General features: G+C 42.4%; 2 protein-coding genes across 4 annotated transcripts in view; one reads left to right on the plus strand and one right to left on the minus strand.

Moving 5' to 3' along the window:
* Nucleotides 1-17,353: 17,353 nt before the first annotated feature.
* Nucleotides 17,354-97,989, minus strand: LOC308288999 (uncharacterized protein). Of its 3 annotated transcripts, XM_080730494.1 has the most exons (21): nt 97,857-97,989; nt 95,642-95,706; nt 73,966-74,089; nt 62,560-62,624; nt 59,021-60,830; nt 57,488-57,661; nt 55,806-55,979; nt 53,955-54,128; nt 47,567-47,716; nt 46,328-46,377; nt 41,874-42,441; nt 36,819-37,184; nt 36,503-36,542; nt 36,264-36,313; nt 34,903-35,117; nt 34,422-34,663; nt 33,965-34,081; nt 30,974-31,115; nt 29,977-30,099; nt 20,310-20,362; nt 17,354-20,213 (listed from the first exon to the last, which is right to left on the minus strand). In XM_080730494.1, the coding sequence occupies exons 3-21, from the start codon at nt 74,070-74,072 to the stop codon at nt 19,926-19,928; spliced, it is 4,908 nt and encodes a 1,635-aa protein (XP_080586620.1). In that variant the 5' UTR covers nt 74,073-74,089; nt 95,642-95,706; nt 97,857-97,989; the 3' UTR covers nt 17,354-19,925. The 3 variants fall into 3 exon arrangements, with proteins under 3 accessions (XP_080586620.1, XP_080586621.1, XP_080586622.1); XM_080730495.1 differs by lacking the exon at nt 97,857-97,989 and having other exon boundaries at nt 95,637-95,692; XM_080730496.1 differs by lacking the exons at nt 95,642-95,706; nt 97,857-97,989 and adding an exon at nt 94,545-94,615.
* A 42,235-nt stretch (nt 97,990-140,224) lies between these two features.
* The window catches only part of efl1 (elongation factor like GTPase 1), a 168,283-nt gene continuing 164,328 nt past the window's right edge, over nt 140,225-144,179 (plus strand). Inside the window, exons 1-4 of the mRNA XM_080729556.1 lie at nt 140,225-140,346; nt 141,961-142,063; nt 142,716-142,783; nt 143,718-143,802. Coding sequence (XP_080585682.1) covers nt 141,973-142,063; nt 142,716-142,783; nt 143,718-143,802 — 244 coding nt within the window. The 5' untranslated portion in view covers nt 140,225-140,346; nt 141,961-141,972. The remainder of the gene's footprint in view (nt 140,347-141,960; nt 142,064-142,715; nt 142,784-143,717; nt 143,803-144,179) is intronic.

Below are 144,179 nucleotides of genomic sequence, written 5' to 3' on the forward strand. Positions count from 1 at the left end.
GTAATGTGTAGTTTGATCTATATTTGATAACTGGTTGAACTGTGATACTTTATACAAGAGAGTTAATTACTGATTATTGTTATTTGATTGCTAACCAGGAAATGCACCTTATTGATTTTTATATTTAGACTATTTTGAGGATTTGAGATTTATTATTATTATATTATTTTGAAGAATGGATCAGTGTTTCCAACGTGCAGCAGTGTTGCTGAAATGTGCATTTGTTGTGTGTTTACAGAGTAAAAACCCTTTATACCTGCACACTGGAGTAATTATTTCTACCAAAATAACCAAGTGTGTAACAAAACTTGGCGAGCCAGCCCAGGAGTGGAGTAGTGCTTCGACGTGGACGTGACAGGACACTAAAGAGAAGATGGCGCTGGAAGAATTGCAAGACCAGGTTGGTGAGAAGCTATTAGACCTGAGTGTGGAGCAGTTACAGACAGTGGCCATTGAAATTAAAGTGTCATTTGAAAAAGAAACGAAGAGGCACGTGTTGCTCCGCCGTATCAATGAATCTATTGACACTTGTATTGATGAAGAAGATAAAGATGTTGCAAAATGTTGCCTAATTAAGCTGCTTAAGATAATAAAGGAGATGAAGCAAGGACAGTTAGCAGAACCAGAACAGGACGAAGACTCTGCTGAACTTGCCAGTCTCCAGGAACGATACGCAGGCATGCAGTTGACTTTTCAGTCATCTACAAGAGATCTCAGTGAAGAAATAAAGCGCCTGAGTGAGAAAGTAGAAAAAAACAAAACAAGTCAGCCTCCAGGTGTGGTGCAGCAGCCACCCATTCAGCCTACAGCCTATGGAGGGCAGCAGCCACCACTAAACAGACTGCCTGAAGTGACAATAAGGAGAGAGTTCAGGATTCATGGACAGATTGGGGAGAGGGGTCAAAAAGAAAAACTCTCATTCACAAACCTGATGCATCAAATTGATATGGGCCTCAACAAGGGACACTGTGAAGCTGAAATTACTGAAGCCGTAGTAAAAGCCATCAGTCCAGGCCTCAGCATCAGGGACATGCTAGAAATTAAAAGCGACCTCACTCTCTCCCAACTGAAAACAATTCTCAAAGGGCACTTCAAGGAAGAGAGCTCAACTGACCTGTATCACCGGCTGGTGAACATCACACAGGACAGCCATGAATCACCACAAAACTTTCTGTTCAGAGCAATGGAGTTAAAAGAAAGACTACTGCTAGCTGGTAAGGAACCAGGGACAGATGAGCGGTACAGCCCAGAACTCATACACCGCAGGTTCCTGAGGTCAATCAGCACAGGGCTCATCAGTGACAATATCAAGTTCCAACTAAAGACTTGTCTTGATGATCTGACCGTCACAGATGAAACCCTCATTGAGAAGATGAATGACGCAGCCAGTGCTGATTTGGAACGGAAAAATAAGCTGAAAAAGAACACAAGCAGTAAAATAACAAAAGTACATGAGATGCAGACGGAAGTGGGAATTCATCAGCAGAGCCATGACAGCGCAGAGGCTCCAGAGGTCCAAGAACACGCAGTTGCAGCAAAGAACACCAGAGGGCGTAAAGTGACTGCAGCAACGAGTGAGAGGGACACTGAACTGTATGAATTAGTAAAACAACTGAAACAAGAAATGGAGGAGATGAGAAAAAGCATGCACAGCTCACCAGCGGCTCCCAGTGCGCCTAGGTGGAATGGAAGGAGAGGGTGTAAAGCCTGTCAAGACAGTGGGGTGGGCGATCGCTGTGAACACTGTTTCAAGTGTGGCCAATCCGGTCATGTCTCGAGGGGCTGCAGAGGTCCACGCAAGCCACCAGGCCACCCTGATGAAGCAGCTGTTTCAGGCCACACTGTCATGCCACTAAATGCATCCTCCCCAAGCCAAAACGAGCAGAGTGAAGATGTGCATAAGCTGCTGTGTGAACGGATCAGACAGCTAGAGGATATGGAGTCATCGGAGTCGGAGCCATGGGGGTCAGCAGAAGAGGACGGCGCCACCTATGTGGGTCACCTCTCCACACAGCGTCATTCAGAATTGCTGAGCCTCATCGGGAAAAAGTGTATGGTGGACTGTTCCTTCAATGGAGTCACAACACAAGCCATTTGGGACACCGGGTCACAAGTGAGCATGATAAGTGAGAAATGGAGAAGAAATCACCTACCACACACAACAGTGCGCAGCATCGATGAACTCCTGGAATCGGGCACAGTGCTTGGAAAGGCAGTGAACCAAACAGCCATACCCTTCGCAGGTTGGGTGGAAGTGAAGTTCCAGCTAAAATCAGGTGACACCTTAAACCCAGAACTGTGTGTGCCTGTGCTCATTGCCCGTGACCCAAGAGTACCAGCAGAGCCCATAATTGGTTACAATGTGATCGAAGAACTAGTAAAGTGTGGAATGGAGAAACAGCCTGATGTCACCACCAAAGCGCTGAGTGAATCTTTCTCCATTGACTGTAACAGAATAGAAGTGCTGACACAGCTACTCCGAACCAGCGACGCCGACACTAGAGAAGGAGTGGTCAGAGTCGGACGACGTCATGCAGTCATACCAGCCGGCAAGACGAAGGAGGTCAAGTGCTGTGTGCGAACAAGCCCCCTTCCCACTAAACAGGAAGTAGTATTCGAGCCTGATGAGAGTGCAGAATGGCCTGATGGTCTGAACATCACCGAAACCATCATTAGCCTGCAGAGAGGAGCCTGGTCCAGAATTTCAATCCCAGTGACCAACGACACCTGTTATGACATCACTCTCAACCCCCGTACAGTGCTGGGCCAGGTCCAGAAGATTAAAGCTTTATATCCTGCAGATGCAAGACCAGTCAATGTGAAACAGAGCTCAGGAGATGTGCTGATGGAAAGGACTACACCGACACACAGAGGCGAGAAGAGAGGTGATGTGGCTGTGGCGTACAAAGATGGAGGCGGGTGGGACCCCCCGGTGTCCGTCGACCACCTGTCACCAGAGAAGCAGAGGATGGCGAAACAACTGCTGAGAGAGGAGAGTGGTGCGTTTTCCAGAAACGATGATGATGTGGGGAGCATCCCCTCCCTCGAGCTCAAAATAAGACTGCATGACACCACCCCTGTCAAGCGCACCTACATATCAGTGCCCAAGCCTTTACACAAAGAAGTCAAGGAGTATCTTGAAGATTTATTGAACAAAGGATGGATAAAGAAATCTAGATCTCCTTACTCCTCGCCCATCGTCTGTGTGCGCAAGAAGGATGGCAGCCTCCGGCTATGCTGCGATTATCGGGAGCTAAACCGGAAGTCCATCCCAGACCGTCACCCCATCCCCCGTGTGCAAGACATGCTGAACAGCTTGACAGGAAGTGCCTTCTTCTCCATCCTCGACCAGGGGAAGGCATATCACCAGGGCTACATGGAAGAGAGCAGTCAACCACTCACAGCTTTTATTACACCCTGGGGTCTATATGAATGGGTGCGGATCCCCTTTGGACTGTCCTCAGCCCCAGCAGAATTCCAACGAAGCATGGAAGAATGCCTGGTGGGACTCAGGGATGAGTCATGTCAGCCGTACCTCGACGACAATCTTGTTCACAGTCACACCTTCGAGGCCCACCTGCATGACCTGCGGGCAGTCTTACAACGCTACCAGCAGCATGGAGTCAAGCTGACGCCACGGAAGTGCGACGTGTTCAAAGACAGTGTGAAGTTCCTGGGCAAGATTGTGACAAAAGAAGGCTACACAATGGATCCTACTGAGTTAGCACCAGTGCAAGCTCTGAAGGACAAGACACCTGCAACTGTGGGAGACCTAAGAAGACTACTGGGATTTTTATCCTACTACAGACAGTACATTCCCAACTTCTCCCGCATTGCCAAGCCACTGTACAGCCTGCTAGTGGTTGAGAGAACACCAGACAAAAAGCCCAAGGGGAAAGGAAAGAGCAAGACGGGAGGACGGATGAAATCAGATCAGGCACCATCCAGTAAGTCCATCACCTGGACGGCAGAGCACCAAGAGGTCCTGTGTTGCCTGATAGAGTTCCTCTTACACCCACCCATCCTGGGATACCCACAGTTCGAAGATCCTTTCGTAATGCACTGTGATGCGTCTCAGGAAGGACTGGGTGCCGTACTGTACCAGAAACAGCAAGGCAAGCTTGTTGTCATCGCATATGGCTCAAGAACTCTTACAGACCCTGAGAAGAATTACCATCTCCACTCGGGAAAGCTTGAATTCTTGGCCATGAAGTGGGCAATATGTGAACGGTTTAGAGAATATCTCTATTATGCACCATCTTTTGTCGTCTACACAGATAACAACCCGTTGACGTATGTCCTGACAACAGCCAAGTTGAATGCAACGACACATCGCTGGGTGGCAGAGCTGGCAGACTTCAATTTCTGCATCCGTTATCGTCCAGGAAAACTCAACGGCGATGCAGATGGCCTGTCACGAATGCCATTAGACATGGATAAGTACATGCAAGAGTGCTCACAAGAGGTACAGCCTGAAGTGATAAGCAGTGTCACACATGCAGTATCCATACAGGAGCAAGAGCAACAACCCTGGATGTGCCCACTCACTATCGCCACAGCGTGTGCAGAGACAGAGGATCAAGTGACATCTCCTGTCACAGAGATTTCTCCCAGAGAGATGAAAAAGGCACAAGAGGACGACCCAGTCATCAAGAAAGTAAGAGAATGTGTCATGACTAAGCAGTGGCCCAGTGTAAAACGGCAAGAACACCAGGACGACGTAGCAGCACTAATGCGGGAGAAGAGCAGACTCTACATGGATGAAGATGGCGTCCTGTTCAGAAAAACAGCCACACGATCTCAGCTAGTGCTACCCAAGAAGTTCTACCCATTAATCTACAGAGAACTGCATGAGGAAATGGGGCACCTTGGTGTTGAACGGACCCTGCATCTTGTCCGCAACCGCTTCTACTGGCCGCACATGCAACGAGACATCGAGCATTACATCACCAAGGTCTGCAGTTGCATAAAGAGTAAGCGACCCAATAGACCAACCAGAGCACCACTGAAGAGTATAGTTACTACGTATCCTTTTGAAATGGTGTCAATTGACTTTCTCCACCTTGAGAAATGCAAGGGAGGATACGAGTACATTCTAGTGGTCATGGACCACTATACTCGCTTTGCTCAAGCCTACGCCTGTACCAACAAATCAGCGAAGACAGCTGCTGAGAAGATCTTCGGTGACTTTGTGCTCAAATTTGGATTTTTTGGCAAACTACACCATGACCAAGGGGCGGAGTTCCAGAATAAGCTGTTTTCCAACTTGGAAGCCTACTGTGGTATCCAAGGCTCACGCACCACACCTTATCACCCGCAAGGGAATGGGCAGGTGGAGAGATTTAACAGAACCTTGCTCTCTATGCTACGAAACCTGACGGAAGATGCGAAAGCTGACTGGAAGAGTTCCCTGGCGAAGGTCGTTCACGCGTATAACTGTACGCGCAGTGACGCTACTGGTTATGCACCGTATTATCTCCTGTTCGGCAGAAACCCGAGACTCCCTGTGGACATTATGTTTGGTCTCAAGCCAAGTGACCAGAGTGCATCACACAGCGAGTATGCAGCCAAGTGGAGAAGACGCATGGAGGAGGCCTATCGCCTGGCTTCGAAGACAGCACAAGGCGAGAGAGACAGAGCTAAGGAGCATTATAACCAGAAGAGCTATGGAGCAGACTTATATCCAGGATGCAGAGTCCTCATTCGTAACCTCTCTGAGAGAGGGGGTCCAGGGAAGCTGAGACCCTTCTGGGAGGACCAGGTCCACATAGTGACAGAGAGAAAGCACGAAGACAGCCCAGTCTACGAGGTGAGGCCAGAGAGAGGCCCAGGTCGAACAAGAGTCCTCCACAGAAACCTACTGCTGCCTTGTGACTTTCTCCCAGTCGAGCAAAGCCGACCTGAGACACCTAAAGCAGCAAAGAGCAAGTCAAAAAATAAGCACAGAGATAGACGCCAAGAGAAGCTACAGCAGCAAGATCAGCAAAGCAGCTCTGAGGATGAGGAAGATAACTGGAGAGGCATCAGCGCTCCATCAACAGGAAGATATGACCAGTCCAGCAGCAAGTTGAGAGTGGAAGCAGAGGAGTTCATGCCACAGCCGGTGACAGCCGATCCAGAGCCCGACGCAGACGAGGGAGACCAGCGTCAGGACGAGGAGGAGGATGACGGGTTGGAGCCAGCCGATCCAGAGCCTGATCCAGACGAGGGAGACCAGCGTCAGGACGAGGAGGAGGATGACGGGTTGGAGCCAGAGGCCGCACGTGATGAGCCAGAGGTAGTGGAGCCAGAGGGGGAGAATGCAGAGGCAGCGGGACCAGAGGCTGGAGAGTCGGGTGAAGCAGATGACCACAGCGACGCAGAGCCATCCTCTACTGCTACCAGAAAGTATCCTTTCAGAAACAGATACCCCACTAAGACACTCACTTATGACTCACTGGGACAGCCCAGCATCACTCCCAGACACAAGTGAAGTTTAGATTGTAGTCCAGAGATGTTTACTGTTTTGCTTAAGTTTCAGTAAGAGCAAAAGTTAAAGTAGGCATAAGTGTTAAGTGTGTGAAATGTATTTGTTTTGTTTATTATTTGAATATCAGACACTTACGATCAGTGACATTTACTACATGTGTTGAGTACATGGTAGAATTACATAAAATGTTGGTCACTATTGAGTTATAGCACAGGAAAAAGGTAATAACCTATCAGTGGGGATACACATTTCCCGCTACTGAGCGGAGAACAATAGCAGATATTCATAGTGCACGATGATATCAGCTGTGGACACATCACGTGGAACTGGGAGATAACTGTGATGTGGAAATACTGACTTTGAGCAGAAGGGTATCCTTGAAGATGAACACTGACTCCTGGTATCTGTGACTATACTCACCTGTTGAAGACATGAGTGTTCTGGGACATACAGAATGTCGGGACGACATTTGTTTTGGAGGGGAGAGTGTGAGATACATGATTAATTTGGGACTAGAGATACAGTACATGATTATTTTATTGTATTTCATTTCTACCCCCCATATTTCTACCCCCCATATTTCATTATTTTATTGTATTTCATTTCATTAGGATGCTGTTTATATTATACTGGGAACTGGTTAAAAACGTTGCATAATGTACATTCACTGAAGTTGTTAAACACACTATCATTCTGGGTCTTGCACTGAAATAACGTCATTTTAGACAGGCACTCGGTTGGGCAGCTAACTGCACTCTGTGCGACGCACATTTAGGACAGCAGGGGTCCTTCCACTTCAGAATGGATCAGTGTTTCCAACGTGCAGCAGTGTTGCTGAAATGTGCATTTGTTGTGTGTTTACAGGTGAGAAATGACATGATAAAGTATATAAATGTAAGTGAGGGATATGTTAGATGAAAGTATAAACTGAGGGGAGTTTCTGTGAAGCAAATGTGTGTGTGGAATGCATGTTGGTGACATTAGAAATGCTTACTCATTATGATACTTTCTATGAAGTCCAGTGGGGTAAAGAAGCTCACCTGTAGCCTGGAATGAATGAGATGAATGCAGTGTTGTGCAAAACGATTTTATTATGGTTCTACTTACTGTAACAGGGTAATGTAATGCAGCAGCTATATATTTCGTTTTTGGGGAAAAGAGTATTATTTTGGTAATGTTGTGAATGTTACTATGATGCCAATGGTACATTTCTATTGTTTACAAGATGAAAACGTTTTGTACTGATGTTATAGTAATGTGTAGTTTGATCTATATTTGATAACTGGTTGAACTGTGATACTTTATACAAGAGAGTTAATTACTGATTATTGTTATTTGATTGCTAACCAGGAAATGCACCTTATTGATTTTTATATTTAGACTATTTTGAGGATTTGAGATTTATTATTATTATATTATTTTGAAGAATGGATCAGTGTTTCCAACGTGCAGCAGTGTTGCTGAAATGTGCATTTGTTGTGTGTTTACAGAGTAAAAACCCTTTATACCTGCACACTGGAGTAATTATTTCTACCAAAATAACCAAGTGTGTAACAATATCACCTGTGATGTCACAGTGATGTGTCTGGTGTAGTGCTGTGCACCCTGGTCTGGCCTATTCAAGCCAGGTCCAGCCTGTAATGGCCTGGTGGAGACATCTAACTACCCCCCTTCCCTGGTCTATACTCCTACTTGGCAGGACTGGGCTGGACTTAGGTGTGCTGGAGCTCTATTGGGCTCCTGTGGGCTGTATTGGGCTCTGGTGGGCTGTGCTGTGCTTTGCTGGGCTCTGTTAGGCTGTATGGGGCAGTACTGTACTATAGCTTAGAAATATTCATGTAAAACTATTGGCTGTGGCGTGCACACAAAATCATGTGGTAACTCAATATGGTTATTGTGAGGCTGAAGATGCTTTCCATCATAGTGACATGCAGAAAAAAACTGTCCATATAGTATGGTTTACATAGAAGTCATGCCTTAGTGTACACGGCCAATAGTTTTACATGAACATGCCTAGGCTATACTACAGTACTGCCCTGTATAGCCTACCAGAGCCCAGCCCAGCCCACCAGAGCCCAAAACAGCCCACCAGAGCCCAAAACAGCCCACCAGAGCCTGATAGAGTCCAGTCCAGCACAGCCCAGCACATCCAAGTCCAGCACAGTGGGAGAATAGATTAGGGAAGTGGAGAGGTTGGATGGCTTCACTAGCCTACAGTAGGCTGGATCCGGCTTGAATAGGCCAGACCAGGGTGCACAGGACTGCACCAGACTCCACCAGGCTGCTCCATACTCCAGCCAGCTCTGTAGATCCTGTGTACACGGCACTCCTAACTCGAACGGTCAAGGGAAAAATATGTTTTGTTTTAGGCCGGACACACTTTTCATATTTGAAGCATGCCTGATCCGATGGAATGGGTTTCGTGTCTCTCCGACACTTTGAACCCTTTACGATTGCGAAAAAGACACCGAAACCCGGATTTTTGTCCTTAAAATCAATAAAAAAATCTAAAGAAATCCGTTTGTTTTACGTAGGAAACACTTTTCATATTTGAAGGATGCCTGATCCGATGGAATGGGTTTCGTGTCTCTCCGACAATTTTAACCCTTTATGATTGCGAAAAAGACACGAAATTTGCACGCCACCAACACGATTACACATTCTTTCGGATAAAAGACACATATTCTGACTTACTTTTTGACGCTGAATCCAACAAACCCGGTCTCGTGTCTCTACGACACTCCTAACTCGCAAGGTCAAGGAAAAAGCCACTGTGTACACGGGCAAGTTTTACATGACTTTGTGTACACGGCCAATAGTTTTACATGAACATGTCTAGGCTTTAGTATTGTACTGCCTCGTATAGCACAACAGAGCCCAGCACAGAACAGCACAGCCCACCAGAGCCCAATACAACCCCCCAGAGCCCAATAGAGTCCAGCAAACCTAAGTCCAGCCCAGTCCTGCCGAGTAGGAGTATAGACCGGGGAAAGGGGGTAGTTAGATGACTCCACCAGGCCATTACTGTCCAGATCTGGCTTGAATAGGCCAGACCAGGGTAGACTGCACCAGACTCCACCAGGCTGCTCCATGCTCCAGCCAGCTCTGTAGATCCTTGCACATGCGATTAACCACTGTGTACACGGGCAATAGTTTTAAGTTTTACATGAACCCTCAGAGGGACACTGTGGGCTTATCAAGTGGTCCATGGCCGGTTCTCAAAGTGAGGTCAGGGGGCCCACAGTGTCCCTCTGAGGGGACACGGCACAGACCGTGTACACGAAGGGCAGGAGCAAGTGTTCAAGTCCCATAGAATCTATGGGAAATGTACACAGGCGTGTACAAAGTCAGTAGTTTTACATGAACCCTCAGAGGGACACTGTGGGCTTATCAAGTGGTCCATGGTCGGTTCTCAAAGTGAGGTCGGGGAACCCTCAGAGGGACACTGTGGGCTTATCAAGTGGTCCATGGTCGGTTCTCAAAGTGAGGTCGGGGACCCTCAGAGGGACACTTTGGGCTTATCAAGTGGTCCATGGTCGGTTCTCAAAGTGAGGTCGGGGGACCCTCAGAGGGACACTGTGGGCTTATCAAGTGGTCCATGGTCGGTTCTCAAAGTGAGGTCGGGGGACCCTCAGAGGGACACTGGGCTTATCAAGTGGGAGCACAAAGTTGGTGAGGGGGGTACTAGCTATAGTAGGATGATCAGGCTTGTCGAGGCCAAAGGGTGTACTAGAGTCTTAATAGGCACCATTAGGTTGTTCTAGGCCATTGTCTGCCCTTTAGCTGCTCACACAATTGAGACCAAACACTGTGTACAGGAGCCTTAGTTTGTGTGTACATGACCAATAGTTTTAAATGGATATTTCTAGTCCATCGCACACAGCCACCTTGTGCACCCTTGGTTGGTTCGTCTTTGTTTGGGAAGGAAGGACTTTGAGGATGTACCTCACTTTGAGAACCGACCATGGACCACTTGATAAGCCCACAGTGTCCCTCTGAGGGTCCCCCGACCTCACTTTGAGAACCGACCATGGACCACTTGATAAACCCACAGTGTCCCTCTGAGGGTCCCTCGACCTCACTTTGAGAACCACCACGGACCACTTGATAAGCCCACAGTGTCCCTCTGAGGGTCCCCCGACCTCACTTTGAGAACCGACCAAGGACCACTTGATAAGCCCACAGTGTCCCTCTGAGGGTCCTCCGACCTCACTTTGAGAACCGACCATGGACCACTTGATAAGCCCACAGTGTCCCTCTGAGGGTCCTCCGACCTCACTTTGAGAACCACCACGGACCACTTGATAAGCCCACAGTGTCCCTCTGAGGGTCCTCCGACCTCACTTTGAGAACCACCACGGACCACTTGATAAGCCCACAGTGTCCCTCTGAGGGTCCTCCGACCTCACTTTGAGAACCGACCATGGACCACTTGATAAGCCCACAGTGTCCCTCTGAGGGTCCTCCGACCTCACTTTGAGAACCACCACGGACCACTTGATAAGCCCACAGTGTCCCTCTGAGGGTCCTCCGACCTCACTTTGAGAACCACCACGGACCACTTGATAAGCCCACAGTGTCCCTCTGAGGGTCCCCCGACCTCACTTTGAGAACCACCACGGACCACTTGATAAGCCCACAGTGTCCCTCTGAGGGTCCTCCAACCTCACTTTGAGAACCGACCATGGACCACTTGATAAGCCCACAGTGTCCCTCTGAGGGTCCTCCGACCTCACTTTGAGAACCACCACGGACCACTTGATAAGCCCACAGTGTCCCTCTGAGGGTCCTCCGACCTCACTTTGAGAACCACCACGGACCACTTGATAAGCCCACAGTGTCCCTCTGAGGGTCCTCCGACCTCACTTTGAGAACCGACCATGGACCACTTGATAAGCCCACAGTGTCCCTCTGAGGGTCCTCCGACCTCACTTTGAGAACCACCACGGACCACTTGATAAGCCCACAGTGTCCCTCTGAGGGTCCTCCGACCTCACTTTGAGAACCACCACGGACCACTTGATAAGCCCACAGTGTCCCTCTGAGGGTCCCCCGACCTCACTTTGAGAACCACCACGGACCACTTGATAAGCCCACAGTGTCCCTCTGAGGGTCCTCCGACCTCACTTTGAGAACCGACCATGGACCACTTGATAAGCCCACAGTGTCCCTCTGAGGGTCCTCCGACCTCACTTTGAGAACCACCACGGACCACTTGATAAGCCCACAGTGTCCCTCTGAGGGTCCTCCGACCTCACTTTGAGAACCACCACGGACCACTTGATAAGCCCACAGTGTCCCTCTGAGGGTCCCCCGACCTCACTTTGAGAACCACCACGGACCATATGGCTCTCTGCTGCCCTACATTGGGAAATTGTAGTCGGCACAGGTGCCGTACACGACACCCTGTTGCAAGCGTACACGCCCCATTATAACTATGGGGGCGTGTACGCTCGCGTGTACTTCGAGCCTATATTGTACACGAGGCTTATATTTTTCTATTGGAACTCCCTATCATGTACGGCTTAACTATTGTTATTATAATTATTATTATGGCGCAGGTTTTGTCCGTGCTGGTGCGTAATAGGCTACTAATGACTAATTCCTGCTCTCATTCTCTCTCTCCATCTCCCTCTCCCTCTTCTCTCTCTCCAGACAATTAAAACATGATTTATATACATTGAATGAATACAGACACTTCACAGATATACAGTACTTAAAATTAGAAAAATCCCTTGAGAATTGACCGAGCAATAAGGCTTTCTGCGTCCACCGAGGCGGTGCGTCCCGACCCTCCGTGGGTTCTGGCTGCACGCACGGGGTCTGTCTTGTTATCAATCGTCGGCCCAAAACTGAAGGACATGGAATATAGGCTACTGACAAGGCGCACCTTCGCACGACGCTATAGGCTCTTATTAATCAGAGCCTCTGATTAATAAGAGGCTATAGCGTTGTGCTCTATATCTCCTCTGATTCAGAGGAGATAGAGAAAGGTGTGTGCATGTGGGGACTGAACTGGACCCTCCTGTCTATAGGCTACTTTCCTGTGCGTCTTTGACCTATACTGTACCAACCACAGAAGCCATACCACACACACACACACTCCCTGGGTAGGTCTGTTATTGAGCTGGCCATAACAGTAACGCATTGTCCTTTTTCTTGGAGTAGGCTATTTGCTTTATTCAATCATACATGCATTTTGCACCAGTGCTTATTACTGCCTATTTTGCTTAGGCCTATTTAATATGCAATGAATTAATTAAACGGGTATAGGGATTAATGGCATCAATGGACTGTTAAGCAAACATTTTGAGGTATATTAGACGTCTAATATTATACAAGTCTAAACTTATACAAGAGGTCTAAGTTTATACGTATAAAAATGGTATAGATATGCAAGTTTTTTAGAGGTCTAAACTTAGACTAGACGTCTAATATAATAATAATAATAGTATTTTTAACAAGTTTCAATCAGGATTTCGTCCTAAGCACAGTACCGAAACAGCACTCCTCAGGGTCTCAAATGACATCTTGATGCGCGCAGACTCTGGGGAGTGCTCGGTACTGTTGCTCTTAGATTTAAGTGCTGCATTCGACACTTTAGACCATTCCATTTTGATCAGTAGGCTTGACCAATGGGTGGGTCTACGGGGGACTGCCCTGAAATGGTTTGTCTCCTATCTTTCTAATAGAAGTGTGGCCGTGGCCATCAATGATCATGTTTCCTCCTCCGCTAAGCTACAATATGGTGTACCCCAAGGTTCGATTCTGGGCCCCATTTTATTCTCCCTATATATGCTCCCTCTTGGTATTTTAATTAGCCGTTTTAATCATGTGTCTTATCATTTTTATGCTGATGACACCCAGTTGTATTTTTCTTTTAAATCCTCTGATCATAGCAAGTTGTCTGTTTTAAATGATTGCTTAGCCTCCATTAAGGACTGGATGGCACAAAACTTCCTCCAGTTAAACCCAGACAAGACTGAAATCCTTATTATAGGTCCAGAGGGCATTCATGATAATATAAAGCAATCCCTGGGCCCGTCCTCAGCTCATTTTAAAACGGTGTCAAAGAACTTAGGTGTTCTTTTTGATAGCCAGTTGAGTTTTGAACCTCATGTTAAAAAAGTGGTGCAAACATGCTTCTTCCAATTAAGGAATATCAAAAAAATTAAATCCCTTTTGACGCCCCAAGACTTGGAAAAACTAATCCATGCATTTATATCCTCAAGGCTGGATTATTGTAACTCTCTATTCTCCACCTTGAGTCGCTCTTCTGTACACCGCCTCCAGCTGGTACAAAATGCAGCTGCTAGACTTTTGACCAACACTTACAGAAGATCTCACATTACACCTGTGCTGGCTGCATTGCACTGGCTGCCCATCGAGTCCAGAATTGTTTTTAAAATTTGTTTAATTGCTTATAAAGCTATCCACGGGCTGGCCCCTGATTATATAGCAGAATTATTGCCACCCAAAGATAATGTGAGGCTGCTTAGGTCGTCAAACAAACGCCTACTCAAGGTTCCCAAAACAAAGCTTAAAACTAAAGGGGATCGAGCGTTTACAGTAGTAGCTCCTACTCTCTGGAATGGATTACCACTGTCATTAAAATATGCAGAGTCAGTAGATGTTTTTAAAAGACTGCTAAAAACCCACTTATTTAGGAATCACTTTGGTGTGTAATATTGTTTATTAACATGTACTTACTGTCTATTTATATGCATTGTTTTATTTTTCTGTGATGTTTTTGTTTTATTTCATTGTGTCATTGTGTACAGCACCTTGTAACTTTTGTTTTGAAAGGCGCTTTACAAATAAATTACCTTACCTTACCTTACCTAATATACGTCTAATAGACGTCTAAGTTTATACCTGGGTCTAAATTTAGACTTCTAATAGACGTCCGGCCGTTAACTCTACTACTGCCAGATTATTTATTTATTTATTGGGTCTGGTGCCATCAAAAAGCGGCTTACCTTTGCGACGTTATAGTAGATAGATAGACATTTTTTTTTCTTTTTTTTTTTTTTTTGATTGTGCAATAGTGCACTTTGGTCTGCCAGGCAGCAGAGGGCGGCGTCATGCAAGAATGAATGTGAATTTGCCTGTTATGTGTTGCCGTACATTCAGTGCAGTCACGGGCCACAGAGCCTCACAGCCAGTGGGAATAAACAAGGAAGTGAATTGGTCTCCGTTGATGTTAACGCATAATGGATTTTTTACACCATCACCGTGGAAAATGTGTTTACAGTACACGGCGGCGTGACCCCTCATCAGCTTACAGTCATCAGACGAGGTAAACGAACGAGCGCCGTATTGGCGCGCCGCGACCTGAAAAATTGGGGCGAACAGGAACGTTCAAAGCAGAATAAGAGTTAAGGTCTAAATATAGACGTCTATTAGACGTCTAAATTTAGACCCAGGTATAAACTTAGATGTCTATTAGACGTATATTAGACGTCTAGTCTAAGTTTAGATGTCTAAAAAACTTGCATATCTATACCTCTGGTAGACCTTTTTTTTTTTTTTTTAAATAATTTTTATCCCACAATTTTTGTAACCCATTTTTTCACCCAGTGCCAATTGCCTATGTAATCCTGGGCTCTGCTCTCCCTCTGCCAACCTGGGGAGGCAACGGACTGACCTCATGCTTCCTTCTATGCATGAGGAGTCCAAGTTGCTTCTTTTCACCTGACAGTGGAGATTTCCCTGGTTTGGACGTAGCGCGTGGAAGGAACACGTTATTCCAACCAGTTCCTTTCCCCTCCATCAGGCGCCCCGGCTGGCCAGGGGGAGGCATTATTGAGACCAGGATTACATGCATGTTTTTGTGAGGGTATCAACCCTAGGAGACACGGGGAGAACATGCAAACTCCACACAGAAAGGCCCTATCGCCAACCCCACCTAGGGTGTGGGCGCCGATGACGCGGAGGTAGACCATTTTTTATACGTATAAACTTATACTTCTAGTTCAAATTGTTATATGGACACAGCCTTAAGCGGAGGACACATTTCTTTATGGCTGCTTTTCAACCAGTGGTCCTTGAGGGGATCCCAGGTGGTCCCGAGCTAAAGAGTTGTGGAGAATGTGGACCACCTTATGTCTGTAACTAAAATGAAACCAAATGGACCCATCCGTTAACTGTAAGCGTAAAATTAATTGACGGTATAGCTGGCACGGAGCGCGACGCTACGCGTCCGTCCGTCCGTCCGTCCGTCCGTCACAGCGGCGCTTGCACCGCCCCCCCCCCCCCCCCCCCCCTCGCTATTTATCTATCCATCCAGAGCGCGCGCGACAGACAGACAGACAGACAGACAGACAGACAGACAGACAGACAGACAGACAGACAGGCAGGCAGCGCGACAGACGGCCAGCGCTTGCACTTGCAACTATTTCTCTCTCTCTCTCTCTCGCCAAAAGCGACCTGATCATTTAGTTGACAGCGCCATGCAGCCGTTAACTGCTGCTGCTTATTTATTTAGGAAAAGAAACAAATGACAGAAAGAGAGAGAGGGAGAGAGCGATCGATCCACTCCCAGCCAGTGTGCATATGCATAAAGTTCAAGTTCATTTAGGCCTACGTGTATATTCGTTTGTCCCCTATTGGTTGCAGCAATAGGCCTACATAACTTAAGAGCGCAAATGTGTGCGTGTGCGTGTGTGTGCGTGCGTGCGTGCGTGTGTGTCCAGAAACGTTTTGGAAACGCCACCTTAATTGTCTTCTTGGCTTGCGATCATAAATAGCCTATAGGCCTACGAATAACGAAACCACCAGCAAAATATCCTATATCCTTCATCAGATAAATTAAGGGGACTGGGGTAAAGGGATATAAGAAATTGTCCATTTTAGAAGTATTTAAGCCTTTTTGTTCGTTTAATGCACTTGTACATGGAGCGATTGGAGCCTATTAGGCTATCTTATAGGCCTATGTGCCGTCAGGCGCGCAAATATGGATTGTTTATGTGATGATGATAATGATATAGGACTAATGCAACAGCGCGACAATAGGTGCATTTACATGACCAATCTGATCTAAATAATAAATCTAGTAATAAAGACTGACAGACAGACAGACAGACAGCGTCGTGCACAACTGTGCGCCTTGTCTATATATTCCATGTCCATCAGTTTTGGGCCGACGATATCATTTGATAACAAGACAGACCCCAGCCAAACTGCGAAAAATTGCCGATCTACAAGCTCACAACGAGGTGTGTCTACAGACTACACAACATGCATGCTTGCGAGTTTGCAGATCTGGTGAGCTACCCAAAGGCATACTATAAAGCATTGATTGGATTTGATTAAATAAGCCATGTCACAGTGACCCATTGTAATTTGGCACATTTCTTGAGCCTATTTATTGCTAAATCAATAGGCATATATAGACTATATTTATTGCTCCTAATAATTAACAAATTGAGCCAGCAATATAGCCTACATTACAGCTACGTGATGTCATCTGTTCTGTAGGATATTATTCAATCATTAATGGGGAATGGCCCGTCGTTGCTGTCCGTGGTCCTGGAGGCTCCAGTATTCTATAATTGTTTAGACTCATAATAAAATAATATAAAACATACACAACACTACGAACAAGAAGTTACAAATTATACTGAGAAATAAACCTAATCTGTAATGTATTGATGACATATAATGAACATAATAAGCTGTCCATGGTTGATGTGTTAATTATAATTATGAATCTCTGGATTGAATACAGCAGATCTACAAGCACTGTTTTAAATGACTGCATCATTGGTAAACAGGACATTGAGTGATTTACTCCAACACATGAAATAAATCATGTTTTCACAGAACGTTTATTGACATAAAGTTGATCATAACATTTATATGAAACAGAGATAAAGAGGAGAACCCAAGCTGTCTGTACAGCAGTAATATTGATGAGTTTATCATGGTCTAAGGCTGCTACAGAGATAATTAAATGATCACACATACAACAGGTCAAATATACAGTGTTGCCAGTGTGATGTGTGAAATATCACACATAAAATGTGCTCCAATCAGAAGCTTTCCCTCCACTATGACGTTCCACATCAGGCACCGCCAACAAGACTGTTGATCCTTACCTTTTTACACACATCCACAAAGTAAAGGTCGTCCCCTCGATATGTACATGATCAATACATGATCAATACATGATCAATACATGACTGTATGATATGTACATGATCAATACATGATCAATACATGACTGTATGATATGTACATGATCAATACATGAATGTATCATATTTACATGATCAATACATGACTGTATGATATGTACATGATCAATACATGACTGTATGATATGTTCATGATCAATACATGAATGTATGATATTTACATGATCAATACATGACTGTATGATATGTACATGATCAATACATGAATGTATGATATTTACATGATCAATACATGACTGTATGATATGTACATGATCAATACATGAATGTATGATATGTACATGATCAATACATGAATGTATGAACATCAGAATACTGTGATATTTACATGATCAATACATGAATGTATGACATCACTGATATTTACATGATCAATATGAATGTATGACATCACTGTAATATTTACATGATCAATACATGAATGTATGACATCACTGTGATATTTACATGATCAATATGAATGTATGGACATCACTGTGATATTTACATGTTCAATACATGAATGTATGACATCACTGTGATATTTACATGATCAATACATGAATGTATGATATGTACATGATCAATACATGAATGTATGACATCACTGTGATATTTACATGATCAATACATGAATGTATGGACATCACTGTGATATTTACATGATCAATACATGAATGTATGACATCACTGTGATATTTACATGATCAATACATGAATGTATGACATCACTGTGATATTTACATGATCAATACATGAATGTATGGACATCACTGTGTTATTTACATGATCAATACATGAATGTATGCCATCACTGTGATATTTACATGATCAATACATGAATGTATGACATCACTGTGATATTTACATGATCAATACATGAATGTATGACATCACTGTGATATTTACATGATCAAACATACAACTGGTCACATGACTGTTCCTCAGTCTATTGAGCAGAAATATCAACATCAAAGATATAATGTACATAAAAAGTACAGTATGAGGCATGTTTACTTCTGCTTGTCATTAAGTAACCGTCTCCACACGTGATGTCAGAAAACACAACAGGATATGAAAAGTACAGGCGTTGTGCATTTCCTGACATATTACCATATATACAGTCCATAGAATATAGCTTATATAGCTGGGTAGCTCTAGCCTGCTTCCAGACCAGAGACCCCGCCCACTCTCAGAGTGGACTCTTTCTCTGGTCTGGAGCTTAGTACATGAATCGGTTTTTATTTTCGGCTGTCCAATGAGCGCGCGGGGTGGGGGTGGGGTGGGTCTAACGAATATCCAATCCGCGCAGCAGTTGAAACGATTCAAACGAAGTTCACACACACACACACACACACACAGGCAGGCTGAGGAAGGCACACACACACACACACACACACGCACGAGCGCACTGATTTCACCAAGCAGTTTAATGTTGATTACAAGTTTCTGGTCGCAGTTCTGTGTGGAAGCAGTCACTGGCACAGACAGAGACACACACACAATCACACACACACACTCCCCGACGGTGCGTCGCGATCACTCGCGCGCGGACACGCTCGCAAAAAAGTCCCCCGTAAATCGCTCAGAATGGAGCACAGTTTCAGACTAAAGCGTGAGCTGAGACTGAAATCAGGCTAGGGTAGCTCAGTTGCTAGAGCTCTCGCACCGCTGACTCGGTTTGGGTGCATCAAGTCATTCAGTAATAAATGTACTGGGAGATGATGGTAGGTGTGGCGCTACACCTCAACAATCCATCTCCCAGAGGTCTGATGCATTGTAACGGGATAGACTGATATCTACAATGAGCCTCTCCCCAAATACTCCTGAACCGTCCAAGAAAATAACACATGCAAAACGGTACACTGTCCAGTAACCATCCGAGGAAGCGTATCTGGGGGGCATTGAACAGTTCAAACAGTCTTCTTCATGTGATAACGTGGCGTCTGAGGTGGCTGTTGTCTTGAGGTGATAATGACCACTCATACTCTGTGGTCTTATGAATCTAATCATATTGGTAGAGGTATCAGGTCGCACTTGTTGGTGGTGATGTCACCAAGAACGCTGCTCCCTCATTGGCTAAAGGCCCTGCCTTTGTACTGTCGGCTGGAAACAGTACTTACGCGCTCTGCTGGAGCAAGTAACAATACCACTGGTAGAAGAACTGCTGCTCCATCACAGCATAACTTAATTAATCTACAGTATACAGTCAAACAAAGTCGACATTACACCCGGTGCAAATAATCTTTTTTTTTTTTTCTCTTTTTTTTTAATCTTTTTTACCAAAGAAAAGAAGCATTCCAGTCCTTGAGTTGTGGACACGTGTCCAGAATCTCTGTTTTTTGTAGAAGTTTCAGGAACTGAGATGAAGTTCCCTCTCCTCCCTCAATCATTCTATCAATAAGTTTAATGCAAGCCGTTTCTGGCTTCAATTCCATCAGTTGTTTATAAACTCTATGATTAATAATTCCATCAGCCTCAACATGCTGGAGAATGTAGAGGAGATCCTCGCTGAGCCACTTGATAAGTTTCACCTTGTTGGTGACCAATATCTTCTCAGACGGGCCCTAGAAATGAGTAGCAGGTATTATTTCTTTTCTTCAAAATGCAACAATTGTAACAATGACACCGTATTTTGAGTTGCTATTTGCCAGTAAACCTACCTGTGGAGCATCTATGTGAGTGGAAGCCATGGTCTTCTCTGGATGAGGCTCAGCTGTCAAGCAAAGAAGAAATGTAATGTTTCATTTGCTTGTAAAGCGTAGAAATGTCTACGTTGAAGCCCCACAATATGGTTTCACCTATATGTATGAACATTATTGTGGTGTTTTGCCATTTTCACGGGTAGTACTTTAACAAAGTCCTCCTAGGAGGATGTTCAGAATCACCACAAACTTGTTCAGCGCACACAAAAGACCTTAAGGATGAGAAGTTATCAAAAGCGTGAGTTTTCATAAAACGGCATGACCGTTAGGGATGTCCCGATACCGGTACCAGAATCAGTACTCGCCCCGACACCGGCCGATATTGCTCACGGCAGCGCCAGATACCATTTTGTTTCATAAATATGTGCCCCAATCTCACTGGGGCCAGTCATCTCGGAAAGTACAGCTTTAGACAGGGACTGAAAATACCTTTTTTTTTTTTTTCTCACTAAAATGTGATAAAGCCACTAAAGCATTTCATAAATTTCAGGCTACATTTCACTTAAACGCCAGAGCTTAACTCTGCATGTAAATAAGACTTTTTTTAATTAATGTGAGAGATCGTCAGGTCATTTGCAGGTTAGACATTTATTTAGAACTTGAATATCTCAAAAGTAGTATTTCAGCATGGCATCATTCTATAAGCCATATCTTCAAAACTGTTGGGTCAATCTCCACAACCAATATATCATTTTGTAGCTATGATCCCCAGCTTTCAAATGAAATGAAAAAATGAAAATGAATAAAAATCCAATGACTGGCTCCCAGCCAAATTGGGACACATATGTTGGTAACAACATATCAAAAGTCCTAAGACACAGTTTTGTGTGTGTTAGTTCAACTAATAAACAGGGTTTTCACCTTCTCTCACTCTAGCCATGACAACATAATTAAGTGTGCCTAACATGCAATGCAATGGCAAAACACTTATTGTAATCCGCCATACTTAGTTAAGTGTGCCTGCCATGCATACTTAATAACTAGAAAAGAAAATTTCCAAGAAATTTTAAGTGTGCCTGCAGCTCGCTAAGTCTGTGCAACCTTGTGTAGCGGTTGGTGTTAGCATTAGCGTTACATTATTTAACATTAGCATTAGCATAGTGGCGTTTTGGCGCATTTTTGGCCGTTATCACGGGTCGCACTTTAACGACAGTTTTTTGAGAAAAAATTGTTTTGTGAGAAAAAAAAATTTTTTGAGAAAAAGTGTTTTGAGAAAAAAAAAAATTGAGAAAAAAAAAATTTGAGAAAAAAAAATTTGAGAAAAAAAAAATTTGAGAAAAAAAAATTTTTTGAGAAAAAAAATTTTTTGAGAAAAAAATGTTTTGAGAAAAAAAATGTTTTGAGAAAAAAAAATTTCAGAAAAAAAAAATTTGAGAAAAAAAATTGAGAAAAAAAAAATTTTGAGAAAAAAAAATTTGAGAAAAAAAAATTTGAGAAAAAAAAATGTTGAGAAAAAAAAATTGAGAAAAAAATTTTTTTGAGAAAAAAAATTTTGAGAAAAAAAAATTGAGAAAAAAAATTTTGAGAAAAAAAATTTTGAGAAAAAAAAATTTTTGAGAAAAAAAATTTTTGAGAAAAAAAAAATTGAGAAAAAAAAATTTTTGAGAAAAAAAATTTTTTGAGAAAAAAAAAAATTATGACACCAGCCGCGAGTCTGTACGACAAACGGTTCATGAGTTATAGAGGCACTTCCTGTTTGGCGAAGGACAATTCCTGTTATAGAGGGGGCGGGGCTTAATCAATTACAGCTCATCCCTATTGGCCGGAAAAAGACCAAAGTTGTGTGTGCATTTTAAAGTTTAAATCACGTTGCTAGGCAAAAGTATGGCAGAGTTATGTGGCGCCAAAGTTTCTGGTTTTTTTTCGGAGTCCCCCATTCTAAGTCAATGGGGTTTAGGGCGTAGTTTTTTTGCGAATTACATCGCAATCGTATCACGGATCGGAAAGAAAAGTAATAGCACACCATTCCCGGCCGAGCCGCACATTTTGATGTGTATATTGCGGGGGTGGCGTAAATCGTGCGGCAGTTATTACGTGCCGAAATTTCCCCCATTCTAAGTGAATGGGGTTTTTTGGCGTCGTTTTTTGCGAATTACGTCGCAATGGTAACGCCGATCGGAAAGAAAAGTAATAGCACACCATTCCCGGCCGAGCCGCACGTTTTGATGTATATATTGCGGTGGTGGCGTAAATTGTGCGGCACTTATTACGTGCCGAAATTTGCAAGAACATTACCGACCGACCGACCGACTTAAGTATGGCGGATTACAATAAGTGTTCTGCTATTGCATAGCAGGCACACTTAATAATAATAATGATCCCACAAAATTTGGAGCCCTAATAACTGCCGCACGATTTACGCCACCGCCGCGATATATACATCAAAACGTGCGGCTCGGCCGGGAATGGTGTGCTATTACTTTTCTTTCCGATCCGCGTTACCATTGCGACGTAATTCGCAAAAAACAACACCCAAAAACCCCATTGACTTTGAATGGGGGACTCGGGAAAAAAACCCTGAAAATTTGGCGCCACATAACTCTGCCATACTTTTGCCTAGCAACGTGATTTAAACTTTAAAATGCACAGACAACTTTGGTCTTTTTCCGGCCAATAGGGATGAGCTGTAATTGATTAAGCCCCGCCCCCTCTGTATTCCTATTGGCTGGGCTTTAAACAGCCACTAATCCAGTTCACAGCATGGTACCGTCTTGAAACTTGGTGTCTGGACTTAAACGGCCAATAGGGACTTATTACTTAAGCCCCGCCCCTCTTAAGCCCCGCCCCTATCTTCCTATTGGCTTAGCTTTAAACAGCTATATCTCCAGTTTGCAGCATGGTAACGTCTCGAAACTCGCTGTGTGTACTTACATGGCAAATAGGAATTATCTGTAATTGCTTAAGCCCCAACCCCCTGCCTTCCTATTGGCTGGGCTTTAAACAGCCATGTCTCCACTTCCCAACATGTTACTGGTCTCAAACTCAGTGGGTGGTCCCACAGTCCCAACGGCTAACCGCTAACAAATGCCTAATGTTTAAAACTAGAAAAGAGAATTTCTAAGAAATTTTAAGTGTGCCTGCAGCTCGCTAAGTGTGTGCAACCTTGTATAGCAGTTGGTGTTAGCATTAGCATTTTGCATTAACATTAAAATCATTTTTAGAATTTTTTACATCAGCATTTTTATCATTAGCTTTAACATTAACATTTTTTTTAGCATTAACATTATCATTGATTTTATTTCCTTTAAACATTAGGCATTTGTTAGCATTAACATTTGTTAACATTAGCATTTGTTAGCATTAGCATTAGCATTTTTAGCATTAGCATGTGTTAGCATTTGCATATGTTAGCATAGCATTAGCATGTGTTAGCATTAGCTTTAGTTAGCATTAGCATGTGTTAGCATTAGCATTTGTTAGCATTAACATTTGTTAGCATTAACATTTGTTAGCATTAGCATTTATTAGCATTAGCATTAGTTAGCATTAGCATGTATTAACATTAGCATTTGTTAGCATTAGCATGTGTTAGCATTAGCATTTGTTAGCATTAGCATGTGTTAGCATTAGCATTTGTTAGCATTAACATTAGCATAAGCATTTGTTAGCATTAGCATTTGTTAGCATTAGCATGTGTTAGCATTAGCATTTGTTAACATTAGCATTTGTTAGCATTAGCATTTGTTAGCATTAGCATGTGTTAACATTAGCATTTGTTAGCATTAGCATCAGCATTAGCGGTTAGCCGTTGGGACTGTGGGACCATCCACCGAGTTTGTGACCAGTAACGTGTTGGGAAGTGGAGATATGGCTGTTTAAAGCCCAGCCAACAGGAAGGCAGAGGTGGCGGGGCTTAATAATTTACAGATAGTTCCTATTTGCCATGTAAGTACACACAGCGAGTTTCGAGACGGTACCATGCTGCAAACTGGAGATAAAGCTGTTTAAAGCTAAGCCAATAGGAAGATAGGGGCGGGGCTAAAGAGGGGTCGGGGCTTAAGTAATAAGTCCCTATTGGCCGTTTAAGTCCAGACACCAAGTTTCAAGACGGTACCATGCTGTGAACTGGAGTAGTGGCTGTTTAAAACCCAGCCAATAGGAATACAGAGGGGGCGGGGCTTAATCAATTACAGCTCATCCCTATTGGCCGAAAAAAGACCAAAGTTGTGTGTGCATTTTAAAGTTTAAATCACGTTGCTAGGCAAAAGTATGGCAGAGTTATGTGGCGTCAAAGTTTCTGGTTTTTTTTCTGAGTCCCCCATTCAAAGTCAATGGGGGTTTTTGCACATAGTTTTTTACGAATTACGTTGCCATGGTAACGCGGATCGGAAAGAAAAGTAATAGCACACCATTCCCGGCCGAGCCGCACATTTTGATGTATATATTGCGGGGGTGGCGTAAATCGTCCGGCAGTTATTACGTGCCGAAATTTCCCCCATTCTAAGTCAATGGGGTTTTTTAGCGTCGTTTTTGGCGAATTACGTCGCAATCGTAACGCGGATCGGAAAGAAAAGTAATAGCACACCATTCCCGGCCGAGCCGCACGTTTTGATGTATATATTGCGGCGGTGGCGTAAATTGTGCGGCAGTTATTACGTGCCGAAATTTATGGGATCATTATTAAGTGTGCCTGCCATGCAACGCAATGGCAAAACACTTATTGTAATCCGCCATACTTAAGTCATTAATTAAGTCTTTCGCCACGAATTTCTGCACGTAATAACTGCCGCACAATTAACGCCACCGCCGCAATATATACATCAAAACGTGCGGCTCGGCCGGGAATGGTGTGCTATTACTTTTCTTTCCGATCCGCGTTACGATTGCGACGTTATTCGCAAAAAACGACGCCCAAAAACCCCATTCACTTAGAATGGGGGAAGTGTGCCTGCCATGCAACGCAATGGCAAAACACTTATTGTAATCCGCCATACTTAAGTCATTAATTAAGTCTTTCGCCACGAATTTCTGCACGTAATAACTGCCGCACAATTAACGCCACCGCCGCAATATATACATCAAAACGTGCGGCTCGGCCGGGAATGGTGTGCTATTACTTTTCTTTCCGATCCGCGTTACGATTGCGACGTTATTCGCAAAAAACGACGCCCAAAAACCCCATTCACTTAGAATGGGGGAAATTTCGGCACGTAATAACTGCCGCAAGATTTACGCCACCTCCGCAATATATACATCAAAACGTGCGGCTCGGCCGGGAATGGTGTGCTATTACTTTTCTTTCCGATCCGCGTTACCATGGCAACGTAATTCGTAAAAAACTACGCGCAAAAACCCTCATTGACTTTGACTGGGGGACTCAGAAAAAAACCCAGAAACTTTGGCGCCACATAACTCTGCCATAATTTGGCCTAGCAACGTGATTTAAACTTTAAAATGCACACACAACTTTGGTCTTTTCCGGCCAATAGGGATGAGCTGTAATTGATTAAGCCCCGCCCCCTCTGTATTCCTATTGGCTGGGTTTAAACAGCCACTACTCCAGTTCACAGCATGGTACCGTCTTGAAACTTGGTGTCTGGACTTAAACGGCCAATAGGGACTTATTACTTAAGCCCAGCCCCCTCTTAAGCCCCGCCCCTATCTTCCTATTGGCTTAGCTTTAAACAGCTTTATCTCCAGTTTGCAGCATGGTACCGTCTCGAAACTCGATGTGTGTACTTACATGGCAAATAGGAACTATCTGTAAATGCTTAAGCCCCGCCCCCTCTGCCTTCCTATTGGCTGGGCTTTAAACAGCCATGTCTCCACTTCCCAACACGTTACTGGTCACAAACTCGGTGGGTGGTCCCACAGTCCCAACGGCTAACCGCTAATGCTAATGCTAATGCTAACAAATGCTAATGCTAACACATGCTAATGCTAACACATGCTAATCCTAATGCTAACACATGCTAATGCTAACAAATGCTAATGCTAACAAATGCTAATGCTAACATATGCTAATGCTAACGAATGCTAATGCTAAAAATGCTAATGCTAATGCTAACAAATGCTAATGCTAATGCTAACACATGCTAATGCTAACAAATGCTAATGCTAAAAAATGCTAATGCTAACATATGCTAATGCTAACCAATGCTAATGCTAGCAAATGCTAATGCTAACAAATGCTAATGCTAACATATGCTAATGCTAACAAATGCTAATGCTAATACATGCTAATGCTAACTAATGCTAATGCTAACATATGCTAATGCTAACGAATGCTAATGCTAAAAATGCTAATGCTAATGCTAACAAATGCTAATGCTAACAAATGCTAATGCTAAAAAATGCTAATGCTAACATATGCTAATGCTAACGAATGCTAATGCGAGCAAATGCTAATGCTAACACATGCTAATGCTAACATATGCTAATGCTAACAAATGCTAATGCTAATACATGCTAATGCTAACAAATGCTAATGCTAACAAATGCTAATGCTAATGCTAACACATGCTAATGCTAACAAATGCTAATGCTAATGCTAACACATGCTAATGCTAATACATGATGCTAATGCTAACATATGCTAATGCTAGCGAATGCTAATGCTAACAAATGCTAATGCTAACACATGCTACTGCTAACACATGCTACTGCTAACATATGCTAATGCTAATGCTAACAAATGCTAATGCTAATACATGCTAATGCTAACAAATGCTAATGCTAACAAATGCTAATGCTAATGCTAACACATGCTAATGCTAATACATGATAATGCTAACAAATGCTAATGCTAATGCTAACAAATGCTAATGCTAACACATGCTAATGCTATGCTAACATATGCAGATGCTAACACATGCTAATGTTAAAAATGCTAATGCTAATGCTAACAAATGCTAATGCTAACAAATGCCTAATGTTTAAAGGAAAACAAATCTATGATAATGCTAATGCAAAAAAAATGTTAATGTTAAAGCTAATGATAAAAATTCTGATGTAAAACTGCTATACAAGGTTGCACACACTTAGCGAGCTGCAGGCACACTTAAAATTTCTTAGAAATTTTCTTTTCTAGTTATTAACTAGAAAAGAAAATTTTGAAGACATTTTAAGTGTGCCTGCAGCTCGCTAAGTGTGTGCAACCTTGTATGTGTTAACATTAGCATCTTTGTTAGCATTAGCATTTGTTAGCATTAGCATGTGTTAGCATTAGCAATATGGTTTCTTGTTTTTGAGAAATAGGCTCCTCCCACAAGTTCCGCAAGGCGATTACATTGTCCCGTCGCTCCCGAGAACGTTTGTGTTTCGTTTTGAGAGGGTCGTTCCCCCTGAAAAAAACGTTTTGGCATGAAACGGTTACGTTTTGCGCGTTTGTGGTGCCCCCTATGGGTCGAAGTGGAAATGCTTTTGGGTATATGTTCAGTATAGCGCCCCCCACTTGTGGTTAAAATTTGGTGTTGACTGGATGTTTCGTTTGTGATTTATGGCTACTTCTTACAAAACGGGCTCCTCCCGCTAACTTTGGAACCCTGTTACGGAAGAACGGTATGGACTATCAAAATATTGTTTAAATGTGTTTATCGCATGAGTCCATAGATCGTGTGTATCAATTTTTGTGACATTTGGAGAAAATATGTAGGAAAAGGAGCAAAAAGTGTGTTTTGAAGAAAATTCAAAATGGCGGAAAATCTATCCTGACGCAAATGGGCGTGGCCTATATGAGGAGATGCGTCATGACCCAAGGAATCCAGGGAAAAAGGAATTTTAATTTTCCGACCCACGGTTCAAGAGTTACAGGCCGAAAGGTAAAGTGGACTGTTATAGCGCCACCATGAGGCCAACTGACGAAATTATTTTTTATTTAATCCTTGATATCATTATAAATCTCCTCTCCAAGTTTTGAAACTGTAGCCCCTATGGTTTAGCGAGAAAAAAAATATTGAATGTGAGTTTTTGCGATTCCCATTATAAGTCAATGGGTAAAATTAATTCACTAATAAATTAATATCAATTAAACGATACAACTTTTCTCTTAGAAAAGTAATAGCACACCATTCCCGGCCGAGCCGCACGTTTTGATGTATATATTGCGGCGGTGGCGTAAATTGTGCGGCAGTTATTAGCGCACCAAATTTGTGGGATCATTATTAACTACCCTAATTAATTAACTACCCTAATTAATTAATTAAGTATGGCGGATTACAATAAGTGTTTTGCCATTGCATGGCAGGCACACTTAATCAAGTATGGTGGATTACAATAAGTGTTTTGCCATTGCATTGCATGGCAGGCACACTTAATGATAAAGGGAAGAATTCAATGATAATGCTAAAAAATGCTAAAGCTAATGATAATAAAAATGTTTCTAATGATAAAAATGCTAATGTAAAAAATTCTAATGATGTTAATGTTAACAAAAGTCCCGTGTGAACGCTAACCGGACCAAATTCAAAATGCAACAATGTAAACATTTGGTCCCTGATCCGGACCTTCTAAGCGGACTTTGGGTGAGAACGCCCCCTAAGAGTCCTTGACCTTAATTGGGGCCTATTTCGCCAAACAGGAAGTGCCCCTCACCAAACAGGAAGTGACCCTTTACCTCGTGAACCGTTTGTCGTACAGACGCGTGGATGGCATCAAATGACTTGATTAAGAGTCCTTAACCTTAATTGGGGCCTATTTCGCCAAACAGGAAGTGCCCCTCACCAAACAGGAAGTGACCCTTGATCTCGTGAACCGTTTGTCGTACAGACGCGCGGGTTGCGTTAAATGACAAAAATTAAGAGTCCTTAACCTTAATTGGGGCCTATTTCGCCAAACAGGAAGTGCCCCTCACCAAACAGGAAGTGACCCTTGATCTCGTGAACCGTTTGTCGTACAGACGCGCAGGTTGCGTCAAATGACAAGATTAAGAGTCCTTAACCTTAATTGGGGCCTATTTCGCCAAACAGGAAGTGCCCCTCACCAAACAGTAAGTGACCCTTTATCTCGTGAACCGTTTGTCGTGCAGACACGTGGGTGGTGTGAAATGACTTGATTAAGAGTCCTTAACCTTAATTGGGGCCTATTTCGCCAAACAGGAAGTGCCCCTCACCAAACAGGAAGTGACCCTTTTTCTCGTGAACCGTTTGTCATACAGACATGTGGGTGGTGTGTCATATGAAGAACCATAATGTTAAAGCTTATGCAAAAAATGCTAATGTTAAAAAATGTAACGCTAATGCTAACACCAACCGCTACACAAGGTTGCACAGACTTAGCTGCAGGCACACTTAAAATTTCGTAGAAATTTTCTTTTCTAGTTATGTAAAGCATTTCATTTTGGAGCGCCACACACTATTTAAGCACTTGTACAGAAACTTAACTTACAGTATCGGTATTCGGTATCGACAAGTACTCAAATTAAGTACTCGTACTTGTACTTGGTCGGCAAAGAAGTGGTATCGGGACATCCCTAATGACCGTGGTGTCATTTGACTTGGTTCAGAGTCCTTGTCCTTAATTGGTTTAACTTAACCTCGCACCCTCTTCTGATGGGTCGGTAGTTGGTAGTTCCTATTTTCTCCATATAACTTTTCAACGATTTGCTGCTCAGACTTGTGGGTGGTGTCATTGGAATCCTTTAGTGTACTAGCTGCAATATCTCTAGTTTAGTGTAGCGTCAGCTCACCTTCATCTGCTCTGCTTGTGGAAGCTGGAGTTGAAGAGGACACTGGAGGCTCTTCAGATGGAGTTGAAGAGGACACTGGAGGCTCTTCAGATGAAGTCCGATCTTCAGATGCAGGCTGGACTACTGTTACAATGAGAAACATGGTGTTACCTGAAAGGATCTGTAAGGCCGGCTTTACACTGCCACTGAAATCTAGCCTGAATCAGATCTGAGTCACATCAAAAGTCGTCAGACGTCATTACAGAGCGTGAGTGTTTACTATTTGATTACAGCGCGGCGCTGAGCACATGAGAAAAACAAGAGAGGAGAGAGAAAACACGTGATCTAAATAGATAAAACCAGAGAGAAGAGCGAAGTAAATAAAAGAAGAAAAAACATATTGTAACCTGTAACGTGTGTTTGTTTTTGTTGTTGTCGCCTGTCTGTTATGTCGCATTTCCTGAACGTAATCAACTAGCGTCAACGTTGTTACGTAACGTCATGGCGCCGACACCACGGTAACCAAAGCAGATATGTCGACTAAGTGCAGCTTTGGGCTGACGCTGGTAAAAGCAGTCTAAACGCACAGGTCAGATCTGTGTCACTTGCAAATGCAGTGTGAAAAGTCAGGCCAAAAGATCGGATTTTAGAACCAAATCGGATTTGGGCTGGATTTGACTGCAGTGTAAACCCGGCCTAACTACTGACTACTGACACATTTATATCTGACCTGGTAAATAACCAGCTAACCTCTAACCCTGGTAAGAGGCAGAATGTCAGGGGAGGGTGAGCTTAGTCACTGTACACTCCTACAGGTTGATATGAGACATATGTCTTTAATTGATATCTATTTAATAATTGATATGTGTCTTTGATTGGACAGAGGTCTGTTATTGAGCTTAGCGGTCACTATTCAGAAATAACACATCACTGAATTCAGTGATCAAGCTTTGTAATACATTTAAATATGAAAGAGTTATTCCACTATATCATAATTCACATTAAACTCTGCCTTTACCTTTCAGGTGAATCTCTTGCTCCCAGACGGTGTCGGGTCCCAGCAATTCCAATGCAACGAGTGATGCATTGAGATTGAGATTGAGCTTCACCTCAAATGTTGCATGGTAATTTGGTCCGTAGTTCTGACGATATGGCACACTCTGAAAACCATAAATACACAGGGGTTAAAGTTTTAAAAAATAAAAATAAAATCCCAAGAATGTGAAGTCTGTGTAAGAGCTGTAAAACTAATAGCATGGCACAAGCACCAATTGTTGGGGTGGTAAAAAGGTGTTTCCCTGAAGTTCTCAACTGCCTTCACTGTGAATGTGTGTGCTGCCAATCCAAGCTTCATTTTATAGAAGCAGCTTATTAAGTTCTGTTGCATTCTGTTGCTAGTAGTAGTCTTGAATGTAAAGCCAAACTCTAAATCCACATGGTGCTTATAGCTGCAGTGTGTTTAAACACATGTAGCTCACAATGAGCTTGTAGATCTTGCCATTTGGTTTAGAGTGGAACATTTATTTTAATTATTATTATCCGATGCTGGATATTTGGTTTAGAGTGGAACATTCTAAACCATGTACTACAGGGGGGCTAATAATAATTCTGCTAATAATAATTAGCAGAACAGAGTCAAAGGTCAAGTTTAGGCAACTAAGCAAGGTTTTAATGTCCAAATTCAACAGATAAATAGAAATTCATTAATTGACAACACTGCCACTGATGATAGTGCTGCTAAACACATCGATTAAAAGGTTTAATCTGCAACACAATGTTATACAATATGGAGTGGGGGTCCCTGCTTCATCTCTCTAGACTCTCTCTCAGCTAAGGGGTCCCTGCTTCATCTCTCTAGACTCTCTCTCTCAGCTAAGGGGTCCCTGCTTCATCTCTCTAGACTCTCTCTCAGCTAAGGGGTCCCTGCTTCATCTCTCTAGACTCTCTCTCAGCTAAGGGGTCCCTGCTTCATCTCTCTAGACTCTCTCAGCTAAGGGGTCCCTGCTTCATCTCTCTAGACTCTCTCAGCTAAGGGGTCCCTGCTTCAGCTCTCTAGACTCTCTCTCAGCTAAGGGGTCCCTAGACTCTCTCAGCTAAGGGGTCCCTGCTTCATCTCTCTAGACTCTCTCTCAGCTAAGGGGTCCTTGGCCTGAAAAACATTGAAGACCGCTGCTTAAATGATTACACATGTTCTGTCATTGATTGGCGTCATCATCTTATGTTGATGCTGTCTGTCGTAGAACACCAACAGCAGCTTTGTGACCCTGGTTTTGATTGATTGATTGATTGATTGAAGACTTTATTGTCAGTTTGCATAGGAAAAGGTACAGATTCATGACGGTATTTACCAGTTGCGAACGGCTGCCGCCTATAAGTGGTTTTTCAGGGCGATTTTAAAGGATGTTGTGGATCCACACTCCTTTATGGCCCTCGGTAAGGCTTTCCACATTTTGGTGGTATAACAGAAAAAAGAGTTTGACCCTTTGTTGGCTTTGACTCTGGGTTGAACGTGATCTGTGGAGATGCCTCTGGTGTTGTAATTGTGAATTATGCTGAAAATTACTTTTTACTGTTGCTGCCATAAAGCAGCTTTCTGTTGCACAAACAAATACAGTACATGTCCTTGGCTCTCTGAGCTTTTTGAAATGACTTTCCATTGGCGACAACAAAGTTAACATGAGCCCTGGCAGTGGCGGACACATTAATGAATACCTGGTAGGTGATGTGTTAAAAGCAATGAATCTGTTAACTACATGATGGCAGACTGCTTATTTTAATTGGGAGGATTATGAATGTCCGACGTCTCATCGGAGCACATGGCTGCTGTATCAAAGAGTTATGTTGCATCAGCGAATGCAAGACAGAATAAACAAGAACTGCACTCTGTTGAGGTGCCAACTTGCACCTCACGCTCAAGCAGGACACATGGCCTTCTTGTGTGCAAGCAGAGCGCCACGAGGTGTGCACTGCTGGCCTCATGTCCCTGATGTCTTCACCACGAGGTGCTGGTCTCATGTCCCTGATGTCTTCACCACGAGGTGCTGGCCTCATGTCCCTGATGTCTTCACCACGAGGTGCTGGCCTCATGTCCCTGATGTCTTCACCACAAGGTGCTGGCCTCATGTCCCTGATGTCTTCACCACAAGGTGCTGGTCTCATGTCCCTGATGTCTTCACCACGAGGTGCTGGCCTCATGTCCCTGATGTCTTCACCACGAGGTGCTGGTCTCATGTCCCTGATGTCTTCAACACAAGGTGCTGGCCTCATGTCCCTGATGTCTTCACCACGAGGTGCTTGCCTCATGTCCCTGATGTCTTCACCACAAGGTGTGCACTGCTGGCCTCATGTCCCTGATGTCTTCACCACGAGGTGCTGGCCTCATGTCCCTGATGTCTTCACCACGAGGTGCTGGTCTCATGTCCCTGATGTCTTCACCACGAGGTGTGCACTGCTGGCCTCATGTCCCTGATGTCTTCACCACAAGGTGCTGGTCTCATGTCCCTGATGTCTTCACCACAAGGTGCTGGTCTCATGTCCCTGATGTCTTCACCACGAGGTGCTGGTCTCATGTCCCTGATGTCTTCACCACAAGGTGCTGGTCTCATGTCCCTGATGTCTTCACCACGAGGTGCTGGTCTCATGTCCCTGATGTCTTCACCACGAGGTGTTCACTGCTGGCCTCATGTCCCTGATGTCTTCACCACGAGGTGTGCACTGCTGGCCTCATGTCCCTGATGTATTCACCCGTTAATGATATCATTTCATATTATTTCAAATTATGTTATGGTCTTTATATCATTTTATATAATTTCATATTATTCCAAAACGAGGGGCCCCTCACATTGTCCCTCATTTTGGCGTGATTGGCATTAATGATGGGTTTATGATGGGTTTTCATATTCTTTCCTGACTTGTGAGGTTGTAGTATTGATGTGTGATACTTTGGACAATACTTTATTTTAATTATCAGCGCATTGAGGTGTGAGGTTGTAGTATTGATGTGTCATACCCTGGGCAATACTCTATATGAAGTATCAGAGCATTGCAGACTGTAGTGCTGGCCCACTGTAAGATCACAGTTAGACGTGGTCTTGAGTTGTTCATCCCCAGGATGTTGTTTGATCACCTACAATGACACAAACATGTTGTTTTATAACACCTACAATGACACAAACATGTTGTTTTATAACACCTACAATGACACAAACATGTTGTTTTATAAAACCTACAATGACACAAACATGTTGTTTTATAAAACCTACAATGACACAAACATGTTGTTTTATAAAACCTACAATGACACAAACATGTTGTTTTATAAAACCTACAATGACACAAACATGTTGTTTTATAAAACCTACAATGACACAAAGCATGTTGATGGGTGTTCACTCAAAACAATATGTCAGCCAACTTATGTATCCAATGTCACAGAGATGCAAGCTACTTAATAAACAACATTGTACCTCGTCTGGAGACACATTTTCCGGCAGCAGGAATACATTCAGTATCCGTATCTCAGGTCCCGGTGGTCGAAGGAACAGCAGAACCTGAGCATGTTTTGACGTTTTGAAGAGGTCCCAAATCTTCTCCAGGATCCCAAAAGTAGACAGGTGGGTCACTTTTACGAACACATAAGTCTGGGTCACTCTCAGTGGTTCTAAGAGTTCCACCCCTTCATCTGTGATGTGGGCCACACACAGATCACCTGTGGAAAGGATTTGAAACATTAAAGAATGGTTATTAGTTAGCAATAGAAACATAAGAGTTCTATCCCATGCCTAAACAAACTTAGTCCAACACAAATCCATGACACTGCTCACATCTCAAATAGAAAAGTCCACAATTAATTTTAAAATAATAGCGTCTCCTAAATTGAGTTGTTTTACTTTTTTATACAAGAAACATTCACATATTCACATGTGCAGGACACATTGAGTGACTCACCAGGTGTGATGTCACAGTGTGGCAGGCCTAGCTGGCAGACACACTTCTGAGGACACTGGATGTCAAACAGAGGACCTGCAGGAGTCCTTCCTGTTGACTGGAGACATCTTTCCTCCCACTGAACAGTCTCGTAGACCACTTCCCCTCCAGCTGTGGTTACAAACACCAACCCTGTCCGTCTGCACTGGAACAGCCCCGCCCCGGGGAAATTGGACCTGTGACACAACAAAACAAATGTGAAGCATTCCATACACTGGAGAAGGAAGGGAGGTCAATACAATGTTCTTAACTCTGAGTAGAAACATTTATTTATAGTAGAACAACATTTTAACCCTTGTGTTCATCAGGTTCATCAGGTGATGGAGACTAATTAACGTTAATAACATTGTCCCACTATAAATAAATGTCTATGACATCATAGAAGTGATGTCATAGACCATCCATGACTGGCAGTCCGGAGGCCCACATGCAGCCCCAACTTCACTTAATGCGGCCCCCACTTTTACTTAATGCGGTCCACAGGATGATATTGGAATACTTGCTTTGTTCATTATGGACACGCAATATCACCTTGCATTGTTCACCACACAATTTGTTCACTTTGGACATACTGTAGTATACCACCTGTTTTTTTTTTTTTACCACTCACTTCATTCACTATGGACATGTTATACCACCTGACATTGTTCACCACTTCATTCACTATGGACATGTTATACCACCTGACATTGTTCACCACTTCATTCACTATGGACATGTTATACCACCTGACATTGTTCACCACTTCATTCACTATGGACATGTTATACCACCTGACATTGTTCACCACTTCATTCACTATGGACATGTTAAACCACCTGACATTGTTCACCACTTCATTCACTATGACATGTTAAACCACCTGACATTGTTCACCACTTCTTCACTATGGACATGTTATACCACCTGACATTGTTCACCACTTCATTCACTATGGACATGTTATACCACCTGACATTGTTCACCACTTCATTCGCTATGGACATGTTATACCACCTGACATTGTTCACCACTTCATTCACTATGGACATGTTATACCACCTGACATTGTTCACCATTTCATTCACTATGGACATGTTATACCACCTGACATTGTTCACCACTTCATTCACTATGGACATGTTATATCACCTGACATTGTTCACATCTCACTTCATTCTCTAGTCCAGTTCATTTACAATCACAGAGGCTGGTTGAATAGAAACATGTCAGTGGAAACAGGAAGCTGATGGGTTCAAAGACACATCTTCTACTTCTATAGAGGAAGCGGTTTAGATGACTGACCTGTACTGATTGGTTGACTGTTCTGTGTTTAGACTGACCTGTACTGATTGGTTGACTGTACTGTTTGCACGCTGGGATCAAAATGGCTCTGAAAGACACAAATCAGACAGGAAACAATCAGGGACTTTCCTGATGTTCAGTGTGATTGTTCTGTAGAGGTTCTAGTGGTGTTCAGTGTGATTGTTCTGTAGAGGTTCTAGTGGTCAGTGTGATTGTTCTGTAGAGGTTCTAGTGGTGTTCAGTGTGATTGTTCTGTAGAGGAGATGGTTCTACTCACAATGTCCATGTTGGAATGATGGACATCGTCAGAGGAGAGTCTAGAAACACGCGTGCGCGCACGCACACGCACACGCACACACACACACACACACACACACACACACACACACACACACACACACACACAATGTGTAATTTATTAAAGATATACTGACATCATAACAGTTCCATTTCTGGTCACATTTGTCTTTGTTTACATTTCTAACATTCCTAATTAACGTTGGAGTAATGTGTATAGGAACAACACTAAGCACAACAATGTACCTGACCACTCCACATTTAAGACCAGTGCACCCATGAGAGAGAGATATTACCTTGTTAGGTTTGTTGCCTCTTGTTTCTCTGTCACCTGTGGTGAGTCTTCAGGTTCTAGGAGTTCTACTCCTGGTGAGTCTTCAGGTTCAGGTTGTGGTTCAGGTTCAGGTTGTGGTTCAGGTTCAGGTTGTGGTTCAGGTTGTGGTTCAGGTTGTGGTTCAGGTTGCGGTTCAGGTTGTGGTTCAGGTTGTGGTTCAGGTTGCGGTTCAGGTTGCGGTTCAGGTTGTGGTTCAGGTTGTGGTTCAGGTTGTGGTTCAGGTTCAGGTTCAGGTTGTGGTGAGTCTCCTGCTTCTGGTTCTTCTGGTGAGTCTTCTGCTTCTAGGAGTTCTACTCCTGTCTGAAGGAAAGACGCTCCAACTGACATCCTGTTTATGAAGAAATACATAAATTCATTAAGTAATTAATCACACACATTTGGCGTGTGTGTGTGTGTGTGTGTGTGTGTGTGTGTGTGTGTGTGTGTGTGTGTGTGTGTGTGTGTCTGTACTATCAGTGACAGCGAAGATTATTAAGTATTTCTCCCTCCTCGAACGCCTGCGGACCCCCGTCACGTGGGTTGCGTGTGGCCGCGCGTGTACAACATTTCTCACATCAGCTGTTATTAGTGTGTCTGTCGTTACAGGGGTTGCTACCACCGCGCACCGGGTACACTGCTGCATCTGTGTGCGCGCGTGTGTGCGTGTGTGTGTGCGTGTGTGCGTGCGCATGTGTGTGGGAGTGCTGTAACTGTCTCAGATATTCAAACGGGTATGGACGAACTTAAGAGGCAGCAACCACAGTTGCCAACGCCCTGCAACTCACAATCTAGCTAATCAATGAGGAGGAGGACAACACCAAACGACACATTTATCAACACTAGTGGCATTTCCATAAAGCCTCTTAATGTGCATTAAGCCTTTCGCGCTTAAATCTTTTTATGGAAACACTTCAAAATTCGAATAAACTTTCATTATCCGCAAAAAAATTTATCCACTTGGAGGTGGTGGATTTTGAGGCTTTATCGAATAAACTAAATGCGCATTTGTGAATGGAAACGGGTCAGACAATAAATGTAAATTCATTATGACGTTCTGGGTCCATATCGTCCTCCTATAACACTTTCCCCTGCTGCTTAACGGCCATTATATATCGTTTATAGCCCACAAAACAAACCGGTTGTTACACACGGAGTGACCCTTTGTCATCACACCGTGTTGCGCGTGCCAAAAGTGGCCGATCTACAAGCTCACAGCAGCTCGCATCCGTGAGGCTGCAGGATGAGTGTGCAGCGAGTCACCCCGAGTCACAGCGAGTCACCCCATAACCCACACTCTGCACATACTTTCATAACCCACACTCTGCACATACTTTCACCCCATAACCCACACTCTGTACATACTTTCATAACCCACACTCTGCACATACTTTCACCTCATAACCCACACTCTGTACATACTTTCACCCCATAACCCACACTCTGTACATACTTTCATAACCCACACTCTGCACATACTTTCACCCCATAACCCACACTCTGTACATACTTTCATAACCCACACTCTGTACATACTTTCATAACCCACACTCTGTACATACTTTCACCCCATAACCCACACTCTGTACATACTTTCACCCCACAACCCACACTCTGCACATACTTTCATAACCCACACTCTGCACATACTTTCATCCCATAACCCACACTCTGCACATACTTTCACCCCATAACCCACACTCTGTACATACTTTCACCCCATAACCCACACTCTGTACATACTTTCACCCCATAACCCACACTCTGTACATACTTTCATAACCCACACTCTGCACATACTTTCATAACCCACACTCTGCACATACTTTCATAACCCACACTCTGCACATACTTTCACCTCATAACCCACACTCTGCACATACTTTCATAACCCACACTCTGCACATACTTTCACCCCATAACCCACACTCTGTACATACTTTCACCCCATAACCCACACTCTGCACATACCTTCACCTCATAACCCACACTCTGTACATACTTTCACCTCATAACCCACACTCTGTACATACTTTCACCCCATAACCCACACTCTGCACATACTTTCACCTCATAACCCACACTCTGTACATACTTTCACCCCATAACCCACACTCTGTACATACTTTCACTCCATAACCCACACTCTGCACATACTTTCATAACCCACACTCTGAACATACTTTCACCTCATAACCCACACTCTGCACATACTTTCATAACCCACACTCTGCACATACTTTCATAACCCACACTCTGCACATACTTTCACCTCATAACCCACACTCTGTACATACTTTCACCTCATAACCCACACTCTGTACATACTTTCACCTCATAACCCACACTCTGCACATACTTTCACCCCATAACCCACACTCTGTACATACTTTCACCCCATAACCCACACTCTGCACATACTTTCATAACCCACACTCTGAACATACTTTCACCTCATAACCCACACTCTGTACATACTTTCATAACCCACACTCTGTACATACTTTCACCCCATAACCCAAACTCTGCACATACTTTCATAACCCACACTCTGCACATACTTTCACCTCATAACCCACACTCTGAACATACGTTCACCTCATAACCCACACTCTGTACATACTTTCACCTCATAACCCACACTCTGCACATACTTTCACCTCATAACCCACACTCTGAACATACTTTCACCTCATAACCCACACTCTGCACATACTTTCACCTCATAACCCACACTCTGTACATACTTTCACCTCATAACCCACACTCTGAACATACTTTCACCTCATAACCCACACTGCACATACTTTCACCTCATAACCCACACTCTGAACATACTTTCACCTCATAACCCACTCTGCACATACTTTCACCTCATAACCCACACTCTGAACATACTTTCACCTCATAACCCACACTCTGCACATACTTTCACCTCATAACCCACACTCTGCACATACTTTCACCTCATAACCCACACTCTGTACATACTTTCACCTCATAACCCACTCTGCACATACTTTCACCTCATAACCCACACTCTGAACATACTTTCACCTCATAACCCACACTCTGCACATACTTTCACCTCATAACCCACACTCTGCACATACTTTCACCTCATAACCCACACTCTGAACATACTTTCACCTCATAACCCACATTCTGTACATACTTTCAGCCCACAACCCACACTCTGCACATACTTTCACCTCATAACCCACACTCTGCACATACTTTCACCCCACAACCCACACTCTGCACATACTTTCGGAGCACAGATTGCGTTAGACCGGAAATTGCCGGATTTGACAGATTTTTTATGACAAAGACGGAAAATATAAACCTCATCGGACATAAGGAGTTGAAAATAAGTTGAAAATGACACGGCAGTTCAGTGATATATCACCGCAAATCCCTCTCTCTCTCTTTTTCAATGTCTCTCGCTCTCTCACCCACTCTATCACATGCACGTCTGGCTTGCACACAAACACACGGGTTAAGTTACATTTAGGCCTGTTAATAATAACCTGTGTAAAATTAAGCTGCATTGGAAGGTAAACGGGAGACACTTTATTATGAAGCGAAGACAGGAAAAGATAGTTGTTGTTGCTGCATGGGTAGTTGTCGGTTTGATAGGCTACTGTATGTCTCTAGGTCTCTGTCAGCTGGCTTAGTTTGGAATATGAGCGTGCAGTTTGAGTTGAACGGACAGTCAAAACAAGTTCTATTATCAGGACTGTTGTTTAGCCTATATTTTAATTTGTGAACAGGAGACTGGGGGAAAGTAGAACTAGCGAGTGTTTACGTTCAGTGGAAGAGTTTGTGTGCAACGACTGCAACATCTTCTGTCTTTCTCTGCTGCAAAATAATGTACAAAGTTATCTGAGCACAAATCAAGAATAATGCTGATGCTTTTGGAAACTGTACACGATCACCACCAAAGAGCCTTTTCAACCTTCCCAAAGTTGCATAACAGAGATGCACAATGCACTATCGTGACCACTCGACCATGCAAGATGAAGCTGTATGTTTGTTGTACAGCCTACTACTTACTCCTTTACATTCAATTCGTTCAGTCCCAACTATACAGCAGGACTTAAACTGTTGTTATTGGCTATGATTGTGCATCTGCTTGTCATCCATGCTTTAAAATTATTATGTCCGGTATTTTTATCAGATGTCCGATACATTTTAATCATGCCGGTCACGGTGACCGGCAGTTAAAAATCCTAGCGCGACCTCTGTTTGGGAGCACATATCTTCAAACGGGTAAGGGCTAGTTAGTTAATATAGTGTTTTATATATAGACTCTATTCTAAGAACCTTCCCCAGAGAGCTGCATGACACATTTCTGCCAGAGAGAGAATCAGTGTTGATTTTGACAGGGAATTTTGATTTACTTTTAGTCATAGTTTTTTTTATACAATTCCAATAAGTTTTACTCACATTTTAGTCATGTTTTACTTTTACATTTCAAGACCTGACAAAATACATGTTAGTCGACTAAATCAACTGTAGATTTAGTTGAATAATTTTTTATGGTATTTAGTTACGTAAAAATGTATTCGATTAAATCTACAGTTGATTTAGTCGACTAAAATGTATTTTGGCAGGTCTTGATGGCATCGCAATGCCTGATTTTAATTGTTTGCATGCTGAAAATAGCTGATCTACAAGCTCAAAATGTGTTGCAGCGCAACGTGTAGATAGTTAGCTTGTAGATCTGTTAGCTTGTAGTTCTGCTATTTTCAGAGCACAACACCAGAGCGCAACCAAACATAAAATGAACTACTGGATCTCTTCCCTTCTAGTCCCTCCCTAACATTTTAGACCAGTTTTTATTTGTTGACTTAATTGTCAATATATTTAGAAAAACTTGTTTTAGTCATCATAGCTTAGTTTTTATGTCGTTTTGATCAGTGAAAAAGGTTAGTCAACGCATTTTTTGTTATAGTTGTAGTCAATGTGTGTGTGTGTGTGTGTGTGTGTGTGTGTGTGTGTGTGTGTGTGCGTGTGTGTGTTCCTCCATTCAACTTACTTCTCACACAGAGACACAGAGCTGTAATGAGCCCTGAACCTGAACCCAGCATAGAGAGGTTCAGAGAAGGTGGTCTGGAAGGTGTACAGGTGTGTCAGTGTCTCAGAGGACACTGTGTAGAAGGACAGAGTCCCAGCAGGACAGTCCACATACACTGCTGCTCTGTAGACATCCTGACCCCTGTGATCCACTGCTGCTCTGTTGGAGTCAGAGGGACGGACAGGAAGGACAGTCTTCCTCTTATTGTGACAGACAGTGTAACTGTTACCATGGAGACGACCTTCACTGTCCAGTGTCCAGGAGTTTTCATTCCGTCCAAGCAAACCACCTCCTTTCCTGTTGATTCTTCTATAGGACAGTGCTATAGAAACATATATACTCCACTCCACCTCCCAGTAAGAGCGTCCAGTCAGACCCTCTGTACACAGAACCTGTTCCCAATAATAAAACCTCTCAGGATGACCAGGATACTGAACCTCATCCTCCACCCATGTCACCTCTCTGTTGTTCTCAGACAGAGAGAGGTTTCTGTGTGCTGTGTTTGTGTCCAAAGTGAGTCGATGGAAATCTGATGAGAAAACAACACAGTAAACATTAAAAACAACATCACTGACTGACACACACACACTGTGTCTCTCTCTCTCACACACACACACACACACACACACACACGTACGCACGCACGCACACACACACACACACACACACACACACACACACACACACACACACACACACACACACACACACACACACACACACACACACACACACACACACACACACACACACACACACACACACACACACACACACACACACACACACACACACACACACACACCAAATGTTTGTCTAAAATAGCAGATCTACAAAACATTGCTCATCTAGAATGTCACGTCTCTACAAGCTCACAACGTTTCGCACTGTGACACGGTGTGAGCTTGTAGATCGGCTCTTTTTGGGTGCACACAGTGTAAATCAGGCATAACTCTATATCTAACCCTAAACCTGACCATATACAATATGTGTCCTTTTCTGGGATTTGAGCAGCTGCCCTCTCAGTGCTCTCTGCAAGGCCCTGCCTCGAAATGTCTAAACCTGACCTCTAAATGTTTAATACTAACCTTTATTTTCCAAGGATAATGGTTTCTCACAACAGATCATTCAATGTGACTCATTGTGAGCTTGTAGATCGGCTATTCACAGGGATGCAAACAGCCGTAATGGGAAAAAGGCGACAACACTCTGGGGTACTCCCTGCACGCACACATTTTTCTTTGCGTCTTTGTGTGATTCTAACTCAGTTAAATGCAGATTGCATTGGTACCACATTCATTTATTAGTGATTCTAACTCAGTTAAATGCAGATTGCATTGGTACCACATTCATTTATTAGTGATTCTAACTCGGTTAAATGCAGATTGCATTGGTACCACATTAATTTATTAGTGATTCTAACTCAGTTAAATGCAGATTGTACCAATGCAGATTACATTGGTACCACATTCATTTATTAGTGATTCTAACTCAGTTAAATGCAGATTGCATTGGTACCACATTCATTTATTAGTGATTCTAACTCGGTTAAATGCAGATTGCATTGGTACCACATTCATTTATTAGTGATTCTAACTCAGTGCAGAAGCATCATTGCCTTGATGCATAATAGCATTAACGAGCGTTTGTGAGTATCAGCTGGACACAGACAAACACACCTGCCCTCTGCAGTGCTCTATTTTGAAAGTGACTGAAGTCTGTCTCCGAAGCCCTTGAATATGATGGAATATGATCATAATTAATAAATAATAATAACAATAAAAATAATAATCTGTGAAAAATGTTGTGGACCCCCTGGGGACCCCCCACTTTGAGAACCATGGGCTTAATGTAAGTGTCTATGTGAGGTGTGAGGATGCATTTGCACACTCACTTGTAAACCTGTTATGCAAAGTAGTTACAATTTACAATTTACAAGTTACAATTTACTGGCTCATGAATCGAGGGGACTGAGGGGGACACACGTTCTAGCGTGCACATCCGTGATGTTCCTGAGCGTGAAAAACATCCAGCCACACGCTGTGGTACCTCGTTCAACAACCATTACACCTCTGCTGAGGGGAAGCTTTTATTCCACATTGTAACTAGGGATGCGGTATCGGTACTCGCGGTATCGGTACTCGCGCCGATACAACCCTATTTTGCTGTACTCGTACTCGCCCGATACTTCTGCCGGCAGCGGCCGATACCGAACAGGGGCGTCACAAGGGGGAGAAAAGTGGGACTGGGTTACTGGGGCTCAAGGTGAAAGCCAGGGCCTTAATTATTTTATACTTTTGCTATTGAAAAATAGCAGATATGCAAGCTCACAGTGCCGCACTGCAAGCTTGCAGATCTGCTATTTTTTAAATACCCCATGAAGAACATTCATGGGGGGCCAGCAGTGAATCCTTGTACCCAGGGCCCAGAATTTGGTGCGACACCCTTGGTGCACGCTGAACGGAGTGAACGCTGCAGCGGCAGCAGGCTGTCTGTCTGTCTTTCTGCAGCTTCAACATGAGTAGGCCTACATTAAGTGATTTAGCAGCATCATTCATCATTCATTAATCTTAAAACTTGCTACGATGCAAAGTTTGTCTGAGTGCTTTGCCTTAGATAGAGAATTAAAATCCAAAAAAGGCGACTGGATGTGAATCACTCACTCATTACCTCGGCAGCTCGGCTCGAGCCTGTTGCATCAGTGTGATCCGCTCATCTGAAGAATAATCCATTTTGAGGTGAGATTTTGAGAACATGGAGAAAGTAGTCTCAGTCATAAGTTGGCTGCGAATGCCATAAATAATGGTTTAAAGTAGGCCTAACAGTGATGAGAGATGAGCGAGATGAGAGATGTCGCTTAACGAGGAGACCTGTCAGTCCAGCTGCGCTGCTGTGCGCTGTGCTGGGGAGTTAATTGGTACTTGCCCTAGTTTTACGTCTTTCACTGGTGATGTAATCAATTATTTTGGAGCAGATTCCAATAGTATAAACATTATTAAAAGGCTTTCATATACTCTTGATATCTTTTTCAAATGAGGTTTAGCCTAATAGATTGAAATGTGCTAGATTTTGGCTATTTTCTGCTTGTTAATGTCAATAAATAAATTCATCAATTAATTTTCGGTTATCCCAATAGGTTTCAAAATTGTCGTGTACATTAAATGAAATTAGTCGCTAGGAACATCCCTAATTTTAAGATTTGTGAGGATGACAACACATTGTTTTGTATTATTAATTGTACTCGTATCGGTACTCGGTATCGGCGAGTACTCACAATGAAGTACTTGTACTCGTACTCGGTCAGCAAAAAAGTGGTATCGGGACATCCCTAATTGTAACCATGTGAAATCTGTTCTATAGTGTTCTATACATTTGTTGTTAGCATGCTCTATAGCATCAAGTATGGGAAAAACTGGCTATTTCTCCAACACAACATTTCGACAACGGAGCGTCGGCACTCGGCAGGTTAGCTACTCACCCCACAGAGGTTAGGGTTATTATTATTATCACTGTAGAAATAGCGACACGCTCCCGACACGCTCCCATCAAGTATTGCCCAACAGCACACAGCCATCTCTTTGTCAACCAAAACTCAGAGGCTCTGCTTTTGTCCACAGCTGGAGCAAATGATCTTAACGAGCGACACATTCAGCAGCGCTGTTGGCGCGTTACTTTAAAAAAGTAATTATTTATAGTTACTAGTTACTGTACTTATCCAAAAAGTACCCTTGGTATTATCCTTGGTATTTTTTATTGTAACCATGTCACGTTTGCAGCAGCCCCAGCCTGTAGTAGCAGGCAGCACAAACACACACACACACACACACACACACACACACACACACACACACACACACACACACACACACACACACACACACACACACACACACACACACACACACACACACAGTGAAGTGAATGAGAGAGGGGGGTCGAGGAAGGCGCAGTACATTCTACTTTTCTAGAGCATAATTTCAAAATAAGACTCAGCCTGATTAGTTTTAACGTATGATGATTAGTCAACACAGGTTTTATTTTTGAAGTTCATCCACAACAACATTCCTCTTTTTATTGTTTTTATTGGTAATTGTTCGGTGGTTGACCAACGCAGCCTTTACAGACAACACCCCCCCCCCCCCCCCCCCCAAACATTTTCTCATCGGATCTGAACAATTCACAAAAATTATTCAAGAAAGCAATCTTTGCAGAAAAGCTCCAAGTTTGCATGCCTGCATTCAGCTAACATATTTGGTGTAGAAGGGGTCCAAGGATAGAGCCCTGGGGGACCCCGGTCAGACAGACAGACAGACAGACAGACAGACAGACAGACAGACAGACAGACAGACAGACAGACAGACAGACAGACAGACAGACAGACAGACAGACAGACAGACAGACAGACATATACCCACATCTGGTAATGAGTTGAGGATTAAGCCAATCTTCTCCTCCATGATTCACTCTGTAGGAAGTAGAACAACAATTCATCAATGTCTAACTGTCTAACACAACGTCTCCACTACCTGACACTACCAGTAAGACTCCCTAATCGGGAGATAAGCGACCGTAGGTGGCTTATCTCCACAAATAGGGCAAAAATGTGTTTTTCCAAAATCTTCCTGATCCATGTTGATGACATGAGTGTAGACATGCTGTGTAGTGATATTCGTGATTTTAGGGCAAAAACTGTAGGAGCAGTGTCCAAAAATGTGTTTTAAAAATCGGCCTGAAGGTGGCGCTAGAATAGGGCCATGTGAGAAATGAGGGGTGGGGTCTCCGCGTTGCCTTGGCGGACGAATAGACGTGTGAGCACATTTGGTCATTTTTTACATCTGGGGGTCCCCCAGGGACCTGGGGGTCCCTGGGGCTCCTGGGGTCCTTGGAGGTTGTAGTTTGGCAGTCAAGGAGTGTGTGTGCAAAATTTGGCATGGATGGGGGCAACGGTTGTGGAGATATGAGCAGGGCAAAAGTGTGACGTGTGACGTGTGACGGACTCACTCACTCACAGACAGCCCGTGGAGGTTTTGGTAGTAAATGCGACCTACGGTCGCAATTATGTTTCTACCTTTTATTATTATTCTTCCACCATACAAATAATCACTGTATTATCTTTGCGGTGCAGTTTTTTCTTCTTTTTTTATGAAACTAGGCAATATGGTAGAGGGCTATGTCAAGGGTCAGTGACACGAAGCCCACGACTATTGGCCAAAGGGTGTCGCTGTAGCGATCAATTGAATGCAGAACTTTGAACAGGTAGAACTCATTCCCTGTTTGACTTACAGCCATGGAACTTTGATATACAGTACATATGAGTCTCCTCATGCCAAACTTTTGTGATTTGACTTTTGACCTCAAAACTTTAGATCTCCCACTATTTTGAATTATAATATCATTCCCTACAGGGGCAACCACAGTAATAATTAAAGAATGCAAAATATTTAAAGATAAAATGAAATCCAGCTGTGAAGGCTTGAGTTTAGACCCAGACTCTCTAGCTTGGTGTCTACTGTAGCTTGGTGGGAATTATTTGGGGTTACGGAAGAAAGAAAGTAAGTAAGTAAGTTATGGTTCCACTCCCCCCCCCCCCCCCCCCTCCACCATACAGCCATTGAAACATTGTAAGTTAATAACTGCACCAACACACTACTCACTGGAGAATCTTGAGTCCAGAGAGAAGATTCAGGGCTGACCCCGGCACCATGTTGGAGTTCAAGTCCAGGAGTCTTAGATGGGAGGGAGAAGAGCTGAGAGCTGAGGCCAGGACTTCATATCCTGTCTGAGTGATGTTACAGCCAACAAGCCTGTAATTACATGTTAAATAGAAGATCAGAATGAATAAATGATTATACAAAGTTCATTGATAATAAAACTATGTGTTGATGTTGTGACTCTAGTGACATCTCTGGTCATGATGATGTGTGTCTCCTAATCAGGAGATAAGCGACCGTCAGGTTGCATACACAAACTTTAGAAGGCAATCGTAGCCACCCAGGAGGGAATAGCCAGTTTAAGCAACGCAGCGGCAACGGCAGATGACAACGGTAACCGAAAATGATCCGCACTCGATAGATAAACCTGCCGTTGCCGCGGCCGCCTCTACAACGCCAGAAGGTCCCTTCCCACGTAGCGCCTACTCCGTCTGCTGCGTGTACGCGTCGCCATGGGAACCAAAGCGTTCAGTGAAAAGGGTGGGAGAACCCGTCGTCACCGAGGCTTTGCTTAACCATTTTGACCGCTTCAGCGATTACGTCATAGCAGCCGTAGTCCCGCCTCACGTTGCGGTATAGTCTAGCGGAAAGTTGACATGATAGTTCAGTTGGTGATAAAAGCATGACATTTGGCACAGATGACTTTCATATGACCCTAATTGATAATCAACCTCTGGCCACACAAAATTCCAACATTTTTCAAGATGGCCGCCAGTCTTCAGAATGGCTGCAACTGGACCTACGTTTTGGACTACATAACTTTGCTGGGGCTGTAAATCTTTGATTCTCAGTTCATTTTGATCTAAGAATAATGTTCTAGAGGTATTTCAATCAAAAGATACAAAATTACATTAGGTTTCAATATGGCAGCATATTTTCCAATATGGCAGCAGATACATTACAGAAATGTACAGCTGCTCATAGTTAATCCACAGTTGGTGATACAAGCATGACATTTGGCACAGATCACATTTAGACCCTAATTGATAATCAACATCTGGCCACACGTAATGCCTCCATTTTCGAGATGGCCACCAGTTTTTATAATGGCTGCATTGCAACTGGGCCTACGCTTTGGACTAGATCACTTTGCTGGTGCTGTAAATCTTTGATTTCCCCCTCATTTTGATATGAGACTGGAGTTGAGTTATGTTCTGGAGGTATTTTTACAAAGTGAGATAAAAATACCATTAGGTTCCAATATGGCGGCACATTTTAAAGTGATTCTGTAGCTTTAGAATGACCTACAGTATAGGTTCAAATAGGTTGACATGTTTTTAAATATGGTCACCATACACACACTTAGATCCTATAAAACTTAGCATTTTTTTAATGTATTTTGTATTGTATTTATTATTTATTTATTTTTGCTTTTTTTATCAGGCAAATCATTATAAACACATTCTCATTTATAACGGTGGCTGGGAAAGTGACAGGCCTGTGTGCTAGCAACTGCAACCACAGAGGGGTGTGTAGATTAGTCCAGACTTAAAGTTTTTGCAGCGTCCAGAAAGTTCCTTTTTACATTGACATCGCGTCAGCTCCTGGCATGATTTGGCCATTGCTGGAAGATCCATCCATTGTGGAAGCCAGGTTCTGTCCATCTGGTGCTATCCCAAGTGAATTGGACTTGGCAAAACAGGACTACATTAGAGTGACAGGCCCCATATATGTCCTGCTTGGAATGCAGATCTCTTGCAGTGTTCTTTCAGAGCAGCATCTTGGTAGAATACAGTCATATGATCGCTGCTTTCTTGCAGACAAGTGCAGCCTTGCCTCATTCACTTCCTTGTAGGAACTACTTTTATCGTACATGAGTAATACAAACTCCTCAATGACTTCCATGTCTTCATCAGTTACTGCAACAGGTGTTGAACCTAATTTGGTGAAGACCCGGGATATCTTCTCAAACACGTTCCATGTCTGCCATGCTGACCGTCCATGGAAGGACGAAACTGTATTGCATTCGCTGAATGCATGAAAGAACCTGATGAATTTGATCCCATAGCTGATGCAATTTCATGAATTGGGATCTATCTGTGGTTCTTCCCCCTTCCAATGTCAATCCACAGATTGTTCAAGCCAAGTGAACAAGTGAAATAATAATTGTAATGGTTACCTAACCCTCCCGTGAGGGAAATTCAGCCCAACCCAGCTGATTTGCTGCCCACAAAGAGCGTGTGAGCAATTAGGGGTTAAGAGTCTTGCTCAGGGACACAGATCGACATTGCTGGCCTGGCCTGGAATCAAACATGGGACAACCTGGGGCTCTGATTCCCCAGGCGGGCTCCCTAACCATTCAGCTATGGCTGAAACTGCTATGACAATGAACGTCAGTATCTGAGCTTCAGATGATGTTAGCTGACACTCCATGATTCGCAGCATAGGCTGCATGAAGGAACATCCTTGTGTCAGCTTCCTTGTAAGTACAATCTAGAAAATGTATTCACTAATAGCTAACATCGAACCCCATGCGACTAGTGTGCTATAGTGTCAACCAGTGTGCCCTGGTCAATTAGGCTGGGCATCGATTTTGAAAACTGGTGGCCATCTTGAAAATTATGGAATTTTGTGTGGCCAGAGAGGTTGGTTATCAATTAGGGTAGTATAAAGGTCAGCTGTGCCAAATTTCATGGTTGTATCACCAACTGTGGATTAACTATGAGCAGATGTACAATTATGCAATGTATCAACAGCCATATTGGAAAATATGCCGCCATATTGGAACCTATATTATTTCTGAACTTGCCTGGTTGTAATACCTCCAGAACATATTCTCTTATATATCAAAAGGATAGGGAAATCAAAGATTTACAGCACAAGCAAAGTGATATTGTCCAAAACGTAGGTCCAGTTGCAGCAAACTGTCTGGCCATCTTGGCAAATGTTAAAATCTTGTGTGGCCAGAGGTTGATTATCAATTAGGGTAGTATAAACGTGATCTGTGCCAGATTTCATGGTTGTATCACCAACTGTGGATTAACTATGAGCAGATGTACATTTATGCAATGTATCGGCAGCCATATTGGAAAATATGCCACCATATTGGAACCTAATATTATTTCTGAACCTGCCTGGTTGTAATACCTCCAGAACATTCTCTTATATCAAAATGAGAGGAAAATCAAAGATTTACAGCCCAAGCAAAGTGATATTGTCCAAAATGTAGGTCCAGTTGCAGCCATTTTTCAAACTGGCTGGCCATCTTGAAAATGTTGGAATTTTGCGTGGCCAGAGGTTGATTATCAATTAGGGTCATATGAAGGTCATTTGTGCCAAATTTCATGCTTTTATCACCAACTGAACTATCATGCATTGAAAACATGCATCTTTCCGCTAGACTAGTAGTAGAAACGGTCTGCTTAATGTTGATAATATGGGAAATGGGACAGATCCATGTTGATGACATGACTCTAGACTTACTGTGTACCACTTTGCGTGATTTTAGGACAAAATCTGTAAGAGCAGTGTCCAAAAATGTGTTTTTCAAAAATCGGCCTGATGGTGGCGCTAGAAGAGGGCCATGTGAGAAATCAACAGCGATTTGCCATCCAAGGAGTGTGTGTGCAAAGTTTGGCATCGATAGGGCCAACGGTGGGAGAGGTAAGAGTAGGGGCAAAAGTGTGACGTGACAGACAGACGGACAGACAGCCGGTGGAGCTTTTCATAGTAACGTGCGACCTGATGGTCTCAATAACACCAAACAGCTGACAGAGGACAGGAGCCAATAGAGTGAACATAAAACAACAGGTGACTTCTATACAGCTCTTTCTGCAGGAATTTACTGGAGAATTATTTTGCACCACACTTCCGTTTAACAGCAGACATACAAGCTCATGTCACGTCGCAGATGCAACCGTTGTGCACACTCGGCTGCGGCGCCGGAACTTCTGCGCAATGCATGATGGGATGTTGGAAAGTTGTGGATAATCTGACCTTGATTTAAACTTGGTTGTGAAGGAGTCACACATGATAGATATGGAGGACAGAGCTATGGAAGTCTGAGCTACACTGGATAAAGTTCTGCTTCAGTGTCCTCCCCTGCCCGTCCAACCTCTTCCACTCAGTGGCGTGGGCAGGAATTCATTAGTGGCCTGGCACCAAATGGGCCAAGAAGACATCCCTACTACATACTGCCTTTAAGCCAGTTCTAATAAGAAGATATCTCTACTACATACTCCCTTTAAGCCAGTTCTAATAAGAAACATCCCTACAACATACTCCCTTTAAGCCAGCTCTAATAAGAAGATATCTCTACTACATACTCCCTTTAAGCCAGTTCTAATAAGAAGACATCTCTACTACATACTCCCTTTAAGCCAGTTCTAATAAGAAGACATCTCTACTACGTATCCCTTTAAGCCAGTTCTAAAAAGACATCCCTACCTCCCGGGACAGAATCCCGCTTGTGCCAAGATTTTTCTGCCAACCTATAAACTATAGTTTTAGACTGTGAGAGGCACGCTGTCTGAAGCGAACTTGAACCACGTGAGGCCCCGTCGAGCGAGCTAAAGCGAGCGAGTCACCGGGCAAAGCATTGTGAAGTTTGTTGAGCCGACTCAGCGCTGTTTGAGTTGCATCCAGATTAGGGCATTAACCAAATAATCGACAAGTCGACTCCCATCAGGGAAAGTCGAAAGTTGAAGAAAAAAAAGAAGAAAAAGAGACATTTGAGACTGCATGCCTAGCTAGGTGCCTGTTTCATGTAATCAATTATTTTCTTTCACTCGTTTTCCGCTTTTTACCGAACGCCCCGCGGCCATTTGGGGCATGCGAGCAGGCTGCTAATACTGTATTGTTTATATAAGCCGGCAACATTTTTACTGTCGTTCACTGTTTCACCAAGTCAGCAACATACAGAGCGCTTCCCTGCCTGGAATCAAATGTGTGGAATGTGTGTGTGGGAAGACGTGCCTGCTATACTCTGGCACTGGGAGCCCCGCCTCTCTCTCTAGCAAGAAGCAACAGGGCTGAGGGCACTCGAGACAGGCTTGGCTTGCTTCGTCTACTTTGTTTCTTCCCAGCTAGGAGAGAGTAGGCTTACTGGAAAAGCGTACTAAAAACATTATAATGGCCTACATCGAGACTTTACTCTACTGCAAGGATGGTCTACTATTCACGAGGATATAATTCACAAGGAGCCAACACAATAATGGTTCGTTGTTGTGCTACAATGGAAACAGCTACGATTAGTTTCCACAAACCCCCTTTACAATGTCTACATACGTTGAAACTATCACTAGTAATTCTGCAAATGGACATGGAAGCATTGAGGGCTAAAGACTTGGAATTTACAGTATTCATTTCGACAAAGTCACATAATCTTCCTTTGGAATGTGTTCTTTTTGTATGCTAGTTTGCATTCAAGCTGTTTGGAAGGTGTTTAAGGGTGATGCGTCCTACGTATCCAAGAGAAGAGACGGGTTTCACAACTTGAGCTCTACTATGTCTGCTATTTTCAACACGTTGTTAGCTTGTAGATCTGTTATTTTTGGCAAATGACACCGCCATACTACATAAGTACTGTAGCAGTAAGCCATGTCTTGGCGATCTGGCCAGTGATGTATATCGGACCAGTCACCCATATACTGTGACTGAGCATGACACTGGGGCAGTCATTTCGGAAGCCACTACTTTAGACCACAGCTGAAATTACTTTTTTTTCCCTTTTTTTCAAAAATGTGATAAAGCCACAAAAGCATGTCATAAATATCAGGCTACATTTCACTTAAACGCCAGAGCTTAACTGCATGTGAATAAGACTTTTTTTAATTAATGTGAGAGATCGGGACATAATTCTGTTGGTCCTCCCAAATTTAGAACTTGAATATCTCAAAAGTAGTATTTCAGCATGGCATCATTCTATAAGCCATATCTTCAAAACTGTTGGGTCAATCTCCACAGACAATATATCATTTTGTAGCTATGATTCCCAGCTTTCAAATGAAATGAAAAACTGAAAATAAAATAAAAGAAATCAATGACTAGCCGTCAGCCGCGCTGGGACACAATGGAGACCCCTGGTACCCATATATGGAGATCCATGTACTGTATATGGAGATATGCTGTGATAGCCCAAACATGCTTACTCAGTTATTTGTTACGTGAAAGTCCTATGACATCTGACATCATGCATACAATCCCTTTTATGCCCATACATGGAGATCCCTGTCTGTAGATCCAGCCACACAGATATGGGCTGTCTTGGCCATATATGGATTCTGTTAGTGTGGTATGTGGCCGAAGTGGCCTGCATATATGGACAACCCATTCCATTTTGAAGTCCTGTTAGATATGGGCTTAATAAATAATGGTGGTAAACAAGTCTGACCTTAGGACCTGCAGTCTACAATGTGGACTCTTTAGTCCAGCAAAGATCAGCTCCATGGATGAATGGTCCAGTTTGGTCCCACTGAGGTCCAGTTCTGTTAGATGTGAAGGATTAGAGCTGAGAGCTGAAGCCACAACTTCACAGTGTGTAATTTTTAGGTCACAGCCAGCAAGTCTGTAAAGATTAAAGGTAAAATCAAACAGATTAGACCACATTCACTGTCATTGAAGTTGACAAGTTAATTAAGAGATCTTCTATCTAGTTAGAAATGTTGTACGGTAGAGCAGGGGTCACAAACGTTTTTGGTTCAGGACACCCCTATAAATATGTTTTCCCTCCGAGGCACCCCTACATTATATTCATAATTTTCACTCCCAGCACCTTATACTGATTTTATGCCCTTTAGCTTAACAGTATGATCTAACATTATTTTGAATCAACATTTTTAATTTTTTGTTTTTAATTATTATAAGATGATGACAACATCTGAATGAATTTGTATTTAATTGAGTGAATCAGAATAGCATTGTACATTCACATTAATTCACCTCCATTTAAAGGGAAACATAAGGCCATTTTTCCAATATTCTCCCCAAGATTACGTTGCGAGGAAAATGTTGAGATAGCCATTTTGTTAAGTGAAAACAACTTTGTACTATAGTTGAATATGATACAAAATATATGTTTAAGTGTCCAAATAAATTCTAAATATTATCAAATCATATCGCGGCACCCTTGGACTGCCATTGTGGCACCCCAGGGTGCCCTGTCACCCACTTTGAAAACCCCTGCGGTAGAGCACCACCATATGGCCGATGACCCTATTCTGGGCTGAACATTCAACAAAAATAGCAGATCTACAAGCTCACAACATGTCCCATATTGAGAGCTTACATAACATCATAAACAACAACATATATTGAAAAGAATAATATAAACAAAGACTGTGAACCTTCATGCTCCTCAGAGGATGACCCCAACTGATTTTAGTGTTCAAATAGTCTTTCTTCTAGCGCCACCATTAGGTCAAAATGTTCACTGTCACAACATTTCTAAATGTACTGGTCAGATTGTCATGAAACTTGTTGATCACTTTTATTCTCCCCACAGGATTAAACCTACTGCTTTTACTGACCTCATGACCTCTACTCTAGCTCCACCTTTAGGCCAAAATGTCCACTTGCACACATGATGTGTGAAAATCTAATGTGAGGATTGTCATGAAACTTATGGAGCACATTGATGCTCCCTGGAGAATGAACCCTACTGATGAAGTGACCCCACAACCTTTCATATAGCGCCACACTTTGGCCCCCAAATAATTGGCTGCACACCTCCATCTGAAAATATGTTTTTCCATTGTCCCACATAAGAGAAGATAATATGTTGATAGAGATGTCAAAATTATACAAGAAAAATGGCAGATCTACAAGCTCACAGAACGAATATGTAGATCAGCTGTTTTAATAGCTGTCAATGAAAATCACACATACATGTCTCTCAAATTTATCAAAAGATCAAAGAGCTTTGTAAAGCTCATCACCATCTCGTCTTTGCCATGAAACAATGGGCGTTAAATGGGCTGAGGAACCAGCAAACCTTCCAGTCTGTGTTTACACCAGTTTGACAGTCAAATGATTACATAACTGGATGTGATCATTCCCTAGCAGCCATGATGGATCACATACTGTAGTCACTGTACCTTAACATTATTCTAGTCAGTGTGGGTTACCATGATGTCAACCTTATTCACACTCTTCAAATAAAGTCTCACCACAGTATTCATGTTATAATCACATAATAAATAGTCAAACTAAACTAATACAAATAATGGTGGTAAATTAGTCTGACCTTAGGACCTGCAGTCTACAATGTGGACTCTTTAGTCCAGCAAAGATCAGCTCCATGGATGAATGGTCCAGTTTGGTCCCACTGAGGTCCAGTTCTGTTAGATGTGAAGGATTAGAGCTGAGAGCTGAAGCCACAACTTCACAGTCTGTCTTTGTGAGGTCACAGCCAGCAAGTCTGTAAAGATTAAATGTAAAATCAAACAGATTAGACCACATTCACTGTCAATGAAGTTAACTAAGAGATCTTCTATCTAGTTAGAAATGGTGTAAGGTAGAGCGCCACCATATGGCCAATGACCCTATTCTGGGCTGAACATTCAGCCAAAATATCAGAACTACAAGCTCACAACATGTTGCACATTGAGAGCTTACATCAACATCATAAACAACAACATATATTGAAAAGAATAATATAAATAAAGACTGTGAACCTTCATGCTCCCCAGAGGATGACCCCAACTGATTTTAGTGTTCAAATAGTCTTTCTTCTAGCGCCACCATTAGGTCAAAATGTTCACTGTCACAACATTTCTAAATGTACTGGTCAGATTGTCATGCAACTTGTTGATCACATTTATTCTCCCCACAGGATTAAATGTAATGCTTTTACTGACCCCATGACCTCTACTCTAGCGCCACCCCTTAGGCTAAAATGTCCACTTGCACAAATGATGTGTGAAAATCTAATGTGAGGATTGTCATGAAACTTATGGAGCACATTGATGCTCCCTGGAGAATGAACCCTACTGATGAAGTGACCCCACAACCTTTCATATAGCGCCACACTTTGGCCCCAAAATAATTGGCTGCAGACCTCCATCTGAAAATATGTTTTTCCATTGTCCCACATAAGAGAAGATAATATGTTGATAGAGATGTCAAAATTATACAAGAAAAATGGCAGATCTACAAGCTCACAGAACGAATATGTAGATCAGCTGTTTTAATAGCTGTCAATGAAAATCACACATACATGTCTCTCAAATTTATCAAAAGATCAAAGAGCTTTGTAAAGCTCATCACCATCTTGTCTTTGCCATGAAACAATGGGTGTTAAATGGGCTGAGGAACCAGCAAACCTTCCAGTCTGTGTTTACGGGATGGTGTTTTTTACTGGTGTTTCAGTCCGAGTGTGGGGAAAGGGTGCGTTCGGAAATGCGCACCGGACTGCGCGGGCGTTTATCGTGGGCTTGCCCAGGCCTTACGGCCTGGGCATAAATATAACGATTGCATTCACCACGGCTTCGTAACTCGCGCGGCGCTCCGCCGGCCGCGCGGCCCTGGCCCGCTCTTCGCGGCCACTCGCGCCTGCGGCGCTCGGGGGCGAAGAGCAGGACCAAGGTCCGCTGGCCTTCGCGCCGCTTGCAATGTCGTGGACAATAAAACGAGCGCACCCTTTCATACACTCTGACTGAATCACCAGTAAAAAACACTCTCTCCTGTGTTTACACCAGTTTGACAGTCAAATGATTACATAACTGGATGTGATCATTCCCTAGCAGCCATGATGGATCACATACTGTAGTCACTGTACCTTATCATTATTCTAGTCAGTGTGGGTTACCATGATGTCAACCTTATTCACACTCTTCAAATAAAGTCTCACCACAGTATTCATGTTATAATCACATAATAAATAGTCAAACTAAACTAATACAAATAATGGTGGTAAATTAGTCTGACCTTAGGACCTGCAGTCTACAATGTGGACTCTTTAGTCCAGCAAAGATCAGCTCCATGGATGAATGGTCCAGTTTGGTCCCACTGAGGTCCAGTTCTGTTAGATGTGAAGGATTAGAGCTGAGAGCTGAAGCCACAACTTCACAGTCTGTCTTTTTGAGGTCACAGCCAGCAAGTCTGTAAAGATTAAATGTAAAATCAAACAGATTAGACCACATTCACTGTCAATGAAGTTAACTAAGAGATCTTCTATCTAGTTAGAAATGGTGTAAGGTAGAGCACCACCATAAGGCCAATGACCCTATTCTGGGCTGAACATTCAACAAAAATAGCAGATCTACAAGCTCACAACATGTTGCACATTTAGAACTTACATAAACATCATTAACAACAAAATGTATTGTAAAGAATAATATAAATAAAGACTGTGAACCTTCATGCTCCCCAGAGGATGACCCCAACTGATTTTAGTGTTCAAATAGTCTTTCTTCTAGCGCCACCATTAGGTCAAAATGTTCACTGTCACAACATTTCTAAATGTACTGGTCAGATTGTCATGCAACTTGTTGATCACATTTATTCTCCCCACAGGATTAAACCTACTGCTTTTACTGACCCCATGACCTCTACTCTAGCACCACCTTTAGGCTAAAATGTCCACTTGCACACATGATGTGTGAAAATCTAATGTGAAGATTGTCATGAAACTTATGGAGCACATTGATGCTCCCTGGAGAATGAACCCTACTGATGAAGGGACCTCACAGGGGGGCCCGGGGCGCAGCACATGGCTCAAAATTCAACCATTTTAGTCGCAAATGCTTCTAAAATGTAATCTGTGCGTAATGCAGCTGCACCATGGAGTGGAAGAGACTACTTCTCCCTGTTTGTTAGAGACGGGAGCCTGTGAGAATGAGAAGAGGCGGGGCTGTGTGTGTGTGTGTGTGTGTGTGTGTGTGTGTGTGTGTGTGTGTGTGTGTGTGTGTGTGTGTGTGTGTGTGTGTGTGTGTGTGTGCGTGCGTGTGCATGCGCGTGTGCATGCACGTGTGCGTGTGTCTGTGCGCACGCGCACACGTATGTGTGTGTGTGGGTGTGTGTGGGTGTGTGCATGAGTATGAGCATGGCAAGTTACTTTATTGGGGCAAACTGGCTGCGGACACCTTCTGACAATGTTTAGTGCCAGGGACACGCATAAGTTACTCAAAATGTTTTCTCAATTATTTAAGTAACATTTTTTGAACAGTAGCCTATATATTGACATTTTAAAATAGACAATCAAAAAGTGCGCCGCAACACACTATCAGCTTGTAGATCGGCCATTTTTGAATAGCTACAGTATAAAATGAAATTAAAGTTTTTAACCATTCTTTATTTAGCTGGGGACCCCTTAGAACCTGACCCATGGGGGACCCCAGACCACAATTTTAGAAATGTTAGAACCAATATGTTAACAATTTATGTTAACAGTTATAGTGTAGTGGTGTGAAGGTAGATTGACTCTATTATAGTACGTTTTCTATTCACATGAATACTAACCGAGCCTTTCTGCAGTTCCTCACAGCTGGGATCAGTCTCCGTCGCCCCTCCTTTGATGTGTTGTATTTGTCCAGGTACAACTCATCCTGAACATCCTCTGACATCTGCAGCATGAAGGCCAGAGCTGAACACTGGGATGGAGACAGTTCTGTCCTTGATCTGTCCCTTGACTTCATGTACTGTTGGATCTCCTGAAGTACTGAGTGGTCGTTCACCTCCATCAAACAGTGGAAGATGTTGATCATTCTCTCAGGAGAGTGATCTTTAGTGGTCATCTCCTTCAGGTTGTCGATGACTCTCTTGATTCTCCATGGTCTGTTCTCTGTCTGATCCAGTAGCCGTCCTAAGAGACTCTGGTTGGACTCCAGTAAGAGGCCATGAAGGAAGCGGACAAAGAGGTCCAGGTGGCCATTTTTACTCTTCTGGGATTCTATCATGACTGTGTCCATGAAGTCTTCCAGGGTAATTTTCCGTTCTCTTTCTCCCAGGAATGTCTTCAGTACCTCCCAGTTCTTCTGTGTGAAACAGTGTAACAGGTAGACTGCAGCCAGAAACTCCTGGATGCTCAGATGAACAAAGCTGTAGACTGTTCTCTGGAAGCTCACACTCTCTCTCTTGAAGATCTCTGTGCACAGTCCTGAGTACAGCGAGGCGTCTTTCGCATGAAGACCACACTCTTCCAGGTCTTCTTGGTAGAACATGACGCTGCCTTTCTCCAGATGTTCAAACGCCAGCCTGCCCAGCTTCAGAAGAACCTCCATGTCCTTCTCCATGAGCTGCTGTTGATTCACATCATGACTTTCTTCATACTTCTCCCACTTCCTCTTTGTCTGGACCGACAGGAAGTGGCTGTACATCTGTGTCTGGGTCTTGGGCAGCTGTTCTGTCTCGTCTGTCTTCAACATGTCCTCCAGAACGGTAGCGGTGATCGAACAGAAGACTGGGATGTGACACATGATGTGGAGGATCCTTGATGTCTTCATGTGTGCGATGATTTTGCTGGCCAGCTTCTCATCACTGAATCTCTTCCTGAAGAACTCCTCCTTCTGGGGATCTGTGAACCCCCGTACTTCTGTCACCAGGTCAATATGATCAGGAGGGATCTGATTGGCTGCTGCAGGTCTGGTGGTTATCCAGAGGAGGGCGTTAGGGAGCAGATTCCCCTCGATGAGGTTTGTCAACAGCAAATCCACTGATGATGTCACTGTGACATCAGAAACAATGTCATTCTCTTGGAAGTCATGAGAACCAAAGCGAATGTTCTCGAATTTCAGCAGAAACCTGCTTTCATCCAGACCATCAAAGATGAGGCCAACCTTCCAGACAGCGAGCTGCTCTGCTGTGACCTTCTTTAATTCTGGGTGGAAACGATGGATCAGTGAGAGAAGACTGTGCTGCTCATCTCTGACCAGGTTCAGCTCCCGGAATGAGAAGGGAACCAGGAGAATGACATCTTGGTTTTCCAAACCCCTTGCCCAGTCCAAAGTCAACTTACGCACAGAGAATGTTTTTCCAATGCCAGCGATGCCCTTGGTCAGAACTCTTCTGATGGGTTTGTCTCTGCCAAGGAGGAGGGGCTTAAAGATGTCACTGCATTTGATTGGTTGGTCATGGAGGGTCCTCTTCTTGGAAGCTGTCTCAAGCTGCCAGACCTCATGTTGGGTATTAACCCCTTCACTCTCTCCCGCTGAGAGGTAGAGCTCTGTGAAGATGCTGGTGAGGGAGGGCACATCAGTGACGTATGTCACACGATCAAGACGGTTCAAACCGACCTTATAAACCTTTAAACCCTCCTGTGGACTGACACCTGCTATGAGGAGAAAATGAAGACATTTTAAACATTCAGCTTCATTCATAACTTTACATTCTTACAGCTGTGTATGAACATTATTAATGAAATGCCCTCCAGACTATGTCTTCTGTCCTTTATGCATGGCAGTAAAAACTAGAAATACTGTTCCTACGAAACAGTGTGGGCTCGCTGCTCCCTCATTGGCTAAAGGTCCTGCCTTTGTACTTTCGGACAGTTTTTTGAGGAGAATAACCTTATTATTATATAATGATTTGGGTGAACATACTGGCCTGTGAGGATACACTTTCAGCAAGCCCACAAATCTTTACTTTATAAAGATTTGTGAGAACAAACTACATAAGATTTCATGTGGGTGTTGTTGTTATTTATATCAGGTCACACTTGTTGGTGGTGATGTCACCAAGAACGCTGCTCCCTCATTGGCTTAAAGTAGGACTGTCATCTAAAGGGGTACTGTCACTTTAAAAAGTAATCTTAAAGGAGTAGTTCACCCCCAAAATAACTTTTTTTTCCTATTGAGTACTCTCACCATGGAGACTTGAGTTCAATAATATCTTTTTGCATTTGTCACATTGCTAAGACAAAAATTTGATTTTAGTTAATTTACCCCCATTGATTCCGGATGGGGACCCGAATGTATTTGGGTCCCCATTCGGAAACAATGGGGGTACATGTATTGTTATCAAATTATTGTCTTAGGAATGCAACAAAAACTATATATATATATATATATATATATATATATATATATATATATATATATATATATATATATATATATATTATTGAACTCAACTCTCCATGGCAAGAGTACTCAATAGAATAAAAATCATTTTGGGGGTGAACTACTCCTTTAAAATATTAGTTGATATGTTTATGATGTCATTGTGAGAATGCGCAATTATAAGCCAATCAAATTAATTGACTGTACTTAGACTACTTACTGTACTGGTCATCTGTTGTTGGGGGCGAGGGGCAGATTACACTGTGACATGAGTTTCAGAGAGACCACGTGACCCACTGTATCATACTACCAGTAAGACTTCCTAATCGGGAGATAAGCGACCGTCAGGTCGCAGCATGATTTTAGGGCAAAATGTGTAGGAGCAGTGTTGAAAAATGTGTTTGAAAAAATCGGCCTGATGGTGGCGCTATATGGGACAGATCCATGTTGAAGACATGAGTATAGACCAAGTGTGTACCGATTTGTGTGATTTTAGATCAACATTTGTAGGAGCAGTGTCCGAAAATATGTTTTGCAAGAATCTGCCTCATGGTGGCGCTAGAAGATGGCCATGTGATAATTGAGGTGTTAGGATAGTGGTTTGGCAGGCAAGGAGAGTGTGTGTGCACATTTTGGCATGGATCTGGGCAACGGTGGCGGAGATATGAGAAGGGCAAAAGTGTGACGTGTGACGTGTGACGTGTGACAGACAGACAGACAGACAGACAGACAGACAGACAGACAGACAGACAGACAGACAGACAGACAGACAGACAGACTGACTGACTGACAGCGGGTGGAGGTTTTGATAGTACCGACCTGACAGTCGCAATTATAATCTCGGGGCGTGTCAGCGGGCCTTTAAGGCCCTGCCTTTGTACTGTTGGTAATCTTTTTGAGGAGAATAAACTTGACCTATAAAGTTTTGGTATAACATACTGGTCTCACCTTTCAGACGAGCCCACAATAATAATAATGATTACAAACTGTGTCCAGTCTTACTTTGTTCACTTGTGGTTTGACAGGACGTCTTCAGTCCAGGTGGGATCAGAACACAAGTCCTCTCTCTGTGGATGAGAAGGAGATATGACTATATGATCATACTTCATCATACTTATGATGTGTGTGCAGTGTTGGGTTAGAATATCATACACTTATATGATGTATGTGCAGTGTTGGGTTATAATATCATCACTTATATGATGTATGTGCAGTGTTGGGTTAGAATATCATACACTTATATGATGTATGTGCAGTGTTGGGTTAGAATATCATCACTTATATGATGTATGTGCAGTGTTGGGTTAGAATATCATCACTTATATGATGTATGTGCAGTGTTGGGTTAGAATATCATCACTTATATGATGTATGTGCAGTGTTGGGTTAGAATATCATCACTTATATGATGTATGTGCAGTGTTGGGTTAGAATATCATCACTTATATGATGTATGTGCAGTGTTGGGTTAGAATATCATCACTTATGATGTATGTGCAGTGTTGGGTTAGAATATCATCTCTTATATGATGTATGTGCAGTGTTGGGTTAGAATATCATCACTTATATGATGTATGTGCAGTGTTGGGTTAGAATATCATCACTTATATGATGTATGTGCAGTGTTGGGTTAGAATATCATCACTTATATGATGTATGTGCAGTGTTGGGTTAGAATATCATCACTTATATGATGTATGTGCAGTGTTGGGTTAGAATATCATCACTTATATGATGTATGTGCAGTGTTGGGTTAGAATATCATCACTTATATGATGTATGTGCAGTGTTGGGTTAGAATATCATCACTTATATGATGTATGTGCAGTGTTGGGTTAGAATATCATCACTTATATGATGTATGTGCAGTAATAGCGCTGTTTCACTCATTACAATGAGTGTGATTTGCTTTGGTTTCTGACCAAAATAAAAGTGTTCTCTTCACTGTATGGGTCTATGACCCTGCACTGCGGTGTGTCCGTGTCCAGCAGATTTACAAGCTATCAACACTGTGTGATGGTACATGATGTTGGCTTGTAGATCTGTTCTTTTTAAGCATGCACCATCACATAAAGTTATAATGTTCGTGCAGGTCTGGGGTCTGACACAGATCTGTGTTCCTCGGTGCGGGGGTGGGGCTTATAACTGCCTCTGTGTCAAGTCAGTAATTTAGTTTGGTTACTATTTACATTAGGATTTTTGGTTCCTACCTTCCTCCAGTCAGATGAATGGGGCGGAACTAATTAGCGGCAACGCGACGTTTCTACCCGGCCGTTTTTCAATGTTGCACACACAGTAAAAGCAGCGTCAGTTCTGAACACTAGCCACAGTGTTGCTGTAAAGAGTTTACTATTAAAAGTGCCATAAAGTCAGCGAATTTGAGCAATAATTCCCTCCTTGTAAATGTATGCAGCTAATAAGGTACTGTACTGTAGTCACATTTGATGATGATTGGAAACGTATTGATGTTCCTGACAATAATTCACGTCGTAGAGTTGACACCTGTGAAACTGTAACGAAGAAAATTGTCAGTGATGCAATGGACTTTCTAGATAATAGAAGGACTGAAGTACAAGGGCATGCTAAAGGTCAAAGGCTTGAAGAACAAGTCATTGAAGAGATAATGTCTGTAGCCTCAGAGAAGACAGCCATTAGCGTGCACCGCTCAAAGTGCTCCGCTGCAAGCAGAAAGAGTGCAGCTGCTGATATTGCTGCCACAGAAGCTACTTTAGAAGTACTGCTAGAGCAAGAGCGTCATATAGAAGAGCTTCAGAGACTTGAAGTTGAAGCTGCACAGCTAAAGGCGAGACAAGAAGCTGAAGCCGCCCAGTTAAAAGCCAAACAAGAGGCTGAAAGTGCAGAGAGGCAAAGAGTGCTAGAAGCCAAGCGCAGAGAACTAGAACGATTGGAGACTGTTAAGAAGCTAAAGGCTGCCAAGGCACGACAGCAAATATATGATCAGAGCGAATGTTCAAGTCAAGCATCTAAGGGCGACTGCTCAGATGAAGAAATAAATGATCTTCTCCATCATCGTGTCTCTGTGAAGAAGGCAGAGGACATTAAGCCTCAAACTAGCCAGTTGCAGTATCATTCTCCACAAGCAGCTGTAACACACTCAAGGCAAGGACAACACAGTTCTCAACCACAAGCTGTACCACAAGACAGACTTGAAGACGGCACAGCAGCTCTTGTTAAATTGTTCGCAGAATCTATCAGTGCAAGTCACATTCCTCTACCTGAACCCACAGTGTTCAGTGGTGACCCACTCAGATTCAACGACTGGAAGGTGTCCTTTCAGACGTTGGTTGACAGAAAGAACATACCAGCTGAAGAAAAGATCTATTATCTACGCAAGTATGTGGGTGGATCTGCCAAGAAGGCCATCGAGAGCTACTTCTTACTGGGCAGTGAGTCAGCCTATAAGGCAGCATGGCAGATCCTAGAAGAGCGATATGGCAATCCATTCCTCGTCGCCAAGGCCTTTCGAGATAAGATTGACGCCTGGCCCAAGATAAGCGCTAAAGGCAGTTTGGAACTTCAAGAACTTGCTGACTTCCTGCGCAGCTGTGAGGCTGCCATGTCTCAAATCAGAGGTCTTGAAGTACTTAATGACTGCAACGAGAACCAGAAAATACTTTCTAAACTTCCAGACTGGTTGACTTCAATGTGGAATAGGAAGGTCATAGAAATAGAAGAACAAACTCACACGTTCCCAAGCTTCAGCCAGTTTGTCAAGTTCCTCACACGTGAAGCCAAAATAGCCTGCAGCCCAATAACATCTCTCCACGCTCTGAAGCCAACTGAAAGAGTTCCAGACAAGGGTGTAAAGAGCGGAGGTCCTGGAGCAAAGGTCTTAGCAACCAGCTCAGATGAGAAAGCCGTCGCCACAAACTGTGTCTTCTGTGAGAAGGCAGGACACAGTCTGCAAAAGTGTTGCAAGTTCATTCAAAAGACAATCTTAGAACAAGTCAAGTTCGTTCAAGAGAAGAAGTTAGGTTTCGGCTGTCTGAAGTCTGGCCATCACTCCAAGGACTGTGGAGATAGAAACACCTGTGACACATGTGAGAAAAGACATCCTACTTGTCTTCATGACGACCGCACCAAGGAAGAAAGGATGTCAACAAGGTCTAACAGATCAAGGGACCGTGACAAGTCCAAAGAAAAGGAAAATGACCAGCCACAAGACCAAGCAGAAGGACCATCACGTGAGGCGACAGCACACAGAGTCGTCCAGAATGTTGGGGACACTCATACATCCACAATAATTCCAGTGTGGGTGTCATCTACAGCTGAGCCAAACCGTGAAGTACTGGTGTATGCACTCCTCGATACACAAAGTAACGCAACCTTTATCCTCGAAGAGACAGCAAAGGCTCTCAATACAAAGAGTGAAAGAGTTCAGCTAGAACTTTCCACTCTTGCTTCAAGAAACACAGTCGTGTCCTGTCTGAAACTGACTGATCTGCAAGTACGAGGATTCTATTCAGACAAGACAATCCCTCTGCCAGTAACCTACTCAAGAGAGTTTATCCCTGCAGACAGAGACCATATTCCCACACCACAGACAGCGAAGGCATGGCCTCATCTTGAACACATTGCAGATGAGATCGCTCCTCAGCAAAGCTGTGATGTCGGCCTGTTAATTGGCTACAACTGTGCTCAAGCCCTCGTTCCAAGACAAGTGGTGCCTGGTGAAAAACATCAGCCGTTTGCTCAGAAGACAGACTTGGGCTGGAGTGTGGTGGGATATGGTAACCCGTGTCTCAACTATGGAGATGCAATTGGAATGAGTCACCAAGTCATTGTGAAGCAAGTGATGCCAGGTCTAGCCTGGGAACATACGTGTTGTCTTTGACTGCTCCGCCAAGTATCAAGGGACGTCCTTAAACGATCATCTCCTGACAGGTCCAGAGTTGACAAACACTCTACTGGGAGTACTGTATCGTTTCCGAAGAGGTCCGGTGGCAATCATGTGTGACATAGAACGCATGTTCCACCAATTCCATGTCAAGGCAGAAGACCAAGACTACCTAAGATTCCTTTGGTGGGAGAATGGAAATCTTGAAGTCCAACCTTCCATCTACCGGATGAAAGTCCACTTGTTTGGTGCAGCTTCGTCACCTGGCTGTGCCAACTATGGACTGAAGCACATCGCCGCCGAAGGGCAAGGCAACTTCAGTGAAGACACCATAAAGTTCATCCAACGGAACTTCTACGTTGATGACGGGTTGTCAAGTGTAACTTCTGAAGACCATGCACGGAAGCAAGAGAGCTTTGCAGCACAGGCAAGCTCCGACTGCATAAGTTCATCTCTAACAGCAAGAATGTCCTAGCCACAATCCCAAAAGAGGAATGTGCTGAAGCTGTAAAAGACAAAGACATGGCACTGGGTGAATTGCACATGGAAAGAGCACTCGGTGTGCAGTGGTGCGTGGCTTCTGACGAGTTCCAGTTCAGAGTCGTCGTCAAAGAGAACCCACTTACCCGAAGAGGAGTCTTGTCCACGGTCACTTCAGTATACGATCCTCTAGGATTTGTGGCACCCTTCATCTTGGTGGGAAAGCAGATTCTACAGCAGATGTGTCGTGACAAGCTCAGTTGGGATGACGCCTTACCTGATGACTCACGACCTCTGTGGGAAGGCTGGCTCCAAGACCTGCAAAATCTGGCTGTGGTGAAGATCCCAAGATGCTACGTTCCACCAAACTTCAAGGTTCAACATTACGAACTCCACCATTTCTCTGATGCCAGTGTGTCGGGCTATGGAGAGTGCTCGTACCTTAGAGCAGTGAGTGACACAAGTGAAGTTCACTGTTCCTTAGTAGTGGGAAAGTCAAGAGTCGCCCCTACTAAAGTCACAACCATACCCAGGCTTGAACTGTCAGCAGCAGTGGTAGCTGTCCGCACCAGTGACATGCTCAAGAAAGAACTGGAAATAGAGTGCCTACAAGAAATCTTCTGGACTGATTCAAGGGTTGTCCTTGGTTACATCAACAACGAAGCCAGAAGATTCCACGTGTTTGTAGCGAATCGTGTAGAACGCATCAAACAAAGCACAGAGTCTACACAATGGAGGTATGTGGCTTCGGAAGAGAATCCAGCCGACCATGCCTCCAGAGGTCTCACAGCAGAGCAACTGGTATCCTCTAACTGGTTCACAGGCCCAGCCTTCCTTTGGCAGAAGGAGTTGCCAAGTGGAGAAGTCAAGGTGGGAGAGATTGCAAGTGACGACCCTGAACTTAAGAAGGTCCAGGTTCTCGACACCCAGGTCAAAGAAGTCAGGTCACTGCTAGATCGCCTACAAAAGTTCTCAGACTGGTCCAGAATGGTGAAAGCTATCGCCAGACTCCAGCGCTATGTGAAGGAAATTAAAGGTCTCAAGCCAAGGTCCTGTGAAGCCACCAGTTTAGAGGAAAGGAGAGAAGCAGAACTGACCATAATCAAGAAGGTTCAAGAAGCAGCTTTCTCTCAAGAAATTCAGTTACTCCAGAGTCACAAGGAGACACCAGTCAAGGGCAGAGCCAACAAGTTGCACCGGTTAAGTCCATTCCTGGATGGCCACGGTGTCCTCAGAGTTGGAGGCCGCTTAACTCATGCTGCTTTACACCCACAGGTAAAGCACCCAGCGGTTCTTCCAAAAGACAGTCATGTGTCGAAGTTACTCGTCAAGCACTATCATGAAAGAGTGCACCATCAAGGACGAGGGATGACCATGAATGCGCTCCATTCCAATGGCATATGGATACTCGGCTGCAGCAAAGCAGTGTCATCCCATATCTACAAGTGCACTAAGTGCAGGAAGTTTAGAAGATGCACTGAACAGCAGAGAATGGCAGACCTCCCAGAGGACCGAATGGAAACAGCTCCTCCATTCACCTACTGCGGGATGGACTGTTTTGGACCATTCTATATAAAGGAAGGAAGGAAAGAGTAAAACGTTACGGATTGATACTTACCTGCATGTGTTCCAGAGCGGTTCACATTGAGATGCTGGACGACTTGAGCACGGATGCCTTCATTAACGCTCTGCGTTCATTCATCGCCATTCGTGGACAAGTACGCCAGCTAAGAAGTGATCAAGGGACAAACTTCGTCGGAGCAAGACGAGAGTTCGCCGAAGCACTAAAAGAGATGGATCAGGAAGAGCTCAAAGAGCTTGGATGTGAGTTCATCATGAACACCCCAGCTTCAAGTCATATGGGTGGTGTCTGGGAAAGACAGATCCGCACCATAAGAAGTGTCTTGACGTCCATTCTAGAACAGTCAGCCACACAACTTGACTGCTCTTCTCTACGAACGTTCCTGTACGAAGTCATGGCGGTTGTAAACAGCAGACCTCTGACCACTGATTCTCTGAATGATTCATCCAGTCCAGAGCCTCTGACCCCAAACCACATCCTGACCATGAAATCTACAATCCTCGCTCCACCTCCTGGAAAGTTCGTCAAGGAAGATCTCTACCTCTGCAAGAGATGGCGTAGAGTTCAACTCTTATCCAACCACTTCTGGACAAGATGGAAGAAGGAGTACCTCCTGAATCTCCAACAGAGACAGAAGTGGACCAAAGATCGAAGGAACGCAAAGGTCAATGATATTGACTTGTACTACTGCAAGATGATGCAACGCCACGTAACCAGTGGAGGATGGCTAAGGTCATCGAAGTGTACCCAGGAAAGGATGGGAGAGTGCGAAAACTCAAGTTGCTCGTCAGTGACTCTACCCTTGATGAGAAAGGAAAACGCATCTCCAAACCTGTCCACCTGGAAAGACCCATCCATAAGACGGTGACGCTGGTGGAAGCAGACTGAAGACCGAAGACCCCAGTCTCCCTCTTCTCTCTATTGTTCTCTTGCTATATTTCTCTCTACCTTTCTCTGTCTCCCTGCAGGTGCAGTTTGGTGACCATCCCTGGGGAGATCAAGGACCAAGTTGTAGTTTAGTTGTGTTGTGTTTTATGCAGTACTACGTAATTATAAGAAACCATATGCAGTGATATGTTTTGGTGGGAGTATAACTGCCTCTGTGTCAAGTCAGTAATTTAGTTTGGTTACTATTTACATTAGGATTTTTGGTTCCTACCTTCCTCCAGTCAGATGAATGGGGCGGAACTAATTAGCGGCAACGTGACGTTTCTACCCGGCCGTATTTCAATGTTGCACACACAGTAAAAGCAGCGTCAGTTCTGAACACTAGCCACAGTGTTGCTGTAAAGAGTTTACTATTAAAAGTGCCATAAAGTCCGCGAATTTGAGCAATAATTCCCTCCTTGTAAATGTATGCAGCTAATAAGGTACTGTACTGTAGTCTGACGTTTTTGTGTTGTTTTATTTGAAGATATTTTAGTGTTGTGTTTGTTGGCTTGATGTAAACAGCTAAGGGCTAAGAAAATGTTGCTAACTAAGTGCTTCATTACTGTATGGCATTAATGTTGTGGTTCTTGTATGTTGACTTAATTGCATTTGGAAATGTGTGTTTGTAGGCCTATGTGATTGAATTAATATGTTTGTACTACAGTATTAATGAAAGAAAAGAAACTAAGACAACGAAATTAGAGAATAATATTGTATGTTGTTTAGTAAATGACCAAGTGTTTATTGTACATTTTTGTATCTTTTTGAACCTTTTTCAGTTCTCACGGTGTGAATAAATTCATCAGTAATTTACAAGAACGTGTTGCTGTCCATCCGTATACATCTGAGGGAGTTACAGGGCTCATGCACATAGTTTCAACTCTGTGGTCACATGATCATAATCTATCTGTCAGCTCTTTCACACTCCCTTCTGATTGGCAACTTTTGGCTTTCACAGTTTGTGGGAGGGGCATGTTTTGCCCAAAATGCCACCAATCATGAATTAAGCATCTGATTACCATGAAACTTGGCTACAACAGCCTCATGGTGGCGCTACAACAGCCAGCTTCATGTTTATAACTCTTAAACCGTAGGCCATAAAATATTATCATTTTATCCTGATCCTTGGGTCATGACAACTCAACATTCTATTACGTTTTCCCTAATTTAGAAGGATTAACATACTGTGTGTGTGAAGGTCCAGGTTCATCAGTTATAGTGTTATAGTGTGTATATTGTCAGGGTTTCCGGCACCGTTTTATTGAACAGGCGCCGCGCACAGCCTGAATTTTCTCCCGCCCGGCCAGGGTCTGGGGAAAAAAATAATAATAATAAAGAAATCCTCGTCGCTAACTGCACGTGCAGGCGCGCCGCACCGACACAGCTCTTAAAAGTGTTCAGGAATTTGCCTCACGTCTCGCAGTTGCAACGCTGCCTACCAGCGCACATTACACCAGATATATGTGTTACATAGTTGTTGTTTTTATTCATTCTTTTGTGTTGCGCTGTCTGCCTGCACAGTGTGTGCTGCATACCCTTTTTGAGCGGTGGTCACAACTAGGGTTGGGGGCGGTAACCGCCGTACCGCGGTATACCGAGGCCTACCGCGGTGTCAGGGTCCTTACCGCGGTCAAAATAGTCTATTGTTTTATTGAAAACAAGCGAGTTTCAAAACGGGGGAGAGGCGAGGACCGCAAGCGCTCCATGCCGCTCTGCTCTGGGCCGCGTACCACAGGTTTGGAACGTCTATGGTTTGGAAGCCACATACGTCACTCGACTCGGAGACTCTCTACACAGACACAGCAGCAGCCTCGTAGTAGGGAGCACGGAGAAGCGTAAACTTTCTCTGACTGTAATCCACACAACACAAGTATGTTAATACATACCTTGTGTTGTGGCAGTAGTACCTTGTGGCATTTTGTTTTTTATTCATACGGATTACAGGCGGAGCGCGGACCGCGTGGACTAAAAGCGAAAATGAAACTATCTTTTACTTTTCCCACCGCGTCGCGCCGACTCGCCTGTTGTGCCCCGTCGCCGATTTTATAACCTTTTCTGTCAAGTCTTGTCACTAAAACCTGTATCAGCACTCAATCGCTGTGATCTCAGACGTGAGTTAATCACTGTACACGATCTGATTACCCGTCTCCGTCTCTCTTCTGCTTTGTTCACACACAGCACTGACAGCAGTCTGTGTCTTAAAAGCCCAAGTAGCTACCGTTACTATGGTAACCCGACAGTGCAGATCTAAAAGCTCAGAACGCGTCGCGGATGCGACGTGTTGTGAGCTTGTAGATCTGCGCCTTTCAAAGCCAAACCTGCTGTGCTGTACGGGGAAGTATAACTCGGGCAGTCAGGCTGTGGAGAGGCGACTTTTGGGAAGACGATTGCAATATTTTGGCTTATCGCCGAACCTTAATTAATAGATACGGGGGTGCGGTAATTACCGCAATACCGGCGGTAAATGGGAAGACGGTAATCGCAGTAACAAAATGTCGATACCGCCCCACGCCTAGTCACAACGCTCCTATACGTGGCCGTGTGTGTGGGTATGCGTGTCTGTAGCCTGCAGTAACCTTTTCTGACCACACATGTTAAGGGAGGGGCGCTGTTGTTCAGACTCACATTCACACACACACACACACACGCGCACACGCACACACACACACACACACACACACACACACACACACACACAGCCTCCACCGCTCAGTTCACACAAGTGTGATTTTTTCAAACTCAAGAGACTTCACGTCGTCATTACGCACACACACGCACGCACGCACACACACACATACACACACACACACACACACAGAGAGAGCTTATTAGCCAACATGCTAACAGTGCCACACTAATGTGTGCGTCCGGACGCGATGCAAGACATGCTGCGTTCATCCGTTCAACCATCACGTTATTTCTTCTATTCTAGTCGCTCATCGCTTCACTTTGGTGGTGCAGGTGGGGTCCGCGTTAATAAAATGTCTTGTCCCGTTGGAATCAACACAAAAACATTTAAGTGTCTCCGGACAACATCAACACAACGCTGATTGGCTGTCAGGACGCGATGGGTGGACTGGGGTGAAGGGAAGCAGTGGTGGAAAAAGTACTCAAATGTTTTACTGCAATGTAGAAGACAAGTACTCTCTTACAGTTACAAGTAAAAGTCAAGCTCATAACAAGCTTATAGATGAGCTATTTTCAAGTAACCTAGGTATAAATAGGGATAAAGTGAATTAATTTATGTTTTATGGTATAATCATTTATATCTCCAAAGTAACTAGTAACTAAAGTTTTCAAAAATTGCAGTGGAGTAAAAGTAAAATATTTAGATCAAGATGTAGTAGAGTAGGAGTAAAAGTACTGAATACAGGAAAAACTCAATCTCCTTCTTTGTACAGTATAAGTACAGTACATCAGTAAAGTAAGTAAATCTACTTAATTACTTTTAACTTTACACCACAGTTTTTTTTGTGCTGTAGGCAACTATTTATATGGCACAAGTACTGGTTGATTAACCTGAAGAAAAGAAAAGTTACACTGTCCTGTAAAAAAATATATATATATATTCAATGTTGAATAAATGTGAATGATGATAGCATGTAGTTGTGTTTTCCGTCATCATGGGCATGTGTTTGTTAAAGTAACTTCTTCTCCTATGTTGAGGGCAAAATAAGAATGAATAGAAATTAAGGTAATTAAATTAATCTAATTAATTAATTAAAAAATTCCGGCGCGCGCGCAAGCGCGCGCACCAGAGTCCACCCATAGCCAAGTCCCCCCTGGCCAAGCTTTTTTTCTGCAGGAAACCCTGATTGTATAGTGTATATCAGGGGTGCCCACACATTTTTGACGTGAGATCTACTTTTAAAATGACTAGCTCAACATGATCTAACCATCCAAAATGTTTTAGCTGAGGGCCTGAGGGGGGCTTTGGAATAACAGCATTGTCTACATTTTAGACAAACACACTTACTGTAAGGGGGAAATAAATGGGAAATACTGGGGGAAATGTCTTCATCCCATTCCGTATGGAAGTGGAAGGTTTTGGGGTTCTTTGTAATGCTACTGACTCTTGAACAAAGTATCTCATTGGAGGTTTGCCTACTTTAGAAGCCATGAAGGGAGCTGACAGGCCCTTCTTGATGTCATATTGACATATTCTTTTTATATTTTAATTATATATTTTTAGAGGCATGTCATGTGGTCTACCTGCACACCCTTGGTGATCTACTGGTAGATCACGATCTACCCTTTGGGCACCCCTGGTGTATATTGTATAGTGTATATTGTATAGTGTATATTGTATAGTATTAATGTATATTGTATAGAAGGATTAACATACTGTGTGTGAAGGTCCAGGTTCATTAGGTATAGTGTTATGGTGTGTATATTGTATAGTGTTATGGTGTGTATATTTTATAGTGTTATAGTGTGTATATCATATAGAAGGATTAACATACTGTGTGTGAAGGTCCAGGTTCATTAGGTATAGTGTTGTAGTGTGTATATTGTATAGTATAGTATTAATGTGTATTGTATAGAAGGATTAACATACTGTGTGTGTGAAGGTCCAGGTTCATCAGTGTCTGAAGGAGGTTCATCTTTAGAGCGGTCAACCTTCACTGCTGGAGCTCTGTCTCTTCTCTCCTCCTCTTTCTCCATGCTGATCTTTATTCAACCTGTCAGGATTCATAAAATACATCAGAAAACAGTCAATGCTGGATGCATGTGCACACACACACACACACACACACACACACACACACACACACACACACACACACACACACACACACACACACACACACACACACACACACACACACACACACACACACACACACACACACACACACACACACACACACTTCTTCTGACATCATAATATGTGCATTATTCAACACTATAAAGTGTAATTAATCAGGAAATTGCAAGTGTGGTTTTACTGACGCCTGTCGAGAGGAATCCACTGGGAAATTAATTCTGTCTTAACATTTATATTGTTGCGACCGTCAGGTCATATTTACTATCAAAACCTCCACCGGCTGTCAGTCAGTCTCTATGCCACGTCACACTTTTGGCCCTACTCTTATCTCCGGCACCGTTGCCCCTATCCATGCCAAACTTTGCACACTCACTCCTTGGCTGGCAAACCACAACCTCCGCCCCTGATTTCTCACATTCCCCTCTTCTAGCGCCACCACGAGGTTGCTTTTTGCAGACAACATGCATGCGACCTGACGGTCGCTTATCTTCTGATTAGAGAGTCTTACTGGTATATTGTAATGTCATGTGAAGCATGACCAATCCTGTCTGATATCCAGCCTTACAACCAGCATAACATCAGTCAACAGGTTTATAAAACACACATTCACTTTGCTGGGGGAAAATAAAGAGAAAATCACACCCAATGTAAAGTGAGCGGCGGTCGTGCTTGCATAACATCTTCAGACAAGGATTTGAGCCTAGGATGTACAGCAGGGGTCGGCAATTAGATTTGGCCTCGGGACAATTTTTTTCGGGCCAATTAGATGGCGGGCCAGAACATTAAATGAAAAAATTAAAGGCTATTTTAAGAAAGTCATAGTTAAACAATACTGGAACTCCAAGACTGCCTTACAAGACATATAGGCATCTGTGATTAAAAAAGAAAAATATATAGACCAATAGACCAATTATTTGTTTACAAACATTGAGACTGAATGCACAGCTGACTGTATCATGTAATCAATTCCCAACAGATCCCCAAACCTGTTGTTTTGGGGAGCACTGGTTATTCAAACTCCTCTTGTGTGCTAGTGAGGTGCTCCCATGGGTGCGCCCTTATCGAGACATATACTTCATTGCGCAATGGTGTTCCGCGTCAAGAGTAGCTGATATACAAACTCACATCGCGTCACCAATGCAACCCTTCTGAGCTTGGAGGTCTGCGGCTCTGCGCGCGACACCGTCGCAGGACGGAGCATAATTAGGCTTCATGGACTGCAGCTGGGCGAGCAGTAGACGCTCTGGTGATCCAGTGGATCGGGTGGGTGATCAAGAGGAGCGCTCCCTCTGTTCTGATGACGGTGAATAGAGGTGGGGTTTGAAGGACAACTGTTTTGAATCGCTATTATTGTTTACAATCAACAGAAACTAAGGATTATATATTTCAAGAGTGAGAATTTACAGTAAAAATCCTAAGCATTCTTCCTCCACACTGGGAGAAAAACAGCATCTGAAAGTTTGATGGAATGCATTTTTAAACACGAGTGCCATCCATTGCATCCTATGAACGGTGGGGTTCATTTGGTGCCGACCGGCGTGCGCATACTGGCTTATATCAATGTGACGTGGACCATTAAGGCATCTATATGTGGAAAAACAAGCTGTTTTCCCCTCTTTCTATTTGCAAATAGGACTGATTAGTGGAGCCTATAATAATTTTAATGATTACATACTTTTATTTATGTTCATAATTATTACTCCCCTTCTCTGCTGCAAGTAGGCTACAACATTACATACACATATGCATGATTCATAATAAATCACTTGGCACATCTCACAACGCTGTGCAGCCAGCACAACGTTTTGTGAGATTGTAGATTGAATAATGTGCGCATTCTGCGCGACACCGCTGCACGTTGGATCAAACATTGGTCGTTAGTGTGAATTGAGTGCAGCTGCAAGCCTACTTGTGCAGAAAGACAGACAGCTAGACAACACGAAACATTCAGCCTTATCTGCTTCTAGTTAGCAAGAGAACACAATCCAAAGGCATGAAGAAAGAGGAGTAAACAGTGAAAAGTGGCGTTTAAAGAGGAATATGGACAGCAAACTTTGTGTTTATCCTACCTACCTAGCCTTACATTAATCCTCTCCTGTAGTAGCTTCTGCTTTGATGACGTCTATGGCTACAGGAGAGTCTTAACGCTTTGACAGACAGGTCGGGAGTATGGTCTGCAAAACTGCTACTGTGGCTCTACACATGCATACATGCGAGACATATCTTCTGTACAAGTTCTGCAAGGTGTATGCGACTTGTACGGTAGCCTTGTTTAATGTATTAGTCCGTATTTTTAAATAAAATTCGTTTTTACCAAGTGTACAGCTTTTCCTCGTTTGCTACAATGTTAGCTGCAACAGCGCCCGTTGGTGGCTGGAAGCATTATTCCGTATACACATACGTCATGTCCTTGTATGAACGAAAGGGGGAATGGATGAACGTCACGTGATAAGTGCAGCCATCTTTAACCAGACCAGAGCTGCTCGATTTGGAAAAGACACACACTTGGTAAAAACTCATTTTATTTAACAATACGGACTTATACATTAAACAAGGCTACCTTACAAGTCGCATACACCTTGCAGAACTTGTACGGAAGATATGTCTCGCATGTATGCATGTGTAGAGCCGCAGTAGCAGTTTTGCAGACCATACTCCCGACCTGTCTGTCAAAGCGTTAAGACTCTCCTGTAGCCATAGACGTCATCAAAGCAGAAGCTACTACAGGAGAGGATTAATGTAAGGCTACTACCTACCTCTCATCTACGCAAAGCCATCTGAGAAGCACCACGGCTTTGCCGTGACAGTTTTGGCTGCTGGCAAGGATTTTAGACACGGCACCAAAGATGAAGCATGGATATAGTTATGGTTAGCATGGATACCAGTTAGTTTCCACCCAAGACAGAAGCAGTTTGACCACAGGTACAACGGTACAAGCTCACTGCAGCAGCACCACTCCACTGCTGCGTGGTGTGACTCTGCGGACTGTGTGTGTGTGTGTGTGTGTGTGTGTGTGTGTATGTGAGTGAGTGAGTGAGTGAGTGAGAGAGAGAGAGAGAGAGAGAGAGAGAGAGACGGTCCAGAGCAGCGACACGTTTGTTCGCTCGTAGTGCTACCAATCTAGTGGGACTGTCAGTATTGTTTAAATAAAAAGTAAAATAAAATGAATAGATCTCAAAATAATCTGAGGGGCCAGAAATAATTTCCGAGGGGCCAGTTTTGGCCCGCGGGCCGCCTATTGCCGACCCCTGATGTACACTATGCTACACACACACGTTTTGCTATGGCAAATGCTGAGGAAAAAGGCTACAGACACACGCTCAGCCACTCTATGGAGCGGTTTACCACCGCTCAAAAGAAAACTTGACGGAGAACAATAGTGTGTTGCTATAGTAACCACACTAATCACATGAGGTCATGATTCATTCAGTATAATAATCATACCAGTAAGACGCCCTTAAGGGCAAGGTCGCTCCATGTGTTGGCCATCTGGCCAGTGATGTACATCGGACAAGTTACCCATATATGGTGACCCCTGGTACCCATAGATATTCACAGAATATTGATGACATCAGGCATCTCCATATATGGGCATAAAGGGATCTGTTCACTTGGACACGTATTATTTACACTTACAGTATGCTACCAACACATCGGATTGCAAACTCTCTTACAAATGCTGGGTTAATTTCATAATTCAACTGTTGGGTAGACACTATTGGGTTGGAGGTTGGGTTAGTTTGACCAAACATTGGATTAAAAATATGTTAACACAATTGTTCACACAGTCCCACGCTCCCCATTCTGCCTGCTTCTCTGAGGGAGAGCCCGCCCTCCAGCCCACTACAGTCCAATAAGGAAAGAGGAACGGAAGAAAGGAGGAACGGAACGGTCGGTCGGGTCTGTCTTCTCTTGTGAGGATTAAGAGGAACGTTGAATGAACCGTCTCTCCCGTCGCATTTGCAACTGAACGCCGTGAACGGTTGAACGGGTCTTTTCGGGATGGTGACCCGTTTGATTTGGTTCACCATAAAGATCCGTTCTTTTGAACGGGTCATTCATGACCGACACATCACTAATAAAGTCTAGTCAACATGTATTCCTTCTTGAGTGAATTAAACATAAAAAGATTATAGCAACAAAGTGACATAGTGGTGGGAACTATTGTTCATTTACGTGAACCGGATCATCGTTCGTTTGTCCATAAGATAGATTCGGTCATGTCATGGGGGGGGGGGGGGGGGGGGGGGGGGGGGGGTTGAGGCGCTGAGCCTGTCGTCACATCAGAGCATGAAAGATAATCCCTTCCACTTTAGGGTCAGCCAGACAGACAGACAGTCAGACAGACAGACAGACAGTTATTGTGTGTGTGTGTGTGTGTGTGTGTGTGTGTGTGTGTGTGTGTGTGTGTGTGTGTGTTCATTACGTCAGATAAAACAAGAACAACCAGGTTCTCCCAGGAGGTAATAGATTACTAGAGTAAAAAGAGTAGAAAAGGGGAGGGGGAGAGAGAGAGAGAGAGAGAGAGAGAGAGAGAGAGAGAGAGAGAGAGAGAGAGAGAGAGAGAGAGAGGCAGGCAGGCAGGCAGGCAGGCAGGCAGGCAGGCACACACACACACACACACACACACACACAGTCATGTGAGGTGACATGAAATAAAATAATGCACAACTGTCAAAAGGGGCGTGGCTACAGAGTGGCTAAACAGGTTGAGCTGACAGAGATGAATTCACATAAACATCGTTTACTTGTCTCTGTGTTTGTCTGACTGCAGCCTGGGGATAAACATCAGTGGTTCTCAACCTGTGGGTTGGGACCCCCTGGGGGTCCCCAGATGATTAACTTAATGTGCAACATTGTTTTCTCTCTCAACAGTAAACAAACCAACATAAAGTTTAAGTGTATTGAGGGTATCTGCACATTTATAAAGTGATGATTTAAGGACTTTTTAACACCTCTAATGACAAATTAAACATTGGCCAAATTGTCAAATTTTAGAGGCAAAAAAAATTGAAAATAGCAGATCTACATGCTCACAACGCCTCGCAACATTGTATGTGAGCATGTAGATCAGCTATGCAATAGAACCGTGTTATACAAAATGTAATGCCTGAACTCTTAGTGCTCGTCAGGGGGGGGGGGGGGGGTCCCCAGTTAAAATATGATTATTTTGGGGGGTCCCCAGTTAAAATATCATCGTTTTGGGGGTCCCCAGTTAAAATATCATCGTTTTGGGGGTCGCGGCCTGAAAAGGTTGAGAACCACTGGTCTACATAATCATCCATCACTTAAGTCTTACATAATGAATAGACAGCTATACAGGCCAATCTAGGGGGTCCACGGCCAAATACATATGAATTTGGGGGTCCTTGCACGTTCTGAAATCCACTGATATTACAGCAACATCATGTGTTTTAAAACACTTTTAGGATTCAGAAGAGCTTTGGTGGAATCAACCTCAGGTCTTAATGGGTTAATATAATATTATTTCCAAGTTCTCTGAGACTCCAGATTAACTTCAGCTAAACCAGTTTGTCAACGTAGCTTTAATAGTTGTGGTTTCCATAAAGGTGAACAGGTGCTGTCTGTGTTGATGAGAACGTCTAAGGCAGGGGTCGGCAACCTATGGCACGCGTGCCAACATTGGCACGCCAGGTGGTAATCACTGGCACGCCGGCAGATTGGGGGATCTTTTTTTTTTTTTTTTAATAGCCCTTTTATATGCAATTGAATAAAATATAAACCCATTGCAAGTCCCCTTTAATGTGTGTGTAAATGAATGTACATGTAATGTACCTTCTGTATGTATTCTGGTATTTAGTTTTTATTTTTACACCTCCATATGACCATACCCAAAGCTGCGCTCAGAGCAGCAGCAGTGCTTGATGTACATTACGTCATCTACGACGGCCGGTGTGTGTTTGCGCGACACACGTTGTTTAGGCTCCACTCTGTCAGTGTAAAACAAGAGGCAAAATGGCTAAAAAGGCCAAACTGGATGTCCGGACATTCCAGCCTGCTTGGACGAATGAATATGGATTTGTTTTCCAGAAAGACCGGGCCGTCTGTGTTTTATGTCTTGAGAATGTTGTATGTCGGACGTCAAGCGTTAAACGTCACTTTCAAACGAGACACGAAGAGAAATTCAAAGATGCCGCGGACAAGGCAGAGACGATAAAAAAGGCTTTGGGTGAATATGAGAAGCAAACGAACAGCCTGAAAAGTTTTACCACTGCTAGAAACCATGGCACTGAAGCAAGTTATCAAATTGCCAATTGCATTGCAAAACGTGGAAAGCCATTCACCGACGGTGAATACATTAAAGAGGCGTTTGAGGCAAGCGCAGATGTTTTGTTTGAGGACTTTCCAAATAAAGAAAAAATCCTGTCAAGAATAAAAGATATCCCCACATCAGCCAGAACGGTCCAGCGACGCGTTGAAGAATTGGCAGAAAATGTGAACTCACAGCAAACGGCTGGGCTGAAAGATGCCACTGTATTTAGTGTTGGACTTGATGAGAGCGTGGATATAAATGACATGCCACGTTTGGCAGTAATGGCAAGATACTGTGATTCGACTGCTGTAAGAGAAGAACTCTGCTGCTTAAAGCCAATGCCTGACACAACAAAAGGCGAAGATGTAGCCAAGGTGTTTATCGACCATTTTGAGGAGCGGGGAGTTGATATCACGAAAATATTTGCAGTCACAACAGACGGCGCTCCTGCCATGGTCGGGAGACACAAAGGAGCTGTCAAATTAATTGAGGATAAAATCGGTCACCCCGTCATGAAACTGCACTGCATAATACACCAAGAAAACCTATGTGCAAAAATGTCAAATTCAGATCTTAATACAGTTATGGAGACAGTGTCCAAGATTGTTAACTTTATAGTTAAGCGATCTTCTCTAACACACCGACAGTTCAAGTCCCTGCTCGAGGAAGTGGAAAGCACACATAAGGATCTCCCTCTCTATTCAGCTGTTCGGTGGCTAAGCTGTGGGAAAGTATTGGACAGATTTGTTGGCTGCTTTGACGAGATCAAAACGTTCCTCGCTGAAAAGGGCCAAGTCTACCCAGAGCTGGAGGATGAGAAGTGGATAGTGAAGCTCATGTTCCTCACTGATATCACGGGACATTTCAACGTGCTCAATCGCGGGCTACAAGGTGCGGGGAAGACAGTGTTGGACATGTATGAAATGTGGGAGAGTTTTGTCGGCAAGCTAGCCGTTTATAAAAGGGACATCGCTTCCTCCACTTTCCGCTACTTCACACACCTACGGGAGCGTTCAGCGCAGCACAGGATCAACGTCGCTGAAATCTGCAAGTACATCACTGATCTGGAATCTGAGTTCTTGACACAGTTTGGGGACTTTAGGAAATATGGGCCCATGTTTTCTTTTTTGATCAAGCCCGACAGCTTTGATGGAGACGAGTTTGATTCATCTCTGATAGATTGGATGGACACACAGGATCTGGAAATGCAGCTGATTGAACTGAAAAGTTCAGCTTTGTGGATGACAAAGTTTGCACAGCTACGCAAAGACTTGGAAACTGCAGCAGCGAAGGGTGAAAAGGGTGAAAATCCCGGGACTTGCATATTCAAGTGTTGGACATCTGTACCAGATAAATTCTGCTGCCTCAAGAACGTTGCACTGGCTCTGTTGTCAGTCTTCGCTTCAACCTACCTCTGTGAGCAAATCTTTTCACACATGAAGAATGTGCTCAGCCCCTCCCGCAGCCGTTTGACTCTTGACCACTCCGAAGCATGTGTGCAACTTAAAGTGACAAACTACAAGCCCCAGATAACGCAGCTCAGCAAGGAGAAACAGGGACAGGGATCACACTGACTGGTATGCATTTGTTTATTTTCTGTGGCATGCTACATAGCCATTTTTTTTATTTCAGCTCTGAAATGTGATGCCTGACTGGTGAATAATGGTGTGGCAATGTAGGCGGTTATATGTGTGACTGTTCTCATGTGGAAAAAAAGGGGAAAATCCACTTAGTCTGACTGTTCTAACATGAAAATACATATTGCACTGAGTCTGACTGTTCTGATATGAAAATACATATATTGCACTGAGTCTGACTGTTCTGATATGAAAAAAGAAATGTTGCATTGAATCTGACAGTTCTGATATGAAAGAAAAAGAAATGTTCTGAGTCTGACAGTTCTGATATGAAAAAGAAATATTGCACTGAATCTGACTGTTCTGATATGAATGAAAAATACATGTTCTGAGTCTGACTGTTCTGATATGAAAAAGAAATATAGCACTGAGTCTGACAGTTCTGATATGAAAAAGAAATATAGCACTGAGTCTGACTGTTCTGATATGAAAAAGAAATGTTTTGAGTCTGACTGTTCTGATTTGAAAACGAAATATTGTCCTTAGTCTATGATTGTTAGTCTAATATTGCACTGAGATCTGAAAGAAAATCTAAAATAAATATAGGCCTAATCCTATGCACCCCATGTACACAGAATGGACAATAAAAATTGGTGGAAATTGACTTGGACATTTTATTTACATTTTTAATATGGTACCGGCACACTGACTATCAAGGGAAAAAATATTGGCACTTCATGTCAAAAAGGTTGCCTACCCCTGGTCTAAGGTGTGCCAACAATGGAAACATACCTGATCGTCTAAACAGATAAGTATCAGAGTCAGAGGTGAGGAGGACGACTGATAGAGAGACTGGATCATGGATTATGATTGTTGAGTCTTATTGCGACTGAAGGTCGCAGTTAATTAACTATGAAAACCGGCACATCTTGTCCCTCTGTAAACCTCAATGTCCTTCCTTCTGTAACACCTCAATTACTGTATATCACGTGACGTCACCTCATCAAAGATCAAACCCTGGATATCCATACATGGAGACGACCGGATCATCACCTAGATCTCCATATATGGAGCTGAACTCTACATCTGATTCCCAGATGATGCCCCGTTAGGGCAACCACACTAATATAATCCCTTTTATGGCCACAACACCAGAGGGAGCGCACACAATGATCTGATAACACAAACCCATAAGACAAATATGGGTAAATTCTCCTTCTACAACACTGCCACCCAGGTGTGGAATTCCTTGACTACCTCCCTTAAAACATGTAGCTCGCTGGCATCCTTCAAAACTGCCCTGAAAACTCACCTTTCAGGAGGCCAGAGAAGGAGGTAGTTATCACTTCTCCCATAGACAGGTGAAAACTCACCTTTCAGGAGGCCAGAGAAGGAGGTAGTTATCACTTCTCCCATAGACAGGTGAAAACTCACCTTTCAGGAGGCCAGAGAAGGAGGTAGTTATCACTTCTCCCATAGACATGCCAGATTTTTTTTTTTTTTTTCATATTTATTATGTCCATGAATTAAATTCAGAGGGCTTCCGTAAAAAGTCTTATTGGGATGTTCCTTTTAGGCAGGCTGTTTAACTGTACTTGTACTGTACCACATTTATATTGTATTGACTATACTTGTACTGTTCTCCATTTTTGTCTTTTAAAATAATCAATCAATCAAATCAATCAATAAAAGGGGACAAGAACTGAGAGACAGATACTGACATGCACTGACGCATATGTCTGGGGTCTCACATTACACGGTTGGTTCTACAGACAGGGATCTCCATATTTGATCATCAATGTCTATAACTGACCTCAATGTCTATGGCTGACCTGCCCATATATGGAGATTCCAACACTGCCATCATCAACTCTACATCACACGGTGATAGATAGATTTTGTAGTATGCTTTTGTTTTAAAAATGTATGAATTGTCCTTAAACTAGTAAGATGCCTCAGGGCGACATTCGACCTAGCCCAGGTCACGCCAATTCTTGGCCATATGGCAAGTGATATATCGGACCAGTTACCCATATAAATACCCCTGCATGATAGTCAACAATGTTATGTCAAAACATGCCCATATATGGGCATTACCAAATATGGGCATTCCCAGATATGTCCTTGATATTGATGACATTGGGACAGGGATCTCCATACATGGGCATAAAACGTATGTTAATTATTAAAGCCAATCAGGGCCTTGGTGAGTTAGGGCCTGGGCTTGATGCCTGGGGATCTCCATATATGGGCATAAGGGGGTACCCTAACAGGGCATCATCTAGGAATGCCCATACTGTATATGGACATTGTATTTATTTTGTCCTTTATTAATATATATCCATATACATAATATGGACTTAATATTAACTTTTTGGGGAAGTTAGGGTGTAAATCAGAGTAAAGCAGGCTCTTGGACCAGTTAGGGCCTGGGATTGATGACACCAGAAATCTCCATATATGGGCATAAAAGGGATTTGTTTCTGGGAATGCCCATATATGGACTTTGTATTTTATTTTATCCTTTATTAATAATAATATGTATCCATATAGATTATGGAGTTCAATATTGACGTTTTCGGGGAAGGTATGGTGTGAATGTATGCTACTTAGAAAGGGGCCTCGGGTCAGATACTACATCACAATTTGAGATAGTTTGTCGGTTCAATTTCTTGGCCATCTGGCCAAGTGATGACATCAGGGATCTTCATATATGGGCATAAAAGGGATTCTGGGGAATATCCATATATGGACTTTTCACCTGTGATGTCACAGTGATGTGTCAAGGGAACCAATAGACTGTAAAAATTTACACTGACAGACAGCCAGACAGACAGACGGAGACAAGCTGCGACATTTCTCATGGTAAACTGCGACCTTCGATTGCAAACGGTGCTGTGTTTATTAAGGATAACTTTGACCCAGTGTATTGCAATAGGCTTAGCCTATATGTTTACTCAGACTGTTTCCTGCAGCTGTGAGTCTTGTAGGTGTGGCTGATTCCCAGGCTGGCTCTGATGTGAGCCTGAGAGGAAATTCAACTGATCAATAGCTTTAATCTACACCTGTTAAAACACTTTTAGTGTCACACCATGGCGCCAGAACCCCGCAGTAGAATGCCACGTGTTTCTGCCATTGGCCGCCACTCTTATTTTGAAAAGCCAGAATGAAAATAGGGCCAAGACAGATGGCGCAACCGCGAGCGTGTCGCTATTTCTACAAGTCATCTTTTCGACAACGAAAACCTAACCCTAACCTCCATGGAGTGAGTAACAACCAAACCTAACCTCCATGGAGTGAGTAACAACCAAACCTAACCCTAACCTCCATGGAGTGAGTAACAACCAAACCTAACCTCCATGGAGTGAGTAACAACCAAACCTAACCCTAACCTCTGTGGAGTGAGTAGCAACCAAACCTAACCCTAACCTCTGTGGAGTGAGTAGCAACCAAACCTAACCTCTGTGGAGTGAGTAGCAACCAAACCTAACCTCTGTGGAGTGAGTAGCAACCAAACCTAACCTCTGTGGAGTGAGTAGCAACCAAACCTAACCTCTGTGGAGTGAGTAGCAACCTAACCCTAACCTCTGTGGAGTGAGTAGCAACCAAACCTAACCTCTGTGGAGTGAGTAGCAACCAAACCTAATCCTAACCTCTGTGGAGTGAGTAGCAACCAAACCTAACCTCTGTGGAGTGAGTAGCAACCAAACCTAACCTAACCTCTGTGGAGTTAGTAGCAACCAAACCTAACCCTAACCTCTGTGGAGTGAGTAGCAACCAAACCTAACCCTAACCTCTGTGGAGTGAGTAACAACCAAACCTAACCTCTGTGGAGTGAGTAACAACCAAACCTAACCCTAACCTCTGTGGAGTGAGTAGCAACCAAACCTAACCCTAACCTCTGTGGAGTGAGTAGCAACCAAACCTAACCTCTGTGGAGTGAGTAGCAACCAAACCTAACCTCTGTGGAGTGAGTAGCAACCAAACCTAACCCTAACCTCTGTGGAGTGAGTAGCAACCAAACCTAACCCTAACCTCTGTGGAGTGAGTAGCAACCAAACCTAACCCTAACCTCTGTGGAGTGAGTAGCAACCAAACCTAACCCTAACCTCTGTGGAGTGAGCAGCAACCAAACCTAACCCTAACCTCTGTGGAGTGAGCAGCAACCAAACCTAACCCTAACCTCTGTGGAGTGAGTAGCAACCAAACCTAACCCTAACCTCTGTGGAGTGAGCAGCAACCAAACCTAACCTAACCTCTGTGGAGTGAGCAGCAACCAAACCTAACCCTAACCTCTGTGGAGTGAGTAGCAACCAAACCTAACCCTAACCTCCGTGGAGTGAGTAGCAACCAAACCTAACCTCTGTAGAGTGAGTAGCAACCAAACCTAACCCTAACCTCTGTGAAGTGAGTAGCAACCAAACCTAACCCTAACCTCCATGGAGTGAGTAGCAACCAAACCTAACCCTAACCTCCATGGAGTGAGTAGCAACCAAACCTAACCTCCATGGAGTGAGTAACAACCAAACCTAACCTCCATGGAGTGAGTAGCAACCAAACCTAACCTCCATGGAGTGAGTAGCAACCAAACCTAACCTCCATGGAGTGAGTAGCAACCAAACCTAACCTCCATGGAGTGAGTAGCAACCAAACCTAACCCTAACCTCTGTGGAGTGAGTAGCAACCAAACCTAACCCTAACCTCTGTGGAGTGAGTAGCGATACCTGCTGATGCTCCGTTGTCCAAATGATGTGCGTTTGAAAAAGCGAGATTTCCCCGGCACAACCTCGCCCTTACTGTTCGTGGAATCATCTGCTGACATTGATGAATTGACTGATGTTGTCACTTGTTGGGTTTCTTATTGTGAAGATATTGTCATCCCCAATAAATGTGTCAAAGTTTATCCCAACTCTAAGCCGTGGGTACCTAAGTCCCTTAAATCACTTCTTCGCAGGAAGAACAAAGCCTTTAAGGAGGGGAACTTAATAGAATTGAACAATCTGAAAAAAGAAATTAAGAGAGAAATCAGGGCTGGTAAAATGAAGTATAAGGACAAGATTGAGGGCCAACTGAAATCAAACAACCTGGGCTCTGCCTGGGCGGGCATGAAAGCAATTACGGGGGTTAAAGGGGGAGAAAGAAAAAAGGTTGAGCTGCCCAACTTCACCTCTGATCAACAGCTGGCTCAGAGCCTGAATGTTTTTTATAATAGATTTGATGTCCATGACTTCAGTGATAAACACAATGAGATGAGAAACAGTCTCCTGTCAGCCCCCCCATTAAAACCTCTCTTTGATGAACAGAGTGTTATCAAGGCCTTTAAAGGCTGCAAGCCTGGGAAAAGTCCCGGCCCTGATAATATTGGTGGACGTCTGATTAAGACCTGCGCTGAGCAGCTAGGCCCTATTTTCTATTATATATTTAATCTTTCTATCTTCCAGCAGAAGGTGCCGACTCTCTGGAAGCAGTCCACTATAGTGCCGGTTGCCAAGAGAAGTAACCCCAAATCGCTTAATGATTTCAGACCTGTCGCTTTAACTTCTCTGATCATGAAGCAATTTGAAAAACTAGTTAAGTCTGAGCTTGTTGCAAAAACTGAGCATCTACTTGACCCACTCCAGTCTGCGTACAGGGCTGGAAGGGGCGTTCAAGACGCTACTGCCACTTTACTTAACCTTGTGCATAAGCATCTCGAAGGTAGTAAAACCCATGCAAGGTTACTCTTTATTGATTTTTCATCTGCATTTAATACCATACAGCCCCATGTTTTGGTTGAGAAACTGTCTGGTTCTTTTGGTGTTGATCCTTGTCTGGTGGGCTGGATTCTTGATTTTCTAACAAACAGATCTCAATGTGTACGGGTTAATGGGACACTGTCTAATTTCCTGTCATCTTCTACGGGCTCGCCCCAGGGGTGTGTTTTATCTGCCTTTTTAAATATTCTTTACACCAACGATTGTGTCAGCCGTTTTCAAAACAGATCCATCATTAAGTACGCTGATGACTCGGTCATCGTCAGCCTGCTCAACAATGATGAGAATAGTCACGGGCAAGTCCTCGATGATTTCCTGTCTTGGTGTGACAACGCCTTCTTGCAACTTAATGTCTCTAAAACAAAAGAGATATGCATTGATTTTAGATGTTCCCCACCATCTCCACAGAAGAGTGTTGTCAATGGACAAGCAGTAGATATTGTAACCAGCTATAAATATCTAGGCACAATTATTGACCACAAGTTGAAATTTGACCTTAACGCTGATATGATGTATAAAAAAGGTCAGCAACGCCTATACTGCTTGAGGAAACTAGCTAAGTTCAATGTCGACAAGACTCTGATGAAACTGTTTTACAGTGCCTATATCGAGCCTGTCATTTCTTTTTCGATTATTTGTTGGTACGGTAATCTTTGTGTCAGAGATAAGAATTCCCTTGGGAGGATTGTAAAAGTTGCCTCTAAAGTATCTGGCACTCAGATGAACAGCTTAGGACAGATTTTTAATAGACAGGTGCTCAGCAAAGCTCTGTCCATCCGTTCTGATGCTGCTCACCCACTATGTAAAGAATATGTTCTCCTCCCATCTGGCCTTCGCTTGCGAGCTGCTGGTGCCACGACTAACAGGCACAAATATTTATTTGTCCCTGTGTCTATCTGCGCATTGAACGCTGTTATGGGTAGGTCCAGGAGATAACCTATTCCTAATAAGGTATGTGCACTTTATTTGTCTTTAGGCCTTCTATAAGAGCAGAGGCGTCAGAGCCTCTTAGAGAGTGGGGGGGATGACATGGGGGGGGGTCTCGCGCGCAAAATGGCGGTTTTTCGCGGATTTGAACGCGTTTTATTCGGATTTCCGCGGTTTATTTCTTTGCAAGCTGTATACCATTTTAAACCTAGATTCTTGTGATTCCGAATCCACAAACCATTTGATTATAGCACCAAAACTCACGGCGCAAACAACGCAGAAGTCCGACATAAACAATAAAGGTTTCCGCGGTTTATTTTTTTGCTAAACAATCAGGAACGGCACACTACACTTTCCCTTTGCCTCTCTCCACAAGCACCAGCCAGCAAGATAGTCTATATAGTTATAGTAGATGTAATTCTTGGTACCAACACTCCAACAGACAGACAACACCAGTATCATATAATCATTCAGTTCCAAAAGCTTTCAGTTAATCTACATAATTTTACACCACTGTCTAGAGCTTAGAAATTCAGCCCGAGCCCGACGGGACCCGACGGGTCGGCGCGGCGCGGGCTGGGCCGGGCTCAAATTTCCATGTATATGACGGGCTATGGGTCGGGTCGGGCTTTTATAATCCGGTAGGCAAGCGCAGCGCAGTATCATGATGTCTCTGTGACTGTGTAAACTGCGCGCTCATGACTCTATGGCTGCACCGCTGCGCTGTTTCGCAACTTGACAGTTGAGCGTGAGTGTGTGTGTGCGTGCGCTGTGTGTGTGCGTGTGGCTGGCTGCTGTGGCGTGTGCAGTGCATGCATGCGCTGCCAGCGCTGGTCGAGCAGAGCAGAGCGGAGGACATCGTTGAAACAGTCCACAGACACTTTTTGTATCCTAATAATCATAATAGACGTTGTGTGAACGTTGTAGCTATAATAGCCTGTGCGCCTGCTGTCTGATTTAGCGGCGGCCGTCAGCTGTGTTTTCCAGCAAGGCTTTTTGATTGATTGAAGAATTAGGCTCCGATGTTTTTGTTCCATAATTAGCACGGTACTTGCTACAATGTCTTATATAGGTCTATATAAAGACAGTTGGAAAAGGACTCTGTTCTTAACAAATCACCATATGAGAAAAAAGGCTGCTGCAGCTTGTTTATAATGTCGGGCTGCGGGCTGTGTCGGTCTCCAATTGTCAATTATGTGTCGGGCTTTGGGCCGGGCTCGGGCTGCCGTTCTGTGGGGTGGGTTGGGCCGGGCTCATTCTTTTTGGCCCGATCTAAGCTCTACCACTGTCTACTACTACAGCAACTTGCACGCATCGATCCAGACCCCAGTGTTAGGAAACAGTGGTTCTGGTTCACATAGCCACTAGCCCACAACACGACAACAGTGTACATTAGCCAGCAGGCAGCATAGCATTAGCATCCATTCCATCATCATTACTCTAACTCTAATATAGCCACGAGTCACGACTCACCAAGTGTTGAGTTGTTAGGATGAGAGGAGCAGAGGACGATGTTTAATGCCTTTATAGCCTACATGGTCTTGTCTTGATGTTATTCCTTTATGCCTGTAGTGTGTTGTTCATTTCACCATGAGTCCATAATACGCACGGAAGACAGAGAGGTAAAGGGACTTCCTATGAAAGCCATTTCCTCTCTGCACAGAAGCGCATTTCAAAACAAGAGCCTTTATTTTATTTTTTTCATATACAATCGATCATTCAACATGTTTATTTTGAAATTGTCCTGGAAATATAAGTAGCCATAGCCCCTACTACGCGTTTGTGTTGATGAGAGCCAGCTTGCAGCGCAGGGGAGGGAAAAAAATAAAAAAAAGCACCCCGGCCGGCCAAAAAGGTGGGGGGGATGAGATCACGGTTTTATGAAAGTGGGGGTGTCGCGTCGTACTCACAATGAATGGGCGTGACGCGCCTGTATAAGAGATGCACTTTCCAGTACTATGTGCACTTTCTGCATGGCACTTTAACTCACTTACTGCCAATTAAAAATGCCCTCGAGTGGCATTAGTGCCAGCCCTCTCCATAGACTTCCATGTAATTTGTAGTGCACAGATCATGCACACCCATGCACAGATCATGCACCATGTTTGTGCAGGCTGTTCACAGCTTTCAAACAAAAAAAAAAGATTGGAAATCCGTTCAGGCATTCTTGAGATAATAGCCATTATGTTTTCCTAAAATGTAAACAAAGATGGCTGCCATGTTTGATAGATGGGGTTGCTATGGGGGTTAAACATGCAATTTCGCGATTTCTATCATGCCTACTACATTTTTTGGGGTCCAAAAAATGTTTTTGAAAAAAAAAAAAATTTGAAAAAAATTTTTTTTTTGTTTTTTTTCTAAGTAAAAGTCGCCCAAAGTCGCTTGGCAGGGAAGCCCATAGTGAGAAAGTTGCTCTAAAAGTCGCCTGGCACTGTATGAGTTAATGCATGCACTTTATGGTCATGTGCACTTTATTTTTATTTTTAAGGTATCTGTCCGCTACATGTGTTCTGTTTTTTGGTTGTTTTTATTGTATTGTTTGATGTACTGTTGTCTATGCCGCTGTAACCCATTTGCCCTTCGGGGACACTAAATAAACGAACCTTGAACCTTGAACCTTACTAGTTAGTCCCCCCAGGAATCGGCAGAGAAAAAGTCTTGATTCCGCAGAGAACATTCCTGATTCTGCGGAGAACATTTCTTGATTCCGTGGACATTAAAAAACAACCTAAAATGACCAGTTATCAAGCAAAAAATTATATAGTTCTAACAATCAAGTAAAACCCTTCATGAAATAGCTACAATTAATTGTAATTAGTCGTTAGAATAATCGAATAATCATTTTTGAGAATAAAAATTGTTTTTTAATTGCTATTGTTTTTAATAATTACTTTCTGTTACAAAGACTATATTGTCATCCAAACCATGGCCATAGTAACCACATTTTAGAGGATAGCCTACCTACTACCTAGTATGGGTGTAATATTGATTTATTCTCTTCTGCATTAGCATTGTAATTGCCAGGACCATAGAGGCATAGAGAGGAATTATAGTTCAGGACACAGTTTCTGTCAGGAACGAATGTGGGACCGGACCATCCAGCATCAGTGCTAGCAGGAGGGAAGCTAAGCTATTCCCCCAGGCTCTGTATGAGGTGGCCACTGGCCAAATCATGTACAAATCGTTTTATAATAAATAGTAGTAATGACTACTCCCACTGCTCTGCTGCCACTCGCGACTGTTATTCCGCGGCCGTCAGAAAAGTCCGCGAATGGCCGAGAAATCCGCGGGTGGTCGCAAGTAAATCATTCTATTCTGATTGAGAAACTAAAAGCCATCAGTCTTGACAGCGCAGCAGTGAGTTGGATGCAATCTTACCTGGTGGGGAGGGAACAGGTGGTGGAGATTAACGGTACCCTGTCCCCCCCCTCCCAGTAAGCTGTGGTGTTCCTCAAGGTAGCATACTGGGGCCTCTGTTGTTCCTAATATACGTGAACAACATGGCATCTGCTTGCGACTGCAACCTGTTCCTGTTCGCGGATGACTCGGCTCTCCTAGTCTCGGGCAAGGACCACTTGCAGGTTGAAAAGACACTTAACTCTGAACTAAGTAAGATCTGCACATGGCTTAACGACAACAAATGATCAATTCACTTGGGAAAAACTGAGTCCATCCTCTTTGGATCAAATCATAACCTCGAAAAAGTCGATAACTTCACAATCAAAGTGGGTGACAAGGTCATAACACGAAAAAACGAAATCTCTTACTTAGGATGCATCCTTGAAGCTAATCTTTCCAGCGAAAAGATGACTTCTAAAGTAATAAATAAAATCAACCAACAAACTTGTTTCCTACAGAGGATCGCCCCAATGGTCAATTTCAACACACTGAAGACCCTAGCTGGTGCAATATTCCATCCCCTCTTTGACTACGGAGTTCATGTATGGTATCGTGACGCCCCACAAGCCCTTAAAACTAAACTCCAAACAGCCCAAAATAAACTAATTAGGGTCCTGCTTAACCTTCCCTATCAGACTCACCTCACCGCTACTCACCAGTTAAGAGTGGGGTGGCTCAGAGTAGATGACAGAGTACAGCAACTTGCAATGGGCGTGGTGTACAAGATACACTACACCACTATGATACCCAAGTACCTGTCAAAATACTTTATAAAAATTAAGGATGTCCATAATTACAACACCAGAGGCAGCGCTACAGATCACTTCCAACCCAGAGTCAAAACCAACAAAGGGTCAAACTCATTTTTCTGCTATACCACCAAAATGTGGAAAGCCTTACCGAAGGCCATAAAGCAGTGTGGATCACTAGCATCCTTTAAAATTGCCTTGAAAAACCACTTACAGGCAGCAGCCGTTCGCAACTGGTAAAAAAAAACTAACCTAGCCCAACCCTACCCTCCCCTGCCCCTTCTTTGTATATACTTACTGTTTGTTTAGACTTACTGTTTTCTTTTTTTGTTCTATCATTTTTTTTCCTTTACATATCTACTGCATAGTACTGTGTTCTATTTGTCTGTCATTCAATGTTATATGAGATACTTTAATGGTTTCCTGTGGAAATAAGCTTAGTCTTTTCATGGATCTCCTTTTAGTAGACCTTGTACCAGTGAACTGTACCGTCATGAAACTGTACCTTTTCCTATGCAAACTTCTAATTAAGTCTTCAATCAATCAATCAAAGGATAAATTCCGTGATCGCGGAATCGCGGATTCCTGGGGGGGGGGGGTCCTAACTATATAGTTGTGGGCTCGCTGAAAGGCGAGACCAGTATGTTACACCAAAAGACCAAGGTTATTCATTCTCCTAAAAGAATTACAGACAGTACAAAGGCAGGGCCTTTAGCCAATGAGAAGGAGCCAAAGGGTAGATCTTTGTGCCCATACATGGTGTTACATGTGAGCCCACACTGTTTTGTAAGAACAGTATTTATGAGTGAGTGTGTGTGTGTGTGTGTGTGTGTGTGTGTGTGTGTGTGTGTGTGTGTGTGTGTGTGTGTGTGTGTGTGTGTGTGTGTGCTGCTCTGCACTGAACATACAGAGGTCTCTCTAATACCTACACACAAAGGAATGAACCAACAGCATTCCATAAGCAGCAGTAAACACTAGTTGTCAACTAAGCCTAGGCTACTTGTACTGTAACCATTTATTATATGAATGAATGAGTTCTCAACTTCTTACACAACAGACAGAGGTGAACGGACTGGAGGTGGCAGGCAGGCATGCACGCAGGCAGGCATGCAAGCACACACATGCACACGCGCACACGCACACACGCACACACACACACACACACACACACACACACACACACAGTAGAAGGTGCCACATCACCCCTGTCCTGGCCTCCCTGCACTGGCTCCCCATTGATTTCAGGGTCCAGTTCAAAGTCCTAGTGCTCGCGTACAGAGCTCTGCATGATCAGGCTCCGAGCTACTTAAAAGATCTGGTTGATCGCTATGAGCCTGAAAGGGCCCTAAGGTCTGCTGAGCAGGGTCTGTTAAAGGTTCCAAGGACTAACTTAAAAACAAAAGGTGACAAGGCTTTTCAAGCTGTTGCCCCCAAACTTTGGAACGCTCTTCTTCCACAAGCCTTGAGATTTGCAGCCTCTGTCGATATTTTTAAAAAGAACCTCAAAAGTTATTATTTGAACAGGCATTTGTTGTTGGGATTTGATTCTAATTTATATTTCTTAGTAACTAACTGTATAGCCGGTTTCCTACTTGCCTTGTTTTTATTTTGTTTTTCTTTCAATGCCTGTACAGCACTTTGTGAGATCTCTCTGTAAAAGGTGCTATATAAATAAAATGTACTTACTTACTTACACACACTACACAGTGTCCTCTGAGACACCGACACACCTGTACACCTTCCAGGCCACCTTCACTGAACCTCTCTATGCTGGGTTCAGGTTCAGGGCTTATTACAGCTCTGTGTCTCTGTATGAGAAGTAAGTTGAATGGAGGAACACACACACACACACACACACACACACACACACACACACACACACACACACACACACACACACACACACACACACACACACACACACACACACACACACACACACACACACACACAGATAGAGACAGCGACGCAAGGCAGTCGCTTTGCTCTCACTAGCACAGCATGCTAGTGAGCGGTTTTTCTCTTACCGACTATGCAAATATGCGCGATGGATGGAGAGCTATGAGAGGTTTAACATTTTAGCACGGTTTGGCAATGTGCAACCAGCGCAAGGCATTCTGATGGCTTTAAGTGGACAGAGCTGTATGATTAATCATGGACATTGCCTCGTGAAACGTTACGTTACACATTTCATACGTGGTTATCCAATATTAATTAATGACCCAAATCCGCCCGAGCGGTGGTTAACCGCGGCTAAAACCGCCATGTATGTATGTATTTATGTACAGTATGTCAGTGCTTGCCTGTGTTTAAGCCAGTAGCCCAATCAGGGACCAGAATTTCTGGCAATGTCATCATGAACAGCCAATGAGGGACCAGCATTCCTGGTGATGCCAGTGGTGATGTCACTGGCATTGCCAGTGGCACCTCATGGTGCACAACATGGCCTACTTGTGGCACACACACACACACACACACACACACACACACACACACACACACACACACACACACACACACACACACACACACACACAGATAGAGACAGCGACGCAAGGCAGTCGCTTTGCTCTCACTAGCACAGCATGCTAGTGAGAGGTTTTTCTCTTACCGACTATGCAAATATGCGCGATGGATGGAGAGCTATGAGAGGTTTAACATTTTAGCACGGGTGTGTGTTTTAAATTGCATTCATGTATACATGTTGTCTGGAAGCTTATTGCTTTGTGAGAAGTACTTTGAACGGTCTTGTTGTTTAAGTGTGTTAAACAGATAAACATACCTTACCTTGTCTTACATCAGGGGTGTTGAACTAGCAACGCAACGTGCTCCAATCTGGCCTGTGGGATGATCTGGGGAGAAGAATAAAGAGTTCAATACATTTGTATTCATTCACATTATTCACATCACATGAAAACAATATTTATAAGGCTATACAGTTTTTAAGCAATATTACACGAGAGGGTGTGCATATAACATCCTGCACGACATATATTATCCTGCACGACAGCCTTGCCGCAGGAACGAGCAGACAGGCGAGTTATATTGCGATTATACAACTGTTGCCCTTAAAAAAACACGTCAACTTAATTTAATTGTAATTAAGATATTCAATAGGAATTTGTAATTTTTGAATGCCACATTTAGCTACTCTGTCCCTGAATGTCACATGAAAACCGCTAGCCAGCCGCCTAGCATAGTGTGGGGAGAGAGGAGCGCTTGCGGTCTTTCGTGACCAACACAGCTGATTTCTTTACTTGATGAGAGACAGTGCTTCTGTGCTCGTTATATGTCATGCCATTGGTGTGAGGGGCATTAAGGCCACTGTGGTCTCAGGTCATGCCATTGGTTTGAGGGGCATTAAGGCCACTGTGGTCTCAGGTCATGCCATGGTTTGAGGGGCATTAAGGCCACTGTGGTCTCAGGTCATGCCATTGGTTTGAGGGGCATTAAGGCCACTGTGGTCTCAAGTCATGCCATTGGTTTGAGGGGCATTAAGGCCACTGTGGCCTCAGGTCATGCCATTGGTTTGAGGGGCATTAAGGCCACTGTGGCCTCAGGTCATGCCATTGGTTTGAGGAGCACAAGGCCAAACTGAGGGGCAACGACGGCCATGGCCTTCATGAAATTCCTGCCCTGATAATATAGTGCTGTATAACAGTAACCTTAGAGAACAGTAGCCAGTAGAGAGGGCCATTTTTATTGTTCATATGGCCACTTAATTGATTATTGAAGTGGAACCTCACATTGAGAACTGCCTATCTATTGGTTCATTCATTGATTGAGTGATGAAACCCACTGACTCTGACCTATTTAAAGGTTCTAAAGCCATACCCATGTAACTTGAAAAAGCCCTGCTGGGCGAAACGTTGTTGTTTTGGTTGAGAAATAATACAAGAAAAGACGAGAGAGCATTATATTATGTGCAGACATAGCCTTTTTTATTCACTAGTTTGAAGTTGTGGGCACGTGCATATCCTACGCCTTGTGTTCATGCCAATGATGTACAAATTTGAAAATGACTTTCAGCCTTAAAAACAGGCCAGTCTAGATGTGGTTCTTTGTAAAGCAGAAAAACACTCAGTCAGTTTGGTTCAGATGTAAATAAGCATGGGAGGAGTGTTCAGTGTGAGTGACAGTTGGCAGAGAGCCCAGAACTAAACTCTCAGGCTGGCTGGCTGCCAGCTGATATTCTACCAGGGTTTCTCAAAGTGGTACTTGGTACGTTCTTTTACAATCTACACTACACCAGATCTACCCAAAAATACCAGATCTACAAGCTCACAACGTGATGCGCTGTGAGTTTGTAGATCTGGTATTTTTGGTGAATGTTCTCCCCAGAATAGAGGTTCATTTGGTTAAACATAATAAAGTTATTTTCATTTAATAAAATGGAAACTGATATTCTCTCAAGTCTGCTCGGATTTCTTGATAGAAAGTAACTCATAACATGTCTATGGTGGATTTTTACGAAACAAACACTTTGCAGTTTCAGAAGGGAGGTATTGCAACCCTAGATTCGTCAGATTTTAGAGTGGACGGAGGAGAGCAAGGTAAAACATGGACTGTCTGTCCTGAAACTGGACAAACATCGACACACACAACCACACACACACACACACACACACACACACACACACACACACACACACACACACACACACACACACACACACACACACACACACACACACACACACATGCACACACACACACGCACACACACACGCACACACACACACACACACAGGGTGTTAGCAAAGAGTAGCATGTTGCAGCTCGTCTGTGGATCTTGTTTTCACTGAGCACCGGTGTTGCGCGCCGAAGATAGCTGATCTACAAGCTCACAATGTGTTGCAGTCAGACATGTTGTCAGCTTGTAGATTTGCTTTCCTCCGATGCAACGTAGACTAAGTAACACTAACTTTTATAATTCTATATTGATAAACGTACAGCTGAGAACAATGCCACATGGATAAGGTATTCAGATATTAACTCTTACCTCTGTTACTGTTGGTCTGTGTTGTTGACACTGAACAGAGTCAGAGCAAACTGCTGCTTCCTGCCACAGCAGCCACACACACACACACACACACACACACACACACTTCTTCTTCTTCTTCTATCGGGTTTTATGGCAGTTGGCAACCTCTCGAGGTGCATTACCGCCACCAACTTGACTGGTGGAACTTTCCACCAATAGCACATTATTTAGTACTTCATATTTCAAAAATAAAATAAAGTCCACCCGTGTACAACCCACAGTCTTCCCATTCCCCACTTTATCAGAGTCCATTACCCGAAATATCCCTTGCATTCATTGTCAATTCTACTCAGACACTGTTGTCTGAGTTGAGGCAAACCCGCCTCTCAACGTGTCATCCAGATCTTCACCACTAATGTCCACGATACCCAGAAACCTTGTAGCTGCATCCAGTATCATCTTAATTCTCTCAGATTTACTCTGTATCTCTACAGCACAGTTAATCACCATTGCAATGAACGCCAAAAATCGCTTTTTGTCCAGACATATATTTTGGTCAGTATTCACTTTTTCCTCTGGTTTTCTTTCTCCTGTCACTGTCACATTTCCATTCCTCTCCAGGCTCTTCACTGCTTCCGCATACGACATTCCGTTTTCTTTCCTGATCTTTTTCACGCTTTCCTCCATTTTCCTTCTAGGACATTGTACTGCTCCTGCAGGATGGTTTCCTTCACAGTTAGTACATTTGGCCGGTACTTGCTTTGCTTCACATTGCCTTTCCCGACATTCTTTATTCCCACATCTCCCGCATTTTCGATCTTTCCTGCAACAGGCAGCCACATGCCCGTACTCCTGGCAACAGAAGCATCTAAGTGGAGCTTCCTCATAAGGCCTTACTCTATAAGACACATAGTCAATGTACACCCTTTCTGGCAGGTCCTCTTCAAATGTTATGCACACAGATTTGCTCTGCTCCTTCTTTCCTTCTCTGTACCGTGTCATACGTCTAGCCTCATAAGCTTCCCCTACGTTTTCAAAAATCATGTCCAAGTCGATCCACAGTGGCACGCCACTGATCACTCCTTTCCTCCTTTGCTTTCCTTCCAGTTTGAACCAAACAATCTTGCTCCCGTCGTACTCTTTGATCTTCGCCATCTTATTCCTCTGCTGTTTTGTTTCAAATTCGACTATTACCGTCCCGCTCCTTGTCACTCTGACATTCCTGATTTTACCCACATGTCCAGAAATAAAGCTCCCTATCGCATGTGCATCGCTAAAAATGCCGTTCGTTTTTGTCACTGATCTCATTCCTACCACGTATCTTTCGCTTTCTGAGCTAGTCGGGGTGTCAGATGTCCTCTTTCTTTTATTGTCATAGCCTCTGTTATCCTCAGCATTTTGAACTTCGCGGACTTCCTCCGACTCTGACTGCTCCGACTCCAACTCCATCTCAACACCACCTGCTGCTGCTGCTCCCTGCCGACATCCACTCTGTCATTCCGATTAGCCACCCTCCCCCTCGATTCGTCGCACAATAATCCACACACACACACACACACACACACATGTGTGATGTCATTAAGCCACTCCCCTCCTCCCACACATACCTGGGCACCGTTCCTACACCACTCCTCTGAGAGAGAGAGAGAGAGAGAGAGACAGACAGACACGGAGACAGAGACAACAGACAGACAGACAGACAGACAGACAGACAGACAGACAGACAGACAACTATTCTCACAGTCTCTGAATGCTAGACAGACGGAAGCATTTGCCAAGTGCAGGAGTCAACCAGGGGCGTTGCACTTTCAATATTAAGCTGGGTGCTCGTTTTTGACCCCCCCGCTTTGTTCTGTGTATCTCCTGTATCTTTAAAGCTGGTTTCCATTGAGATAACATAACATTGACCAAGCAAGCTAAACTTTAGCTTTGCTGCTCCCTATGTGAATGAGGCATAACAACAGTTGAGAAGAGGTAGCCTACAAAAAGGAAAGGCATTATCATTATTGTCTTGGTGCAGACGCCTATGTATAGACCTACTGTATATTTGTGTATATATATATTTTTGGGCACTGTGTTGATAAGTAGTTCCTAATGTTTGGATGAATGGACCATTGTAAGTTCTTTGAGTTTGCAATATGCTTAGAAAAGTCACTTAAAATTGCAATCCATTATAGAAACGTTAAGCACTACTATTCTTTGTTGTGTTGTGTTTTTTTTTTTTCAAACTGTTCTCGACACTCTGCTGTACACAACAGTCCTTTTTATTTTTCTTACTGTCCTGTAACCTTAACTGGGTGACTTAATTTCCCCTTCCCCTTCTTTGTATATACTTACTGTTTGTTTAGACATACTGTTTTCTCTTTTATTATATATTTTTTTCTCTCTCATTTTCTTTTCTTTACATATCTACTGCATAGTACTGTGTTCTATTCGTCTGTCATTCAATGTTATATGAGATACTTTAATGGTTTCCTGTTGAAATAAGCTTAGTCTTTTCAGGATCTCCTTTTAGTAGACCTTGTACCAGTGAACTGTACCGTCATGAAACTGTACATTTTCCTATGCAAACTTCTAATAAAGCCTTCAATCAATCAAATAGGCTTTAGGCTACATCAATTATATTTAATTCAAAGGAGCTTTACTGGCATGATAAAATACTATAAGAACAGTTCAGTTGAGATGTTTTTTTATTATTTTGGAGGTGGGGGTAGAATACTGTAGGCTACAGTAGAGCTACATAGCCTACATCACACAGAGTAGACATACAGCCAGGATGTGGAGGCGGGCTATGACGCTGGGTGACGCCCTGCTAACATTGAAAGGGACAAAGCCGACGTGTGATATCGGCCGAGTGCCAGGAATGCAGTTTGGCCAGTTTGGGACGAACGACTGAGTGCTAGGAATTGTCGGCGAAAAATCAATGGGCTCTCATAACAGTACGCTCAAGCACTCACGCACCCCCTATGTTCCCGCCCCTGGAGTCAACAGTCTGGCCACGCGAGACTAGGTGACTGAGGGAGTTACCTTTGACGAAAATGGCAGATCTACAAGCTCACCACGAGGTGCGATATGACGCGCTGTGAGCTTGTAGATCGAAGCTGTTTTAGATGTGTCCCACCGTCTTACGATGAAGAATAAATGAGGCTTTTAAAGTGGCAGTAGTGTTGTGTAGTGTGTCTGACTAATTTAATGAGAGATAGTGGGCACTAGAGATAGTGGACACTAGAGATAGTGGGAACATTTTAGGATCTGTGTTCACAGAAGTGTTGAAGTGATCAAGACAGTTCATTCACAATTCCATTAATACCTGCTGGCATTATTGATTTGAACTGATCGGCAGGAGTCATCAATATGATGTACACGGATAAATGTGTCAGAGTCAAAGACTTGGTCTGGTCTGTGGGTTTATTTTTTACAAACCTTTATAAAGTTCTTATTTTGAGACCCAATGAATGTCAGTCTCCAGGATTTCTTCACAACACACTGATTTACTATCATGACACCATGGCATATTAGTCCAATAGTACTATTGGTTCTAAAATGTTATATTTTCCTGGCCCCCCTTAAATGATGTCCATGGCAAAACAAGTGATGACGCAAAATGCATCACTAGTCATGCTAAAATACTAAAATATGTTAAAATCGTGGCCTGAGAAGGTTGAGAACCACTGCTCTAGATCAGGGGTTCCCAAACTGTTTTGTCTCAGGGCACCCCATGAATATTTGTTTTTAATCCGAGGCTCCCCTACATTATAATTTTCACTCCCAGCACCTTATATTTATAGCATATCGTCGTTGTCGGGTGGAAACCTTGTAGGCCTATGTCCAAAACCGTTCGTTTTGTATTATCATCAATAAAATGTACTAAAGTAATGAAAACAGCAGATCTAAAAGCACACAATGCCTCGCAATGCGAGGCATTGTGTGCTTGTAGATCTGGTGTTTTCACTAGTTTTGTGCGACAGTCTTGTATGATGACGCAGGGCAAAAGACGTACACATTTGAAACTTGGAGACACGAGGTTTCTGCCCGACAGTGACAATATTTTAGTGATTATGTTGCGAGGAAAACGTTGAGATAACAGCCATTTTGGTTAGAACTGACTGAAAATAACTTTGTACTTCAAGTTTAAAAGGATAGTAAATAATATTTTGTCAAGTGTCCAAATATTATCAAATTATATCGCGAGACATTTTATATTTTCCCCCCGTTTCTACGGTTGGATATGGCAGCCTGGAAGTGCAGCTAAACATGTTAGTAAACATGCCACAATTAACAATAATGCATTGCACCTGTGCAGCTGACCTGCTGAACCTGGGAATATACCATTCTGTCAAGATGGGGAGAATACAAGTGTGGAGAATATAATTATAATACCTTGTTAAAGTGACCATTTTGTTATTTAAAAGTAACTTTTATTTTCCCCCCTGGACCCAGGGTATGGCAGCTGCATACCCCTGCCATACCCAATTGACGCCCCTGATCTCTTTATGTGTTTCTGGTAATATTATTGTCCAAAATGATTTTTTTAAAGACATTTCACCAGCAGCCAACATGGTGATGACTCACACATATTTATTCTGGGATGTGAGGTCAAGAGGTCACACAGAAACCTGGATAACTGACAGTCTGACACAAGTAGACAGAAGTGTGGAAATGCAGGCGTTCTGCATTTCCTCGCAGTATCTAATATGTAGGTGCAGTGGATTATTATACAATCTCATGTCCAGACAATGCAAAGTAGTCCGCATGAGAGCTGATCTGACCTTTGTGAACACGCCCGGCCCATTCATGCTCACTGAATTCACCATATTCCTGGCCCTCTCTATGGAGGCTGCCATTTTCTTTTACAGAGGGCGCTAGACAGTGTTTCTCTGTGTGCTGCTTCAAAAACAGTGTAGTTCTTTTGACTAGCACGATTTGCAGAAGGACAGATCAAGGAATATATAGCCCACCCTACAGTACTCAACATGAGAACAATAATCATGGGCGTTGATGTTTCTCTATTCAATGGGGTGCCTACATTTGCATTTCTATGGGAGTAAAGTGTGAAAATCGATCGGCCAGGTAGCAGGAATGTGGATGAGTGTGATGACTCAGATGAGCACTTATATCAATGTAAACATGCATGTGCAATAACAATAATAATATGAATTCCACAGTAGGCCTATCCAGCAAATATAAACATTAGTGCACAACCTGAAACTATAAAGACCCTTTTCCTTTGTAAATGTCTCCTATTTCAATGTATTGCTATTATCTATTTTTCCCCTGTTATTTTATTTTCGTGACTGCTTTTTTATTTGTCCCCTTTTGTTACTGACAATTCTGTTCTTTTCATCTCTTTCAATGTTATATGAGTACAAGTACAAGTGGCTCCTGTGTAAATTAGCCTAAAAGCTTACAATGATATCCTTTTAGTTGGCCTTGTACCAGTGATTTGTACTGTCATGAACTATACTGTTTCCTATGCAACTTTCTAATAAATTCTTCAATCAATCAATCAAACCAAATATGAACCCCAGCTATGCATATTCTGGGGGGGAATAAGCAAAAATAGCCAATCTACAAGCTCACAACGTGTCGCTCTGCGTTGCGTTGTGAGCTTGTAGATTGTCTATTTTTTGTAAAGATTTATATAAACAAAGCAATCAAAGAAATGTGGGTGATTATGTGTAACTGGAGACAGAGTTAATAAAAATATATATTTGGATATCATTCTGCTGTTCTTCCTAATATGCTCACATAAGCTATTCAGTGGGGAGAAAGAGTGGAAATTGGTCTGGCAATTCAACAACAATAAGGATGTTTACATTTATTGAAACACTCATGCATGTGTCTGGCCGTTTGTTTTGAGTTATTTTCCATACATTCCATTTGGAGAGCTGGGTGATGAAAGAAAACTACAAGGTAAAAACCAGCTCCACAGGACGTTCTGTCCCATTGGATAGTGTGTATCACTGCCGGGTGATAGTAGAGCAGTGCTGAACCATGAACCCCCAGCTCGTGGCCGGAAACGCTCGGCCGGAAACGCCTCCGACGCGTCCCCGGCGGCGCGTAATACGTCATGTCCGTATTTTCCCTTAACATGGGAGTGAATGGGGTTACGAGCCAAAGAGCCGACTGTGTGACCGTTCCCTTAGGAAGTGACAGGGAAATGTGTCACATTGTGAGCTTGCATATTTGCTATTTAAAAAATATTGTGGAAAAAAAACGAAAATAATTTGAATATTTTTGAAACACAAATCTGTGTGGCGGTCCCTGGCACCACATATTTTCAGATGGAGGTCTGTGACTGTGGACACATTTGTTAATCTGGGGTCCTTGATATGAAAAGATTTGGGAACCACTGGTATAAAAAATATTAGAAAGTAAGCCCAATAAACAACTACACAAATTGCTTATTGTAAACAGACATGGCAACACCGGTTCATTCAGAGCCCAGAGTGCCTCTACTGACACTTTAATGCAAGGACAACAGGAAACCAAATGATGCTTTTTATTTTCTTGCAGCATTTTTCTTTACTTTACATTTTCATGTTTTTGTTCAATTTCTTGTAGTTTTTCTGATGTGGTGCTTCATACTGTAGGTGACAGTGACACACACTAGACAAGCTAAATACAGTACAAACATACATGGTGTCATAGCATTTAGTTTTAATATGCTGTTATTGAGATTGATCATTCCAAATTGATAGATTGACTATAGTGTTCTGGTGGGCCACATGTGCTGCAAATGTTATACTTGGTGCGTGAATAAAGGTCAAAAAGATTTTTTTTAAATAAAAAAAAAGGAAATTGTCGACAGTTTATGCGTGCAGCCCACGCGCAGACTGCTTTCTATTGTTTTAGCAATTATGATTTCAGTGGGTGGGGGCATGCGTACAAGTGGCAAAATATGTATTTTTAGACACAATAAGCAATGTCTTTGTTACTATTTACACCAGCCCACATCATATCTGCCCATGAAAGATTGCAGTGCATCTTGGGAATGGGCTGTGTCTAAAAATACATATTTAGCCACTTGCATGCATGCCCCCAACCTGGGGGAATGCATGCAAATCAAAATCGTTAAAATCACTAAAACAATAGAAAGCAGTAAATGAAAACACTTGCTTTTCTCTAATGACATTCTAAAATATGAACCCTAGTTGTAAAAAAAGTTGTCCTTTAAGCACTGCACACGCACAATCGCACATGCCCTTACTAGTGGTTATTAGTGGTTATTACATAGTGACATTGTTCATGTTTTCTGCTTATTGTTTAGGTGAGCATGTACAGTAGGTGTACAGTACATGAACTGAACATGATAAAAGTCTATGCAAACAATGACAACAATTATTATCCATTTAATTGTAGCACAAACAGTCTGTGCATGTGACAGCACAGGAACGCAGTCTCATAGGCACCTGGTGCCCACTCTTTGTTGTCATGGTGCCCACTTTCCCTGGTGCCCACTCTTTGTTGTCATGGTGCCCACTTTCCTCTCCTGGTGCCGACCTTTCCTTTATTAGAGTGAAAATACATTCTACCAACAGTGATAATTCACTGTTGATAGAAAGTAGTGTTTTATGCCATATCCAACATGATCACCATGTAAACAAACACACAGTGTAACTGAACTTTGCTCTCAACAATGTTTTTTTATAAACATTTGAAAGGAGAAATCCGATGTGCTAGCAGACACAAAGAGCAGACACAAAGGAGACTCTCTTTGTGTCTGCTAGCGGATTGGTTCTCAACCTTTTCAGTCCGTGACCCCCAAAATGATCATATTGACGAGCACTAAGAGTCGAGGCATGACATTTACAACACGGTTCTATTGTGAGAATAGCAGATCTACATGCTCACAATGCCTCACGTTGCGAGGCGTTGTGCATGTGTAGATCATCTATCTGCCTCTATTTGAAAGTTTGTTGTAAATGTTTAATTTATCATCTTAGAGGTATTAAAAAGTAGACTGGCCAGCCAGCCTCATACTGTGCATTCACTCACTCGTTCCTTCCCACAATATGAGTCTGGACTTTGGCCTATTGGCAACTTGAAAAGTGGGCGGGAGTACTTGCCTTGACAGACAGACTCCTCTAACCAATCAGCGTAGCAAAACATCTCTCAGCCAGTCGGAAGAACTGCAAACAAACTCTTTTCGGCCGATGAACTCCTCTAGCGCAAACTCCTGTTCCGTTTTAATCTCAGCAGCCATAACCCACAGCGACCCTCTTTAAGTATTTTTAAGCATCCTGCGCGATAGAATCACATTTACACTGCATCTAAAGACTCCACCTTTTGCACAAAAATCGCGCATTTTTACCCCAATGTTCCTAGCAGCTTCTCCTGAAGCTATTGTATTCGCACAATGTACACTTTGTAGAAAAGTAATGTGTGGGTTTGCTATGCAAATCTTTCCCCAGAGTGTCTCCTACGCAATTTTCGTCACCAAAGTATCAGGTTACAGTTTGCTTCAGCAGTGACGGGCGCGCAGCCAGCGCAGCAGCGAGAGCCTAGCTAGCCGAGAGCCTGTATCTTACAAGAAGTTGGCGGCCCTTCGGGCCACTCACATCTAGAGTTCGGCCCACTCACCTCTTCACAGCAACATACTGTCTGTCTGTGTGTGTGTGTGTGTGTGTGTGTGTGTGTGTGTGTGTGTGTGTGTGTGTGTGTGTGTGTGTGTGTGTGTGTGTGTGTGTGTGTGTGTGTGTGTAGGGGTGTGTGTGTGTGTGTGTGTGTGTGTTGCTAAAATGAAAACATTGAAATAATGAAAATAAAACATTGGCAGGCCTATTATAGTAATAATAATAACACAGTTAGGCCAAAACTTTTTTTCAAAAAACTTTTTTTTTCTCAAAAAACTTTTTTTTCTCAAAAACTCAAAAAAATATTTTTTCTCAAAAAAATAACTACCCATATTTGCCCATTACAAATCCATTTGATTGCTGGTATACCGTGAGGGCCCCCGGAGGGGGCCCGAGCTCTAGATTTGAGGGCCCCCGAAGGGGGCCCGAAATTCTAATTCTGTAATTGATTCCAACTCTGAAATAACTTCACTTATTGGTTGTTTTATTGTTTCAGCGTTAACTGTTACACTTGTTGCATCGAGGGCAACCATGTTGTTTTGAAAATGCTGCAGCAAGCATCTACGTCACCATCTACACATGGACCAATCAGGTCACTGATTGACCCCGATCAGAAAATGATCTCATACTCGGTGCCTATCTGCTGAAGTCCAGACCTCATACTGTGGGAAGGAGGAATGAGTTAACGCAGTATGAGGGATGGCCCGCCAGGCTAATTAAAAAGTTCATCAAGGTGTTGAAAGTCCCTTTAAAGTTCATCAATTGTCACTTTAGAAATGTGCATAGGCCTGCTAGCCAGACTCCTCCTGCCTTCTGGAGAGACTGGTTTACGAGGTTGACTCTTTACACTTAAACTTTATGATGGTTTGGTTTGTTTACTGTTGGAAAACCACCATACAAGACAAGACAAGACAAGACAAGACAAGACAAGACAAGACAAGACAAGACAAGACAAGACAAGACAAGACAAGACAAGACAGTAGACAGTAGACAGAACTACAAATGACAAATACACCTCTATCATTAGAACTCATGATGCAGCACTGAGATGACACCCTGAGGCCAAATTGTGTAACTGCACCTTCAGTGACCACAACAACAAGTCAATGATGAAAGTAACAGCAACACACTGACTGAACTGAGACGCTTGGTTCTGGAGATAAATGGTCTAAATGGAAACCCATGGACCTGTAAGGGTCCATTTAGAACCCACTGGAGGAACCCTGGGGGTCCCTGGACCCCAGTTTGAGAAGCTGACTGACTAAATGTGTGTTTCAAAAGACTAATCAGAATTTGCTGTCAAAAGGAACCCTGCTGAGATCCTTGAGAACCACTGCTCTCAACCACTCATCCTCTTGGTGCCAAAAAACATTCCTTGGGCTAGATTTCAGCCTCTCAAAAAGGTTTGTTGGTCCGTTTTCCAGCCCAAGGAAAGTTTTTCATGCAAAACTAATGCTTGCAATGGATTCAGAATCATCAAGAACCCCTAGTTTGATGCCTCACATGCTACTTAAAGCATATTTATTTTGGTGTGTTTTTTCCTGTATAGTGAAGTCCATGGGACAGTGAATATAAATGGCCATAACTTTCTTTTCGCAGTGTTTCAGACAGAGCAGGCCTCTCATTCTGTGTACCTTAATGACCAAATGAATAGAAAAAAAACAAAAATAAAAAGTATGTCATGACGTCACAGGTAAAACCCTATTCTTTGAGCTTTTGGTCCTGTGGCTCCCCGGCTAAGGCGTCCAGTGACTGTGGTGCTCTCAGGTGGTTAGGGAGGGCTTTCCACAGCAGAGGAGCAGCTGAACAAAAAGCCCGGTCCCCCATAGTGCGTAGGTTGGTCATTTCTCCCTTCAGTGAGTTCTTATTTGAGATCCATTAGCGATGACCACTGGACAGCCCAGAGGTACAGTAAAGGTCTTTGCACACAGGCACGTTTATCCGCACGGATAAAACGGACGATTTCATTGTTTTAAAGAAAACAATAATTCTCTATGACCTCATGCACACCGGATCCGAATTTACCATGCAGCAGGTGGCTGCGGCCGTGTGTTTTTTTCCCAGATCGAACCCAGTTCGATTTGTGCGTCTTGTCGCATGCGATGAAAACTCATTGACTCCTTTTATGACTCCTCTTCGGATCCGCAGTGTGGATTCCACACAGCCTTGCGCACCAAATCCAATGCGTTTTAATCAAGCAGCAAACGGAAAGAAACGCAATGGTTGAAAATCGCGCCTGTGTGCAAAGGGCTTAAGTCAAAACAAGTTTACTGTATTTACAGTAAGTTTGACGAGTCAGCCTGTCAACTGCAGTGGACAGTAAAGGCTATCAATGACGAGCTGGATCGTCAGCAGCAGTCAGAGTGTTTAAAGGGATATTTCACTTTAAAAAAAACCTTTGGTAATTTTATCATCTAATCAGGCTTTTATGAATACCCTGAAAAGTTTTTTATTAGCTTGATTGAATATTTCGATATTTGATGTAAATGTTACCATGCCCTCCAGGCCCAGGGCCTCTCCCCACATACACCCATTGTAACTTCAAACTTCATTTTAACCCTGATAGATTCATTAAAAACAACCATTTTTTTCTGGTGACTCATACTACCCTCCTAATATGTGAGCAGGCCATGTTTTTTCGATAACATTTTTCATTTATTTTTAATAATTATTTTTTCATATTTCATTTTTTCCATTTTCCCAAATAATTATTAAAAATAAATGAAAAAGTTATCGAAAAAACACGGCCTGCTCACATATTAGAAGGGTATTATGAGTCACCATAAAAAATAATGGGTGTTTTTAATGAATCTATCATGGTCATAGTTACAGTGGGTGTGTGTGGGGAGAGGTCCTTCCACTGCTCCCTGTTGAAAGTGGAATATCCCTTTAAGGTCCGCACACTGTTTACAATATTTATTAAAGAGGCGGTGCCATAGTTTTCACTCGTGGTTGTAATGTGCAAATTTACCTTCCTGTGTATTTTGGGTTTCTTCCTGAAAGCTGAAAGCCTCTGAGTCAAAATGCCCAACTGAAAAACACTGATTTAATGACATCATAGAACCATCCCCTCCCCTTTTACCATACACCCAACACTGTGGGTGTGGCTAACTTCAGCTGGGTCACCACCCACCATGACAACCAGGTATACTTAATGAACTGGTGGGTGTGGCCACATAAAAACATAATTTATTTCTGTACACTTTTTTGGAAATAAATCTTCCTCCTAGTATAATCATAATACCTGATCATCATGTTTTGGGGGAAAAACATGGCACCCCATATTTAAGTAGCAGACCTACAAGCTCACAACGGTCGCATCCGTGACGCGATGTGAGCTTGAATGTCAGCTATTCTCTGCGCGCAATACCGTAAAGCAATGAAGTATATACAGTATGTCTGACTAGGGTGCGCCTCACTAGCCAACAGGAGGTTGAATGATCTGAAAACAGTGCTCCCCAAAACAACAGGTTTGGAGACACCCTCCCATTGTACACCCTATAGAGACACCCTCCCATTGTACACCCTAGCAGAGACACCCTCCCATTGTACACCCTACAGAGACACCCTCCCATTGTACACCCTAGCAGAGACACCCTCACAGTGTACACCTTACAGAGACTCCCTCCCATTGTACACCCTACAGAGACACCCTCCCATTGTACACCCTATAGAGACACCCTCCCATTGTACACCCTACAGAGACACCCTCCCATTGTACACCCTATAGACACCCTCCCATTGTACACCCTATAGAGACACCCTCCCATTGTACACCCTACAGAGACACCCTCCCATTGTACACCCTATAGAGATACCTTCACATTGTACACCCTATTGTCACGACTGGCTCAAGTCATGGCAAAGGATTGGGGAGAGGAGACGTGGTAAAAGTGTAACAAATAGTAATGTATTAAATAAAGCCTGAGAGAACAAACTAAAGAAGGTTGTCAACAACAGGACATCCTGCCAAAATGATCCTATGAGGTGTGGAGTCAGTAATCACGGTGTAAATGAACATAATCAACAGAACATCAAGCCAAAAGGATCCTATGAGGTGTAGAGTCAGTAATCTGTGGTGTAAATGAACATAATCAACAGAACATCAAGCCAAAAGGATCCTATGAGGTGTGGAGTCAGTAATCTGTGGTGTAAATGAACATAATCAACAGAACATCAAGCCAAAAGGATCCTATGAGGTGTGGAGTCAGTAATCTGTGGTGTAAATGAACATAATCAACAGAACATCCTGCCAAAAGGACACTATGAGGTGTGGAGTCAGTAATCAGTGGTGTAAATGAACATAATCAACAGAACATCCTGCCAAAAGGACACTATGAGGTGTGGAGTCAGTAATCAGTGGTGTAAATGAACATAATCAACAGAACATCCTGCCAAAAGGACCCTATGAGGTGTGGAGTCAGTAATCTGTGGTGTATAGGTGCACAGGGCTGCCCGGGGCTCCGGTGGGCCTGGTAGGCTGGCCCAGGTGCCCACTGAACGGCGGGGTGACAGGCGGTGGTCCGTGGACGCACAAAGCCTTATTGCTCGGTCAATTCTCAAGGGATTTTTCAAATTTTAAGTACTGTATATCTGTGAAGTGTCTGTATTCATTCAATGTATATAAATCATGTTTTAATTGTCTGGAGAGAGAGAAGAGGGAGAGGGAGATGGAGAGAGAGAATGAGAGCAGGAATTAGTCATTAGTAGCCTATTACGCACCAGCACGGACAAAACCTGCGCCATAATAATAATTATAATAATAATTAATTATATAATAATATCAATAATAAAGAGAGAGAGAGAGAGAGGGGGGGGGGGGGGGGATGGAGAGAGAGAAGAGGGAGAGAGAGATGGAGAGAGAATGAGAGCAGCATTAGTAGGCTATTACGCAATTTACGCACCAGGCACGGACAAAACCTGCGCCATAATAATGTCGGCGCCGCCTCGGTGGACGCACAAAGCCTTATTGCTCGGTCAATTCTCAACGGATTTTTCTAATTTTAAGTACTGTATATCTGTGAAGTGTCTATATTCATTCAGTGTATATAAATGTTTTAATTGTCCCTCCATCAAACCATCAAGCTTGAAGTACAGAAATAATACTAGCCCGTTACAAGATTGCGTTGAGAGAGAGAGAGAGAGAGAGAGAGAGAGAGAGAGAGAGAGAGAGAGAAAGAGAAAGAGAAAGAGAGAGAGAGAGGGAGAGAGAGAAAGAGAGAGAGAGGGAGAGAGAGAGAGAGAGAGAGAAAGAGAGGGAGAGAGAGAAAGAAAGAAAGAGAGAGAGATGGGGGGAGATGCGCACATAAACTCATTCCTTTTTTTTTTTCTTCTTCCACCCCTATGAACTGCCGCTCTACGCACAGTTGAATCGTTCGCTTTAGAAGCAGCGGCCACGCATTGCTTTTGCAAAAATAAAAGGTCTTTATAGGGTTGGAATGGTGATGTCTATAGCAAAACGGGGACACCCTGCCATTCCGACAGGTTTATTCGAAATAGCGTTGTTTCTAAATCGAGATGTTTTAGGTCGGAAAGGCGATGTACATAGAAAAGAGGGAGCACCCCGCCATTTCGACCCATAGAAGTCAATGGTCGGAATGGCAGGGAGTCGGTATGGCAGGGTGTAACCCTGCCCTGTTACTATGGTGGTTCAATTGACCCTGGGCAGATTGTTTTTATAGTGGCAGTGAATGGGGGGAGAGGGTATTTTCATTGCCTCATTATTGCAATTTAAAGTACCAAAGGAAAAACATCTAGGTGATATTAATAAAAAGGGAAGACAAAGGTACAGTAGTTACATTGCAAAATAGGGGGTTTCCCCCGAAAATGGTTCCCTTTTTATTAATATCACCTAGATGTTTTTCCTTTGGTACTTTAAATTGCAATAATGAGGCAATGAAAATACCCTCTCCCCCCATTCACTGCCACTATAAAAACAATCTGCCCAGGGTCAATTGAACCACCATAGTAACACTGACAGGGCAGAATGGGGCGGGATTTGCAAATGAGAGAATTAGGGTATTTTGGGGCTGCTGAATCCATTCCAACCATTAGTTATCAGTAAAAATGACTCCTTGGCCATAAAATAGGCCATGCTTACTTTTGTATGTCCATGAGATATATAATATTTGCAATAAAAAAATGGTTGGAGTAGGGTTTGAATTCATGAGAACTATTCAAGATCGCGCACATCATGACACACAGGATAACATGATACAATCTGACAAGGAACATTCAAACACAGGGAACATTTAAAACATAGGGACTAACAGGACACAGGTGAACTCGAATGACACGATTGGCTAAGCCTTTGCCAATTAGGCCTATTTTATGGCCAAGGAGTCATTTTAACTGAAAACGAATGTTTGGAATGGATTCAGCAACCCAAAAATACCCTAATTACACACCTCATATGCTCATATTAGCCATTTTTTATTTTCCCCCTTTAATCCCAGGCTCAGGGTATCCCAATATACCCCAACTTTGATTGGCTCCCAAAACGTTTCCAGAGGGAGTTGCGATTGAGAAAGTTCAGAGGTGATAGTAGACACCTTTATAACACATTTGTGAAGAAAGGTATTGGAAATGATTTAGTTCCCAGATTGGTCCAGCATGAGGCTAACTTTCCCTTACTAATTGTAGTTCAGAGTCGAGATCATTTATAGTAGGCCTACCTCTCTCTGTTGGGACTAACCTCGCATCACCAGGCTTTCTGCTGGGATTGGGAGAAAGCCTGGTCTTCGTTTATTAAACAGGTCGTTTGATCCGGTCTAGACCGGATGGCATCCTACGTCATTTTGTAGTAAAAACGGACTACACTTTGGCAAGAAACACAAAACCGGAAACAGTTTCAACCCAGTTGGCGCATCATGCGCAAGTAGTTAACGCATGCGCAAGTAGTGGTTAAAACTGTTTCCGGTTTGTTGTTTCCTGCCAAAGTGTAGTCCGAATGACGTAGGACGCCATCCGCTCCCGACCGGATCAAAATCCCGAAATTGGAATCCAGCCCAGGCTAGTTGGGACAAGCAGAGAATGGATATAAAACATATGGATGGATGTTTACGTTTTTTCCTTTTCTGTGAAATGTATCTTCATTTGCAGGTGTCCCTCTCTGAAAAACACCTGGACTTTGTGACACTGATATGTTCATGGACGGCAATTCAAAACTTAAATTCCGAGTTGGAGTTGGCGGTCCCCGGGAATTCTCCGTGAGCATCCCCTTTGGGGGGGGTCATTTGGTCGTTCACCCCTTCAGACTCCACCTTAGCCCATAATGTGTTGCCCATAGCACTTACTGTAGCACTTATACACCCTTAGGGCTCTATTATGTTCCAGGTCTTATGCCTTATGCCTTAACTTCTTTGCCTTTTTTTTACTATTTTGAAAAACATTTTTAAATACTTCAAATGCTGATCTACATCTGCAAAAAAAACATGTCTATATAGTAAAAAAAGGCAAAGAAGTTAAGGCATAAGGCATAAGACCTGGATCATAATAGAGCCCTCAATGTTTTATAAAGTTTTTACTGAATAAGGTGTTTGGTCTACTTAAGTTTTTCTTACATTACTATTTCTATGAATTTGATGTGTTGATGTTGATATATTGATGTCTTACCTTGCTATTGTAAATCTCTGGATTAAAAGCGTCTGCTAAATGCTTAAATTGTAAATTGTAATTGTATAGATATGAAATCCATAACAAGTGTTACCCAAAAAAACTATGTAGGCTATATAGAAACATGAAACCGTTGCATTGTATATGGGGTTTCTAGCTGAGGCTAATTTGCAACACCAGTCCATGGTTATTATTATCCAATTACAAAAAGCATGAAGCTCTAATCTAAACAAGTACAACATAAAGTAATGTCCAACATAATATAGGCTGTACATGACGGTACAAAATAGAACTAAAATATTTAAGTTATAATACAGTAATGGTGACAGTAATAAGTTCTAATAACCTAATACCAAATTGAATCTCTATGCAGATCTATAATTCATATTATTGTGAGCCAATAAGGTATTATAATGCAAGGTATAGCCAAGTGCATGTCCTACTATGTGTACAGGCAACTTCTATGGATATACCCAGTGAGCAAGCAACGTCCGTGGACGTCTAAATCAAGTTGATATTACGTCCGTCCGTCCAGGCCGTAATCTGGACGTCCATCAACGACCAGATTTGGTTGATAAATGACATTGGGCAAATACGTTACGACAGGCCATGATCTGGACGTCCATTGACAACCAGATTTAGTTTAAACAAGACGTTGTTGCTTTACCATAATATGAACGTCCAATGACGTCCATATTTAGTTGATAACTGACATTGAGAAAGTATGTCCAGACAGGCCATAATCTGTATGTCCATTGACACCCAGATTTAGTGGAGAAAAGACATTCCTACAGGCCATAATCTGGACGTCCATTGACAACCAGATTTAGTTCTTGAATGACTTTGTGCAAATGTGTCCTGACAGGCCATAATCCGGACGTCCATTGACAACCAGACCTAGTTGAGTATATACGTTTCTAATTGGCCATAATCAAAACGTCTATTGACAACCAGATTTAGTTTAGAAAAGACGTTGATGCCATGCCATAATATGGACGTCCAATGACAACCAGATTTAGTTGATAAATGACATTGAGCAAATACGCCCAAACGGGCCATAATCTGTACGCCCATTGACAGCCCGATTTAGTTGAGAAAAGACGTTCCTATAGGCCATAATCTAGACGTCCATTGACAACCAGATTTAGTTTATAAATGACATTGAGAAAATACGTCCAGACAGGCCATAATCTGTACGCCCATTGACAGCCCGATTTAATTGAGAAAAGACGTTCCTACAGGCCATAATATGGACGTCCATTGACAACCAGAAGTATTGAATATTTACATTTTTCCAATACTGTAGTACTGTCTTGTTGTGTGCTGCTGTTGGACTTCAACAGTACAGACTACTGACTAGACTACTGATGTCCGGTGCACACTAGACTACTACGACATAGAGTCAGAAAATAACATTGTACAACCACTATTGTGTGTCATGTGCAGATACATTTACCAAACATAGCCAAAAGCCATGTGATATTTATTGTTGTTGTTGATGATAGTATCCTAATCATGCTGCTACCCTGAATCATTCTGTACTAACTGAACATTAATGTTACAGAGATTAAATACATGTTCATCATTGTTGGATAACAAGCAGCCTGTCCCCCTGTGTGTGTCAAAGGGATGAGACGTCATCAAAGGTCAAGTTGAAAAAGCCATTGATGCCCCTAAAAGGTCAAAATAGCCTTAGGCATAAATAGATATAAAATCAGTGTATTATCATGTATATGCCAAAATCTAATTTGGCTGACCAGTTGAAATACAGTACATTTAAAAAAAAAATCAGTCAATCCTTTGTTCGTAGTTACTGCACTTTGGCTTTGTAAGGCAGTATAGTTTTTCCTGTCATTCTCAGTGTACGGACTTGCTTTATTCCTCTGCTTTAAATTATGACAATAATATGTATGTGTCAAATTCCTAGTTTGGGTAGTTTTAGTTAACAATTCGGTGGTAGGGGGGCCTAATCAGTGACTCTAGCCCAGGGCCAGGGGCCTCCACAACCCTAAATCCTGTCTACATCACTATGCATACTCTTCACCACAAGATTGTAGATCGGCTATTTTGGAAGCTATTAAAAAAAGGTTTGTTCTGGCCTGGGTCATAAAAGAGTACTTCAACGTTTGATACTATAAGTATATTATGATAGTGTTGTACTTTTCAAGGCGGCAGTGGCTCAGCCGTAGAGAAACCGTCATTAGAACACGGAGGGTTCCCGAAGGGTTCCCAGTTCGAACTCAGGCTCCCCCAGAGTTAATGTTGAAGAGTCCTTGAGCAAGACTCTGAACCCCTAGTTGCTCCCGGTGAGCAGGTTGGTGCCTTGCATGGTGTACCTAGTTCTTAGCACCTTGTTCTTGTAGTTTTTCAAAGGCCAAAGGTCACATTTTTTCATAGTTACTGTGGTAACAATATTATGTTTTTGTAGTGTAGTCAGCCAATGGAGGCATGTTCTGTACACCCTGGTCACATAGAGGATATTCGAGGGGCACGATTACACATTCAGACCCTTGTGCACTGCTGCACAGTCAAGATCCCGATTCCTGAGTATATGGGCCCGTGGGCCTTCCTCAGCCCCCCACCCAAACACATAGCAGCAACACCAGAGCAGGCACGCACGCACAATAGGGACAGGGGTCTTTATAAACCATGTAGTATAGAATTTAACATTTGGATCAAAATATGAGCAAGCTTGTAAAAACTGGCACATAATGTGTATGTAAAGCCTTAATGTATAGTGACCTGCCATGTGTTATCAACAACCAGTATACAGAAGGTGCAGTGGCCAAGGCTACGGTTACTTGCCTATAGGCCTATTGCCTGTTTTTGCAAAGTAGGCAAATTGCCCTCTTTGTTTGGGGGCTTTTTGGTTCAGCCTGAAGTCAGACTCAGGGTCTTTGGAGTGAACAAAAGGACCCTTAGAGACTTATAAATCTGAGAGTGTACAAATGTAACCTTACTCGTCCCCTGCGACCCAATTCCGGATAATCGGTTGAAGATGGATTTCTATTAACAGAGACTGTCCAAATGTAATCAAAGTAAGCAATTTATCATGAAAGGGAGTGGGTTGTTGTCTGATTTACCCACTGTTTCAGGGTTGTGCCACGAAGACAACAACCCACGACCTTGAATGGTAAATTGCTTTTCTACCACTTTTCCCATATACATGAAAGAAAACACATAGTTGTAACTTGCAAGGATCTTAAGTTACAATCATTATTGCCTATAAAACTTCCGCCACAACAACAAATAGTTCCACAAACAACATTTTCTAGTCACCACCAGATGGTGCCAACTCCATACTGATCCATGCTGAGGCTGATGTCTAGCTTACAGCTAAGCTAACGTCAGTTAGAAGCACCGTTTCGGCCGTAAATAGAGGCTGTTCGCTTCCAGAAAGGCATAGGTTCAGAGAAAAGGGGCTTTAAAGTTGGCGGATTGCATTGGATCCAAATAAATCGGCGACGATAGTACGTTCGCTAGTAAACATAGGACCGCCGCGACCGTCATTTGTTGGTTGGGGGAAAGGTGTTCCGACTCCCTCCTGAAGTCCCCGGATGCGTTACATCGCGTATTGATCTCGGAAATGTGCCTCATTACCATGTACATCCGGGCATTTCACACAGATGAGTATTGTTGCCTCATTTACTACTGTTTTAAGCCAATCACAATCCAGTATTTGAACACGTGACTAGAAAAAGTGGTAGAATGGACCTTACAGGTCTGTAACTCTGAGAATGTACGAATGGAACCAAATGGATGCTTACAGGTGTAATTCAGATTCAGAAGGGAACCAATGAACCTTTATGAGTAAGGTCCATTGGATTCATTCCATGTGTACACTCTCGGTCTGCATGGCCTAATGCATATCAAGTGGGGGACCTTGAAATGAAAAGGTATTGGCTATTTGGCTTACTGTATTGACATTATGATTGTGGTATCCACATAATGTTCCATATGGCTTTCTTTCCTTTTTTATATTTTAAAACAACAGTCTTTCATTTAATGCCTAATTATAAATGCATTCAGATGAAGGAAATAAAAACAGCACAGTAGCTACAAAATAATGGATTGCATGAACACAGAAAATGTAATTTCTAAAATGTCATGATGTAAGAAAGTACAGCCTTCTACATACAGCCTACTGCTCAAAGAAATGAAGGGAACAAAATGTTCCCTTAATGTATTTGAATTTATTTGAGTAGCCTACTGTAGTGCTGCTCAAAGAAAGCTCAAAGAATGAAGGGAACATTTTGTTCCCTTCATTTCTTTGAGCAGTGTAGTTTATACTATCATTGTATTCTCAACAAGGCTGGATTCAAATTCAAAATTCTGGGTTGTTGAACCTTGCCCAATCACAAGGGGAGAGCTTTCAGTAAGCCCTTTGATGTAGCTCAAAGCTCCGCCTCCTGCTACTTGCCCAGGCATGCAGGCAGGCAGGCTGAAGGCAGGCAGTTAGTTACAGTTGGCCACAAACAAGGAAAGGACACAGACCCCTCATTTCAGCTCTCTTGGACCTATCTGAAACATTATTTTTGCTGGTAAGTAGGCTAAACCAAGTATTTTAATTGAGTGTCTGTTTGAATTGTGGTTTTGTCTTGTTTGACTACTCCTACTTTTTGACTATACAAATTGTACTTTCTAGGCCTATAATACAACAAAGAATGTATAATACAGCAAAGAATGAAGGGAACAAAATGTTCCCTTCATTCTTTGCTCAAAGAAATGAAGGGAACACAATGTTCCCTTCATTCTTTGCTCAAAGAAATGAAGGGAACACAATGTTCCATTCATTCTGTGTTACACCTGTAAACCTGTGATGTGACAAAGTTGATTCTTATTCAATAGGTTGAACCAAATCCGCTGCCATGGGCTGATCTCTTCAAAACCTGGAGGAACTGCTACAGAATGGCATGACCCCCCAAAAAAACAAGTAAGTATTTCTTATGTTTGTTGTCCAATGCTAACTTTGATCTTAAAGGACAAATCCGCCCCAAAATCACTTCTAGGCTAATTTTCCTACTTATATTGGTCCAAAATTACTGTCCATGGGTCTATTAGGCAGAAATGCCCCTGTTGTCCAGTTTCCCCAGCAGAACCCAGCAGAAAGTGTTCAGGGTGACTGCTGATCAACTAACAGAAATATAATTTCACAGGCAGGGGGAAACATCAAGGAGTGTGTAGTCAGGGCTGCAACAGTAACAAGCTCCCTGGCAAGCAAGACCAACATGAGAGGGAAGTTTGGCTTTCAGCAGCTGCACATTAAGTATTTGGTGATTGGTAAGTTTGCATTGACTCCCTGTCTCCCTCTCAGACTCACTTAGATTAATAGATGATGTTTTCACTTTGACTTAACTTATTAACTACAGCCTGCACCTCATAGAAACATGTTATACCCATTTATTGTGAATAGCATTTATTGTGAATAGTTGATATTCATAGAAATATTGACTAAAGGTCTTGCTCATTTTAGATAAATATACATATTGTCGCTTTTGATTGAATACTTGATTAGAAGTTGGCATAGGAAAGGTACTAGACACTCGTAAGGCATTCAACATTTTCTGGCATAGCAGGAAAACAAATGTAACCCTTTGAGACAAATCTGTGTTGAACATGATTTGTGGAGCTGCCTCTGTTGTTGTGATTGTGGACTTTAGTGACAGGTACATGGTGATAGTAAAATATGTTATTGTGTTTAATATGGTATAGATATCATTTTCAGTGTTAAACGTCAATGTCATGATGTTTTGAACAAATAACTAACGCAGGACAATGACGCTGAGAGATGCCAATCAGGTCACAATGCCCAGGATCCAGGATAACAAAATGATATTACCAAGCCATGATATCTGGCCTTGCTACTGGGACGAACAACACGAAAACATCTGACGCACACTGTTGTGCTTAATTGTCCAATCAAAATGTGACTAATGTATTCTGTAAACTCCATATATCTGTGAATCATTATGCTTTATACAGAGAGAAACTATGGGTGAGAGATGCTCTATACTGTACTGGTACAGTACACTTTAAACTCTGACTATAATTTCAATACAACTAACTCAAAACCCACTTGCACTGGTGTGGACTCATTTCTTGTGTGGAGTACTTTATTATGGTTGGGAAAAACTGTTCATCAATATGGAATATGATTTTACATTACCATCACATGGGTAGCTTAGTGTTGTTGCAAGATGCTGTATACTCTTGTCATCTACCCCATGCAGAAGTTAATATTGTTACTTGTTACCAGAGTTACATCTCAAAAGCCTTTGTTTATAATCCGTAGTAGGATACAGCTCTATAAGCTTTGTTGCATTTTAGAATTGTAGATTTGGTGGCACGATCATATCCCTTGTCTCTCACAGTGACAGTTAAGCCATCAATAAGATGGAAACAAACACAATGCTTATTGAAAACAAACCAGTGTTAACAGTTACATTGTCTCATACTTGAATATGTCTGATATCCCTATTTGTGCTCAAAGCTCATGCCATATATCTTTTTATCTACTCATCTAAAGTGAATGTCAGTGGCAACTGCATTTATCTATTTTACATGTATTTTCTTTGTGTGTGTTTCTTTTTTTTTCTTCTTTTAGCGGCTGTCATGAAGTCTGAGCCTACCGCCACAGAGTCACAGATACGTCTGGCTGCAGGGGACCACCTGAAATGCCCCTGGGAGAGGGTGGGGGTAATTCTGCATAATGTGTATATGGGGGAGGGGGGCATAGTGCTGCAGATTAAACATTTTTATTTTATAGATGGGTTCATAGACTTGTTTGAAAGCACTTTGTATGTTGTGTATATTTGATTCATGTCGATGTGTATTTTCAGAATACGTGGTAAACGCCAAATACATTTTTGGCAGTAAAAGAGCTATACTTATCATAGATTGTATAGATGGGTGCATAGACTTGTTTGAGAACACTGTACGTTGGTTTATTCATGTTAATGTGTATTTTCAGAATACTTAGTAAAAATGTCACTATGTACTTTGTCTGCTCTTTTTTCCCCTCTACACAAATTGTAATTGTTAGGACATGTCTACTGAGAGCTACATGTTTCTTGATAGTAACATTTTACACACAGATGTTGAAATCAGTCAGACATGTGGGGATCCATCTTTGCACGCTTTGTTAGGCGCTCAAGCTGTATTTTAGGTGCTTCTTCCAGATGGAGCTGCAGACACACCCATTAGGACTAAATGTGTGTATGTGGTCCGTCCTTTACCTGAAAATTTGTACTTATCTTAAAGTAAATAGATTTTTGTTGTAAAGATCTGGATCCCTGCATATGACAGATTAATCATTTCAGTTGGTGTGTACAATGGGGCCAGTCAATACAAATGTAGCTGAAGAGCTGATCTGGATGTCCAACTATCTTAACTAATGTGTTCTGGATGTCCTGAAATCACATCTTTAATATCTTTAGACAGTCAGAAGTCCTCCTGAAATTAAGTCTCTTATGTATAGAAATTAAGTAGTCTTTTTGGACTTTATTTCCATACATTTAAAAGACATATTTCAGGACGTCTTTATATAGACAGCCTGAAGACGTCCAGGAATTACGTCTATAAATGGGTCTTTATAGACAGCCAGAAGACGTCTGGAAATCACGTCTATAATAGGTATTATAATGACGTCTATACAACGTCCAGAAAAGACGTATAAAAACCTTTCATTCTGGCTCTGCTGAGTACGTCTCCGGACGTCCAGATATCACGTCTTTATTACGTGTTTAAATGTCGTCTATACAACGTCTATAAAAGACGTATAAAAAACGTTCATTCTGGCTCTTCAGGGTAAGTCTACGGACGTCCGGAAATCACGTCTTTGCCACGTATTTTAATGTCGTCTATATAACGTCTAGAAAAGACGTATAAAAAACTTTCATTCTGGCTCTTCAGGGTACGTCTTCTGACCGTCCAGAAATGACGTCTTTTAAACGTAATCTAGACTACTTTTTGCTCACTGGGTAGCTTTAAAGCTCAGCTCAAGACCTATTTCATGTCATGAAAGGTGCTTTACAAATAACATATTATTGCCAGGTCACAGTTTACCAGAACATCTTGACCGTATCTGTCTGTCTGTCTGTCTGTCTGTCTGTCTGTCTGTCTGTCTGTCTGTCTGTCTGTCTGTAAGGGTAATGCTTGTCTTTTTTGTTGATTGACTATCACGCTCTGACATCACGCTCTGACATCACATCACTGTGATGTCAGGGAAACCGAATCCTTAGTGTTATGCCCATATATGGAGATATGGAGATCCCTGTGATGCCAGGGGAACCAATTCCTTTTATGCCTGATTGATATATTATTTGTAAACAACAACACCTTCTTATTCCCATATGAGATACAATAATCCATCACACAGAAATAAGACAGGAGAGTGATTCAGAGTGAGAATGGAATGTTTACTATGGAGAGAGAGTATTCAAGACAGGTACAGTACAGAATAATCAATGGTTCGTGCTCTCTCTGACAAATTATGTTTTGACATGAGTATAAGTATGGTCATTTCATCAGTCAATGGATGACGTTTCAACACAAGACAAAGAGTCCATATACAGGGTTCCTGGGAGGAGAGATGTCCTTGCTGGTGTCTGGATGACACTGAGCCTTATAAACCAAAACAATTCTCATTGTTTTCGGTACAGGCTCCAGGCAGTTGATAAGGTCTGATTTCTACCAGACGGAGACCTTGTGGGTACTGTAGTGTACATGACCTTATATGAGTATAACGGGACACAGTCACTGTGTCTTTAGGGTCAAGTGGTCAACAATATGTATTGATAAAAAGATGATATGAACCATAACAAAATACCTATCAATATCCACCGGCTGGTTAATATTGATCTTTTTATCAAATAGATCAACAAAAGAAAACAAAATAGGCACACAGTGGGATGAAAATGGTTAGGGTTAGGGTTAGGGTTAAAACATTTCTTCAATAGCAAAAGGACTGTAATTATCGTTAGGGTTAGAGTTGACATGACATTAATGACAAAAATGTTATCATGTTTACACATAAATGAAATAACCCCTTGTAGTCTTCCCCTGCAACCTGTTCAAAAGAAAACAAGGACAGAATAAAAATAAAAAGGCGTCCATAAGTCCATAAGTCCTCGATATGATGAGGGCTAGTAAAGTCCAGGGATCGAGTTGAGGTCGGAGATGGGCCGGAGATGGGTTGTAGATGGGCGGAGACGGGTCGGAGATGGGTTGTAGATGGGCGGAGACGGGTCGGAGATGGGTTGTAGAAGGGCGGAGACGGGTCGAAGAGTGGAAGTGGGTTCTTTAGGTGGGTTTCAGACAGCTCCTATGGACAGAAGCTTGCGGCAGTTCACTAATATCGATACAATGGATTCTTCAGTCATAATTATAGCGGCTTAATTCTTCGACAGTGCGATTTCAGAATACTCACAGGCCCGGGAGGCTGCAATAGCCCCCCGCTGTGATGATGGCGCGTTCGCACTGCCCTCTGGCCTCTGGTGGTTCCTTGGCTCCGCCTGGCGTCCATCGGGCCTAGAGGATGACAGGGCTTGGCGGCAGGTCACTTGTATTTCAACAATTTACAATCATAATTTCTCCACCTAAATGTTTTTCTTCACAGTGCATTTCCGTTACCCACCGACAACCAGAGCATAGCTCTGGTCCTGCGGTTGATTGGCTCATGCACTGGTGGCCCATCGTCTGTTGGTGGTGCCCCTTTTACTCTCCGCCCTCTGTCTCTTTGTCTCCACTGTGGTGTTGTCATGGTTAGCCCTTATAGGTGTTGAGTGGCTGTAAGCCGTTCTGATAGTCTGTTTGTGTTGGGCAGAAGGATTAATGCACACAACACAAACATACTCAAAACATACAAAGTTTTAAAATCAAAAGTTTCAAAATCAAAATTAAACGTTAAACAATGAAAATCAAAGCATAAGCATACAGTAACATTCAAAGCATATTCCAAACAATCAAGCATACTTCCCCCTCTTGACACAAGGTGTGTCAAAAATGATGTTGTTGATGTTTGGGGCTAAATGGTTAAAATAATAAAAATAAAAATACATTTTCAAACTACAGATTTACAATCTGTTCACAGTTCTTCAATTATTCTCAAAACCTTCAAAACAAATTAAAAATGACTTAAAATCAGTAAGACGCCCCAAAGAGGAATTGGCCGTCCTCCTCAGGAGTGGGATGACAAGACATTGAAGGTTGTTAATTCTTAGTGTACAGAATCAGGTCAAAACAAAGGGAATGTTGATGAAAATGAAAGATAGGAGAACAAAAACATCGAACACTTTCTCACACATAAAACCCATGGCCATGGCACACAGTCACACGCACGCTCACGCACGCAGAGGCAGAGAGGGAGTAAAGTGTCCGAGCCTCTTCTGTAACAAAGGCACCGTATAAACAGGGCCCCTTTGACATCAGAACACAGACAGAAGGTTTAAATAAAAATAAAAGATAATAATAACAAAATAAATAAAATATAATTAAATGGACACCAGCCCCTAGGGAAGCAAAAAACAAAATGAACGGCTCCACCGGACATGGTGCCCCTTTCTCAACAAGACAGGAGGACAGAGAAAAACGGACAAAATCAAATGTAAATAAAACATGAGGTCAAATCCGTCCAGTCCAACCAAAATAAATAAACCTGTCATAAACCTGGAAAAACAAAACAAAATGAAATGAACAGTTGACATGAATTTATATAGTTACTGTAAGACATGATGTAATATCATGTCAAGTGGTCACCTCATGGGCTGGGTTGACCTTAATCAGTGGACAGAACACAACTGAGTTGTTGACATGATGGTGAATCTTGTTGTTGACAGCTCTTGCCTTCACCCCATGAGGATAAAGATTGTTTACTGAAATATGGTTTACCAGTGAAATATCAGACACTTGTTGCAGTGTCAAGGCTGTCGGAATCACAATGTTAGAATACCAGGATGTGTTATTAAGGAACATAGAGTGGCAAACATCACTTTTAGGAGAAACACATAGAAACAGATTCACACAACAGAGTAAGACCCATTTTGAGAGAGAGATAGAGAAACAGTATGTAACAAGTCACTTGAAGTTTATAACGATCCCCACAGTTTCTCCAAATAAAATAAAACATAGGCAGAGCTAGCGCAAGCAGCAAGCGTAAGCAGCAAGCCTAAATGCGAGCCAGCGACTCACACATACCGTACAGTACTGCACGGCCGAACACACACACATGCACCACTGCTCATGTTCATACTGGGTTTGATTTTTCCCTTTTCTTTCACAAGGTTATCACCAGGGGAGAAAAATAGGATTAAAACACACATACATACAGTAGGCTACATGTATCCATGTAGACAATTTCTCATACATTTACACACATGGGTCAGTCAGTTTAGAGGTCATCATTCAGAAGGGGGCTTCTTAGTTCTCAACACCTCAGCTGGCCTGAGATGGAATTAAAAATAATAATAAGACTAAAACAAAGACATGTAAGCATAACATAACCATAACTTCTCTCAGTAATCTGGTTAAATAAGATAGCTGAAAACCAGCTGTGTCGGTCTTATGCACTGGCCAAAACTTCCTACAGAACCAGGAAACACAATGCTGGTCTGGCGGTGAAATCCTGACTTGACTTAATTCACAACAGAAGGAGTAAGAACAACTTCTGTTGGAGTGCAACTCAGGAGACTTGACTAACTTCAGGATGAATGCAAATCTTAATAAAATGAAGTTTTGTGCTGCCAACGTAAGACCCACAGTTCCGGACCAACGGCTGTGAGGTCTTCAAAAAGCGACGAAAACAATAGACTAAAAACAACATTAAACAATAAAACTGCAGCTGTGTTAAGAGCTAGCTAGACTCTCAAGACAGCAGGTATTAATCTTTAAGTACTGGACACCTCTGTGATTTACAGTGCAAAAAGGCATGAATAGCCTATAATCAAAACTGAGAAATAGATTTAGAAAGTAAAGGTGTAGAAAACCACCTTGGAACTTTAAAGACTTAAAAAGAATAACACAACCGATTTAATGGTTGTTTTTAACCGGGCCGCAGATAAAAAGTAATGTGTAAGGCAAACCGGAACGAGGAAACAACGGAATTTGGAACACATTATTTAGGACACAGGGGCCTCATGGACAAGGTTAAATCATGGATAAAAAAATACGATTTAACTTATGCAAGTTTTTTTTTTTTTCTCTGAGCCTTTAACTTCCTGGGCCATATTAACCTAGTCTGACAGTGTGTGAGTTGTTAGGCTACCTGGGTGGTGTCCTGGTTGGCTCTGCTGTCGGCTTGCCCCTTTCCCAATTTGAGTGACATTTATAATAAAACAGTGAGCTCACATGCCATGGTGGGGAGAAAAGAGTCCTATAGGGATCCACCGACAGCAGGTTCAATCGGGTCCACACCTTGAAAGTGGAGAAGGAGTCATTTTAGTTCTGTCTTAACTTAACTTGTCAGATACATTATAAACATTTAAATATTATTAGAGGCATTCAAGCCAATTATTTCACCAGAACAGAAATGGTCAAAATACGGTCTAAGAAATAACATATTGCCTCTGACTCCCCCACTCTGCTTCGCGAGGGCAAGCGGGGGAGTGAGGAGGCGTAGAGTAAACGGAGCAAATTCGGTACCAAAACAGACTCAGCTGGCCTGAGACGGAAATTAAAAAAGAAAATAAAATAAGACTGAGACGAAAACGAAGACATGTAAGCGTAAAGCATGAAGATTTCCGTCAGAACGTTCTGTTCTGGAACATAAAGGAAATCTACCAATTAAAATAACCACGCTATTTCTTATGTGATTAAGTGGCTCTAATCAGCCGTATTGGGTTATCGTACTGGCCGAAGAGACATTCCTTCAGAACAAAATATGTTCTGGCCCCAAATAAAAAGATTTCCGTCAGAACGTCTTGAAACAGCCGTTCTGGAGCATAAAATGAAATCTATATTGAAGTCTCGTACTGATACAAACCCAACTTGGACAAGCATTCTCCGCGGCCAAACGGCTGCTATGTCCTCAAAACATGTAACAAAAAGCGACAAACAACAAAAAGACAACAAAAAGGTACAGAATAAACGACCGATAAAATGACCATCTACTGTTATCCAAACGCAGATAAGGGTTAATTTACGACGCGTGTCAAACCAAAACATAATTAGGAGTTATCTGACTCCGACGGGGAGAACAATAATTCACTAGTAAAATATTGTTCCTTCGAAACAATTGTGGGCTCGCTTCAAGCCAGAAAACAATGGCTATAAAAGCACAACATGTCAAGATCGCAGGCAGTGCTCTCTTTGACGTTACTGACGTCAAAGATTGGTCCATTTTGTTCCAAAAATGTGTTGTGCAAAAGTTGACCCGCTGGTGGCGCTATAACAGGCCAATGTGAGAAGGTTGGTATCTGTTCCTTGACCTATTGGGAATGTGCTTGCAAGATTTCACGCACATCCCAGGCTGTGTTCATGATTTGAGGTGTTTTTGGCTTTGGACACTTTATCGCTGCTTGCAGCTATATTTATTATTATTATTTTATAATTTTTTTTGTGTGCACTTCATAGGCATGTTAGATAAAGGTCCTTAGATTGCGTGTAGAATGTTTCATGCAAATTGCAAAAAGAAACCTAGAATAAAAACGGGTTTAAGCGTTTTACAAACTGCTCAAAATGATATAGCGCCCCCCTTTGGCCATTTGGGGTAAGATTGGTTTCAGTGATATTTGAACTAACCCCCTACACTATTTTGTCATGAAAATGTGACTTTGCATGGATGTTTTAGAGGCAGAAGAATAATTTGCATAAAAATGCAATATTGTTTGAATTATTTAAAAAAGCATGTTTCAATGTTAAAGAAATCCGATCTGACAGATCTTTAGATATCGGTCCAAAGTTCACGTAAAAAAAGTTTTGTGCACGTGACGCGAAAATTCCAGAATAAAAGCGGGTTTACGCGTTTTACAAACTGCTCAAAATTGCGGAAAATCGAAGGGCGGAGCTTACTTAACAACGACACAGATGTCTTCCGCTTGAGTCAAAGCACGCGTGTAACAAGTTGCATGTCTTCAAACGAAACGAGTCATGACTTATGCCCGTTTGAAGTTTGAATTTTCAGACGCTTCGTATAGCGCCCCCCTTTGGCCGATTGGAATAAAATTGGTTTCAGTGATACTTTGACTAACCCTCCACATCTTTGCCAAATGCCATGAATGTGTAACTTTGCATGTATGATTTAGAGGCCGAAGAATAATTTGCATAAAACCGCAATATTGATTGAAGTATTAAAAAATTATATTTCACTTTAAAAGAAATCCGCCGAGATTAGTTTGACCGTATTGGTCCAAAGTTCATGTGAAAAAAGTTTCATGCGCGTATCGCGAAAATCCCAGGAGGAGATAGATTTTTACTGTTTTTCATATAATTCCGAATTGTGAGGGATCTAAAGGTCAGAGGTCAAAAGTTAGAGGGTAAAAGTTGTTCGGCATGAGGAGACGCATATGTGTATACAGGTTTCATGGCTGTATGTATAACACAGCATGAGCTATACCTGTTCAAAGATCGCACTTTCGAAGGCTTCCTACAGCGCCACCATTTGGCCGATTGCTATAATAAATAATAGCACACTTCGCCACTGTAAGCTGAACACATTGATGTTTTTATTTTCATTTTCTCACTAAGTATGTAGGAGTAGAAAGGAACCGAAGATCCCGTCTACTGATTGCCTGCCTGATAGATAAACTAGAAAATATTGTTCCTTCGAAACAATTGTGGGCTCGCTTCAAGCCAGAAAACAATGGCTATAAAAGTACAAAATGTCAAGATCGCAGGCAGTGATCTCTTTGACGTTACTGACGTCAAAGATTGGTCCATTTTGTTCCAAAAATGTGTTGTGCAAAAGTTGACCCGCTGGTGGCGCTATAACAGGCTAATGTGAGAAGGGTGGTATCTGTTCTTTGACCTATTGGTAATGTGCTTGCAAGATTTCACGCACATTGCAGGCTGTGTTCATGATTTGATGTGTTTTTGGCCTTGGCCACTTTATGGCTGCTTGCAGCTATATTTATTATTATTATTATTATTTGTGTGTGTGTGCACTTCATAGGCATATTAGATAATGGTCCTTAGATTGTGTGTAGAATGTTTCATGCAAATTGCAAAAAAAATCTTAACGGGTTTAAGCGTTTCACAAACTGCTCAAAATGATATAGCGCCCCCCTTTGGCCAATTGGGGTAAAATTGGTTTTAGTGATATTTGGAATAACACTCTACATCTTTGCCAAATGCCATGAACATGTTACTTTGCATACATGATTTAGAGGCAGAAGAATAATTTGCATAAAACTGCAATATTCATTGAATTTATTAAAAAAGCATGTTTCAATTTTAAAAAAATCCGATCTGACAGATCTTTAGATATCGGTCCGAAGTTCACATAAAAAAAGTTTTGTGCACGTGACGCGAACATTCCAGAATAAAAGCGGGTTTAAGCGTTTCACAAACTGCTCAAAATGGCGGGAAATCTAAGGGCGGAGCTTACTTAACAAAGACACAGATGTCTTCCGCTCGAGTCAAAGCACGCGTGTAAGCAAGTTGCATGACTTCAAACGAAACGAGTCATGACTTATGCCCGTTTGAAGTTTGAATTTTCAAACGCTTCGTATAGCGCCCCCCTTTGGCCGATTGGAATAAAATTGGTTTCAGTGATACTTTGACTAACCCTCTACATCTTTGCCAAATGCCATGAACGTGTAACTTTGCATGTATGATTTAGAGGCCGAAGAATAATTTGCATAAAACCGCAATATACATTGAGTTATTAAAAAATTATATTTCACTTTAAAAGAAATCCGCCGAGATAAATCTGACCGTATTGGTCCAAAGTTCATGTAAAAAAAGTTTCGTGCGCGTAACAAAAAAAACCCAGGAGGAGATAGATTTTTACTGTTTTTCATATAATTCCAAATTGTGGGAGACCTAAAGGTCAGAGGTCAAAAGTTAGAGGGTAAAAGTTGTTCGGCATGAGGAGACGCATACGTGTATACAGGTTTCATGCCTGTACCTCAAACACAGCATGAGCTATACCTGTTCAAAGTTTGCACTTTCGAAGGCTTCCTACAGCGCCACCATTTGGCCGATTGCTATAGAAAATAATAGCACACTTCGCCACTGTAAACTGAACACATTGATGTTTTTATTTTCATTTTCTCACTAAGTATGTAGGAGTAGAAAGGAACCGAAGTTTTTTGATACTTGCACTGACTGCCTAGTATAGAAATAACTAGAAATACTGTTCCTTCGAAACAGTGTGGGCTCGATTCCAACCCAACAAATAGGATACTTTAAGGTACTGTAAGGTACAGTACCCTACAGTATTGTACTGTACCTTACTATACTGTACTGCACCTTACTGTACTGTACTGTACTGTACTGTAACTTACTGTACTTTACTGTACTCTACTGTACTTTACCTTACTGTACTTTACTGTACTCTACTGTAACTTACTGTACTTTACTGTACTCTACTGTACCTTACTGTACTGTACTTTACTGTACTCTACTGTACCTTACTGTACTGTACTGTACCTTACTGTACTGTACCTTACTGTACTGTACTTAACTGTACTCTACTGTACCTTACTGTACTATACTGTACTGTACTCTACTATGCCGTACTGTAACTTACTGTACTGTACTCTACTGTACCTTACTATACTGTACTTTACTGTACTCTACTGTACCTTACTGTACTCTACTGTACTTTACTGTACTCTACTGTACCTTACTGTACTGTATTGTACTTTACTGTACTGTACTTTACTGTACACTACTGTATCTTGCTGTACCTTACTGTGCTGTACGTTACTGTACTTTACTGTACTTTACTGTACACTACTGTACTGTACTGTACCTTACAGTACTGTACTTTACTGTACTCTGCTGTACCTTACTGTACTTTACTGTACTCTACTGTAACTTACTGTACCTTACTGTACTGTACTTTACTCTACTCTACTGTACTGTACCTTACTGTACTTTACTGTACTCTACTGTACCTTACTGTACTGTACCTTACTGTACTGTACCTTACTGTACTGTACTTTACTGTACTCTACTGTACCTTACTGTACTATACTGTACTGTACTCTACTGTGCCGTACTGTACCTTACTGTACTGTACTCTACTGTACCTTACTATACTGTACTTTACTGTACTCTACTGTACTGTACTCTACTGTACCTTACTGTACTGTATTGTACTTTACTGTACCTTACTGTACTGTACTCTACTGTACCTTTCTGTACTGTACCTTTCTGTACCTTACTGTACTTTACTGTACTCTACTGAACCTTACTGTACTTTTACTGTACTCTACTGAACCTTACTGTACTGTACATATTCTATGTGTTCTAGATCTACATTTTTGATTCTGTGTTTGGGAACCAGCAACTGTCAAATGGACTCCAACTGTAGTGGAGTATATTGAGTGCATATACTGTAGGCTAACAATCCCAGATCACATCTGTCCTCCACTATGTCTATAACCAAGGCGTTCTTCTATGTGGCCACTCCAGACTGAGGAGTGGAGCATGGCTTTTATTGTGTTTGTGGATCTGACTTGGAAATGCATTGGTTTTGATATCTCCCTGACAACCAACAACAACCACTAATATGGCTGACTGTCCCTGCGGGCTCTAGGATATATGGCTATGGGATTTACATCCCATCGCCCGGACTTGATTCTTGATCACAGCTGTGTAATCAGTAGAGTGGAGAGGGACATTTATTTATAGTTTTAACTATAACTATAGTTTTATACATCACACAGCTTAGACATTTGGATCAAATCAGAGAGCAGACCTGTGTGAACGCAATGATATAGATAGCATATCTGAAGTGTGAACACTGCAGCCACAGCGCCTTAACATAAACATGGGTCTATTATCCTTCTCTCCACTCACTAAACCCATTGGAAATGCATTGGGTGCTTAAAGTTAAACATTTTTATTTTTTTATATTTATACTACAAAACATTTCAAAACCAAAAATACAAGCACACGTGTCCTCAGTAAGCTGAACACATAAAAATTTGAATGGTGTTGAAAGGTGTAAGCGTTTAAGAGATGAATCGCGCCAAAGTTTTGAGGATACTGACTGACTGATAGATAAATAATGAAGATAACATACGTGTGCTCGCCTTCCAGGCGAGCCCACAACTAGAAAAATATTGTTCCTTCGAAACAATTGTGGGCTCGCTTCAAGCCAGAAAACAATGGCTATAAAAGCACAAAATGTCAAGATCGCAGGCAGTGCTCTCTTTGACGTTACTGACATCAAAGTTTGTCCATTTTGTTCCAAAAATGTGTTGTGCAAAAGTTGACCCGCTGGTGGCGCTATAACAGGCCAATGTGAGAAGGTTGGTATCTGTTCCTTGACCTATTGGGAATGTGCTTGCAAGATTTCACGCACATCCCAGGCTGTGTTCATGATTTGAGGTGTTTTTGGCTTTGGACACTTTATCGCTGCTTGCAGCTATATTTATTATTATTATTTTATAATTTTTTTGTGTGCACTTCATAGGCATGTTAGATAAAGGTCCTTAGATTGCGTGTAGAATGTTTCATGCAAATTGCAAAAAAAATCCTAGAATAAAAACGGGTTTAAGCGTATCACAAACTGCTCAAAATGATATAGTGCCCCCTTTGGCCAATTGGGGTAAGATTGGTTTTAGTGAAACTTGGACTAACCCTCTACAGTATTTCATCATGAAAATTTGACTTTGCATGTATGTTTTAGAGGCAGAAGAATAATTTGCATAAAACTGCAATATTCATTGAATTTATTTAAAAAAGCATGTTTCAATTTTAAAGAAATCCGATCTGACAGATCTTTAGATATCGGTCCAAAGTTCACATAAAAAAAGTTTTGTGCACGTGGAGCGAAAATTCCAGAATAAAAGCGGGTTTACGTGTTTTACAAACTGCTCAAAATGGCGGAAAATCGAAGGGCGGAGCTTACTTAACAACGACACAGATGTCTTCCGCTTGAGTCAAAGCACGCGTGTAACAAGTTGCATGTCTTCAAATGAAACGAGTCATGACTTATGCCCGTTTGAAGTTTGAATTTTCAAACGCTTCGTATAGCGCCCCCCTTTGGCCGATTGGAATAAAATTGGTTTCAGTGATACTTTGACTAACCCTCCACATCTTTGCCAAATGCCATGAACGTGTAACTTTGCATGTATGATTTAGAGGCCGAAGAATAATTTGCATAAAACCGCAATATTGATTGAATTATTAAAAAATGATATTTCACTTTAAAAGAAATCCACCGAGATGAATCTGACCGTATTGGTCCAAAGTTCATGTGAAAAAAGTTTTGTGCGCGTAACAAAAAAAACCCAGGAGGAGATAGATTTTTACTGTTTTTCATATAATTCCGAATTGTGGGAGACCTAAAGGTCAGAGGTCAAAAGTTAGAGGGTAAAAGTTGTTCGGCATGAGGAGACGCATACGTGTATACAGGTTTCATGGCTGTACCTAAAACACAGCATGAGCTATACCTGTTCAAAGATCGCACTTTCGAAGGCTTCCTACAGCGCCACCATTTGGCCGATTGCTATAGAAAATGATAGCACACTTCGCCACTGTAAACTGAACACATTGATGTTTTTATTTTCATTTTCTCACTAAGTATGTAGGAGTAGAAAGGAACCGAAAATCCCGTCTACTTACTAGATAAATAAACTAGAAAAATATTGTTCCTTCGAAACAATTGTGGGCTCGCTTCAAGCCAGAAAACAATGGCTATAAAAGCACAAAATGTCAAGATCGCAGGCAGTGCTCTCTTTGACGTTACTGACGTCAAAGATTGGTCCATTTTGTTCCAAAAATGTGTTGTGCAAAAGTTGACCCGCTGGTGGCGCTATAACAGGCCAATGTGAGAAGGTTGGTATCTGTTCCTTGACCTATTGGGAATGTGCTTGCAAGATTTCACGCACATCCCAGGCTGTGTTCATGATTTGAGGTGTTTTTGGCTTTGGCCACTTTATCGCTGCTTGCAGCTATATTTATTATTATTATTTTATAATTTTTTTGTGTGCACTTCATAGGCATGTTAGATAAAGGTCCTTAGATTGCGTGTAGAATGTTTCATGCAAATTGCAAAAAAAAATCCTAGAATAAAAACGGGTTTAAGCGTTTTACAAACTGCTCAAAATTATATAGCGCCCCCCTTTGGCCATTTGGGGTAAGATTGGTTTCAGTGATATTTGAACTAACCCTCTACACTATTTTGTCATGAAAATGTGACTTTGCATGTATGTTTTAGAGGCAGAAGAATAATTTGCATAAAAATGCAATATTGTTTGAATTATTTAAAAAAGCATGTTTCAATGTTAAAGAAATCCGATCTGACAGATCTTTAGATATCGGTCCAAAGTTCACGTAAAAAAAGTTTTGTGCACGTGACGCGAAAATTCCAGAATAAAAGCGGGTTTACGCGTTTTACAAACTGCTCAAAGTGGCGGAAAATCGAAGGGCGGAGCTTACTTAACAACGACACAGATGTCTTCCGCTTGAGTCAAAGCACGCGTGTAACAAGTTGCATGTCTTCAAACGAAACGAGTCATGACTTATGCCCGTTTGAAGTTTGAATTTTCAGACGCTTCGTATAGCGCCCCCCTTTGGCCGATTGGAATAAAATTGGTTTCAGTGATACCTTGACTAACCCTCTACATCTTTGCCAAATGCCATGAACGTGTAACTTTGCATGTATGATTTAGAGGCCGAAGAATAATTTGCATAAAACTGCAATATTTATTGAATTATTAAAAAATTATATTTCACTTTAAAAGAAATCCGCCGAGATTAGTTTGACCGTATTGGTCCAAAGTTCATGTGAAAAAAGTTTTGTGCGCGTATCGAAAAAAACCCAGGAGGAGATAGATTTTTACTGTTTTTCATATAATTCCGAATTGTGGGAGATCTAAAGGTCAGAGGTCAAAAGTCAGAGGCTAAAAGTTGTTCGGCATGAGGAGACACATACGTGTATACAGGTTTCATGCCTGTACCTCAAACACAGCATGAGCTATACCTGTTCAAAGTTCGCACTTTCGAAGGCTTCCTACAGCGCCACCATTTGGCCGATTGCTGTAAAAAGTAATAGCACACTTCGCCACTGTAAACTGAACACATTGATGTTTTTATTTTCATTTTCTCACTAAGTATGTAGGAGTAGAAAGGAACCGAAGTTTTTTGATACTTGATATGACTGCCTGCCTGATAGATAAACTAGAAAAATATTGTTCCTTCGAAACAATTGTGGGCTCGCTTCAAGCCGGAAAACAATGGCTATAAAAGCACAAAATGTCAAGATCGCAGGCAGTGCTCTCTTTGACGTTACTGACGTCAAAGATTGGTCCATTTTGTTCCAAAAATGTGTTGTGCAAAAGTTGACCCGCTGGTGGCGCTATAACAGGCCAATGTGAGAAGGTTGGTATCTGTTCCTTGACCTATTGGGAATGTGCTTGCAAGATTTCACGCACATCCCAGGCTGTGTTCATGATTTGAGGTGTTTTTGGCTTTGGACACTTTATCGCTGCTTGCAGCTATATTTATTATTATTATTTTATAATTTTTTGTGTGCACTTCATAGGCATGTTAGATAAAGGTCCTTAGATTGCGTGTAGAATGTTTCATGCAAATTGCAAAAAAAATCCTAGAATAAAAACGGGTTTAAGCGTTTTACAAACTGCTCAAAATTATATAGCGCCCCCCTTTGGCCATTTGGGGTAAGATTGGTTTCAGTGATATTTGAACTAACCCTCTACACTATTTTGTCATGAAAATGTGACTTTGCTTGTATGTTTTAGAGGCAGAAGAATAATTTGCATAAAAATGCAATATTGTTTGAATTATTTAAAAAAGCATGTTTCAATGTTAAAGAAATCCGATCTGACAGATCTTTAGATATCGGTCCAAAGTTCATGTAAAAAAATGTTTTGTGCACGTGACGCGAAAATTCCAGAATAAAAGCGGGTTTACGCGTTTTACAAACTGCTCAAAGTGGCGGAAAATCGAAGGGCGGAGCTTACTTAACAACGACACAGATGTCTTCCGCTTGAGTCAAAGCACGCGTGTAACAAGTTGCATGTCTTCAAACGAAACGAGTCATGACTTATGCCCGTTTGAAGTTTGAATTTTCAAACGCTTCGTATAGCGCCCCCCTTTGGCCGATTGGAATAAAATTGGTTTCAGTGATACTTTGACTAACCCTCCACATCTTTGCCAAATGCCATGAACGTGTAACTTTGCATGCATGATTTAGAGGCAGAAGAATAATTTGCATAAAACCGCAATATTTATTGAATTATTAAAAAATGATATTTCACTTTAAAAGAAATCCGCCGAGATAAATCTGACCGTATTGGTCCAAAGTTCATGTGAAAAAAGTTTCGTGCGCGTATCGAAAAAAACCCAGGAGGAGATAGATTTTTACTGTTTTTCATATAATTCCGAATTGTGGGAGATCTAAAGGTCAGAGGTCAAAAGTCAGAGGCTAAAAGTTGTTCGGCATGAGGAGACGCATACGTGTATACAGGTTTCATGCCTGTACCTCAAACACAGCATGAGCTATACCTGTTCAAAGTTCGCACTTTCGAAGGCTTCCTACAGCGCCACCATTTGGCCGATTGCTGTAAAAAGTAATAGCACACTTCGCCACTGTAAACTGAACACATTGATGTTTTTATTTTCATTTTCTCACTAAGTATGTAGGAGTAGAAAGGAACCGAAGTTTTTTGATACTTGATATGCCTGCCTGATAGATAAATAAATAAATAATGACAATATCTAAAGTGTGCTCGCCTTATAGGCGAGCCCACAATAATGACAATATCTAAAGTGTGCTCGCCAGGTACTGGCGAGCCCACAATAAACTAGAAAATATTGTTCCTTCGAAACAATTGTGGGCTCGCTTCAAGCCAGAAAACAATGGCTATAAAAGTACACAATGTCAAGATCGCAGGCAGTGCTCTCTTTGACGTTACTGACGTCAAAGATTGGTCCATTTTGTTCCAAAAATGTGTTGTGCAAAAGTTGACCTGCTGGTGGCGCTATAACAGGCCAATGTGAGAAGGGTGGTATCTGTTCCTTGACCTATTGGGAATGTGCTTGCAAGATGATTTAGAGGCAGAAGAATAATTTGCATAAAACTGCAATATTCATTGAATTATTAAAAAAGCATGTTTACATTTTAAAGAAATCCGATCTGACAGATCTTTAGATATCGGTCCAAAGTTCACGTAAAAAAAGTTTTGTGCACGTGGAGCGAAAATTCCAGAATAAAAGCGGGTTTACGCGTTTTACAAACTGCTCAAAATGGCGGAAAATCGAAGGGCGGCGCTTACTTAACAATGACACAGATGTCTTCCGCTCGAGTCAAAGCACGCGTGTAAGCAAGTTGCATGACTTCAAACGAAACGAGTCATGACTTATGCCCGTTTGAAGTTTGAAATTTCAAACGCTTCGTATAGCGCCCCCCTTTGGCCGATTGGAATAAAATTGGTTTCAGTGATACTTTGACTAACCCTCTACATCTTTGCCAAATGCCATGAACGTGTAACTTTGCATGTATGATTTAGAGGCCGAAGAATAATTTGCATAAAACCGCAATATACATTGAATTATTAAAAAATTATATTTCACTTTAAAAGAAATCCGCCGAGATAAATCTGACCGTATTGGTCCAAAGTTCATGTAAAAAAAAGTTTCGTGCGCGTAACGAAAAAAACCCAGGAGGAGATAGATTTTTACTGTTTTTCATATAATTCCGAATTGTGGGAGACCTAAAGGTCAGAGGTCAAAAGTTAGAGGGTAAAAGTTGTTCGGCATGAGGAGACGCATAAGTGTATACAGGTTTCATGGCTGTATGCATAACACAGCATGAGCTATACCTGTTCAAAGATCGCACTTTCGAAGGCTTCCTACAGCGCCACCATTTGGCCGATTGCTATAGAAAATAATAGCACACTTCGCCACTGTAAACTGAACACATTGATGTTTTTATTTTCATTTTCTCACTAAGTATGTAGGAGTAGAACGGAACCGAAGTTCCCGTCTACAGTATGCATGATAGATAAATAATGACAAGAACTAAAGTGTGCTCGCCTATAGGCGAGCCCACAATAATGACAATATCTAAAGTGTGCTCGCCAGGTACTGGCGAGCCCAAAATGACAATATCTAAAGTGTGCTCGCCTTATAGGCGAGCCCACAATAATGACAATATCTAAAGTGTGCTCGCCTTATAGGCGAGCCCACAATTATTAATTCAAAATTCAAAGACACGACACGTAAATGTTATAATTTAAAAGAATGTTATAAATCTGGTCCTACTGTATTTCCCCTATGTTGGGCTGGCACAGACAATAGCCTATGATAGGATGTGTCCGAGCAATTTATGTGTTAAAACAAGTGAAGGTAAAATAGACTGAGCGATACTAAAACATTATTTAGCCTTGTCCGACTCCCTGAAATATCAAAAATCAAAACAATAATTCAAACTGAGAAGCGACTCATCGCGCACAGATAACTGAAGAAAACAGTATACTTATCTTAAAATATTATTCCGGTCACCAGTGGTGCATAAAGATCCGTCCTCGGACCGTGGAGCATGCAATCAGAAAACCATGTGTCCAGCGGTCCAGTGGCGGATGTCCAAGCAGGGAATGTTATCAAATAAATTGTACTGTTGTCAAAATAATAACCTTGTCTGAAAACACAGTAAACTTCCAAACTCACAGCTGGTTCTTTTATACGTGTTGTAACACCGACCCACCGGGGGAGAGAAAGTGCACCCACGGTCACTTGTCCATCCATCGGTCGGTCAAGATTACATCTGTATGCGGCGACGTAGGACCATTTTGATTGATATATTATTTGTAAACAACAACACCTTCTTATTCCCATATGAGATACAATAATCCATCACACAGAAATAAGACAGGAGAGTGATTCAGAGTGAGAATGGAATGTTTACTATGGAGAGAGAGTATTCAAGACAGGTACAGTACAGAATAATCAATGGTTCGTGCTCTCTCTGACAAATTATGTTTTGACATGAGTATAAGTATGGTCATTTCATCAGTCAATGGATGACGTTTCAACACAAGACAAAGAGTCCATATACAGGGTTCCTGGGAGGAGAGATGTCCTTGCTGGTGTCTGGATGACACTGAGCCTTATAAACCAAAACAATTCTCATTGTTTTCGGTACAGGCTCCAGGCAGTTGATAAGGTCTGATTTCTACCAGACGGAGACCTTGTGGGTACTGTAGTGTACATGACCTTATATGAGTATAACGGGACACAGTCACTGTGTCTTTAGGGTCAAGTGGTCAACAATATGTATTGATAAAAAGATGATATGAACCATAACAAAATACCTATCAATGCCCATATGGAGATCCCTGATGTCATCAATATTAAGCCCATATCTGTGAATATCCATGGGTACCAGGGGTCTCCATATATGGGTAGGCTAACTGGTCCGATATACATCACTGGCCGATGGAAATCTTGTTGAATCCAAAGTAGGCTACACAATACAATCGTGCTGTGTCATTGTGTGTCAATGTATCCATTTGTAACTCTGAGAGTGTAACTGTAACCAAAATGTAAATTTCGTTACAGTAGTCTAACTTGACTTGCCTCAGTTAAACTGAGTTAACTTGTAGTTGTAGCCTACTTTTCCTCCACTTTAATTATTTATCGGAAAACGTTACTAATTACTTTGTAGCTTTGGATTATTATTACAAAACATACATTAACCACTTCAACCCTATACATTTCGTCCATTTCGCAATGTGTTGCGATGTGACGCGATGCATTGTGAGCTTGTAGATCTGCTTTTTTCAAAAGATTTGAAAACTTCAAATAAGACATCTGCATAATGAGTACTTTTACTTTTCGTAATATAAGTACATTTTGATACCAATACTTTTACTCAATATGTGGGGTACTTTTCCCACCACGGTATCTGACTGCAGCTGATGCTACTGCTGCCTCTCTGGGTATCCTAACAACCGAGGAGCGTCCTCGTTGCTATGTGACGTTTTACGTACCGGTGGGCGTGGAAAACGTCTCCGTGAAGCAGCAGCAGCAGCAACTTCCGGGGTAGGGAAAACAACGTGAGTTGATCACTGTTCACATGTGTTTTGTTCTAACCATGGTTTTAACGTTGTTTCGGCATGTATTACACTGAACTGTCACAGTTTATGACATAATCGTGCACGCAACAATCCTTTCGGTGTGCCGGGGTAAGATCATTGTTAATTCTAGACAGACTTCTGACGAGTTGGCTGCCTGGTTAGCCTGATCTGTTCACCCGATAACTGTCTGTCAGTGTCATTCATAGATCAGCAACCCTCTGTCTCTGTGGTATCGGAAATTAATCACTACTATTGATATTGATTTATTTTCAAACACCCTCATATCTCTACTGTAACCCCGAAGAGATAACGCTGGTGATGTAAACTGAAACGTAATAAAAAAAATGTCGGTGATTCTCAAAGCTTTTAATTTCAACTAGTTTGGTAGACCTAGCCGCAAATTGCAACACTAGCTTTTTTTTTATAATCGGATGAATCCTCCGATTATAAAAAAAATCTAGTGTTGCAATTTGTGGCTATGCTCTATGGTCCATTTGGTTCCATTTGCACTGTACCCCTATTTCCTAGGATGATGAGCGCTTGTTTTTGGAAAACCTTCGAATTTATGTATAGAACTGTTCAGGGTCTATTTCATTTCAGTGGTTCTCAAACTTTTGGGGGCTCAATGCTTATCTTTACAAATAGTTGTTTACAATAGTTAAAGTAGGCCTACAGTAGCTACTACGGGAAAATAATGCCATTGGTGTATAAAATACACCAAACTATGCACATGCACAGCTGAGGATGCTTTTTTTTTCATTCTCTTTGCTCTTTTGCATTTGCACTCTCTTTCTTCCTAAGTCATTATTAGCCATAAATTATAACTACCAGGAGAAGATGCTAATATGCGGACGTTTTGAGAGACAAAACGTCCGCATAATTATTAGCATCTTCTCCTGGTAGTTATAATTTATGGCTAAGTCAGACTCATTATTAGGCTACTTATTATTTTATCTTTAGATGTGTTGTTTTTGTTGTTCTGCTTTATTTTATATATACCACTGCATTGTCTGTAAGGAAGCTGAAAAAAGAATACGTTTTACTCTTATGTACCAGTACAAAAGACCTAACAATATTGTACAACCTTGAACATAATAATAGGGGTGACCATAGCTGAGTGGTTAGGGAGCCTGCCTGGGGAACCAGTTCCCCTGGTTGTCCCTGGTTCGATTCCCGGTCAGGCAGCAATGTGTCAATGTGTCCCTGAGCAAGACCTTAACCCAAAATTGCTCCCCGAGCGCCTATGTATGGCTGCTCACTGCTCCTAGTTGTTATAGGATGGGTGAAATGCAGAGATAAATCTCACGTATGTGCAAATGTACGCGACAAAAAACGTCCCGAAGGCGCGGGACCATATTCTATATTCTATTCTATTCTATAATAATAGCACATTACATTTATGCCATATTATGTAAATATTTAAATCTTTCCCAGGAGGAGAATATCAGTTTAAAACTGATTGAAAATAGCGTTGTACTTGACATTTAAACAAGGCTATAAATAATTGTATTAGTGATATTGGTAAATTCCAAACATTCATCAAAGTGTCCTCTGTGGCACCCACCTGCACCCTGCACCTGCTTTGAGAAACCCTGGTCTATTTTAGATCCTAACTAACAATCATTTAGCAGCTAGGGGACCCCCTGGAACCCCCTCAAGTAACCCTGGACCCCACTTTTGAGAACCACTGCTATAAGTAATGTGTAATTCATTCAATTCCAGGTAATTACAAGCATGGGGCACACAAGCTTAAACAAGATCATTGCACTCCAGAAAAACCCTGCCAACATAAGGAACCTCTGCATTCTGGCTCATGTTGACCACGGTAAGGAGGTGATAAAGTTGGTGACGTTGCAGCAGCTTTCTGGCACTTTCCTCATACAAACATTAATGTCCATGACTCATGTTGTCAGGGGCGTCACAAGGGGTAGGAAAGTGGGACTGAGTTACCAGGTTCCAAGGTGGAGGGGCCCTAGTAACTTTAGCTATTGAAAAATAGCAGATATACAAGCTCACAGCGCGGCACCGAGTGCCACGCTGCGAGCTTGTAGATCTGCTATTTTTGAAAAGTCGTGAAAATGTGCGCAAATCTTTGAATATTATGTATTTTTTAAGTGAACATTTGTAACTCAAATTTTGCTTCTGGGGGGTCCCTGGAACTAAATATTTTGAGATGGGGGGGGTCCTTCACATGAAAAAGTTTGAGCATCACTGACATGGAAACATAGGTTTCTTGGCACACATTTTCACGATTTTTCAAAAATAGCAGATCTACAAGCTCGCAGCGCGGCACTCTGTGCCGCGCTGTGAGCTTGTATATTATCTGCTATTTTTCAATAGTTAACATTCATGGGGGGCCCGCAGTGAATCCTTGTACCAAGGGCACAGAATTTGGTGTGACGCCCCTGCATGTTGTGGCCATATAAATGTTTTATAACCTGACCAAACACAATGAGAACCAGTGTGCATGTTTACAGGCAAAACTACGCTGGCCGACTGCTTAGTGGCAAGCAATGGCATCATTTCAAGTCGCCTAGCTGGACAGGTATGTGTCCGCAAACGGTATTTCTAACCCACATATTGTAATTCAATTGTACCTTACTGCTCTTACTGATTATTCTTTACTTTACTTTATTTGTTTATTTAGACTGGACGCCGCATATTAATGAACAGTACAAATCAATGTTACGTGAATACACCGGATTTAGCAAAGATGCTCATTTACACCCGCAGTCCCCACAAGAAAAACAAAAACGGGCAGACAGTGGTGTACATTACATTACATTACACTACACTACACAGGGAAAACAGAGCATAGAACGTAAATAGAACAGGGTTCCCACGGTCATGAAATTCCTGGAAATATTTTGATATTAGAAAAATATTTTTCCAGTACTGGAAAAGTTTTGGAATTTATCAAGGGTCCTGGAAGGTCCTGGAAAAAATAGCTATGCATTGTCCTTATTTATTGATTTTGTTAATACCTCTGAAATGACAAATTAAACATGGTCCAAATTGTCAAATATTATAGGCAGAAATTGTGAAAATAGCGCCAACGCGAGGCGTTGTGAGCATGTAGATCTGCTATTTTCACAATAGAACAGTGTTATACAAAATTCCTCAACTCTTAGTGCTCGTCAGGGTCCCCAGTTAAAACATGATTATTTCAGGGTCACGGCCTGAAAAGGTTGAGAACCACTGGCATACACATGCATTGGCATACACATGCATACACATGCAAAGTATCTATTTAAGGCTAAGACTAAATAAAGTTCCACTTGGCTTGCACTGGGAAATTAGTATCGTTTTAGAGGGCAAATACATTTTGTGTACTAAAGTGCAGTATTGCTTTCAATTATATTATTCTTTAAGTACGTTATAATTTCAGCAGAATTCAACTTGTCACTGGCCATATCTTTGTTGTTGTTATTTGTGCCTGTCAGTGTTTGTTTTTTTAATTGTAACTTCTTATTTTCCAGCTGCGATATCTGGACAGCAGGAAGGATGAACAGATCCGTGGGATCACCATGAAGTCTAGTGCCATCTCTCTACACTATGCAATTGGTAAGACATGCACCTTAATTGCTACCCGTAATCACTCTGCCTAATTACAATATGTAAAACTAAATAAAGAACTGAAATCAAGTAGAGCAGGGGTTCCCAAACTTTTTTGTCTCAGGGCACCCCTTGAATATTTTTTTTTAATCCGAGCACCTTATATTTATAGCATATCGTCGTTGTCGGGTGGAAAAACGTGTATGCAGGGGTTGACACTAAGGTCTCAGAGGCACTTGCCCGTCGGGCAAGTACAGGTCATGTTCTACTTGCCCAAAGGTTATTCCCACTTGCCCAAAAAGTAAATTGTCCATTATAAAATGATAGGTACGATTTTAATTACCGCTCAATTTAACACTTATTTCTTTACTGGGGCTGTGCAATAA

The sequence above is a fragment of the Nannobrachium achirus genome (genome assembly GCF_963921795.1).
Source record: "Nannobrachium achirus genome assembly, chromosome: 7".
NCBI classification, from domain to species: domain Eukaryota; kingdom Metazoa; phylum Chordata; class Actinopteri; order Myctophiformes; family Myctophidae; genus Nannobrachium; species Nannobrachium achirus.

Bases quoted from the DNA above. Each gene is read 5' to 3' on its own strand.
- LOC308288999 (XM_080730494.1), bottom strand. From the start codon at position 74,072: ATGGAGAAAGAGGAGGAGAGAAGAGACAGAGCTCCAGCAGTGAAGGTT. The intron at 60,831-62,559 runs GTAAGACTGGAC...TTCTCCTCATAG, and splicing joins TCAAACCACAAGTGAACAAA to CAGGTGTCAGTCCACAGGAG. The intron at 20,214-20,309 runs GTAGGTTTACTG...ACTCATTTCTAG, and splicing joins CTCACATAGATGCTCCACAG to GGCCCGTCTGAGAAGATATT.